General features: G+C 38.5%; 1 protein-coding gene across 2 annotated transcripts; it reads right to left on the bottom strand.

Moving 5' to 3' along the window:
- Nucleotides 1-30,299: 30,299 nt before the first annotated feature.
- LOC149205824 (Nucleotide-diphospho-sugar transferase family protein) lies at nucleotides 30,300-115,766 on the bottom strand. Of its 2 annotated transcripts, XM_089395174.1 has the most exons (6): nucleotides 115,503-115,766; nucleotides 115,017-115,357; nucleotides 33,278-33,527; nucleotides 32,075-33,016; nucleotides 31,670-31,913; nucleotides 30,300-31,489 (listed from the first exon to the last, which is right to left on the bottom strand). In XM_089395174.1, exons 1-6 carry the CDS (start codon nucleotides 115,548-115,550, stop codon nucleotides 31,044-31,046), a joined length of 2,271 nt encoding a protein of 756 aa, XP_089251300.1. In that variant the 5' UTR covers nucleotides 115,551-115,766; the 3' UTR covers nucleotides 30,300-31,043. The 2 variants fall into 2 exon arrangements, with proteins under 2 accessions (XP_089251300.1, XP_089251301.1); XM_089395175.1 differs by lacking the exon at nucleotides 115,503-115,766 and having other exon boundaries at nucleotides 114,923-115,052.
- Nucleotides 115,767-144,179: the final 28,413 nt, after the last annotated feature.

The raw sequence follows: 144,179 nt of genomic DNA, 5'->3' as shown, positions 1-144,179 counted from the left end.
AGATCTCGCTAGTGGATCAAGTGAATACAAATGGAATGATCCAGGTGGATGTTGGTGGCCACCCACCTTCCCCATTTGGACCCCACAACTGTCTCTTTCAGCTTTTTATAGTTTCCTAAATTGTAGCACAATTTACTACTTTTAGCATTTTTTCGGGTCTTGAACTTCTGGAGCTGTTTTGAGGCCCTAAACAACATTTTTTTGGAAATCTGGGCAATGTTTCCCTTCCCAAAATGGTAGTGCTCGGATAGATCTTTATAACGAGCTATTGTACGCGTTAAACGGAGATCGTATGCCAAAGTTACGACCCCGGGAAATTGATGTACCAATTTACCCAAACGGGGCCCACAATTTGGCGTTTCATCTTCTAGGGTCAGGTTTTGGGATGTGAAGGGTTCTACATTGTTTCTCAACAATAAATAGGCCTTCGTGCCTCATTGTAACACAGTTCAGAACAGTTTAGAGGCATGTAGTCGCCACATCTCTTCTTAGAGATAAGCTACCATCACCCTAGCTGGTTTATTTCCATTTCTGGTTGTAAGCATATTTCAGTATTTTCCATTAATGAAATGAAGCACTATTTCCGATGCATATCTGTGTTTATGGTTATCTCTGTAATTTGTTGCGTTCATGTTTAAGTCTGGATCATGGAAGGTCCAAAGCGAGGTGCAAAATTATTTATTAGCCTCACAGGTGTTGAAAAACCTTCCACATGATCAAAATTAATGTTATTGTTATCAAATACATGTGAAATGTTATTTCCATACCTCATAGGTGTTGAAAATATCCCTTCATTATCAAAATTTCCTAAACTCATAGGTCTTGAAAATCTCTCAACATTCCCAAAATTGATGTTATTGTTATCAACCATGGGAGAAATGTTATGCCTAATTTAACCTATGGTGAAAATCTCTACCTGTTACCAAAATTAATGTTATTGTTATCAACCATGGGAGCAACATTATTTTTTTACCTCATTTTGTCGATTTCATGCTCGGTTCCACCAGTTCAGTAGCAAGTGGATACAAAGCCTTGTCTCTTGTTGGCTTCATTTTTAGAATGTAGCTTGCTTTAACTTGTTCTATGTTAATAATTGCAACGCTATGAGAGCCATAAATTTCACCTTCACTACTTGTAGTTTTCTTTGATATAACAGCTTGATTATTTTGGTTGTTGTTCATTTGAGTAGTATTCACGTCTCATCTATCTCACCTTGAGGAGTTTCTAATTCAACGTGTTCAACATCCTTTTCCTGGTTAGAACATTCTTTATTGCTAATTTTTTTCATGTTTGTGTCCACTTCTATTGTGGGTGCCAAATATGGTGTTTTAAAACCCTTCAACTCTCTTGTAATTATTTTTTTCATTTTCAGTGACAATTTTAATTGAGTTTTATAGTATTTCACTTATTCTTTGGAATATTTTTCCATGATTCAAGACCTATGTTAGGCCCCTATACTACTAGTGTAACCCCGTATTGTTATTAGTACAACCCCCTTATTATATTGTTGTGCTCATGTAGTCCCCATATTGTTATTATTATGCCCCATAGAAGCCCACTATTGTTATTATTGTGCCCTTACATTATCATTGTTATGTCAGCTCTGATTATATTATGACCCCTTAAACTCCTATATATAGAAAGGAGGTCTTGTCATTTGTATCATCTAAGAATTGTTCATTTTTGTAATGTAAAGGAGGTTTCCCCCTCGAAGAGGCTTATTTCTAAGGCGTTGATCTATCTTTTTTTGAACTGGTTTCATACCATTTGGTATCAGAGCTTTGGATTCTAGGGTTTCGCTGCTCCAAACAGGTCATCGTGGCATTTGCGCTATAACTTTTTTTTCTGCAACCTTTCAGAAGCTAAAAAAAAACCCATTTGAGCAGAAATCACACTGAAGCTCACGTCCGAATTATAGAGCTTTTCGCGCTATATTTGTGGAGATATGATCTGAGGAAGTTGGCCTTTTTGCAGACTCCCAAATTACATTCCAAACAGGTAACTTGGGGAAAATCGTCATAACTTTTGTTTTGAGCATCAGATTGAAATTTCGTAAGAAGTTACAGAAAGAGGACGGACTATAGTTTCTTGTGTATATTTTTGAAATCCGAAGGTCAAAACAGTGACACGTGGCACTTCATACAAGTTCTCTCTTCTAAAAAGGTATATAATCAGGTCATCTTGGGAGATTGTGCATAACTCTTTCTTGGAGAATCCAATTTCGATCGGACTGGTGGCATTAGAAAGAGGACGCAAAGGACTACTGCAGATCGCGATTTCAGAACTGGAAGATCCAAAATTACAGAGTTATAGTTGTTTCAAGATCGAGCTCCTAAAATCAAGAAAAGGCGATATGAGGAAGTTGATGGCAAGGATCCGGTAAATTGGATACTTCATATGGAGCAATATTTTGATCTACATGGTGTACCACTGTTACAAAAGGTATGTATTGCATCTTCATATTTAGAACCGGATCAATTTTTATGGTATAAAGGGCTTTTTTCTCATAAACAACTTGTTACGTGGTCAATTTTCACGGAGGAAATGATAGCACATTATGTGGATACAAAGAGAAACACCTTCTTTAGCCAATTGATAAATCTCAAACAAAAGTGTTCAATGGCAGAGCACATTGAGGACTTCCAAAAATTGAATATAAGGGTAAATGATATTCTAGAGAAGCAAAGGATTGATGTCTTCATAGGTACTTTAAAGGATAACATTCAGCATGAGGTTCGTCTTTGGGAACTTGATTCATTGGAGAAGGCATTCAGGTGGGCAAGAAAAATTGAAAGTGAAATTATGGAAACAAGGAATACCACCACTCACGACTATAATTATGAAAGTGTTTCTTCTCCTAGCCTTCCACAACCTACAAGGATTACACCTCAACAATTGGAAGAAAAAAGAGAAAAGGGGCTTTGTTACAATTGTGATAGCAAATGCACTAAAGGTCATAAGTGTGCTGAGAAAAAACTATTTTACATAGAGTATGAAGAGAAGGAAGAAAAGGATCAAGAAACATCAAAAGAAGAGGATATACACTAGGAACCAACCCCAGAGAAAAAAGAAATGAATCTGACCATATCTTGTAAAGCATTGGAAAGAATTACTACTCCTCAAACTCTCAAGATGGAAGGACATATCAAGAAGAAAAAGGTTGAAGAAGTGAAAGATCACATCAAGAAAGAAGAAATGAATCCAACCATATCTTGTAATGCATTGTCCGGAATTACCACTCCTCAAACTATCAAGATAGAAGGACATATCAAGAAGAAAAATGTTCGAGAAGTGAAATATCACATCGAGCATCAAGAAATGAGTCCAACCATATCTTGTAAAGCATTGGAAGAAATTACCACTCCTCAAACTCTCAAGATAGAAGGACATATCAAGAAGAAAAAGGTTGAAGAAGTGAAAGATCACATCGAGAAAGAAGAAATGAATCCAACCATATCTTGTAATGCATTGGCCAGAATTACCACTCCTCAAACTATCAAGATAGAAGGACATATCAAGAAGAAAAATGTTCGAGAAGTGAAATATCACATCGAGCATCAAGAAATGAGTCCAACCATATCTTGTAAAGCATTGTAAGAAATTACCACTCCTCAAACTCTCAAGATAGAAGGACATATTGTTATATACCTAGGGGGGATAATATGGGGTACCAAGGGAGGTACCCAAGGTAATAATGTAATAATGGGATGGGCCATAGTAATAAATAAGGTGGTTAACCCATTTCATGTAAGGGACCACAAGTAGTTAGTAATAATGTAATGGGCCCATGGTATTAGTTCGATGGTATGAGGGAACCATGGTAATGATCCATGGTATTGTATGTATGAGGCTTATATAAAGGCTAGAGATTCCATGTCAAGGGATATTGTCAAGGATTATTGTATGAACAGGCATATGGTTTGTGGAGTGTTCTCCTTCCTTAAGGAGTGAATGTATGGTGTTGCCCTACCTTAAGGGTTTGATCAATAAAGAAGCATTTCTATTTCTATATTCAGATCTTATTATTTCTAGGTTTATTTGCAGTGTCTTATATTTTCATATCAGATCTATAATATTTCCGAGTTAGATCTATAGAACACATATCCCCCCTAGGTATATAACACATATCAAGAAGAAAAAGGTTCAAGCAGTGAAAGATCACATCGAGCATCAACGACAAGTTCTCCAACTTTTAAAGGATAACGCCACTTTGGTGAAGAATCGAATGAAAGAAAAAGTATATCAATATCATATGTTACACAAAAATATCGTCACCATGATTATTTGCAGTCAGTATGGGTCTATTATCGCTTGTACTGTCCTCCTAAGCAAGTCTAAGACCTCAGCTCTTCAAATCAAGCTTTGGAAGTGGGAGAAAGACATTAAAATTCAATGTAACTCTGGTTCCGCACTTTCTCCCATGGTCACCTGCAGTCCCGCACCTTCTATGTACAAAAGTTGCGTACCTACCTGCTTTGTTCCTAACGGTGCAGGTGCGGACCCCTGTGAAAGTCAAAAGGTGCAATTTTTATCTTAAAAAACTCACTTTGGGTTAATTCTAGAGTTTTCTAGAAGGAATTTTGACGTGGATTGTTCGCTCTGAGGTGGTTCATGCATCCCAAAAGAGAAGGAGCTAATCCCTTGACTAAAGGAGCTATCCCTTTGAAGGAGGGCTTTATCCCTTTGAAGGAGGACCTAGTAACTTCCCTCCATTGCACTATAAATACAGGCATTGGGGTGAGGACTAGAGAGGTTAGAAGCTGAACATTTTGAGGGTAAATGCTGGTGAAATTGAGACTCTTTGGTTGAGCTTGAGAGGAGAGATCACATACCTCTTGGTTCCATTGGAGAGTGAGTGAAAATTGTCAAAGTAGAGGAGACATCTTGTTGGACCCTGGGAGGAGCTTGTACAACGTCAAGGCAAAGATTGTAAGGTTCTTCTTCTTTTGAATTAATACAATCAAACTCATTTTTCTCAACAAGTATCTTATGTTATTTGTTTCATGGACTCCTTGACTTTCATGTTAAATATGTTTTATGCAATTGGTTTTTCAGGTGCTATTTAATGTGTTTGCCTTGTTTGTGTTTGCAGATTCGCGAAAAGGAGCTCATTTGGATCAAAGGAGCGAGGGCATCCACAAGCTTGCGTTGGACCAAAGGTAGGCCCTAAAAAACCTTTGTTTGTTATTGTTAATTGAAACATATTTAGAGAAAGATAGTGTCTGGTTGGCCTGTTTGTCGTTAGGTCTTCTTTAGATTCTAGGAAGGTCTATCTTGTCCGCAAGATCGACTCATTCCGCGCGACAAAATGGCAACTCCGCTGGGGACTTGATTGTTTTCTTTGTCTATACTTTGACCTGAGAAACTGTTTTTCCTGTTTCTGTTTTTGACTTGATGATTGTGGGATTGGGTGAATTTAGTTAATTTTGAGTTAGTTTTCATTTTTCATAGTTTTGGGAGAGGTACGCACCCTCTGAGTTAGGCACAGTGCGTACCTGTACGCACTTTTCCTTTGTGCACAGAGCGTAGACACACCTGTGTAAACAGGTTGCCTGCGTACCCTGTCAAAAACTTGAAAAATTTTAAATTTTCCTCTTTTTATCAGTTTAGAATTTGTTTATAGGTTTTAGCCATTGCCCAGACCTGCTTGTTCCCTGTCAAAAACTTTCCTTGGTTTGATTTCATTAGCATGAGGGTTTTAGGTGGAATTCCTAGGAATTTTGCTTGTTGGGTTTGTTTTTCGTTTTTGGTTGTGTAGTGGCTCTGAGCTTAGAAGCCCTAGGGACCTCAGATTACCTTGGTGTCTACTGGTCTTCTTGTGAGTCTGACCATTTATGAAATCTCCCCTTGTTGAGGAATTCGCTTTGAGTTTTCTCATTTCAAAATTTCGAAAAGCTTGTAGTTGAAAGTTTGGAATTTTCATTTTTACAAAAAGAAAACGAAAGATTGGTTGTTTTTTGACTAATTGTGATTCTGCATAAATTAGTCCTTAGCTCACATTTAGCTAAGTAAAACATCCTCAAAAAGACTTTTAGTAGGCTTTGACTTCAAGTAGCTTTTTATAGTTTGTAGCTCTCAAAGTTAGTCATTTTCATTAGTTTTGAGTGTTTTATTTACAAAATATAAAAAAAAATCTCTTTTGAAAAGTTTGTTTTTGTAGTGATTGAGTGCTTTGAAAAGAAAAGGGAAATTTGTGTGAAATAACTAGTTGTCTCGTTTTTGAGTGCTTTGGAAAAGGAAAAGCTCTTCTTTTAATTTGTTTAATTGAGAAAGATTTGTGTTTACAAAGTGTTTGCATTCTCAAACTCTTTCTTAGTTTAGAAGTTCATCGAAGAGAAAAGATTGTTTAAATCATCTTAGGTGCAACTTTTTAGTGATTTCGAGTCGAGTCTTTACACCACGAGTTTCATCTCCACCACCTCTTGACTTAAACAACAACCACTAAAATTAACGCTTAAAGTAAAATTCACTTAGTAACATTTTATTTCTAGGGCTCTGATACACCAACTTAGCTTAGGCTAGTGTCTTGGAGTAGGAGAGTAATTAACTCTCCAAGACAGTAAAAACAAACAAGTAGCTGTATCTTGTGGTAGGAAGAAATCCAATTGTTGCATTTATGCTCTGGGAAAGCTCCTCTTAAAGGAGAAGCACGAGATCGTGTCTGAACCAGTGTGGGAATCAATCCTTCCTCGTTGGGAACGACGCCAGATATTCACGTATTAAAAACGGTAAACCTCGGATTAACCATTATCGAGGAGCCTGGGGTCACTTGTTGGTAAACCTTGGATTATGTCAAGGAGCCTTCAAGGGGATTGAGCTTGCTACTCTGCCCTTGCGTGCGTATCGGATCGTAGACTATTCCCCCAGGTGTATTTGTCTCAGTTGGTAGCCTTAGTGACCATATTCTTTAGGATTATTCCTAAGGTGACAATGGTGGGAAGATCCCACTGTACCTGGAGCAGACGTCGGCTAGACTCACTTGGATTTTCTGGGGGGTTCACTTCACTCGAGACGGTTAAAGTGGAGGAACTTGGTCCAGTCTATTCATTAAGCAGGTTGTCGGGGTAACTGTTCCAACCGCCATTTCTGTACTGAATTCTGCGACATTGGATTTCATCACCAACTAGTGTTTTCGGTCCGGAAAGTTACTATTTGTGTGTGTTTGATCTCTAGATTCTTTAGGCGTGTGATTCAAATTTGTTTGATTCTTTAGAGGCTTTAGGTATTTTTCATTGAGATTTTACTTTGTTTACGTGTGAAGTAGTTAAAAGTTTTTAACTGTGGCTGAATTACCGAGACAGTCCCGTAGACTTCGGGGCCAGTCTCCTGAGTTTGTAGCCGTGGCCGATTTACTGAGGAAGTCCCGTAGACTTCGGGGCCAACCTCCTGAAGAAGTCTCGAGCCATCTTGAAGGCTTGAAAGTCCTCGTAACTCCTAGTGGCAGTAAAGTTGGGTCACCTGAAGAAGGAGAGTCTTCGTTGGTTGTTCATCCTGATTACCAAACTCTAGAAACAGGTTATAATCCTGAAGCTATTTCGGTTTCCGAACTTGCTGGTAGCTTTTCATCTACTAGTGATATAGGCGAAGAACCTGAGATATCTGAACCTGTTACTCCAACATCGGGGTTTGTCTCTCCAACTTCTAGTGCTCCTAATTCACCTAGGGTAGAAAGAGTAATCACCGAAAATCTTCCTTCTGGTTTGATAGCTATTGAAGAACTTGCTCCGGAAGAAGAAATAGGCATCCCTATCCCTGAAAATCAACCTGTTATTGATCTAAGGGAGCGTGAATCAATTTTTTACAGTCCACCTAGAAGTACTACTTGGTATCTTTCTTTAACTAATTATTTGGAAAACCCAGTGTTAAGTTTTTCACCACCTCGTACTCCTTATCAACCTAGGGGTTTTTATACTCCCGTAAATATGTCAGGTCAGTCGTCCATGTTTACTCAATCACCTGAATCTTTTTTGTACGGCGGTCCTTCTGTTCCCTCTGGGTATCAGTCACTTTCTGGTACTTTTTCGGGAGCATCTCCTCAACCCATTGAACAAGGGTTATTCACTGGAAGCAATGGTGCAAAGCCGTTGAGCGTAGAAGACATTCTTATGATGTCAGGTTCTATTCCCAATTCTCAACCTCAAGGTGGCCAGTTACCGCCTGGGGGGCAACCTCAATTAACGCCTGGGGGGCAACCTCAAGGTACACAATTTGCATCTGGGGGGCAACCTCAAGGACAGTACGTGCCTACGGTACAATACATTCCTCAAGGTCAACCCCAGACTCAATATGTACCCCAAGGTCAACCCCAGTACCAATTTATACCTCAAGGTCAACCTCAGTATCAGTACATGCCTCAGGGGTATCTACCCCAAGGTCAGTACTCGAACCAAGGTTTCCAACCACCTCAAGGTCAATCTTATGTTCAAGGGACGGGAAATGTACCTTTCAATTATCAAACCTACCCTCAACCCGATTATGGTCCTCAATATTCTCAAACTGTTATGGGTCAGTACCCCGGAATGAACATAGTGTGGGATCCATCGCAAACTCAACAGGTGTTGCAGCCAAATGTACAGTTTTCATCTCAAACTGGACAACCCTTAGTTTCTGGTTCACCCCAGCAACCAGTCCAGTCTAATATTCAAACTTCTGTACCTTCGGTAGTTTCTCAATCTGGGCCTATTGCGCCTAGTACTCCATCTCAAACGACTGTTGCAACTGCCGCAACATCTGTTCAATCTACCCCACCTACTTTCTGGAGTATCGACAGCTCCGGTTTCTACTGTTCCTGTATCTACTCCTCAGAAATCTTTACCACCGTCTGGATCTACGATTCAAACTACAGTTCAGATGCCTGTAGGACAACCTGGTTTAAGTACGGTTGTTACAAGTCAACCACAATTCACTTATCAACCGTACCAGGGACAGTACCAATTCGGTCCTGCTGTCCAGCAGCCAGTTTATCAGTATCAACCGTATCCTGGGTACACTTATCAACAACCTCAACAACCCCAGTACGGTCCAGTTAATCCTGGTTTTCCAGGAGGATACAATATCCCGAACGCAATTCCTATTCCTAGTTATCTTGGATATCCTCCTCCTGGGGCTGGTCTCATGACCCAGAGTTTTAGGGATCCTAATCGGCAGCTACCGTTTATCGCAACTTTGGACTTACCAGACTTGTCGCGCCTAACGAACGATCCAATTAATTATCTTCTGTTTTGGCTGCCAATGCCGAACAAGTTGCCCAGTGACATTCCCAAGTTCGAAGGTAAATCTGGAGAGGACCCGTCAAACCATGTGATGACTTACCACCTCTGGTGTGCGTCTAACTCCATCACAGATGATTCGATCCGTCTTAGACTTTTCCAGCGCACTCTAATTGGTCTCGCAGCCAAGTGGTACATTGAGTTACCGCGAGGCACTTTTTATAATTTTAGCCAGTTAGCTACCTCGTTTTTAACTCATTTCCAGTTGCCAGTCCGATATGACAATGGCACGGAATTATTAACTTCGCTAAAACAATCAACATCCACGTACATTTCAGATCATATTCATGAGTGGAGACGTCGACGACGTTTAGTGAAGGTATTTATTCCGGATCAAATCTTGGCTGAGTGGTTTGTAAAATCTTTGTTGCCAAGGATCACTGAAGATGTTGCTAAAGCCGGAGTTGTTACTGAGGAGCAAGTGATTGCTCAAGCACAGTACCTTGACTTGGTCTATACTCAGTCAGGTACGTTACACGAAAAGATCCCCGATCTTCCCAAGTCAAATCAAATCACCGCAGCTCCTTCGGGATCTCATGCCGCTGACGGTATGATTGGTACGGTTAACACTAAAAGTAAGAAGAAGTCTTCCAAGAATTCTTCTCCTATCATAACCTTGCCTGATTCCCCGACAGGAGATTCTTCTTCAGAGGTTTCCGCCGATATTCACGTTGTAGAATCATCTACGACTAAATCAAAATCCGGTGGAAAAAAGAAAGGAAAGAAGAAGAATAAAACGGACAAAAGTTCAAAAGAGAAATCTGAAAAGGCGGAATCCAATGATGAAAAGTGCAAACCTCGTTATCCATGTCTCATTTGTGACGAAGAACATTTTACAAGAGACTGCCCTCATCGAGCAGAGGTTGCGAAGATCGTCAAAGGTTCCCAAACTCCTGCTGTTTTGAAGGATCCATTTCCAAATCAAGATAGCAAGATGATAGGTTCTTCCTCGAGTGCCAATGAAGAACCCATATTGATGATGTCCCATGTAAGGGTTGCGACTCGATCGCAAGATTATGGTAGTAAAAGTATTGTTGATGGCAAAGAAGCAGAATCTTCTCATTCTAATCCATCAACCTCAGCTCCCGGTTCCGATCCACTGCAGATCGAGAAACCTAATCCAGACTTAGTAATCAAACCACCCGCCAAGGGTATACTTCGAAAGTTAGCTTTCAATCCACATGCGAGAGCGGCTCAGAATTATAACATTGTTGAGGATTTAGCTGTTTCACCCTCAGCAATGTCGGCTTTGGAAGTGCTGCAATCATGCCCAGCACAGCGTAAATTACTTTTGTCGGCTATAGGAGCTGTTGATGTTCAGGACCCGAACCTAATAATCTTTGATCTAGAAAATAGTACACTGCGGTTGCCTCATCAAATGGCTTTCCAGATCCCATTGATAGTCAAAAACAGGCCTATTCATCGGACTGTAATTGATGAGGGAGCCTCAACGTGTATTATGTCGATACAGTGTTGGAGATCGCTTGGTTCTCCTTCACTAAATCAATCCCCGACAATTCTTAAGGCCTTTGATGGCCGTGGGTTTCATCCTTTTGGCATTCTACAGGATTTGCCTATAGGGGTTGAAGGAAAAACCGTTAGTCTAGATGTGGAGGTGGTTGATGCCCCTCTAGACTACAACCTTCTCTTGGGTCGAAGTTGGTCTTACGCTATGACGGCGGTCGTTTCATCGGTCTTTAGAGTCATAAAGTTTCCACATAACGGAAAGATCGTTACAATAGACCAGCTGGCTTACTTTTCATCCGACCCAGCCTCTTCGGAGAGTATTCAACATGTTGATAAAACGAGTATCCCATATAAGGATGTTGGAGTAGGATTAGTTAAAGATGTCGGTTTACTGGGAACGTTTCCTTTTCCTCCAGTCAACGCATCATCTTCATTTGCAACCATTCATATGATTACATCGGACACTATTTTTTATGACGATCCTTGGATCGTTCCTTCTGAATCTGAAATAGACTCATTTGGTAATTCCATGCCTTTGAGTCCATATGAAATTGCCTATGAAGCCGTGCAGTCTTTTGCCGACACGTGTTCAACCGAAAATGACTTAATGAATGTGGTCCGTGAGGAATCACTTTTCACATCAACCTCGGATTTAACTACGTTTTCTGAACTTGTTCACTCTGATGAGCAAATTCGTGAAATCCTATGTGTAGATGATTTACCATGGGAAGATCTCCATCACAGATCTTCGTTTTTACCTGAGGATGATCGTTTTGAAAATGATTTCTCATCAATCTTTACGACTGAATATGTCAAGGAACCTCAGAATCCAATGAAACATCCCGATTCAGAGTTAAATTTGGGAAACATCTCTCGAACTATTCCCATTGACATTTCGGTTAAGCCCGGAATTGTTGAGAACATTCATATAGGTGCCTCGTGTACATATAACGAAATCCAATTATATAAGGCCCTATTTCAAGAATTCCGCGACGTGTTTGCCTGGTCCTATGAGGAAATGCCAGGAATTGATCCCGCGATTGTTGTTCATGAGATCAAGACTTACCCGGATGCTAAACCCGTCCGGCAACGTTTGCGTCAAATTCACCCACGAAAAGCTGCTGCAATTAAAGCAGAAGTTGAAAAACTGTTGAAAGCAAGTTTCATTTATCCGATCTCGTTAACGGATTGGGTATCAAATATTGTTCCGGTTAACAAAAAACAGGGAACAATAAGAATATGCATCGACTATAGGGACATTAATCGAGCTTGTCCAAAGGACAACTACCCAACTTCCTATATCGATCAAATCATTGATGATTGTGCCGGCAGCGAAATATTTTCCTTTATGGACGGTTTTTCCGGATACAATCAAATCAACATTCTACCTGCCGATCAACCAAAAACGGCTTTCATTTGTCCATGGGGGACATTTTCTTATTGCAAATTACCTTTTGGGCTCAAGAATGTCGGAGCAACTTTTCAAAGGGCGATGTCTTATGCGTTTCATGACATCAAACACATTGTGCAACCGTATCTCGATGATTTGCCTGCTCATTCATTACATCGAGCTGACCACCTCGTCCAATTACGTGCAATTTTTATGAGGTGTAGGCATTATCGTATTCGGTTGAACCCACACAAATGTGTCTTCTGCATAGAAACGGGTCGATTGCTGGGATTTGTAGTTTGGAAAGCCGGCATTCGCGTTGATCCCTCGAAGGTCGAAGCTATTATCAATTTGCCTCCTCCTTCGAGTCTTCACCAACTCCAAAGTTTGCAGGGGAAAGCAAACTTTTTACGACGATTCATTCCTAACTACGCCGAGGTTACAAAGGGTTTTACACGGTTGTTGAAACAAAATACTCAATTTTCTTGGGATGAGATAGCTCAGAAATATTTTGATGCACTCAAACACGCGTTGACCCATGCACCGTTGTTGCATCCTCCCAACTACAACCAGGATTACTTTTTGTATCTCGCCGCCTCCCATTCCACCATTGGAATGGTCTTAGTTCAGGAAGATGAATTCGGAATGGAACATGTGATATATTACCTTAGTCGAACGTTAAATCCAACTGAGCTAAAATACTCACATGTGGAGAAATTGGCATTGGCAGCTGTTCAAGTTGTCCAACGTTTTCGTCACTACATTTTACTACGCAAAACTACAGTCATTTCAGATTGCAACCCTATGATCTACATTTTGACCAAACAATTGCTAGGGGGCAAGTACTCTAAATGGATCGTTATCCTGCAGGAGTTCGACTTGGAGTTTGAGAAATCTAAGTCTAAGAAATCTTTAGTTTTTGCAGAGTTAATGTGTGACTTCCCGCGTGCTGACATGGAAACTGTGGCAGAGGAGCCCATTGCGGACGAATCTTTGTTTCTAATCAGCACTTTAGATCCGTGGTATGGGGATATCATCGTCTATCTCCAGACCCAATCCTTTCGGTCAGAAATTTCAAAGTCGGAACGTCGGAAAATTCGCTTCCAGTCCCAACAATTCAAAATTATTGGAGATACTCTTTATCGCCGTGGGGCGGATTCTATTTTTCGACGTTGCTTAACTCACGAAGAAGCTGAAAGGGTTCTAAATGACTGTCACTCTGGAGCATGTGGCGGTCATATGTCTGGGTATGCCACAACCCAAAAGATATTGCGCGCTGGCTACTTCTGGCCGTCTTTATTTAAAGATTGTATTACGGCGGTCCGAAAATGCCACAACTGCCAGATTTTTTATCGTAAGATGCGCGCTCCACCTGCTCCTCTCCACCCTATAATTGTCGTTGGTCCTTTTGCCAAATGGGGTATCGATTTTATTACATGTGGTTTCACTCGGCCGGGGGGCATGCGTATATCATCCCTGCGGTAGATTATTTTACTAAGTGGGCCGAGGCGATGCCTACATTCGAGGCAGACGGCAAGACAGCTGCAATTTTCGTGTTCAATCATATAATTGCTAGATTTGGTGTCCCACAAGCGATAATCACTGATCATGGGCGTCATTTCGAAATGTTATGATGACCGAACTTACAGGCCAGCTTGGTTTACGTCACGATAGTTCAACTCCTTATTATCCACAAGCGAATGGTCTGGTTGAGTCCATCAACAAATTTTTAGTTATCATGATTCGACGAATCATTGGGATTCATCGGTCGAATTGGCACAACATGTTATTTTCAGCGCTTTGGGCGTACCGAACTTCAGTAAAAACATCAACAGGGTTCACTCCTTTCCAACTAGTTTATGGTTTGGAAGCCGTGTTACCCATTGAGTGCGAAATCCCGTCACTGCAAATGGCCATCGAGTTACTTCCAGCTACTTCCAAAGAGGAAAAGCGTTTGTTATACTTAGCTCAATTAGATGAGAATCGACGTGATGTTGCATTGGCGATCGAGACTCACGCAAAACGTATGAAAGCTCAGTATGATCGGAATGTGACCCCTCGAAATTTTTCGGAAGGAGACCTAGTGTTATTGTATGATCAAGCTAATGATAAATTAGGTGCTGGAAAATTCGTTCCTATGTGGCATGGGCCCTATATTGTCAAGCGAAAGCTAGCAAAAGGGGCCTATGAGTTGGTAGATTTTGACGGGGACTCTTTAGGTAAACCCAAAATGGTCTTTACTTGAAGAGGTATCATGCTTAAAAGAATGGGTATGGAGATTTTTAGTTAGGTTAGTTTTTCTTTCTAGCAAGTGTGTTTTAGTCGAAAAGTGTGCTTAGCTTAGAGAGTGTTTTTCGTCATTATTCCTGCTTATCTTGGTTTTACTCTTGATATTGCAGACGTCGATGCCTCTCCAAACATACATTGGATTTGCTGATGGTGCTTGTCGTAGTACACGGAACATCTCTTCCGCAGCTTGGGTTATCTATTCACCCTCTGACGAGTTAGTTTCTATGCATGGGGTAAGCCTCGGTCAAACAACAAACAACATTGCAGAGTACAGTGCAGTGATTGAATTATTGTTTGAATCTATTTCATTTGGGATTCGGAGTTTGATAGTGAGGTTAGATTCTGAACTCGTTGTATTACAGCTTAATAGAGTGTATGCCATTAGAAATCCAGTGTTATTAAGATTGTTTTTGAGAGTGCGTCTCTTGGAACGTGAGTTTGATTACATTGAATATCAACATATTCCAAGGTCTTTAAATACATTAGCAGATGCAATTGCTTCTCGAATGTTAAATAGACATTTGCAATAATCATACATGTAAATTTAAAACCATTTCATAACATGATTTACAAGATAAGCCGGTAAGAGTGATATATATATATATATATATATATATATAGGAGTGTGTCAAAAAATACATCGTCTTCGATCATAGGTTGAAAAACACCTTATGATCGGCAAAAATGATAAGTACAAAAAACAAAAATGTCACGTGCCCACAAAAGGCGATCATCCTATCACTGGTGATGATCTCTATAAGAAACCACTGCCCGGGCCACCTTGCAAAGGAACCTCCTAAAAGGTCCCGGGACTCCAATCACATAGCGCTGAAGTCGACGAGGAATGTCGTCTATAGTGGTCTCAGGAATATCCCCTGTCAAGCGCTCAAGATGGCCCTCCAACTCGGCCAAAACCTCTGCTGATTCGTCCTATGGGGCTGGCAAGGGTGCAACTGGTTGTTTCCTCTCGAAAGGCCGGAGAGCGGCTGGTCACTGTGGACCCACATCTGCATTTTAAATTTTTACTATCAGTTTTGAGACGATGCAAAAATAAAAAAATTTAAATAGAAAAGTTGAAAAGGATTTTACCTGACTCGTCCCACTGCTCTCCTGGTGGAAGAGCCATGTCTGGGTCACCACGGAAATCTATCCCAGCGTAAGGGAAGTCCTGAATGGCAAAAACCTGGTTTTCCAACCATTGGAAATACTCAGGTTTGAACCGAGCAACCTCTATCCTCTCGTCCGGGTGACGGGCCATGACTGCGACCCATCGCATCAGTTTGGGCTCTCGAGGAAGCCCAGCTCCAACAGTAAGATGCTGTGGGATCAGCATAGGAACCCTCTCCAGGCCAAAACTCACGACCAAAGCCCCATAACCAAAGGTCTTTAGTCGTCCGCTCTTGGTCCTGGTCAGTTGGCCTTTCACATTGGCCAGCACAGCATTGCACCAGTTGAAGATGGTGCCTTGAAAGCAATCAACTGCCATACGCATCTGGGATCCGGTGGCAACATGTAATGCGGCAGCTCTGCAAAGTCTGGTGACAGTAAACGCAATCACCATGAGCTCAGGACGGGATATGGTTTTTATGTCTATCCCTTTGTCTTTAGCCTGGCTGTTGCAGTACTCTAGCCGGAGGCTATCGACAGACTGGCCACCTGGCCTAGTCCCGTATAGAGTCAAGTCCTCGCCTCTATTAGGCAAACCAGTCAAGAAATAAATGTCCTTCGGCTCGATTTCGAGCCGGTGCCCGCCAATGAAGAAACACTGGTCCTGAATGCTCCACCTGTCAACCAGCCACTGTAAGAAATCTACCTGAGCCCTCATGCCAGGAATGGTCCAGAACTTGTACAGTCTGCATGCCCTCAAAGCATCAAGTGAAGGCTGATGATTCCATGCGGCGGTATCCACGTCCTCATGCTCTCGTTCGCGCCAATCTAGCATGATATATTCTCTGCATCAAGAATAAAGATTAATTAGATTGCTAGAAAAACTTTTGGTTGGTCCATTTTTGAGAAATTTTGGGTTCAAAACCCTTGCGGCGGGGTACGCACCCTCCACGTTAGACACAGTGCGTGGGTACGCACTTTGTCTACACGGAAGGTGCGGACCCCGAGCTTTTTCCCAATGGAGAAAAAGTCGGGGTCCGCGGGTCCGCAATGGTAAACCTGCGGACCCCCACGCGCGGGTTTTGTGCCTAAAAACCCTCTCAAAAAACAAAATGAGGGGCTAAATCGAAAAACTAAACGGTTGAAAATAAAGAGTAAGATGATGTGGATTACCTGGAGAAGACGGCGCTCGATTCCGATGGTCGGATTTTCCACAATCTTCACGGGAAGTTTTCTAAGCAAAAGCACTATTTTCTCACCCAAACTCGAACGGTAAAAATGAATTGTCAAAACCCATTTTTATAAGTTTTTTGAGTAAATGAATTCCAAATTTGTTTATGTTTCACTTTGAAAAGGTATTTTACGACATTTTTATCCATTTCAAACAGGTATGAGTAATGTTTGTGTCTTTGTGCAGAATACAGGATTGTTCAGGCGAAATCTATTATTTTCAACGAAAAAACAAGTAGAGTCATCTTTTAAGCCCTTTTCTGACTCCTAAAACATGCAAAGATTGCCGAGCGTTTCTTTTACACTCGTTAAAACGGAATTAAAAGACGGTCCACTTACAGCTCTTTTCCGACCGTAAAAAACATGAAAATATTGCCGGATTTTTTTCGTTTCAAATTCGATATGGGTTATAAAACGACGTGTCGTTGATCGCTTTTTTACTTTTTCGGGTCAGTGACACTAATAACGAAAAGTACTCCTTGGTCGTAAAAGAACAAGCGGTTCTCTCAAGTATTATTTTATACTTTTTCGGGCTTGGGAGACACAAATTTACGAAAAAGGTCAACCCTGGAGTCTTCTTAAGTTTTTTCAGACTCTCTAAAATTGAAAAACACCGAGTTTCTCCTATACTGGACTCGTTAAAATTTCACAGTAAAGGACCTGTTCAATTACAAACAGGAATGAACCACTCCTTCTTAGGGTTCGAATCTAAACTAAGTTGGACTCATCCGAAGGATGAGCTTATAATCAAGCAAATGTTATCCTCCTCAAGCTTGTAAAAAATAAAGAGGTACTTGCCAGAAATGGTGGGGGAAAAGAGAGGAAAATGAGTCTGTTTGTCATACTTTGTAACCACTCTTGAACACGACACTTTTATTCACCTGGGTTGGGAAATCCTTTGCCTAACAGTTGATCAAACCACATTGAAAGTCTTCAGCCAGTTTCTGGGTATTAACTTTGGGTCAATTGTCACCAAGCCATCTGTTGTGTCGTTATGTGTTCAAGAGGTCACTGCCAATAAGCCATTCATCTGCAAAATATCTGTCATCCATCTTGACCATCCCTGAGTCAGTCCTTGCAACTAAATTTCTTCAACTTGATCTATGATTTCGTGTTGTGGGCTTGCCTACGACGGATTGCTTTCTATCGACATCAGCACATTATCTAGAAAGATGATCTAGGAATCATCAGTACCTTGAAATCTGCATGCCTCAATGGCAGGTTTCTCGCCTTTGACGACAGTGTACATCATTGACTTTCGATCGAAGGATTCCGTGACATGTTCGACATCAACACATCTACTCACATCTCATGGATTGTACTGGGTACTTTGAGAGCCATTGACATCACTGGTGGTTTCTCTCACACTTGTTAACAGTTTACATCATTCACTGGTAATCAAGTGGTTTCTACCATGTTCGACATCAACACATTTATTCGCATGGATAGAATCGTACTATTTCGGGATATAGCAATGAAGACCCTGGATCTAGTTTCCACCATCCAGGCTGCGAGGAATTTTGTATTCACTATGTTGTGGACTATTCATAAACAGATGGCTGTGTCCATACTGTGTTCACACGAGTCTATACTTATGATGTTTTACAAGATCATTCCTGTATCAGACAATAGATAGTTTTTCTAGTTAGTTTTGATCTGAGTATGGGAATGCCTACCTCAGCGATGATATGATCTCATATATATATCTTGCATTGAATGTTTTTACAGGTTCCGACCGGGCTCTCCACAAGATAATCCTCGAAATGATAAAGTACTTCACTCTTCCTATATGATAAATGAAATCCTCATCTACTACAGACTTCGCACTTTAGGGGGCAATCTGTTACACAAAAATATTGTCACCATGATTATTTGCAGTCAGTATGGGTCTATCATCACTTGTACTGTCCTCCTAAGCAATTCTAAGACCTCAGCTCTTCAAATCAAGCTTTGGAAGTGGGAGAAAGACATTAAAATTCAATGTAACTCTGGTTCCGCACTTTCTCCCATGGTCACCTGCGGTCCCGCACCTTCTGTGTACAAAAGCTGCGTACCTACCTGCTCTGTTCCTAACGGTGCAGGTGCGGACCCCTGTGAAAGTCAAAAGGCGCAATTTTTATCTTAAAAAACTCACTTTGGGTTAATTCTAGAGTTTTCTAGAAGGAATTTTGACGTGGATTGTTCGCTCTGAGGTGGTTCATGCATCCCAAAAGAGAAGGAGCTAATCCCTTGACTAAAGGAGCTATCCCTTTGAAGGGGGGCTTTATCCCTTTGAAGGAGGACCTAGTAACTTCCCTCCATTGCACTATAAATACAGGCATTGGGGTGAGGACTAGAGAGGTTAGAAGTTGAACATTTTGAGGGTAAATGCTGGTGAAATTGAGACTCTTTGGTTGAGCTTGAGAGGAGAGATCACATACCTCTTGGTTCCATTGGAGAGTGAGTGAAACTTGTCAAAGTAGAGGAGACATCTTGTTGGACCCTAGGAGGAGCTTGTACAGCATCAAGGCAAAGGTTGTAAGGTTCTTCTTCTTTTGAATTAATACAATCAAACTCATTTTTCTCAACAAGTATCTTATGTTATTTGTTTCATGGACTCCTTGACTTTCATGTTAAATATGTTTTATGCAATTGGTTTTTCAGGTGCTATTTAATGTGTTTGCCTTGTTTGTGTTTGCAGATTCGCGAAAAGGAACTCATTTGGATCAAAGGAGCGAGGGGATCCACAAGCTTGCGTTGGACCAAAGGTAGGCCCTAAAAAACCTTTGTTTGCTATTGTTAATTGAAACATATTTAGAGAAAGATAGTGTCTGGTTGGTCTGCTTGTCGTTAGGTCTTCTTTAGATTCTAGGAAGGTCTATCTTGTTCGCAAGATCGACTCATTCCGCGCGACATCGTATTAAAAAAAGTTTTGATGTAGGTGATTGGGTATTTTTACGGCTACATCTCAAGCAAGCTATTTATGAGAAGGAAATGTTGACAATGCTACATGCACTTAAGAAGTGGCGACCTTACCCAATGGGAAGACACTTCAAGGTAAAAATGGATCATGATAGTCTTAAATACTTTTTAGAACAAATATTATCTTTAGAAGAACAGAAAAAATGGGTCACAAATATGTTGGATTATGACTTTGACATCTTCTACAAAAAAGGGAAGAAAATTTTTGTTGCAAATGCACTCCCAAGAAAGGATGAGGATGTGGAAGCATTGCTTTGTGTTATTTCTATTATTCAACCATATTGGATAAACGAAGCAAGGGATGAATGGAAGAAGGACGAAGAAGTGTGGCCACCCATCCAAAAGTTGCAGAAGATCCCAATTCAAACAATATTTCCAAAACTTGAAGAGGAAAGAAAAATCATATTGGAACATGGAGCAGTCATAGAAACAAGAACTCGATAGCTACGAAATCGATCAATTTCAGAGTATCTCATCAAGTGGAAGAACTTACCCACTGAAGATTCCACATGGGAGGATAAGAGTTTTATACAGAAGCATCAAGAACTACTCAAGCGTTGAGGACAACACTTTTTGAAGGAAAGGGGCATGTTAGGCCCCTATACTACTAGTGTAACCCCTTATTTTTATTAGTACAACCCCCTTATTATATTGTTGTGCTCATATAGTCCCCATATTGTTATTATTGTGCCCCATAGAAGCCCACTATTGTTATTATTGTGCCCTTACATTATTATTGTTATGTCGGCTCTGATTATATTATGACTCCTTAGACTCCTATATATAGAAAGGAGGTCTTGTCATTTGTATCATCTAAGAATTGTTCATTTGTGCAATGTAAAGGAGGTTGCTGCCTCGAAGAGGCTTATTTCTAAGGCGTTGATCTATATTTTCTATCTTTTTGTGAACTGGTTTCATAACAGCCTAAGAATACAACAGTAGCCTAACACAGCTTTGACCAGGGGATCAAAAAACGTGGCTATGATACTAATATTGTAGACAAACAATATTTCATTTGATATTGAATAAAAATATATTTGTAATAAATGTCTTGATAGATATATAATTGATAGAATGGTGATGTTACAAATGAGGGGCCCATGTTATAAATACTAGGCAGGGTGCCCTTTCACATAAAGAGTCGTGTCCTTGTGGATAAGAAACACCTTTACATCTTTTCATATAATATTATTTACTATTACTATTATGTTTGCTACATTTACTATGTAATTTATACAATTGATTGCTTCCACCTAATAATAAAACTTAATCCCTTATATTGAATCATACATCTAGCCATTTCCTTTGAGATTTGATTATTTCTCTCAGCAACACCATTTTGTTGTGGTGTCTATGGAACAATATGTTGCATTTGAATACCCTATGTAGTGTAGTAACTTGTGAATTTGCTTTTAGCATATTCACTTCCATCATATGTTCTTTACCTTTGTACTTGATGTATAAAGTGTTTTTTACAAAGGCCTGGTAAGCCAAAAACAAGTCAAAAACTTCACTCGTAAGATTTAAGAAGTAAACTCAAATGGATCTAGGTAAGTCATCAATGAAAGTCAAGAAGTACTCATACCTAGAGAAAGAAGTATAAAGAGGACCACATAAATCACTGTGAACAAGCTACAAAGGGGAAAAGGTGTGCCAATAGACACATTTGTCAAAACTATCACGATGATGTTTTTTAGGAACACAACCAACACAAACGCCATTTGCAAGAAACAATAGGAAGCCCAAAGGCAATATTTTGATTACATAGTCACTACAACGAACAATAGTTTATATGGCCAAACTATTCATGCCAAAGTTTATTTTATTCATCATTCTGAGAAATAAAAATTGATGGAAAATATTACAATTCAAAGTTATCAAATTTGTACAACCTCATAATATCATCAACAATTCTAGTTGCAAGGGCATGCTTAAGAAATTTTAAATCTTTAATTACAACTTCATGAGGTGAAAACTTTGTTGTTTAACCTCCACGTAAATGAGTGATCTGATATATCAATAAAAGACTATAGGAAACATTTGAAACACATAATACACTATCGAAATTACCAATATTTACCCAAACTAATCTAAACCCTACAACATTATAAGATCTCACTAAAAAATATTTGTTTGATATTACAATCATTTAGAGCAAAAAAAATGGCTTTATCATTATCCGTATGATAAGATGCTCCAAAATCAATAAGTTGCTCATCAGAAAAAGAAGTCGATGTTACATTGAAGGAGAAACCAAAAGAAAAAAGTGTCCATTAGCAAAATGTTAGAAAAATAAGAATCAAAATTAATACGTTTCTATATTGATGCTTATAAGGCCTCCATCTTTTTAAAAAATTTAGACTTTAATGACCAGCTCACTCACAAAAATTGTAATGTTTGTTAGTCTTCTTAATTTTTTATTTTGGTCATTTGCCACCATTGGGAATAGAAACTAGTTGAGAGGGCTTGGGACAGTCATTTTGCTTGTAGTTGCAATGATGTTACTTCTTTGTATGTTTCATTTTATCTTTATGTAGGGCCACTAAGGTTTCATTGGATGTACTATATTGTTTATCACTCCCAAGATGCAAGAGTTGGTCTTGTTCCCTAATTAAAGGGATCTTGATATGAAACCCTTAAGCTTTTCTACTGGCATAAAAAATAGAAACAAACACAACATATGCAATATCAAACTTGGCTAAAATAACATATATGCATCAGTCATTCTTCATATTGATTTTACAATTTTTAGTTAAAAGTCTAAGCATTTTGAACTTGGGTAAATAATCTCCAATGCAAGAAAAAACATTAGGAGATAGCAACATTATATGATTTTCAAGTTGATGGGCTTGAACCACATTGTATTTGCCAAATACTTCAATAAATTTTCTCAAGCTTCATCCAAGTCATTAATTCCTTGAAGATAAAACATTTAATCAAAATAAATAGACATTCTATTAATTCACATGCTTCATCATTCTTAAAATCCCATTTGATTTCTTTTTTAACATCATTTTTTTTTATTTGCACAAGTTAATCTGTTACAATTCTTTACTTTTCAATACATCTTCTATATGGGATTTCCATGAAAAGTAGTTGGCATTGATAAACAAAATATCAATAGCCATATTAAAAATATGTAGATAATAGAGATTCAAAAGTTGAAACTCATTATCTCAACCAAAAGCTCTCGAAAAAATAAACTATTAAAAAAAGACGTCATCAAAAATGGATTTTGGATGTGAAAGTTGTGTTTTTTTAATGCATAAAAGGTGACAAACATGCCACATGTTAGAGAGAAGTTGGCCCACATAGTGATGGATGCACAATGAAGTTGTTAGGTAAAAAAAGATCCCCTTCCTTCTCTAACTTTTCCCATAGGCACACTTTATAAATAAATTATTTATGATCTCATCCACTTTTATAGTTAAGTGAAAATCATTTTTACACTAAAGTTATTTTATAAAATGAAGTTGAATGCAAAAGGTAACTTTCAAAAATATATATTAAAACTACTTTATAGTGATTTATTTTTATAATTTGAATGAAATACAATTAGCAACAAAGTTGTGAAATAACTTATGAATGCATGAACTTCTTAAAAATTAACTTGAAAAAAGAGATTTGAACTCAAGACCTCGTAAGAAATAACATAACTTTTGAATAAGTGAGTTAATACAAAATATATAAAAACTTTAATGAAGGAAAATGAGGGCCTTTGATTTGTCGAAATTGTACAAAACACACAACAAAGTGTACATAGAGTTAGAAAATCATAAAAGGAAGGAATATCTTCTTTATCTTTGATAATTACTTGAGATGTTCTTAAATTCTTATTAACTAATCATCAAGCAACTACCAAAACCATAAACATGAAGATCAAGGACACAAGAAATAGGCTCTCAGCCAAGAAAAAACCCCTCTTCTAGGTGAAAATCCAGAAAATTATTCTCTTCTTTCATGAACCAAATCAAATGAGACAACCAAGACAAGTGACCTTTTCCAATCCACCCAGTCAACCTCCCATGTAGACAAGTCAAAATTTAGTCAAATTCTCACAAGTCAACATTAATCATCCTCCAAAATTTGAGTCAAACAATCTCTCTGCAACATCTAAAATTTTGTTTTGCAATAGATCGAACCTACAAAAACCCTAACTCGCACATGTGGTGGAAAAATGGAGAATCTCGGCTTCTTTTTGTTGGGTAAAGATTCCTTCTTTCTTCACTTGTCTTGTCTCCCCTTTCTTTACCCCACACCTTTTTGGCTTCTTTTTTGCACCTCTAGTCGCAGATTGGGTTCTTGTATGAATAGTTTCTCAGTAGGTCAAATGCATGGGTATATATAGTAGTTTGAAATTCCTCTATTAGGCTGACATGAAGAAAAAGGGCATACCAATTTGGTGGTGGAGTATTGCATGACCAAATAATCTTCTTTCTTTGACACAATGAGCCCAAGAAAGGTCTTTTACATCATGACTAAGACTTTGACTCAAAACACAAACCCTAGATCACTTAATGGGTGCTTTTGACCTAAAAATAAAATAAATAAGCATGAAACCCATGCTAATAAATAGTTTTTATTTTACAAATAATTTTATTTTTCTTTCTTTTGACATATGCATTACATCATGACTCAAATACAATTATGAAGACCGATACTAGTTGCATTTCTCAATACATAGACCAAAAAGAGTAGCAAACTAGGAATATAGCAAAAAACCAAAATATGAACTTTGTAAAAAAAAATTAAAATGCAATATCCAATCTTTATACCTCTAAATATGGCAAAAAATGATGTACATTGGGTGAAAAAAAAACTTTTTGAGTGAAATAAAAAGCATTTCCAACTAAAATCAATGCTTCAAACACAATGGAATGGTTCAATTATTGGAGAATGTAACTAGATTCGGTCTTCATAATTTCCTTTGTAATTATGACATTATATATATCTGTAAAAAGAGAAAAAGGATTATTATTTTAAGCATGGGTTTCATGCTCAAATTGATTTGTCATTAGTCCACTTGGGATAGCTCAATTGGCAAAGGTCGTGGAAATGAAGTCTCACCGAACCGGAAGCTTTGGGTTCAAATCTTGTGTTATCCCCCCGATCAGGGTGAGAAGTTGGACATGATGAAGATGTATTCCTACCAAGCTTACAAAAATAAATGATTTGTCACTAGGTCAAGCATGTTCTTCATGCTCCTGGGGTTTATTGAGTCAAGAGAGTCTGTGTCATCTGTATAAGGCCCATTTGGATAATTTGTAATAGGAAAGAGAAATTATTTTTGAATCTAGAAAAGGCAAAATGACCTCCAAGGCTGAGTCGGCCCTACGATTGAAAAGTCGGCCTAGGAAAGCCCTATTCAACCTCCAGAGAAGGGTATATAAAGGAATAAGATTTGAATGATTTAGACAAACATAAGTTCGATTTGAAGCAAGAAAGAAGAGGCAAGAGGAGAAAAGGTCAAAGAAGGATACAGAAAGTCAAAGAAGAAGAAAATAACTTGTTTTTGTGCTTACTCTCTCTCACATGTGTGAAACTAGGGTTTCTGCAGCTATTGGTAGGCCGACAATTGCAAGTCTAAAAATTAGACCTAAGATAGTGGGCCGAAAAGTTTGTGTTAGAAAAAATAATTTATAATTCCTGATTGATTTCTAAGAATACACATATAATTATGTATGTAGTATATTGTATTAGATGATAATATTAGAATGATGATTACAAGGCTGAGGCGATGCTCCTTTAATAGGAGTTGACTGGCCATGCCTAATCAGAGAGACATGTCCTTTGAGACTAATGTCTCTTCATTTAGTTAATTAATTATTAATTAATTGATTACAATTAACAATTTAATTATTTAGGTAATATTTTAACATTTAAATAATTTTATGAATTTAAATTCATAACATTGCCTTCCCCTTAAGATGCTTTGTCCTCAAAGCATTGGTAGGTTTGGGTGTTGATGAAGAAAACGTTTTGATTCCCAAGATGAGTCTTCCACTGGTAACCTCTTCCATTTGATGAGGTATTCCTTTATTGTCTTGGATCGTAAAACCTTTTCTCGGGTAGTGAGTATACCTTCAGGTTTGAGGATTATTCTTCCTTCTTCATCAATCTTTGGTATTTCTATTTGTGCTATTTGGTTTTTCCTTAGTACTCTCTTGAGAATTGATACATGAAAGGTATTATGGATTCAACAATTGTCATGTAACTTTAATCCATAAGCTACACTACTTATTTTTTTGATTATCTGATACAGCCCATAATATTTAGGTGATAATTTATTCTTCCTTGTTGTTTTAGTGATAGTTTCTTATAAGGTTGGAGTCTAACAAAGACCCTATCTCCCTCATCGAACTCTCTTTTAGAGAAGTGTTGGTCGGCTTATTGTTTCATTCTATTATGAGCCATGGTTAGATTTTCTTTTTGTAAGTTGATGATCCTTTGACTTTCTCCTAGGCGTTCTTTAACTACTGGTACCCTAGAATCAAGGAGTGTAAAGTCTTTCCACCTGGGTGGCTCATAACCATATAAGGCTTGGAAAGGTGTCATCTTAGCTGAAGTGTGGTATGTTGTATTATACCACCATTCTACCAGGTGTTGCCACTGGGTCCATCTGTTTTGTTTATCTATAACGAAACAACGAAGATATGTTTCCAAGCATTTATTAATTATTTCGGTTTGCCCATCTGTTTGGGGGTGATAGGCCGAACTCATGTTGAGGGATATTCCTACGTCATGGCAGAATTCCTTCCAAAATTTTCCATTAAACCTTACATCTCTATCGTTGATGATGACCTTAAGAAACCCGTGTAGTTTGTAAATATTTTTACAAAACACATCAGCGATTTGTTTAGTTGTCTCAGTCTTTTTAATAGCCATAAAGTGGCCATATTTAGTGAGCCTATCGATTACTACACATATTTTATCATTTCTGTCATATGCAAGTAGTCCTTCAATAAAGTCCATTGAAATCTCCTCCCTCTTTTGATTTGGAATGTGTAGTGGATGTAGCAACCCTGGGGTTGGAACATTTTCGCTCTTGTTCTTTGACAAATATCACATTCTGCAACATATTTATGAATTTCCTTGCTCATACCCTTCCAATAGAATCACTGTCGGATGTTGTAGTAAGTCTTGTAGAACCTGACATGTCCGACTGCAAGCGAAATGTGAGACTCTTTTAGTGTTCTCACCTTAAATTTGGATGCGAGTGTTAGGTAAATTCTACCCTTATATCATAAGATGTCATTCTTCCACTCGAAGTTGGTATGTTGACTAATATTCTTAATCATGGAGTCACAATCCTCATCCTTGGCATATTCGGCTCATATTTCGTCCAACCATTCTGGAACAACTATCATAGCAGCACATGTTGTGTTGTCGTCATCTTTACATGAGAGTGCATCCGCCACGACATTTTCTTTCCCTTTTTTGTGCAATATCTCTAGGTCGAAGGCTGACAACTTCTCCATCCATTTTTGTTGCTCTGTTGATAATGTCTTTTGCTGAAGTAAGAATTGTAGACTGTTGTGGTCGGTTTGGATTGAAAATTTACTTCCAAGCAAGTATTGGTGCCACTTTGTTAAGGCATGTATGATGGCAAGCATCTCTTTTTGGTATGTTGATTTTAAGCCTTCTCGTTTATTAAGTTTCCTACTCTCAAATGCTATAGGGTGGTTGTCCTGCATTAATACGGCACCAATTCCGAATCCCGAAGCATCACATTCAACTACGAACTGCTTGGAGAAATTAGGAGTCACTAGCACTGGTGTGGTTGACATTACTTCCTTTATATTCTTGAAACACGTGTTTTCTTGGTCATTCCACTGAAAAGCATTTTTATTTAATAAGTTGGTAAGGGGTGTTATCAGATGTGCATAGTTTTTTATAAATCTTCTGTAATACCCAGCTAGCCCTAGAAAACCTCTTAGCTTGGATAAGTTCTTGGGTTTGGGCCATTCTTTGATTGCCTTGATTTTGTTGGGATCCACCTTGACTCCTTCCTTGGATATAACATGTCCCAGGTATTCAAGTTCCTTTTGCCCAAAAAAACATTTTGATAACTTGGTGTAGAATTGATTCTTCTCTAATACAGATAATACTTCTTCCAAATGCTTGAGATGTTCCTTCTATTTCTTACAGTAGATCAAAATATCATCAAAGAAAACTAAAACAAACTTCCGCAAATATGGGTGAAAAAGTTCATGCATGGTTGCTTGGAAGGTGGTTGGCGCATTTGTTAATCCAAATGGCATAACTTTGAACTCATAATGCCCATTCATGAGTCATGAATGCTATCTTTTCGACATCTTCTAGTCTTACTCGTATTTGGTAGTAGTCTGATCTTAGATCTAATTTGGAGAAGTATTCTGCACCGTGTAGTTCATCTAGCATTTCATCAATGAACGGAATCGGAAAGTTATGTTTAATAGTGATTCTATTTAAACCTCTGTAATCTATACATAATCAGAAAGATCCATCCTTCTTCCTAACCAACACTACGGGTGTAGCGTATGGACTTCTACTTTTCATAACGACTCCATGCTTCAGTAGGTCTTTTATTAATCATTTTATTTCTGTCTTGTGATGATGGGGATAACGATATGGCTTAACATTTACTGGTGCCAAGTCTGGTTTGACTTCGATAATGTGTTCAATTTGTCTTTCAGGGGGTAATTTCATTGGTAGATCCTGAAAAACCTTCTCGTATTTCTGAATCAAGGATGAAATTTCTGATGGCTGGTGGGTCCCTTCTATCGATAGTAACTCCAACTGCTGACATTGTGGGACAAATGTTGGTGCCCCCTTGCGAATAAGTTTCATCCACTGAGCGAAGATGACTTGAATTGGTGGAGCTTGAAATCCAAACAACTTATATTTCCTTCCACCCAATTTGAATTTAATGAACTGCTTTTGGAGATTTGTTTTTACATGGTTAAAAATCACAACACCAATGTTTTTACATGGTTAAAACCCTTTAAAAATAAAATAGTCCATAGCCACAACCAATATGGCCACTTGAGACTTTCTATTAATGTAAAAAAAATAATTATATATAAAAGAGTTTCTCACAATTAATCATCAACAAATGTCTCTCCATGCTCTTTAAATATAAATCATAGACTAATTGAGTGTTAAGCCATGGATCAATAGCCTTTAGCATCGAGGAGAATATGAGTCCTCAAATCACTCTATGTCTAAAACATTTTGTGACAATCAGAGTACATAGATGCATATTAAATAAACACATTAAGAAACAAACTGTTTAGGTAAGAGACATTAAACCAAGTTGATTTTAGCTAACCCATACGTGTCTAAATATCTTAACAGATATGATATGGCAAGTAGCATACATCGAATTTCTCCACCTTTTATGTGGCAGAAGTACATGGTGAGATAAAATACTTTTTGGAGGCAGACACCACCTTAAAAGAGAATTTGGCCATGGACATTAAACTCTCCACCAACCGTCATCAACTTCTAAATAAATCCCATCTTAGGATTTGACAAGAGCTGCATTATTGCATGCATGAGAGATCTTGGAGAAACCTGCATACAGGTGGTTGCTAGTGCATAAGTGTACATGATTGCAAATTGTCAATTAACTCCAGCTATTTCGTGATCTTCACTGGTTGATTTCCTGCACATGTGAGGATTCAGGAATGGTAGTGGCAAATGGACACAATAAGCCAATTGCTGCAGTTATTGGAATTTTCCTTGTTCTAGCAAGTAGGTAAGGTTTTCAAGGAATACAGATCCATTGTTCTAGTGAGGAGGCTTCCAAGAAGGCCTTGATTCAAGTAAGTACGCTGGCAAGGCATATATGGTGATCGCAGCAGTAGTCGTTGCTGAAGTCCCAAGTGTTGTCATAACCTTTACCCTACTTAGCTAATAGCCTAGCAAGTTCCAATAGTTATTTTCCTATGTTGTTATAGCTCTTGCCCTGCTTAGCAAGTAGGTTAGCAAGGATTGTAGCTGCCATTATCTACTTTTTACTCTTGATCTAGCCAGAAGGCTAACAAAGGTTTTGTGCCAGTCAGCTTTTGGGAATCAAAAGAGTCTTTCATATGCCTATTGGCTATTAGCTACTTGTCATTCCATAACCCTAGATTGGGATTGACATTCAAGTAAGAATCCCTACAACTCTGTGGTGAATCATTCCTACGGCAATCAATTTCGTAAATGTTCAACTGAGATGTAGTATCAGATGTAGTCATGTTATTTTATTCTAAAATTTGTAAGAATGAGTTAATATAAAGTTTTGTTTTCAAAGTTCATATTTTTGCATTAACCAGATGATTGTGGTTATTCGTCTGAGTTTTTTTTTTGAAAGATAAATTTTCTAATTTTTGAAAGATATTTATTAACAAACCTCTTCTCCATCAGGGTTGTCTTGCATGTTATACTGATGTTTCTTTAAAAATGTGCATGCATATTTCTGAAAGGTTAGGAGACAAAATAAAATCACGTACCCTTCTATAAGTTGGGTATGGTACACAATTTCAAAAACTGAAAGAGAGAGAATGTCATGGATACCAGTCTTTCAATTCCAACATTCTCTGGACATAAACAGCAATAACTGTGAATTCAATTGGCACTCACGTTAAGACTTGACCTGGACTCTTCAGATACAACCAAAATTTGAGGTTACATGTTCAATAACTTTTTTAAGATGGGATAAATCATAATAGTAAGGTAGACATTTCAGGAAATGTGTCAACTCTAAAATTTAGTGCCCCCAACTTTATAGAATCTGCATTCATCCCTAGCATGATATCTATCAAGAATCTGCCAAGACTCACTTTCCAACAAAACTCTATGGCAGGGTTGTTTTGCAAACCCAAAGAAGATACTACGCTGACCTTCTAGTTGACATCAATATTTTGCAAACAGCTTATGTTCTTTCCTTTCCAGATAAAATATGGTTTAATCTTCATGGAATTGGTGTTGAGAATCTCCTATAGCTGCATTTTAAAAATCAATGAAGCAACAATCTTCCATTCTTGTAAAATGTAAGATTTTTGTGAGATGGAAGTGGAACTGGAGATTCTGAACAATTTCATGTTTTACAACCAATCTATTTTCTTTGTTTTGTGAATCCATCCATTCAACTTTGTTCTGCACCAATCTTGCAGAAGGAATGTTTGTTAAATGTCCTCATCAACTCCCTCGCTCAGATAGCTTCATTCTAGTGCTTTTTCTGAGGATAATCTTTGCTCAAATGTTGATAATACTGGAAGGACTACTTCAGAAGAATGGAATTGGAGAAGCTTCAAAGTTTCTTTACAGCTTGAGCTGCAATTTTTTCATGTGAACTGGGTTGGTTAATAGGAACTCATGGACTTGGCTCCTTGCCATCTTTGCAAGCACATTCTAGAGCTGACATCATATTCCCAAAGCCCTGATGCTACTTGCCTCTCTAGTTTCCTTTTTCTCCCACTTATCCAATTGTTATGCAGGATTATACATCCTTGATCTTTGCAAGCACCTTTTAAATTGCTCTTCTCCCACAAACCATTGAAAGCTCCATTTGGGAACTTGTTTCTGTCTAAGAAATGAACTGTTAAGTTTGTCTCTGGTTCTACACACAGGTAATTACCAACTCTATTTACACCCCCTTCCCCACACAGTGTATCATAGAAGCTTGGTTGTTCTGACAGATCTGACAGTGCAGCATGTTTTACAATCTTATCCAAAGCAACAATGGTTGCATGATCAGATCGAGCGAAGTAGAAACCTGAGTTCAGACGCCGGGGTAGATTTAATGGCTCTGCAAAAGTCAATTATTTAATCAAAGAACTGATGCACAACAAACCTACCCATTCACACTAGAGAGGTTATTGATTGTATCTAAACTGAATCTACAAATAGGAAAAATAGAAAAGGGCACAAAAAGTCATTGATGACACTAACAAGATCAAATATATGGGAAAAATTAGAATATACAAACCTGTCTCATTGTATTCGTCACTCTGTGCAGCAAGGACACCAGGTCCAAAGGACTTGAGATAAGGCAATGGGTCTTTGAACCAGTAGACATCTACATCACTCAGGAGTACATGGTAACCAAGTTGTAGGATTTGCAAAACAACCCGTGATTTTATTTTTGTTACTCTCTGGAAGCATTTCGTTCCAAAATGGCAGTCATTAAAGCTAATATTCATTGCAGGACCATCCATAAACACTGGTAACCCCTGCAACTCCAAAGAGTTATCTTTCATCAGAATCTGGACATCCACTGATAACATAAATGTAAGGATTAAGTCGTATATATCATCCCAACGTGAAAATAATCTGAAAATGAACCTAGCCAGTACACAATCTGCATTCCCTTATTTTAAACTGAACAACATACCTGTAGAACAGCAAACTCGTAAACCTGATGATCAATTGCACAGACAAGAAAGTTGTTAATCTTGAGCCGCCTTAACCGGCAAACCCAGCTCATCAGCATGTCTCTGTAGTTATTCCCCACCACTGCAAGAACTACAGTGTTTTCATGATTAGCAACTTTCTGGAGCAGAGATTCCAAGGAGAAAGATAGGGATAAGGTCAATGCAGGTTTCAGATCAACTTTCAGCTCTGATGTCGAGCAGTCCAGTTTCCTTCCTTCTGCATTGCTTATATGGATACATTCAGCTCTTGGGCCCCTCTTTATGGAACCCAGGATCATATTCTTCCACATATATGATCTTCCACTTCCCTGAACTAATGATTTATCTAATCTCACTGAAGGTTTTCTCTGCCTCTTACCCAAAAAGAACCTTCTAAAGCTTGTCATAAGTTTTCCATTTTTTCGTATACGTTTAAGGACTTCCCCATCGGAATTGAATTCAGAAGCAGAAGATTTGTGCTTTATAGCTTGCTCATATTTTGGCTCATCTGGAGGGTTTATCAAGTAATATTTTCCATCGCACTCCACAAGTTTCACAGGTTTGTTTGAGAAATTAGCTGGACGGAAATAATATGAACCATATAGAGCTGCCAGATGTGTATTGCCTTCAATTTCCCAAATCCTTCCAACTTTATCTGCAATGGCTACATTTTCTGTTGAATGCCCATTGAAGTTCAAACCATTTTCAGGATGGAAAATCGATATAGCTTCACTTGCATCAAACACAAATCTGAAATCTGATGACAAAGCCTCATTTAACAGCCATTCATTGTGAAAACCTTTTCCATAAATGAAAGGAGGCATGACTCCAGCATGCAAAGGCAGTTCTCCTGTATTCCATGCCCACAATTTTCCACCTTCGCAATTGATCCACTGGCGTTTCTGCATGTAGTACTGTTGCACCTGATAAAAAGAAAAGCAAGTCATTTTACAATTGTGATAGCTATAGAAAGTTCTTGACATTAAGGTTAAAAATACATTTGTTCATATGAGATATTTTAGACATTTATATGTCCCACCAGCTTGTTGGTATGATGGTTGAAACTTGATAACATTTCAAGAAGCTTGCATTCCTCACTTTCCATGTTCTAAATATCATAGCACAGTCAAGTACTTAATGGGGCATCTGAAAGATCAAATTGGCAAGTCTTAGCAGTTAAGTACCTTTTCATGTTCAACCAGAAGACCACCTTCTTCAAACCATTGTCCCTGTCTTTCCATATCGAATGGAAAATAAGAAACTTTTGGAGACATCGCAACAAGAAGCCAGTCATGCTCTAGGCCATGGGCATACTGAAGAGCGGTCATAAAGTCTGGAAGAAGAACAGACTCAGGCTCAATTAGGACAGCAATGTCTGAATTAGAAGCACGAGCCCTTGTCACCATGCTGTGGAACATCGGCGTACCTATAAACCTGCATTGACACTCCACATTATTTTACTTACATGATCAACATCCTAGTTAACTTCTACCCAATTTGTCACCTGATACCCACTAAAGACTAGAGCCATGCTAAGACTTTGCATATCAACAAAGCAATCTCAAAATGTATGCTTTGTATGCAGGATGTCCAAAACCATAAAGCTCCATCAACTTGGTCAAAGAAAGTATGAAAGGTTTCAGTTATATGTATAGATTATCAAAAGAAATGACAATGCATGGTATTGACCAGTTTCAACCAATGTTTTAAGACTCCGACTCCGACTCCGACTCGGCCGAGGATCGACTCCGACTCCGACTCCGAAACGGTAATGACTTGGCCGGCTCGATTTCAATGACTCGGTCGTTGTAAAAAATACATTAAATATTTATTTTTTTTATAAAAAAACATAATTTTAAAGATTTTAAAGATTTTCATTCATGTTTCCAAACACACAGCATTATAATATAGATGGAAGACAACATATGATCAAAGTAGGCTCATGAACCAATCCATTATATCAAAATGGTACCCAATGGCAATACATAGTCAACTGTCATACATGATCGAAGACTCAAAACAAAAAACACATAACCAAGGAGGCTAGAAATGGCCTCTACAACAAAAGTAAAATGTGACGGTGACCAGACTCCAGTACTAGTACTACAGTACTACTGGGCCACTGGCTAGTAGCTACTGTCAGAGGAGCCAAGATCACGTCGATCAATCTCTGGATCATCATCATCAGAGTCAGACAGGGGGCCCCATGGCTCCTCCTCATCATCATCATCCCCAACTGCAACTGTAGAAGTGGTACCACTAGCAGGCTGTGCAACTGCAGCAGATGCAAGCTGAGATAGAGTAGATATGCGGTTGCGCTTCTGTCATGGTTGAGCAGAGGAAGCACCTACAACTGGAGTCCCTGCTGGCTGTGAGACTGAGGCTGGTGGATTGGGATCTGCATTCAACTGAATAGGCTGAAGTTGAACAGCATGTTCAAGTTCAACTGATGTCTCCAGATCTAAATCTAAATCAAGATCCTCATCAGGATCAAACTCTGCTGGACAACTCTCCACTACCCAATCTGATGTTGGATCAATGTCTTCCAACACAATGGGATCTGAATCCGGTCTTTTGTTCAGCAAATGGTTTCGTCTGAGCCGGAGGTTGTATTGGACAAAAACTAGATCATTTAACCGTTTTTGATCCAAACGGTTTCTCTTCTTTGTGTGAATCCTCTCAAAGACAGCCCAATTGCGCTCACACCCAGATGCACTGCAAGTTTGACTCAAAATACGAATTGCAAACCTTTGCAATTCAGGACAATGGCCACCAAAGGCCTCCCACCATTGTGCTGCAAAAAACATAGGAGTGTAATGAGTTAGCTCAACAAAATTACAAATTATATCTAACTTTCAAATTATAAACGATTTAACAAACTTTAAAAAAAAGTAAAACTATTAAGAATTTGAAAATTGAAATTTTTGTTTACCTGGCTCATCTGCTTCTCTTGCAATCTTTGCTAGGTTCTTCCCAAAGGTACCTGCTGCATTGCTGAAGACATTGGCCTGTCGGTGTATCTCCAGCTGATCAGACTCCAATGGGATCATGCGTTCAATGCAATCAACCAGTCCATCTCTCACCTCTCCCGTCAAAGCTCCTGACTCCTTAGCTTTATAATGATACCGTGGGTTCAAAAAATACCCAGCTGCATGTATAGGGCGATGGAGTTGATTGTTCCATCTTTCATCAATGATTGCCCAAATGGGCCCATACTTTGCCACTCTATCCTTGTATACCGTCTTTATTTGCTCCTTTGCTTGATCCATAGCCTCATAAATGAAGCCCATAGCCAACCTTTCCCCATCCACCAACCGCAACACCTTAACTAGTGGCTCAGCAAGCTTCACAATCTCTGCTGCCTTTCTCCAAAAAGTTTCTTCATGGACTTTCCTTTTCAATTCTTTGCCTTCTGGTTTGTTAGACCAATTGCTTTGATTCCATTCATCACTGGAAAACATCTTTTGCAAGTTTCTATGTTGGGAAAGCATAGATTGCAATGACAAAAAAAGTGTAGCAAATCTAGTGATGGCAGGCCTAATAATATCCTTGCCCCCAGTGTGTTTCCTCATGACCCTAGTGTGTTTCCTCATGAGGCTCAAAACCAATGTATGATTGTAGATAAATTTTGTTATGCTTTTGGCATGATCTATAGTGTTTTTGACCCAATCTAATTTTCCAATATCCTCAAGCATGAGGTCTATGCAATGTGCAGCGCATGGGGTCCAAAATATGGTCTTGTGTTTTTCCTCTAACAGTTTACCAGCAAGAACATAGTTAGAGGCATTATCTGTGATGATTTGAACAACATTAGCCACCCCCACCTCCTCAACAACCTGATCCAATAGCTGAAACAACAAGTGGCCATCTTTTATCTTATTAGATGCATCAACTAATTTTAAAAACATGGTTCCCTGTGGGTAGAAGACAAGAAAGTTTATGATGGTACGGTTTCTTTGATCAGTCCATCCATTTGACATGATGGTACACCCTGTTCTTGCCCATGAGTCCCTGAACTCTTGCAAATACTCATTAATGGATTGAATTTCTTTCTGCAAACGAAATCCCCTTAGCTCATGCATAGTAGGGCCTTTGAAGCCTTTTCCAGCAGCATGTATGGCATCAAACATAGGCTCATAATATGGTGAACGAGCAGCATTAAAGGGGATATCAGCATCATACCACCATCTAGCTATGTAATCACACGCAGTCTCCCTCAATTCTTTCTTCCAATGGTCATCTAAAGTGGGCTGCATTTGAGTTTTACTAACTTCAGGACCATGTGCATCTGATGGAGAGGAGGGAGTGAAATAACTTTTGATAGTCACATCACCCTTTTTCAAATTCATTCTACCCTTTCCCTTATCTTGAACAGAAGCAAAAGAGGGAGGAACATATCGGAAAGGGTTGGATGCCTCAATTTGAGGGATAGAGGAAGAACCCTCAAAATCATAGTGGGGGTTGGTAGCCATCATTTTTTGTATCTTCCTCTTCCTCCCAATTTCAGCGTGTATGTCTTTTTGCCTAGCCTTATCTTCTTTAAATTTCTCAAAGCTGGCCAACAAATTCTTTCTAATCTCCCCAATTTCTGGTGAGGTACATGGGGTAATTTGGCCTCTAATCCCTGCCAAGTGTTGTTTCAGCCTATTAATGCCCCCAGGACCTTCCTTAATTTTCCTATGGCAAAATTTGCATTGCATTTGACTATCAACCATTTCAACATATGCCCAAGCAGGATCTCTTGCTCTAGGTGCCATTTTTTTACTAGGAAATGAAAGCAAACAATCTGAAAATGACAAAAAAAAAAAAAAAAACATTGATTCAATGTTCATTTATTTGACAAAAAACACTCTCTAAGCTTTCTAGATATGCACCTAAAATTTACTAAGCAAAAACAGATTTATAGAGGTGGAAAAAAATACCTCCAGGCACAAACTGCCTCCTCAAGCTTGCTCCAAGAATCAGCTCCTCAATGCTGCTCCAAATGGTTGCCCAAGAAGCTCCTCACTCCAGCTACAATGCTCCTCCAAGACTCCTCACTGCTGCTCCAAAACAAGCTCAAGAACTGCTCACTAACTCTCAAAGAAGACTCTCACTCAAATGCATAAGACTGCTGTGTGTGAATGAGAGCACTTGGGTGTGTTAAATAGGGTTTGGGAGGGGGAAATGGACCCCAAAAATCATGAATGATATTGGTATAACAGTTTGACATCCAAAACAAACATTAAACATTTTTAAAATCCCAAAAAAATCATTTTTTATTGTTGTTTACGCGTGGAGGGCCGTCCCTTTGTGACTCGGCCGAGTCAAATCGGAAACGGCCGGGTTGGCCGAGTCATGGGTGACTCGGCCAACCGGACCGTTTCCTAGGCCGGGTCACTCTGCCAGCTATCAACTCGGATCAAGCCGGCCGTTTCGGTTTCGAAACGGTCGTTTCTTAAAACAGGGGTTTCAACAATATAAAGTATTTAAACTGAGGTACAACAAAGGTTGATATAATGATATCCAAATGGCTAACAAAACAAACATGAATATGAATATGAGGTATTACACTGCAGAAAATGAACAGAGGATCCCTTTCTGACAAGTACAGCGTACATATGGTGAACACGGATACAGGGCACAGGCCTTAAGCCATAAAAGAAATCTTTTGGTTTGGCTTTGAATTACGGTAAATGCTAAAGTCTGCATTTACAAAATCAAGCTACTACGATTTTCTTTCAAAATGTAAAATGGGGTGAAAGTAACTTTAGACAAATTGCGAAAGAAAAATTGGAAAATTATATTTGGAAGGATGGCAACCATTGTATGAGATAAAAGATAGAAGTTCTTAGTTCATTGATTCCCATTCAACTTTTGATCTTCTTTGTATAGGCATAAAGTAGAAGGATTATGAGAAGATAATAAAGAAAGCAAATTACATGTTGATTCTCCTGAAAAGTAATTGATTTGCCTGGACATATAGAGCTCAAGGAAAATTCAATCAATAGAAGCCTTTACTGCACCATTAATCAATTATCTTTCCCTTTCTCCTAAAAGGCAACTGGTTTCTCTAGACATATAAAGCTTAAGAACACTTCAAGGAATCAACGGAAGTCTCAACAGCACCATACATTACCAATCCTCCAATCTTGTTAATAACAATCATGCAGGAAGCAAGAGTAATTGCATATATAACAACTAATGGCAACATGAATGACATATAGATATGGTTGTTTTTATAAGAATTAAAAGCCGCAAAGGTATTTAATACAAATCTGATTTACACCCCATGGCGGGTGTCCTCTAACAACTCCCGCAACCATGATATCCACCTGCTACCAACCTCCTGATGCGAGTGATCGACCCCTACACTTGGCAGTTTGATGATTAATATGGACTTGCATCTCGATCTCAGGAAAAACTCATTTATGACCTGGTTCATGCTGAAATTAGGAAAATTTCACCTCGCTCATGTTCATTATTGCACCATGTCTCCACCATGCAGACTCCTTCCAATGGCGGTGGCATCAAAGGATGCTGGGGGTCGTTTTTCTTCCAAGCTCTCTGGTGAGTTTCTACTTTCATTCTTGTCTCTGTCTTTAGCTATTTCTACCCACAGTGTTTTCCTTTTACATGCTACTACAATTTCTTCTTGGATGAGGTTTCTACCCTTGGCTTTCCCCGGGTTTTTGTCTTCTCTCATTAGGCCTCCTGAGCCTTTTTTTGGCGCTGTCTTCCTTCTCTCTGCTTGCAGCCTTCCCTCATCGTCACCAAGTGCTCTGTTATTCGTCCTCTGCTCCCTCCCGTGCCTTTGTTTCCCCTTGCCTGGTTCATCTCTCCTTAGGCCCCTTCCTCCGGGTCATAATGCCAAGGTTTGGTCCCTTCTTCCAGGTCATAATGCCGAGGTTTGACCCCCCCTCCAGTCATCAAGGATGACAAGGAAGGCAACAAGCGGCATGCTCTGGGGCATAGTCAAGTGTGGAAAGGTCTGCAACCCCCTTTTCGGATAATGATCCCCAAGCCATCCGGCAGGTAATTCATGTCGCTGAACAAGAAGCTCAGTTAAATGCCATTTCATCCTAGACACGGATGCAGAACAAGAGGTTTGAAATTGGATTCCAACAATTGGTAACACATGCACTAGGCACACCTGCTACCTCCAGACTATTGCTATATATCAACAGATCAAAAATGATAATGGGAAAGGTCTTAGTGGAGAGGTCTGAGGCACAGCATGAAATTCTCCTGTGCATAGATGAATTGCAGCTCCAGCTCAAGAAACTGAACACTCAGGTTTCACTAGTGGTGAAGAAGCTAAATGATTTGGAGTTCTCCAGTTTGGGGAAGACACAGCCAATTCTGATCCTATCCAGGTGGATTCTGTTAATTTTCCTTGAAACTCTGCAACTACTTAGATGAATTATTGAAAACAAGGCAACTAAAACTGAAACCAAATTTACTTTCACCTAGATACAGAGTTTCTTAACAATTTATAAGCAGCGGAATAAAACACCAAAAATAAAAACACATCACACAAATTGACACGCTTGTTTACCCAGGAAACCCAAATGGGAAAACCTGCTTTCTTTGTTGTGGTATTTTATTGATTGTTCTTGAGCAATTGGATCTGTTACAAAACAATTTGTCTCTGAGGAAGCGTTCAGGTCCTTTTTGTTGAGAAATCTATAGGGCAATAGTTAGAATGATTTCTCTTATACTTGATAACTGCTTGTGATGTCTTTTTACTTTTTCTTACTTATTAGCTTCTTCTCTTATTATTATGTTGTTCTTATCATCAAACAGCTACCAAAAACAAGAAGATCAATAGTACACAAGAACACATGATATAGGCTGCAAGCCAGGGCCAAAACCTCTCCACTTGAGAGGAAAACCCACAAATCTCTTCTCTTCTTATAGATTCTTCAATTGACGAATTCCAAGACCTCTAGACCAAGACCAATACCCTTCCAAGACCAAGTCCAACCTCCTTGATGATGTGCTTCCTTTTGTCCAAGTCAAACCCAGTCAAATCTCTTCTAGTAGCACAACTTCGACACGCAGCAACAGAATTTCGGCCTCTACTACAGGTCTGAAATTCAGCCCTCCCAGTGGCAATTGCTTCCACATGTGTGAGCTTATTTAAGGCTTCCAAGACTTCTTTAGACCTTTGTTTGACTTTCTCCTCCTAGGGCTTGACGATGACTTGATGAGCCTTCCTTCGACCTTCTTTTTGCACTTCTTCCAAGTTCGATCCTGCAACAGCAAAACCCTAACACAGCAACAGAAACCTTAGCTTCATTCCTTCGCATGTGTGAAGAGAAAGAGAGAGAGACAAATAGCCCAATCAGTTAATCTTCGTCCTTCTTGTTCCTTTGCTAGCCTCTTTCTTCTTCTTCTTTGCTTGCTTGATGAGAGAATCAATTATGTCTCTAGGAGGTCCAGTTCCCTCTTATATATAGGCTTTCAAGGTGGACGAAGTTCCTCAAAATAGGCTGACTTCTTAGCTAGCATGCCGACTTGGTCTTGGAGGGCATTTTGACACTTTTAAATACAAAAATAATTATCTTTATAAGTTACAATGTGCCCGATGGGGTCTTTAACATATGACAATGACTCTTTTGACTTCTTGACCAAGGAAAAACCCTAGAAGCACTCAATGAGTGTTTCACCAATAAAATAAAAGACCTTGAGCATGAAACCCATGCTCCAAAATAATAATAATAATTTTTCTTTCATTTTACAATATACAAGAATCAAAAGTACATTTCATATTTATGAAGATCGAACCTAGTTACACATTTTTCAACACTCCCTCTTAACTAGGGAAGTATTCATAAATGGTGCATAGACATCCTCAAGCTTTAGAGATCTCATAAGAAGAGTCAGATTTGTAACCCATCTGTTTAGCATCATATCAACCAGCATTGTCACATAGCAAGGCCTTGACTAACAACTCTATCTCTCCAAAAGATCAGAGCACAATGTTCGTGAGACCAATGATTTATAGACACCATCATCATTGTCTCTCAAGGCACACACCCCACCCGAGTGTTCACAGGGTATGTCCTTCCAAAACTATTCTTATCTTGGATTCCTAATCCTCAAAGAATATTGGTCCTCAACGACTACTCTTATCTTGGATGCACTACCTCATCCTCAAAGAGTACTAGATGCCAGATGCTTACCCAATCCTCCATTCTTTCTTCCCAAAGTGAAGACAAGAATGTGTGTCTGTCTCTCTCTCTCAACTAGGGAGGATATATTAATCAGTCCAAGCTTGTCTCTCAAGTACACAAGCTTCTTATTAGGAAGAGATTTTGTCAAGATGTCAGCTTCCTGTTCATCAGTGGAGATATACTGTAGTTGCAATACACCATCTTGCACCAGCTTTCGAATGTAGCGATACTTCTTGTTGATATGCTTTGTCTTTCCATGAAACATTGGGTCTTCAGACAACCTTTATACAGCTGGTGTTATCACAATGTATCATTGTAGGGCCCATTGTTTCTTCAAACAAGTCGAACAATAGCTTCCTCAACCAAAAAAACTTCTTTGCTTACTTCACGGGCTGCAATATATTCAACCTCGGCACTACTAAAAGCAATCGATTATTGCTTTATGCTCATCCATAAGGCCATGGAGGATCCCAAACTAAAACATACTCTAGTAGTGCTTCTTCCATCCTGCTCATTGCCTCCCCAGTCAAAATCTGTATATCCAATCAAGCGGACATCATTCCTCTTATCATACTTCAACCAGTATTGGTTTGTTCCTTGCAGATATCTCAGTATATGTTTGGTTGTTATCCAATGATCATGCTTCGCCTCAACCTAGAACTGATTGAGAACATTCAGTGTAAAACATATGTCTGCTCGAGTATTCACCAAGTACATCAGCGAGCCAATCAATTGCCTATACTTGGTCGGATCCACTAGGATCGATTCAAAACTTCTTAGCCTCTTCAAGTTTGTGATCATGGGGGTTGTCATAGGTTTGCAATCCATCATGTCAAACCTCTTCAACAGCTCAATCACATAGTTTCCTTGACCTAGATAAATCTCATCAGGTCCCTGCTAAACTTCCAGTCCCAAATAATAGTGCATCAGCCCTAGATCCTTCATGTTGAATTTTGTCGCTCGTTACTTCTTGCACTCTTGGATTCGACCTTCCACACCTGTCATGAGGAGATCATCCACATACAGAAGAATAATTACAGGTTCATCCTTCACAACCTTGATATAGAGATTCAAATCAATAGAACTCTTTGTGAAGCCCAATCTTTGTAGTTATGCATCCATCCTTGCATACCATGCCATTGGTGCTTGCTTAACGCCATATAATGCCTTCTTCAACCTACAAACATAAGCCTCTCTATCTTTGACTTCAAATCCCAAGGGTTGCTCTATATAGACTTCTTCATCAATTGTGCCATTCAGGGATGCAGTCTTGACATCCATTTGATGAATGTTCTATCCCATCGATGATGCTAAAGAGACCAGTGAACATATAGTTGTATACCTTGTCGTGGGAGAAAATGTCTCTTCATAATCGATGCCTTCTTATTGAGAGAAGCCTCTAGCCACAAATCTTACCTTATATTTATCAATAATTCCATCTGCCGCATGTTTAATCTTGTAGATCCATTTGGAAGTTACAACAGATTTGTCTTCAGGCCTAGATATGATCTCCCAAACTCCATTTTTCATTATTGATTGATACTCTTCATTCGTGGCATCCTTCCATTTTGGGTGTTTGAGAGCTTCTTCAAAGGTGGATGGCTCTGCTTCTATTAGCTTTGTCATATATGTTGCATACCCATAATATATTTTGGGCTTCTTACTTTCCCTGAACGTGCCTTTGGCCGCTTCAAGTCCCTCTGCATCTGAAAGGGTAGATTTCAACCAGTTAGGTCTCTTTCTAGTTTTGGGGATGACCACAGGTTGCATAGGTTCATTGGGACCTTCATCTTCATGATTTGATTCTTCTTCTTCCCTGGTACCTTCCTCTTCAAATATAGGAAGTTCTTCATCATCAAAGTCCATTGGGAGATCCTTGAATTTCTTAAATGCAATACTTTCATCAAATAGCACATCTCGACTAACTTCTATTCGGTGTCCTTCCTTTATGTAGATCCTATATTGTAGCCAACAAATGTTCCCTTCATTCTTGAAGGATCCAATTTCTTTCTCTTATCCTTCAGTATATGAATATAGACAAGACAGCCAAAAATTCGGAGATGGTCCACGCTTGGTTTCTTCCCAGTGAATGCTTCTTCGGGAGTCATGTTGTCTAATGACCTGTGAGGACTTCAATTTTGAATATATACAACAGCCTTTGTTGCTTCTCCCCATAGAAATTTTGGTAAATCTTGATCATGTAACATGGCTTTTACAATTTCTTCAATAGATCGATTCTTTCATTCTGCAACTCTAGTTTGTTTGGGATTGTATGGGACTATCAACGCCCTCTTAATCCGAGATTCCTTACAGAAAGCTATGATTTCTTTTGAAGTATATTCTCCTCCATTATTGAACCTTAATATCTTTATTCTTCTTTATGTAAGGTTCCCCACTTCAGCTTTGAATTCTTGAAATTTGATTAATACTTCATCCTTGGATTTCATCATAAACCCAAGTTTTTCTTGAATGGTCATCAATGAATGTCACATAATATAGATGACCTGCAAGGGACTTTGGAGACATGGGACCACAAACATCGGAATCAATGAGATCCAGAATTCCTTTTGACCTTGAAGCACTGCTTTCAAATGGTCTCTTGGTATTTTTACCCAATGCATATCACTTGCATACTCCTTCATGATCCTCTTTGAGTTCAGGGATACCATTTACCATTGAATTTAGAGTTGGTAAGATTTTGTAGTGAAAGTGACCAAACCTCTATGCCAAAGTCCACATGGGCTAACTCCAATGTGAACCAAAGCTTGAGAGAGAGTCAACAATCTGTAGAGTCTTCCTTCATGAATCCCAATCATCTTTGCATTTTCGATGCTAGAGTTTTTATCCCATACTACAACCTTTCCATCAATGAAAGCAATTCTATCTCCCTTATCTTCTAGGCATGAAATGGAAAGTAGATTCTTATGCAAACCTGGAACAAATTGGATGTTGTTGAGATGAATATTTCCTCCATTCTCTAGCTCTAGCGAGGTTGATACAATTCCTTTTATAGGATAGCTCTTCTTATCACCAAGCTTAACAAAGTAAGATGATTTTCTTCTTAACAAGGTCTTTAGTTGCTTGTGCTCACCAGTCATATGTCTTGATGCTCCACTGTCAATTACCCAAATATTCTCATCTTCAAATGTGCCAGTAAGTGCTGAGAATAGTCCTTCGTCCTTTATGGATGTCTCGGTCATATCATTCTTGAGAGATAATAGGAGATCCTATAATTCTTTGATCCCCTTCTTGAGATGAGTTACCACCATAGTACACTTCTTTAGGAACTTATTCAATGTAGTAGAGATGTTCATCACGCCCTCAGTCAACCTTACATATGATACCATGTTGATAAATCTATAGGGAAATAGTTAGAATGATTTCTCTTATACTTGATAATTGTTTGTGATGTCTTTTAACTTTTTCTTACTTATTAGCTTCTTATTTTATTATTATGTTGTTCTTACCATCAAACAACTACCAAAAACAAGAAGATCAACAGTACACAAGAACACATGATATAGGCTGCAAGCATGGGCCAAAACCTCTCCACTTGAGAGAAAAACCCACAAATCTCCTCTTCTTATAAGTCCTTCAATTGACGAATTCCAGGACCTCTAGACCAAGACCAAGACCCTTCCAAGACCAAGTCCAGCCTCCTTGATGATGTGCTTCCTTTTGTCCAAGTCAAACCCAGTCAAATCTCTTCCAGCAGCACAACTTCGACCCCCAACAACAGAATTTTGGCCTCTACTGCAAGTCTGAAATTTCCGGCCCTCCCAGCAACAGTTGCTTCCACATGTGTGAGCTTATTTAGGGCTTCCAAGACTTCTTCAGACCTTCGCTTGACTTTCTCCTCCTTCTAGGGCTTGAGGATGACCTAATGAGCCTTCCTTCGACCTTCTTTTTGCACTTTTTCCAAGTTTGATCCTACAACAGCGAAACCCTAACCTAGCAGTAGAAACCCTAGCTTCCTTCCTTCACACGTGTGAAGAGAGAGAGAAGAATAGCCCAAACACTTAATCTTCATCCTTCTTCCTTTGCTAGCCTCCCTCTTCTTCTTCTTTGCTTGCTTGATGAGAGAATCAATTGTGTCTCTAGGAGGTTGAGTTCCCTCATATATACAGGCTTTCAAGGTGGACAAAGTTCCTCAAAACAGGTTGACTTCTTAGCTAGCAGGTTGACATGGTCTTGGAGGGTATTTTGACACTTTTAAATACAAAAATAATTCTTTTTATAAGTTACAATGTGACTGATGAGGTCTTCAACATATGATAATGACTCTTTTGACTTCTTGACCTAGGACAAACCCTAGAAGCACTCAATGGGTGCTTGACCAATAAAATAAAAGACCTTGAGCATGAAACCCATGCTCCAAAATAATAATAGTTTTTTTTCTTTCATTTTACAATATACAAGAATCAAAAGTACATTTCATATTTATGAAGATCGAACCTTGTTACACATTTTTCAACACTTCTCACTAATATCAGTTGATACAATCGATCTTGGCTTGCCTTGATCATTGTTTGATCTTGGCCCTCTAGCTCGCAATTGTTCCCCTACTGAATACCTTGACTTGCCCTTGCAATTCCTTATCCCTACTCCTAGATCTTTGCGCACTAAAAGCCTCTGAAATCCTTGCACAAATCCTCCTATTTCCCAGTACAATCCTGGCTCCTATTTTGTAGCACAAATCCTCCTATTCTCTTGCACACTCGTGGTCTCCTATTTCTTAGGACACAAGCTTCCTCAAATCTATGCACACACAATGTCCTAAATCCTTGTGCACTTGTGATCTCCTTTTTCCTAGGACACGAGCTCTCAATTCTACGCTCTTCACAGTGAAAAAACATCTCACAAACTTGTGAATGCACTTGTGAATTCATGTGTTCTCGTCCTCCTCTTTATAGACCCAATTCGAGCATGCACGTGGGGCATATCTCACTTGGAAAACTCGAAATCTGATTAGAGATTTAATTGAGAGTGATACTCTTTCTCTCTCCAATCAACACTTGGAGTCTTAACTCGTTCTTCCTTCAATCAAGATAGAAGACTAACTCACTATAACTCAACTTGTAACTGCCACCTCGTTTTGTAGTCAAACTGATGAAGACTCCACTTAACTGAAGCTCCAACTCTACGCATCTTATCCAGTTTTATAAGGACCGAATCGGATTGCCCAGTTCAGTCGGTCCGACTGTTTTGAGGCAAAAACCGGTTCAAACTTCAAACCAGTGACTTGAATCGTTTTTGTCCGGTTCGATACGGTAAAGCCACGTAGAACAAAGCAAGTGGGCCCTGTTTTGTTTTTTTTCTCTTATTGTTTGTCTTAGTCGAGCACTAGCCCAAAATAGGTGCCTAATATTCAAGCATATGGCCCTAATATTGCTATGCATTTCATGGTAATGTTAATGGTAATGTTCAGTAAAAGTGACATTTTCCTTTATCTTTCATTTTCATCCTTTTACTTAAATTTTAAACATTACCATGCAATGACTCGGGATGTTTGAGAGTGGTTTTGACCTCATTGGATTTCATATGGAGAAAGTAGAATTTTAGATCTCACTCAAAATCCAGCACACTTAACAGTGTTCCAGGATTTCAGGATTGGGTGGATTGCAACGCTACATTGGATTTTCTCATGTACAAGGGTATGGAACTACTATTTAATCAAGAACACCAAGCCCTTTATGTGCCTTGATGTTAGTGGCATTGGTTGTTGAACTCTTCTACCATCAGTCTACTAAACAAAAATAACCATCACTCAAACAAAATCTTGACTTGACATGCTATGAATTTTCTATCTTATTTTAATGCTTAGAGGGTGATATTGATGACAACGATTCCAATATAGGCAATGATTTTAATGACATGTAGGTATTTGTTATAGCATAATTTTTTTGAATGCTAGAGGCCATGTGGAGCTTGTTTGCTGATGTATTTCCGATTTAGAGATGGATTGCACTCGGTGCTATTTTGGTTATGTGCACCCTTACATGCTATATAAATGAGAACTTTTACCTATCTATGTATAAATGGTTTGGATTCATATGGATGCACATGAATATATATGTTTTTCTTTAAAATTTGAATATTTTATGTGTTTTTGGTTGACCGGTTTTTTGGTCCGGTTTTTTTACCAGCTTTTGTACGGTTCTAACCGGTTCCCGGTCTAGGGTGTCTACTAGTTCAATGACCGGTCCGGTTCTAATAGGTATGATGTTATCTTGATGACCATTCCACTAAACTGGAAATAAACTCATCCTAACTGTAGTCTATCTCATGAGTTCGCACTCATATTGAGAGAAATACAAATTGAGGTCTTTATTGGATATGGCACAAGCCAGAGGACCTTTACTCACTACATTTTCAACAGACACCCCCACCATCTGAAGGTTCATGTTTTTATTTTTCACTTTTTGCTTTTAGATGAAAAGTCAGCAAGGTATACAATATAGTAGCAAGCTCTATCAAGCTTTTTAATTTCTATAACTATGATACCAGCTTTGGACTTATTGTCTGGCCCAAAGTCACATTCCAGCACCACTGGTCTGGTTTCCCCTGTGGCAAACCAGTAACCACAGGTAAGAATTATTGTATTTTTTGTTGTTGAAGGCAATTCAAATTCACCCCAGGTTACCAAATAAAATTAAAAAACTACAATGATTTAATTCAAAAAGCCCTCAAAACTTTATATATACAAACAAATTAAAAATACTTAGCTCTAGAGAGTCTGTCATCTCAAAAATTCGCATATATATTTCAGATCTCCAATCTCAGAAAACTCGTATTCATATATCAAACCTTCTGCCAAAGAAGAGCTCGCATATCTAGTCCAGGAAGCTCGCACTTCTTCTCATATATATAGCCTTAAGCACGGACAAATCTTCATAAGAATATCTCTTCAGAATTTCGCATATCCTTGCCACATAACACATCATAGAAAACCATCGAACTTGCTTGCCATTTGGGTAGAGGACGTATGCCAATTATAGTTGTTCTAACATGCGAAAAGACACATGTTGGGTGAGCCTACTTGTCATCCAAAAGGGCCGACTTGGATTCTTGAGGTGGATTAAACCAATATACATTTTTAAAATTCTTTTTCTATTTTTTTCTTTACAAGAAGTCCAAATAGGACTTTGACTCAACAAATCCTAGAAGCACAAAGAACATGCTTAACTAATGAAACAATAATAAATAAATAAATTCCTCTTTTTCTTCTTTTTTCTTTTTACATAAAATACATAATGATACAAATTATGAAGACCAAACCTAGTTACATTTTCCAACACATCCCAAACATTTTCAATTACCTTTCTTTCACAAATAGGGGAAGAGGAGAGCATACCAATTCCAAGAGCCCCATTATCTAAATTATCATTCAACAAAGAATCACCTCAAGACTTGAATAATATTAGATTCAAAACCTTCTTCTCAATAATCATCATCCTCATCAAATCACTCCCAATAATCACTAAATTCTTCTTGATAAATGCATAAAGAATCACCAATACTTGTAGGTAACTCCTTATAAAATGCATTGACTTCACATTCTAGGGTCATTACGAACAACCTCATGAACACAACTTAATATTACACATCAAAATGGTCAACATTTCTTTCAAAATCCCTAAGATGTCACTTAAACAAAACACCATTATAACCTTGAAATTTAGGAAGATATTTGTGTCACTAGCTTCAATTAGGGAATGGATGAGCATAATTAGCCATCCTAGAGAGTGCAGCTAGAGCACATGTATCTTCCATTTGTTTAAGTAATTGAATCCCTACAACTGGAGTATCCATAGGAGACATAAGATCTTCAAAGAAATCGTTGGTCACTAGAATGTCAAGTAGCGCAAGTTACTACTTATAGGAAGTTGGACTTCTCTACTTGACAACAATGCCAGTATATATTATTGCTCAAAACTAGAAATGATCAAATGAAACATATAGGGAAAGTGTCAATGTCACCTTGCACAATGCCCCTCATAGTCCTTATTATTACCACCCAAGGGGTAATAATAGCCTTCTTGCTCAAGATAGACAAACTCAAAAAATTCTCAAAAATAATGGTGTCATGTGGTGTATTTGTTCTTGTTTCTTTTAGTTGCTAATCTATAATATGTTGAGCATGCACTGGTGTTTATTTTCAGTATTTACTTTGTAAATAACTTGTTAAAGAAAAATAACAAGTAGGTAGGAATAAATCAGAAAAAGTGCATGAAGGGTTTCTAAACTAAGTAAACTTTGAAACTTCAACATGGTATCAGAGCGTGATTGCAGATCACAGGAGGACTAAAAGACATCAGCCAAGTGGAGCAATAGCAGCAGAAAACAGTTGTCCCGAGGTGACAGAAGTTGTTCCTAGCAGCGCAGAGGCCAAGAAGTGTGACGCAAAGCCAATGAGAGCCACGTAGAAGAAACCGAGCGTTGTGCAAAGCCTCAAAGATGCCAGCGTTGCTGACGCAGAGGGCCAAAGGGCTGACGCAGACCCATCTGGGGTGACGCAGCGCCAGCGTGAGGCAGAGAGGGGCTGATGCAGTTCACAGAGAGGCAGTTGCTGGTGTCTAGAAGGCTACAGAAATATTGCAGAGTGGAGCTGGTGAGGTACTGTAGTCAGAACAGTACCCGACAGAGCAAGGCCAAAGGAGTTATTACCGAGGGTTTCTAGCCGAGGAACCTGGATCAACAGTGCAGTTGCACAAGACAATCAGAGTAGGGGCATCTTGACAAGCGGCAGAAGGATTTCCAAGAGGGAAATCGGGACTCAGAGGGAGTCCAGAAGAGAACTTCTAGACGAGAAGTAGAGACTCAGAGGAGTCGAACAGAGAACTTCTAGGAGGGAAGTAGAGGAGCGTCATGGCACTACACAGGGTAAGAGACCAGGATAGACTGGACGAAGCATCAAACTTCGCAGTCTGGAAGGCCAGAATCTTATCAGTGCTTGATAGGAATCATGTCAAGAACTTCGCCTTGAAGGTTATAGCTATCCCAGTCGACCCCAATGATAACGACAAGCATGAAGAGGCGATGGTAAGGGCCAAGTGCATTATCCTTAACGGGGTCAAGGATCATCTGGTACCACATATGGCTGAGAAGGAAACGATAGTTGAGATGTGGGAGGCTCTCAAGAACCTATACCAGCATACTTTTGTGTGGAGAAGAATGTTGCTCGAGAACTAGATGAGGCTGTATCAGATGAAGAAGAAGGGTCAATCGATTGACACCTTCCTCGGAGGACTGAATGAGATCCAAGACCAATTGAATACTATAGGAGCGACACTGGATCAGGAGCTTATGGTGAGGACAGCCCTGAATGTTGTCTCAGAAGATTGGGAAGTGTTTGTCCAAAGTATCCTAGGCAGAGGGACTCTCCTACCTTAGGACGAGATGTGGGCAGCTCTTCGCCAGGAAGAGATCAGACGGCAGTCGAAGACAGGTAGCAGCAGCAAAGGGATCAAGGTCAAGCAGGAGGAGGATGTGGCCCTAGCATCATAGGGAAAGTAGGAGAAGCGGAAGAAGAAAGATCTCTCCAAGATCAAGTGCTTCCACTGTGGGGAGATGGGTCATTATGCGACCCAATGCCCAAGGAAGAAGAATAAGGGAGAGTCTCTCGAGACTAAGGCAGTGCCAGCACGGGCAAAGAAGGAAGTTTTGACAGACGATGACTGTGCCATGAGTGCACGCATGCCACTTGAGCAGAAGTGGAGAGACATCGAGCTATAGTCAGGTGGACTATAGGCGATGAGGGGCAGGATCCTTAAGGTACCCAGCCTCTTGGATTAGACCTTGCTACAGGAGCCCCGACGAGGAGTAGCAGGACTGGCTGAGTCGGGTAGAGACGGATGCGGATGGAGCAGCAGAGAGAGATACAATGCAGGAGTCCCGAGACAGTGCAGAGCTAGCAGGTTGCAACAGTGCGAGAGGCACAGGAGTGTTGCACCAGTACAGGAAGGCACAGAGAGGTGTGCAATGGTGCGAGATGCAGGGAGTTGTTGCAGCAACGCGGAGGTCAGAGAGGGAGCACTTGTCAGCGACAGGGGGAGCTTTAGCATCAGTGGGTGTTTCTAGCCCAATAGGGAGGTCAGTTGGGAGATCAGTTACTTACTTCTCAATAACTGAGTTGCAGTGCAGCAATGGGCAGCACGATGCAACATGGTGAGAGGAGGTGCAGTGCGGATGCAGTGCTGGGAGAAAGGACCAGCAGCAGCACAGATATAGAGGGAGTTGTCGTACATATGCAACAGTGGCAGTTGCAGAACCATGGGCAACAGTACAGCAGGCAGCAGTGCAGAGGATGGTGGGAAGGAAGGCCAGCACAGGGACCGATGCCGGATGATCAGGGTGATACTCAGTGAGTATTGCTAAAGCACAGTCCTCGCTAAGAGGCAGTATTGATTTGGGGTAGCATCGGATGTGCTCTAGCCACAAAATTTGGTGGAGAGGTTGGGGCACATGATATCTCTAATACCCAGAAAGGGTTTGGGCAAATTCTAAACAGATCAGGAGATATTAAAATAATTAATATTTTTAATGGAATCCCTAAGTCTAAACTTAGGGAAAATAAAATATTAATGTGTATTAATATGAATCTGTGTTAGAATGGTCCAAAAGACATGGATCAAGCCAGATCTAATCTTAGCCATTAATTAGGGACTTAATCTCGGTCGTTGAGATGTCAACAAGAAAAGTATAAGAGGAGGCTTGAGGTTCACTTGGAGAGTACACCGGATGATTAGTCATTCTATTCTCTAGAGCGGGGTTTGCTAAGAGAGATAGAATCAATGATCGGGAGAGCACCTGAGGGGCATTGAGTACAGAGAAACAAAGAAGGCATAGATTGTGTCGAGAGAGCAGCGCAGCAGCAAAGGAGGGTGACGCAGATCCAAGAAGGGCTCACACAGAGGCAGCAAAGTGTTGCGTAGAGCACCAGAGGCGCCAGCGCAGCTAACATATAGGCTCCCAGAGTTGACGCAGGCCAAGAAAGGCTGATGCAAGGCCAGCGTGGGACAGAGAGGGGCTGATGTAGTCCAGATAGGGCAAACGATGGGGTTGCAGGAGCAGTTTTGTGCTGAGGAACTGCCGGAAGGATTTTTTGGGGTTTCATCCAGGAGATTTCTCTCAAATTGTGAGGTATAGCTGCTAAGGAAATTCTTTGTTGGGTAGGCCAGTTTTGGCATCCAGATTGTACTCTGATATTGCTTAATAAGAAAACCCTCAAATAGCTGCACCGATTTTCCCGCATTGGGTTTGTCCGGGGACATTGGTCCAAAAATAATGGTGTCATGTGGTGTGTTTGTTCTCGTTTCTTTTAGTTGCTGATCTGTAATATGTTGAGCATGCACTGGTGTTTATTTTCAGTATTTACTTCGTAAATAACTTGTTAAAGAAAAATAACAAGTAGGTAGGAATAAATCAGAAAAAGTGCGTGAAGGGTTTCTAAACTAAGTAAATTTAGAAACTTCAACAGTGGTCATATTGTTGAAGAATCTAGGGCAATTCGATGTAGTGTGATTCTTCTTGACTTGATAACAATTTGTGAAACACTTTTACAATTATCTTAGCTTGATCTTCTTCTTATTATTAGTGTGTGTGTTTCATCAAATTGCTACCAAAAACATAAATACAAGAACATAGATATTGGCTCTCTACGAAGGCCAAAACCTTTCTCTCTTAGAGAGGAAAACTCTTCGGTAAGTTTCTCTTATTGTAGCTTCTTATTGACCACTGCCAAACCCTAGACCCTTGACTAGGATGTCCTCCAAGCACAATTCAAGTCCTTCCTCTTTTCTGCACTTGGTTCCCCGGCACATAGACTTCCTCCTTCCGACACTTTGCTCCCTAGCACTTTGTCCTCCTTCTTTGTTTCTTGTCTAGAGATAGACCTTCCTTGAGTGAGCCTTCTAGATGAGATGTTCCTCTTCTATCCTTTGCTCAAGTAGACTTCTTCTTTTGTTGACCAAACAAGATCCTTCTTGAGGTATGGGTGTATGATTGTAATGTTGTTATGTTGCCCTAGTTTTCCCACGTGTGGAGGGTACCCTTAGTGAATTAGGGTCCTTTCACCTTCGCTAGAGAGAGAGACTTCTTCGCTTGACTTGGGAGGCCTTGTAGGCCTAATATCTAGCCCAAACACTAACGAATCTTGCACTGAAATGCTACTGTTGTTATATCTACAATTTGTCCTCCTTCTCTTCGCACGTGTGACTGTTTCTAGCCCTAGAAACAGTCCTCTACCTTCGCTGAGCTTCCTCCTTCCTTCGCTGCACTTTTGGGGACCCTTTAGACTTGCTTCTCCTTCCTTTTCTTAGCTTATCTCTTCGCTGATTTCAGAGCTTGCATTGTTTACTTTATGAGGGAGTGGACAGCCTCTATATATAGAGGATTGTCCCTCCTCTAGGCTGACATTAGGCCGACATTCTGTCTTTAGGCCGACTTGACCATATCTTCATTATTTTCATCGTTTTGCTTCTTTTGGAGGATGTTGCTGCATGGAGAGGACTTGCACTTGTCTTGGAGGTATTCCTTTGACCTTATACATAGTGTAACATGCCCTCTAAGGGTCTTATATAAATACATTGACCTTTTGACTTCTTAGAAGCACTTAACCATGTGCTTGACCTGCTTCAATGAGCAAGAAACTCATTGACAAATAATATGAAATAATACTTCTTTTCTTGAATAAATACAAATATCAAAAGTACATTTATGAAGACCGAACCTAGTTACACTTTCTTCAACACATACTAGGATTATTTACATTATACATAGGCAGAATGGGTTGATATCTTTACAAAACTACCGACTTGTGAGGAAATCTGAAAGGAGTGAACAATCGAACACAATAGATCACATTGGTGAAAAAAGGCGGTGTACTGCTATGGGATCGTTGACACAGAGTGGTCAACATCTGGCTCTACTTGGGGACACGTTGCTTCATCAGAGGAATCTGAGAATCGAGAACCCGCATCCAAGCAATACACAAGATTACAGAAGTAACGTCCATCCAAAATCATCATATAACATTAAGCACATGAAAATAGAAGCTCTTCTACCATTAACTATTCTGCTAACATGAAATGTAAATCTAATCTAACTAAAAAATGAAATGTTGAAATAACAGGGTGTAGGGTTAGAGATACAATACAAAGGATGCCATGTGGCATCAGATGTGTTCAATATAGTGCTTCTTGAGCATCTGCCTGCTCTTTGGCAGATCCATAGGTTGTTTGTCAGATGTGCCATGTGCAATCTTAATCATTTTAGGACTCTGACTTATCCCCATGTTATGAGGCATAATGACATCGTCTTTATCAAGCTTCTTTCTTTTGTTCTTTCGCTTCATACCTTTCTTTGTGGTGGGCTGTGCTGCTGAAGATGTGGAACATTCTGCTTGATCTTGAAAATTTTCAGATGAAAATTTTGAAGTATCCAAGATATTCGTGACATGCCTCTCTTCATTCTGCATCTGTTCTGTCAAAGGTGCCTGATTTCTTTCAATTTCTCTTTTATCCGGATCATCTTCAACTAACCACTTTTCAATGGAACAAATGACCTCTTCATAATAGGATGGAGCTTGCTTCAGCGAAGATGGAGGCTTATGATCTGTTGAAAATCCTCTATTATCTAACTTGGGTTGGAACTTCTATATATGTGATCTTTCCATTTTGTCCAACTTATTCTGAAAGGCAGTCATTTGATTTGAATACTTATCCTCTATGGTACTGATTTCCTCGGCATGATTTGATTCCATAGATTTTATTAATTGTACTTGCTTTTCCTCCATGGCCAATAATCTATTTTGAAGAGATACCTGACCAACTTCCATGTCCTTTATCATTTTATCATTATTCGCTTTCATGGCCATGAAACAATTTCGCATATAGTTCATTTCTTTCTCATGATTTGCTTCCATGGTGATCAAATGATTCTACATAGTGGCTATCTGATTATAGTGATCAAATTCCATGATCGTCATTTCCTCATTATGTTTTTCTTCTATAGCCAACAACTTGCTCTGCATAAAACCCATTTCCCTGGCATGATCTGTTGTTAATCTAGCTTCTACGGAACTCATTTCTTTGGTGTGATCAACTATTAATTTTGCTTGATTAAGTTCCATATTCTTGATGAGTTGAGCCTGGTTAACCTCCATACTCTCAAGTTTCTGCGCTTGATTCAGTTGCATATCCTTAACCATTTGAGTTAACTCCTTGATGAAATTATTTTCAGCTTCTTTAGTCTCCTTTACTTCAGCTTTCGCTTTGACCTTTCTCTTATCTCCATATTTATTTTCAAAGGCATCAATGATTGATTGTAGAGAATCAAAAGTGTTATCGGGGAACTCAATGAACCAATCCAAAGCATCAGCACCTAAGGTGAGAATGAAAAGTTGCATCTTCACATCTTCATAGTCGGTATATGGGCAACACTTATTTATGCAAAGATTGACATTATGAATGTGAGTCTCGACAGTAATAGCTTTGTTACCTCTAAAAGGGGGCACCTCACCGATGGTCTCGTCGACTAAAGGCGAGAAATTGTGTGGAGCTCCCTGAAAATTAGTAAAATCACAAGGAGCAAACAAGTCCATGATGACTTGCTTAAAGGGAAAGGAGGGGCCAAATGGATGCTAGAGAGAGAGATCCTTGCTCAAGAAAATCAATAGATCCACAAGAAGCGAGCTTCTAGCAGAAATTCTTGTAAGAAATGAAAGCAGTGGAGTCGCCACTTGAACATGAATCTAGCTCCAAGATCCAAAAAGAAAAAACCGAAATGTTAGTCGAGGAGAAGCAGATGGATATCAGGGAGGGTTTCTTGTCTGAGAAATAATGGATGAATAAGTGGAGTCGCCACCCAAACAGGAAACCAACCGAAATGTCCAAGTGCTAAAGGTGTTGATAGAGAAGATGAAGGGATTAGTGAGAGGAAAAAGATAAGGCGATGAAAAGATGAAGAGATGAAATGGCGCCAGAAACTGTTGTGCCACCTGACAGGCTAATGAATGGCAAAAAAGATTAGATGATCAAAAAAATGTCGTGAGGACCAAGGATAGAAAAACTCTATCCCCGGCAACGGCGCCAAAAAATGTTCGCATTGTCGGTTAAAATGAAAGATAGAAAAATGAAAGATGAAGAGGAAAGATGAATGTCGTAAAGCCAAGGCCCAATAAATTAATCCCCGACAACGGCACCAAAAAATGTTGTCGCACAGAATGTCTAGGCATCGTGACAATAGCTTAGATCGGGGGCTGTCACCCTGATCCCCAATCTCTCCGTTTAAATTGTCTCCCTACAGCAAACTAATGGGGGTAGACCCTACAGAAATGAAATGAAGAAGGACCAGTTGAGAACCAACCAATTTGGGAGACGCAATTGTCCATCCTGTACTTGGTCCTAAATTTCCTAGCAAGATAGTTGACTCCATAAAGCACTGGTATCAATTGTTTAAATTGAATCATTTAAGTCTTGTTAAATCTAAACAAGTATTTGGTCACTCAACTGTGTCTCCCAGATTGGTTGGTTCCCAACTGGTCCTTCTTCATTTCATTTTTGTAGGGTCTACCCCCCTTAGTCTGCTGTAGGGAGACAGCTTAAACGGAGAGATTGGGGATCAGGGTGACAGTGCCCGATCTAAGCCGTTGTCGCAGTGCCTAGACATTTTGTGCGACAATAGGGTCCAAGTTCACAGACTTTGGAGGAGAGGTAACCTTGTTTGGGCTCCAGGTATTTTATATGGTTTTCTTACTTCACTAAGTCTGTGGGCAATGCCATAAGTTTCGAAACACATTTGATCTATTATCATTATTCATCCTTTTAAAAATTATTTACTCAAAAATAGTTTATTTTTACAAGCATTGTGCATTTGTATATATCTTGTAAATATTTTTTAAAATTAATTTTTGTTGTAAAATAATTTTTCTAACCCTTGTTTTGCAGTTATTGGGGTTTGGTATTTATTTCTTGAATTTTGTATATATTGGGGTTTTGGGTATTTTTGTTTCTTGTTTCTACAGGTGAAATTCAAGTTATTCAAGAAGAAGTGTTGGGGTTTTGGGTATTTTTGTTTCTTGTTTCTACAGGTGAAATTCAAGTTATTCAAGAAGAAGTGTTGAGGTTTTGAGCTAGATCTAGGCCCTTGAGGGTAGCATCTAGTCTCTATTTTGTTTGCAAGGCTAGCATCAAGGATTTTGCAGTGAAATTGGATAAATTTGAAGATCCGAAGCAGATAAAATTTTTGGCAAGGGTTTCAAATTTTTTTAGGGCCTCTAGGCCCAGTGTCCACCCTCCAGCCTAGTCGCAACCTTGGTTTGCTCTCCAAACCCTAGTTGTTGGCCAATTTTGTCCTTGAAGCCATTTTCGTGGGCCCCATAAACCTAGCCGCAAGCCCCTAAGGGTCTCGGTCTACCTTTCTTCGCCTAGTCGTGGGCTTCTAGCCCCTCTAAAATCCTATCGCAAACCTATTGTGGCCTCTTTACCTCTTCGGCCTTTCTCCTATACCTTGTCGCAAACCTTCCCTAGCTTCCTCCTCCTCCATTGCTCTTGCTTCCTTCGTTCCCCTCTATTGCCCTCCGCTAGCCCTTTAGCCCCTGTCGTGAGCCAAAACAGGGCTCTCAGCCCTCCCTTTAGTCAAACGGAAACCCTTTTAGGCCCTGTTGTGAGCACTTTGGGCTCCTTCCCTTAGGGCCTTGATCCCTTCACTATTGCCATCTTCTAGCTTTTCGTTGGCCTTCAAGCCCTCTTCCTAACCCTCCTTTGCCTCTATTCATCTATGTTGGTATCGTTTGATTTCTGAAGCTAGCATTTGGTTGTCTTGTAAATATTTTGTGTCAAAATTTTGTGTTTGCAAGTGGTCTAGCCATTGGAGGAGTTGTGGACAATATCCTAGTCATCTTCTAGGCCCAAGGCCTATTGATTTGCCTTCTAAACTCTTCCTATCCTCATTGTTTTGCTACAGCTAGTTAATCATTCATAACAGTGATAAAAACACTCATAAAAGTGCCCTAAAAATAATTCATGAATTGCTTAACACATTAAGAAATTAATTGCATCTAGCGGGCATTCATTTTTTTGGTTCATTTCGTGGTTTATTGTTGACTGTCATAAGTTTAACAAGGTTTGAAATATAACAGTGACATTGGCACCATAAAGGAAGTTATTTCATTGAAGAGCTTGGTTTTGGCAAAGTGGTTTTGATAGTAGATTCACTCATTTGCATTTTGGTGTTCATAGGCTTCTTATACTTTGCATCCTAGGTGCTCTAAACTAAATCTAACTTCTTGTTGTTGCTAAATTGGATGTGATCGGAACATAAGTATGCTCATAAGATAAGAATTGCACATTGAAGAATTGCTAAATTAATTTGACAAATTGGTGAAGTAATTCATGTGCTAGTAAGAACACTAACATATTGTTGTCTTGTGTGATTTCAAGAAATTCCAAATTTGCTCTAATAAGCTCACTCTCTAAAGCACTTGATATAATCCAATAATCATGTTGAATGGTAGCGTAATGATAAATCTAAGAACTCATTGGATATTGGTATCTCTTGTTCTCTTACACCTTGTTGTAAAGATCTAAGTGTTCTTAACTTGAGGACTTGCTAATCTAATTGAATATCTCTTGAATAATTGGCATTGAGGAATCTAATTGCAATTATTTGGAAAGCTTCTAATTGTATAAAAACATTGATAATCTTATTTTCTCTTTTAAGTAATTATCATTGGCATCTTGTATTGTCTCATTGGCTAATTGTTCTAAGTGGACAAGTGCTCTAATTGTCATAAGATTTATGGTTCATGCCTAAGGTGGATATCTATTGTGAATGATATTTATATATTGGTTAAGAGCATCTATCTTGTTTATCTCTTGTATCTTGTTGGCACTTGTAAAATTGGCACATATTCTTGTGGTTGAGATTGTCTCTTATTTACCATTGTTAAGTACTTATTGTCATAACTTAAAATCAATCATAACTAAGTACTTAAAGGAACATTAAACAATCTCGCCTTAAGAATCACTCAACTCATTTTGCATTGACATCCTAGGACTAGCCTTGCATTAATAATTTACCTCCAAGCATAAGCTTGGTTGATAGAGAGATAGGAACACCCTTTCATCTTTGCTTGAGAAGTCTAGGCTTTCTAGTATTTAAAACGGTGACCTTGCAATTGTCAGAGCCATAGTCTCTACAGCGTCGAAGGCATCGGAGAGGGATCATTAACCAAGCCCTTGCTTGTTTCACCTTGACTTCTCTCTGCCACTTACTTTAGAGACTAAGCTCAATATAGATAAATATCAAGGGATACACTTAGCTACGCATTTAATTAAAATTAACCAAGATCTTGCATCTCACCTAAGTCATAGGATTTGCATAGCATATAGGATAGTTAAGCATTTAAGCAGCAGTTGTTCATCCGGTCATTTGGTCCTTAAATGATATAAAGTAAGTGGCTGACTCCATAAGGCACTGATCTCATTAATAAGTCAATCTAATCTCATAACTTGCTAAAATCAACCAAGTGGCTAGGCCATTCAATCGTGTCTCCCAGACTTGTTGGTTGCCAACTTGTCCTTCATCTTCACATTCCATAGAGACTACCCCCCATAGCCTATCGTTGGGAGATAGTGAGAACGGAGAGGTCGAGGATCGAAGTGACAACCCCCGACCTAAATCGTTGTCGCACCATGCTTGTACAATCTGAGCAACAACAGGTGAATCCCATGATGTGTAGACAACTAATAGGTTCCTTGATGTATTTGGTCAACACCAGACAAAATATATGTTTTGTAGTGAGCACCTTGAGTCAATTCATTGTGGAGCCAAGGTAAGAGCATTGGGTAGCAACCAAACATGTGATTAGGTATTTTAGGGACACAATGGAGTATGGTCCAAGATATCTTTGAGATGGTGAGGTGAAGTTGTTGTGGTATACAAACTTAGATTAGGCAAGCAATGCATCAAATAGAAAAAGCACCTCATGTTGTTGTTTTAGTTTGGGATCAGTGATGATATCGTAGTTCAGCAGAAAGCAAACTTTTGTGGCACTTAGCTCAGCAGAACCAAAGTATATGGAAACTAGCACAACAAGTTGTGAGGCTATTTGACTTCACATGTTACTTGCAAGTTTATGTGATCGAGGGTTGGATCCCATGGTGATATACTGCAATAATCAAAGTTGCATCAAACTCTCAAGTATTCCACGACAAGTCCATGCACATAGAGATCAAGCATCACTTCATTTGAGACAGGATTCAAAACGAAGTAATGAAGCTCCAATATGTGCCCACAAATCAATACGTTGTTGATATTCTTACCAAGCCCTTAGTAAAAGGGAAGTTTGAAGCCTTTAGAGACACACTTGTAATGGTATAGAATTCCTTCCTTGCTAAGAGGTAGTGTTGATGTTTGTAGCTTGAATAAGAATTTGTGCACAAGTTCAGCGTTAAAAGCGTGGAAATTTGTTCGAGTCAAATCTATTTTTGTAGTTCACTATATTTAGTGAAAGTTTTTGATTGAGTTGTTAGAATCTAATAAAGTGTATTTTAAATACACTAGTGGTTTAGATTAAATTTCAATCATTGATCTCATCATGAGATTAGAGTTTTGGTACTCAACTCAGGTATAAAGGCTGGGCAAGGTAGAGGGTAAAGACACATTCATTCTTCATAGAAGACAGATTGGTCATAAGGTGAAGAAACTTGGTGAAGGAAGAGGAAGTAGTCTAGTAGTTGGCATGCAATTTAGCAAGCCAAGATCAGATCTGCAGCAAAGTCCATACAGACAGTCATATGGACAATTCCATACTGTTTCATATGGACAAGAGTCTACCACAATTTCTCAGATCTTTCTCAACAACTTTCTCTTTTAGTAGGTTGAAAACTTCAATTTCGAAGTGTCCTTGTAAGTTTTGATCATTAATGATAAGTTGATTTGAAGACCAAAATTCATGTGTATCTGATAAATTATTGTTTTGCTTCTGCTATTTATTTTTCAGCGATATGTGTGACTATTGCATGTATTCGTTCATGGTTGGGGCCCAACTCCACACTCTTCATTCGTTTCTAGACCTTCAAGAATTGTATGAGAGCTCTTCAAGCCAAGGGAAGACTCACCTCATTCCCACCCACACAAAGAATCGTTCTTGATCCCGACTTCACCAAATCCCAACGAGTGGAACTTAAGTTATCTAGAGATCAAGTTGCAATTGCACGAAAAGAAGGAAAATGGGTGGTTGTCCGTGACCTCAAAGACATCATTCGAGATTCAGCTCCTTGGGGATATTCCCAACCATGGGTCAAATGACAATCCCCTTTATACGAAGGACATGATAGGGGGCACAGGCCCACCATCTCCATTAGTTGTTGGAACTGTAATGGTGTTCCTTGGTATTCCCCAGGCACGCTTCTGTTGAAATGTGTAACTAGCTTCGTTCTTCATAATGACTAATGTAATCATGATTTTATGTGTTTGATGAAAAGAGAAAAAGAAATTTTATTATTATTATTTTGTAGCATGGGTTTCATGCTCAAGGTTATTTTATTTATAGGTCAAGCACCGATTGAGTGCTTATTGTTGGAAAATGTAACTAGGTTCGGTGTTCATTATTGTACTTGAAGTCAAAATGTAATTTATTTGTCAACAGAAAGTGAAAAGAATTTTATTATTAAATTGAATTGACTTATTAAACCATGGGTTTCATGCTTGGGTCAATTATAGGTCAAGCCTCCATTGCAGGCTTCAGGTTAATTGTCAAAGTGATTTATTGTTTGACTCCTCCATCAAGTCATCCTCTTCAGCAAAGTCTTCAAGACTGCCTCTTCAAGTCGGACTCAAAAGAATAATTATTAAGAGAAGAACATGTCGGCCTAAATACAGCGACACACCTATTCATGTACACACGTCGGCTCATTTCTAGATGGTAAACTATAATATATACCCAGTCGAGCTTGTTGCATTTGATCTGTGTAGCTCGCATTTCAGAGCAAGGTTCGGTGGTTTCTATGGAATGTTTCAGTATCTTTACAGTGACAAGTTTGGACCTCAAAAGGGAGTTTTCGGTACCATCTCAGAGATGGAATTTCAGACTATTACAATAACAAAATTTCGGGCTATATAGTGATCATGTTTTCGGTGCCATCACAGTCTCGTTGTTGTCTTATTTCAGTGCTAACACAATGATGAAGGATCATCATAATGCTACAGTTTCGGTGAGCTTTTAGTCAAAATCTCGGTACTATTTTTTTCACAGGTCTCGGTATAACCTTAGTGGTGAAGATCTCAGTATCTTTATAGTGATGAAATCGTGATGAGATCTTGGTGTATTATAGTGATGAAGTACCAGTACAACCTTAGTGTCACAGTGAAAGGAGGATGACTTGATGGAGGTAGTTTCGAATCTAGATTGTAAGGGTCATGGTCGTCTCATCTTTTGAATCTACTGATGGAAAAATTTGTGACTGGGTTTTCCCCTCGAGGGGGGGGTTTCCTTAGCAGCGTGCCTATACTTGTGTTCTCTTCTATTTGTTGATTGGCCTTAATCTTGATGATAAGAATAGATAATTAAGAGAACGAATACTAATAATAACATCATAATTTAATGTCATTAAGAGGAAAATCGTTTAAGCTGTGTAACCTATGGATTTTCCAACATGGTATCAGAGCTAAGGTCATGATCAAAGGCAGTTTAAAGACCACCAAGTGAAAGTGTTAAAATTGGCAACTAGGGCCAAACTCCATGTGGGTCATCTTATTTAAGGCAGCTGATATTTTTCTTGGATTCCTCTCATCGAGAGGTGTAGGATTGATCTAAATATCATCCGATTCCGATAAGTATTTATGAAGATATGAATTTATTTTGATTATGGAAAAATTGACAAGTCGGCCAGCAACTTATGTAGGCTCAGAAGCCCAACAGTCATGTCCATTCAACCTCTACGTTTTAGTATAAATAGAAGAGGACTTGAAGTCATTTGACACACACACATACTCTTCATGTGATCTCCTCCTCTCCACGTCTTTGGGTTTTGGTGAAGGAGAGACACTAAGAGTATACGCTGGCCTAAGATGATGCCCTAGCCGCAGAAAGGATGATGCCCTAGCCGCAGTATAGCTGATGCCCTAGCCGCAGCCAAAGGGAGAGCTCTAGCCGCAAATTGAAGGGAGATCTATCTGTTGTCTTGAGGAGCTCCAATACACAGTCTAAAGAAGCCCTAATTCGTTGACTAAAGGAGGCCCTAACTGCAGTTGAGCGAGGCTTAATCCACAGCAAGGAGGAGGGCCTAATACGTAGTCAAGGGAGACATCTAACCACAGCACTAGAGAGTAGACCTAGCCGCTGTCATAATGAAGCCACAGCTGCAGGCATAGCCGCAGTAAAGATATGCCCTAGCCGCAGGCTTATGAGGACACCTACACGCAGAAAAGAAGAGTCTTATAAGTAGCATAAATAAGCCTCTATACGTTGTCTCAAGAGGCTTAATCCGCAGATGAGAAGAGGGCTAATATAGGCCCTAAATGAAGGCCTGAATCCACTGTCCATTGACCCTAGACGCAGCTAGAGAGAGACTCTTTATCCGCAATTAGAAAGAGGATCTATACATAGTCCTAGAGGAGATGATGTAGTTGTTGTTCTAGCAAGGAGACTTAGCCATAGCTTAGTCGTAGTCATGAAGCCTAGACATAGTTGAAGGAAGCCCTTGCAGCTGACTTATGAAGAGGACCTATTCGTTGTCCAAGGGAGCTTCATACGCAGCCCTAATCCACAGTCAAAGAAGTCCCATCTGCTGCAGTCATGATAAAGCATAAACTCGGATTGTTGTAGGTGACAGCATGGTGATAAGAAATTGTTACATAGTGAAGGAATGCATTTGCTCTAGATCAACTTATAAAGCACTAGGTGTCTGAAAGGACTAACAACATAGATCTTATGATGATGGACATTGCTACTATGTTGAGGGTTAGTCAGATAACAAGGATGCAGCATGGTGATGGTTGCAGTAGGATGGGGGCAGCAAAGTTATGATGGATGTTGTATGATGAGTGCAACATAGAAGTCATTGAGTGCAGATCTGCAATGAGTACAACATTGGGTGCAGATCCGTGATAAAGAGCAGCTCAATGATTGGAGCAGCTCAGTGACAGGGGCAGCAACATGAAGTGCATAGCATGGTCATGATAAGTGCAGCATGGTGCAGTACGTAGAGGTGCAGCAAGTGGACAAGATGCAGCACTATGATAGGTGAAGGAGTCACCTTCGAGAATCAGTTGAAGCAACATGTCTTCAACTGATCTCATATAGATATAGAAAGTCAAAATGTTGACTTCTGCTGTAAATGTACTATCTCTCTCTCTTTCTCTGTTGAACTATTGAAGAACATAGAAGAAGAATTTATCAAGGGTTTCCCCACATTGGGGTTTGTCCCTGGTTAGCGCCACATCTTGTGTCCTCTTGTCTTGGCTTGTCTTCTGCGACTTATATTTATGTTCTATCTGCAGTTTACTTTAATGCTGATGTGATTGCTAATCTAGAAAAGATATTGAGCTAACTGTGAAAATTGAAATAAATTGCTCTAGCATAGAACATACCTAAAATTAACAGAAAGGTTATGTTTGCATTTGTTTTGTAGATCATTCCTGGGCTAATAGAACTAAGATTACAGTGAACTTAAAGAAGAAGAAGGATCTCGTTATATCTCAAGGTGAACAAGTTTAAATGTTTTAGAATGGGTTAGTAGGAGGATCTCGGTACTACCACAGGCAGAAGAAGAAGGGTCTCAGTTCTAACTCAATCACCATGTCAACACAGCCTCGGTGTTGCCTTTGTTCAGTGCTATTACTATGACCTCAATTCAGTAATATCACATGACCACAATAACCTCAACTCGCTGATAATTCAATGATGTTAACACAGTGAATAAAACTCGGTTCTATCACAATAGTATAAGTTTCGGTTCTATGAATACATTTCAGTATTGTTATAGTGGTGCCTATCACAAAGAATAAGTCTTGTTAAAACTACAGTGATGCCTATCATAATAAGTATCACTACAGTGGTACCTGTCATGGTCATAAGGAGAATTTGGGCTCAAGTAATATATGGTCGAAGTACTATAAGAACTAAGGCATTGCTATGGTTATTGATATATGTAATATAGAAACAATGAAGTAGAATATATTGCCTTCCACTCGTTGAAGAAATGGAACTTGACATAACTTCCTGTAGAGATATATCAAGGATCTGAGATGATAACACTAGCACAAGGAACTAGCTTGAAGGAAGCACTCTTTGAGGATCTGAGTACAAAGAACCAAGTAAGTATTGTTTCTACAACAAGTCCAATAAGTTATCAAATCAGAGGTATGTAATCACAAGGTACGTATGTACATAAGATTTTAGTTTTTCAATGATCCTTGTTTATGGCTAGTCTAGGATGAAGTTTGCAACATGCATCCTTATCTTCTAAAGACTACAAGTAATCTAGGATGTCAAGAAGAAGTTCTTGATTGAGAGAAGGAATAACCTTTATAGGATTCCATCCTCCATGGAGATCTAACTTAAGAAATTAAATCATATTCATGGTATCACGTGTTTTGCTTGAAAGTAGGTATTACAGGTATAAAACACCATGGCTTACACTTCAAGGAATTCCTGCAAGGTTTGTTAAGAAACATATCAATGTATGTATCAAACCATACATCTTATAAAATTCTCTTCATCTTATTTTGAAATTTGTGTTACTAACATCGTTATGTCCAACTCTCTTGAATCATAATGATTCTTGTTTTGGGTAATTTATCACTTGATAAATCTACCCCTCGTATTCTTAATTGATTTTGTAGAACCCTAGACAGGTTCTCTGGAAAACCCTAACCTAAGGGTATGTTGACAATGTGTGAAACCCTAACCTGCTTAGGGTTATTGTGAAATGCTATTTGAAGTTCTTGTTGATGATGTCATGTTTGGGATTTCAGTATGATCATGAAATCTTAACTTGTTAGGGTTGAATGATGTTTGTCTAAGATCTCGAACCTTTGAAGTTTTGGTATTGTAGGGTTTGCTTTGCTATGTTATGAAACCCTAGATTCTTAGGGTTTGGTTGGGTCTATAAGCAAAACCCTTATTATAGAGTCCTAGGAATGAAACCCTAGGTATGTGTCCATTTGGTTGAAACCCTAGACTGTTCTAGGATGGGATATGTCTAATATATTAATGTTGTCGAACATATGATATGCTTATGAATGATTATGAATTCCTAGATTCATGTGTTGACCTAGTTATTGATGGTCATAAGTCTTAGGATTTAATCGAAGTCCTTGTATGAGTTTCTAGGATGATGATATTTGGAAATCTAGGGTTTTGCAGCTAAACCCTAGTAATAGTTAAATTGTCTAGTATATAACAATCTGAGATCTTTGTTGAGATTGTGAAAATGGAATTCTAGAGTTTTGGAGTTGAACCTTATAATGGGTAAAAATCTTTGATGTATGATGACAATATGATAATTTGAGATTTGTGTAAGATTGTTGAAATCTGAGTTTTGGTTGGGATAGATAGTTAATCGGAAGTCTAGGATTTGCAACTAACCCTGGTGGAAGTTGGTCATGTTAATGACTAAGTAGTGATTGACTTTGATTGATTCTTTTGTATGAATTCTAGGATTTGTATGAAACCCTAGTGGAAATCTAATATATGAATTCTGAAAGTTGTTAGATGTTTTGTAGATCTATATTTATTTGAATTGTTTCTAGGGTTTGCTACATGATGAAGTAAGGTATGTCATACCTCTGGGAGAAACATTGAAACCCTATATGGAATGAAATTTGTTATGAAGTAGTCTAGGGTTTATAACAAAGTCCCTAGAAAGATGTTGAAGAGTATATGTCTCTTGTTTGGAAGTCTGGGTATCTGATATGTATAAAGTTGAAATGCTTCTGTGATTCTGATATGGCTAACTTCATGTTTCTATAGATTTGGTTGGACTTGCTATCTAAGTTGTGCAGGTACACAATCTTCAACTTGGTGAAAATGCTCAATGTGACAAGCATGATGAGGATGATAATAACTCTAATGAAATGGTTGGAAGCCACAAAAGATTCTCCAATGACGAAAAGAAGAAGCAGATCTTCTTGAGGAAGCCTACATAGAAGAGATCTCCCTAAGATTAAGAGGGAGTTCGGATGAAGAGATGCTTCCTGGTTGAGAGGGAGGGCATAGCTTGGTTTTGATTAATGAATTTCGGAGGATATGTTGTTGCATGAGAAGTAGGAAAGGAAAGTATATAATTGAGGAATCTTCTGTCAAAGATTCAGTTGATAGTCCTACTAAGTTGAGGAGCAACATCTAGAACAACCCCGGAGGTTTGTATTTGATTATGTACATGTGAAAGTATATTATTGATTGGGGTTGTGTTTGTACAAGTAAATCTCTCGAAGGTTTTGATAGCATGTTGGTTACCGATCAGTTTGATCAAGAGAGATTTGTGGTCCTTGATCTGTTGGATCAAGGGGTGTTGAGGATTTGTGAGTGAAGCATTGCCTGGGAAAAAATCTGGCCGGCGCTTTGTGTTGATGTCTAGGTCCCGAAGTTGGAAAGGTGGCGTTGGTCATTGAGCTCTGACACGCACCTGGATTCTTGGGTTGATGATTAGCTAGTAAGCCTGATGGTACCTAGAGAGGCTGAAAGCTTGAGTCCATCTTAGTCCCACCTGGATAGATTGCCTTGGTCAGGAATCTAGTCTGTGGCATTGCGGTGCCTAAATTGTTGAGAGACCAATGGATAGATTTCCCTGGTCAGGAATCTAGTTCGTGGCATTTCGGTGCCTAAATTGTTGAGAAACAAATGGATAGGTTGCCCTAGTCAGGAATCTAGTCCATGGCATTGCGGTGCCTAAACTTCTTCATACATGATGTGGTTTGAGATCTTCCATGTACCTCTTTGGTTATATGTAAATATGAATACCTCCCTAGTTAAGAGGGAGTGTTGGAAAATGTAACTAGGTTCGGTCTTCATTATTGTACTTGAAGTCAAAATGTAATTTATTTGTCAAAAGAAAGTGAAAAGAATTTTATTATTAAATTGAATTGACTTATTAAACCATGGGTTTCATGCTTGGGTCAATTATAGGTCAAGCCTCCATTGCAGGCTTTAGGTTAATTGTCAAAGTCATTTATTGTTTGACTCTTCCATCAATTCATCCTCTTCAGCAAAGTCTTCAAGACTGCCTCTTCAAGTCAACCTCAAAAGAATAATTATTAAGAGAAGAAGATATTGGCCTAAATACAACGACACACCTATTCATATACACATGTCGACTCATTTCTAGATGGCAAACTACTATATATACCTAGCTAAGCTTGTCGCATTTGATCATCTGTGTAGCTCACATTTCAAAGCAAGTTTCGGTGGTTTCAATGGAATGTTTCGGTATTTTTACAGTGACAAGTTCAGAGCTCAGAAGGGAGTTTTCAGTACCATCTCAGAGATGGGATTTTGGACTATTACGGTGACAGAATTTCGGGCTATTTCAGTGATCATGTTTTTGGTACCATCACAGTCTCGCTAGTATCTTATTTTAGTGCTAACATAATGATGAAGGATCATCACAGTGCCATAGTCTTAGTGAGCTTTCAGTCAGAATCTCAGTACTATTGTTATCACAAGTCTCGGTATAACCTCAACGGTGAAGATCTCAATATCTTTATAGTGATGAAATCGTGACGAGATCTCGGTGCATTATAGTGATGAAATACCAGTACAGCTTCAATGTCACAGTGAAATGAGGATGACTTGATGGAGGCAGTTTCGAATCTAGAATGTAGGGGTCATGGTCGTCTCATCTTTTGAATCTACTGAAGGAAGAATTTGTGACTGGGTTTTCCCCTCGAGGGGGTTTTTCCCTGACAGCATGCCTATATCTTGTGTTCTCTTCTATTTGTTGCTTGGCATTAATCTTGATGATAAGAAAAGATAATTAAGAGAACGAATACTAATAATAACATCACAAGTTAATCTCATTAAGAAGAAAATCGTTTAAACTACCTAACCTATGGATTTTCCAGGGGCTTGTCATTGAGTCAACAAGTCAATTGAGCCATCATCATGTATGGAAGACCCTTTTGGGCTTATTGTATCAAATCAAAGAAATTTCTTGTATAGTCAATAGTGTCATAAACACCCTCCAAGACCTTATCAAACAAGCAGCGACAAGTCGGCCTTCATAAGATGACAACTCAGCTTCATGTAGGGTTATTTGACCTAGAATTGAAACCTATATATAAGGGAGTTCGACCTCACTTGAAGTATATCAATCAAGCTCACAAGAAGTTCAATCAAGACAAGAAGAAGACCTAAAGAAAAGCGAGAAAGAGGAGAAGAAACAAGGAGAAGGAAAACAAAATTTTTGGATCTGTCGAGATCTAGGGCATCATCCTACTGCAACTAGACCGAAAATTACAATCACATTGAGAGGCCGAAATTAGGTATCTAAAAGAGCATCTTGCATGCCGAGTTATTAAGAAAGAAGCAGCTCCCCAAGCGAAGGAGAAAAGAGCCTCAATTCACCATCATTCTCTCACACATGCCATCTAGGGTTTCTGCAGAAGAGGCTGAAAATTGGAAGTCAAGGATTGCAGTCAAAGTTGCAGGTCTTAAATCTTGGTCAAGGAAGAAATTGCAGTTGCAGTAAAATAAGTTTGACTTCAGTTGACTTTGTGAGAAGGAAGTTATTCAAGGAGAAGTTTGACTTGGTGTTGGAGGGGTCTTTGTCAAGGGTCATAGGTCTTGGAATTCGTCATTTGAAGTTCTATAAGAAGAGAAGAGTTCTTGTGGGTTTTCCTCTCAAAGGGGAGGTTTTGGCCTTCACTTATAGCCTATATCTTGTGTTCTCTTGTCTCATTGTTCTTCATTATTTGGTAGTTGTTTGATGATGAAAACACAATAATAATCAAGTGAAAGAAGAAGCTAATCAAGTTAAGTAAAAAATTCATCATAAGTAGTTATCAAAGTTAGAGAAATCATCTAATTTAGCTACCCCTTGATTTCTCAACTTGGTATCAGAGCTAAGGTGACAAGAAAAGAAAAGGCAGCTTGAATATCATCAATCAAAGAAGGATACGTAAGGATCGAGCACAAGGAGAACATCTAGAAGGACTAATCCATGCATCATCTTGAAGGAAGGAACTAAGGAACATCAAAGAGGACTACCCATCTCATCACAAGAATCATACCATCTAGATGCAATAACACTTTGAAAAAGAAGAAGACCTCAAAGACCCCATCTCATTCAAAGAAGGACTCTACATCATACAAAAAGAAGCAAAAAGAAGCATTGTCATCATTAAAAGAATCAAGGCCATCTCCCTCATATTGAAGAAAGAATATCATCTCTAAAGAAGGGTACCTCCACTGAAGAAGAAACAATATCTTTTGAAGGAAAAAATCAACATCATTAAGAGGGCATCAAGTTGAAGATATCATCATCAACGAGCATATTCACTTGACAAGTGTTTGAAGCTACTATCAACATGACTTCATTTTGCAAAGGAAGCAACAAACTGGTTAGGTCGTCAAATTTCCTTGCATGGAAGAAGAGGATAGATTTGATCCACATAGAGAATGAAGTTATTGAATCTGTTAAGGGTTCAACCTCCATACCATCTCAAGAGCAATCTCAAGGACTATCAAAGTACATGATAAGGGAAATAAGGGCTCAAAGAATCCTCATAGAATCAATCATGGGTTCACTCATCCCTTATGTAGCAAAGATGGAGACATCGAAAGAAATCTATGAAAAGTTGGTAGAATTGTTTTTTGTAAGCACTGCAAGAAGAGTTACATCATTGAGAACTAAACTATACAAGATGAAGGTATCAAAGGACGAAGGGTTGGCCTCATACTTTATGGGGGTATCTCAAATAAGAGATCAACTACAAGAGCTAGGGGAAATAATGTCTGATAAAGAAATGACCACCATTGTGCTCAATGCACTACCTAATGAATGGGGCAACTTTATGTCAAATATCTATGGAAAGAAGGAAACCACTCCATTCAGTGAACTCTAGTCATTATTTAAGATTGAAGAAACTAGGTTGAAGGCGAAGAGCAATGTTGGATCAAGTGAACAAATTCAAGCATATGCAGCTATGGCTAGAAAGAAAGGGAAGTTTGGAAAGTTTGATCCTCGGAAAAAGAAGAAGCTTGATATGTCAAAGATCCAATGCTATGAATGTAATGAATATGGGCACTTTAAGAGGAATTGTCCTAAACTCAAGAAGGACAACAAGAAGAGAGGAAAAAATGAACCCCATCTTATCGAAGAAGTGGAAGAATCAAAAAAGAAGAAACCAAAGAAGGAGGAAGTGAAAGATCTCTACTATGACTGAGATAACCTCCTTCACTTAGATATTTTCAGTTATTAAAGATAGTAGTCATGACAGAATGCATCACAAGAATGATAGGATACATTATAGCTGAGATAGAGATGACATCATCATAGTGGAATGGAAAGTCAATCAAAGTAGAAGTCTATATGGTTGAAGCAACATCATCATAGAAAGAAGTAGCTCATGACGTCTCCATTGGAAACATATAAGAATAACTTAAGTGGTTGTATAAATGGTTGGACAAAGTCATCTAGCAACATAGAACAAAAAGAGAGATCATCATATATATCATCATTATTTAGAGGAGCATTTGAAGTGTGCGGATTATCAAGATCCTCCACTAGAATCTTTATGAGAAGGTTCACCCCTATTATGGAGAAAGATGGTCAACATTAAACCTTGTGTGAGATCCACTGTAAAAGTATGATGACAAAGATGTGCAGCATGTCAAGTTGGTTGAAGTATTTTTCATCTTCAAGCAAGGAAAGGAAGTTGCCTGAACGAAGTCTAGAAGACCACAAGAAGGAAGAGGTATGTATGTATATATTTAGTAATAGAGAGATAAAGCCATGTCATCATATGGTTGCAGAAAGAATGGTTGAATGCTCTATCTCATGAGCATGATTGAAGAAGAAAAATCTCCTCCATTAGAAAGATACATGAAGGCAAGTAGACAATGTGCCTTAAACTCTTCTACATATTGACAAGATGAAATCAACATAATATGACCTCATGAAGAACTTGAGGTGGTTGACAATCATGGTTCCTAAGTTGAAAGAACCATGTAAAGAATATCCTGAGGAAAGCAATATGTGAAGAAAATGAAAGAAGAGTTCGTGGGAAGATGCATCTATGAGATAAGATAAGGAATCAACATCTGATATTGACTAGAAGGATATGTGTGCTAGAAAAAGAGAACATTGGTAATGTATAGTTTGGAGATGAATTCATACATGTGCAAGATGTTGATGTTAGAAGTTGATGTCATGACAAAAGGCCATCATAGAAAGGTAACTTTGATTTACTGTTCATTTTGATTTTTGAGAAATCATCTGGTTGGGTTGAAACAGGGCTACCTAAAGAGAGCTGTAGATGTCACCTACAACTAGTACTTATGAGAATGGATGAAAGATCCTGAAAGAAACATGACTTGGTAGAGGTAGTTGTATGAAGGAAAGCTAGATGTGAAATATAACATCACTTTCCGATGAAGAGAAGGATGATATGACTAGTGGTTCAACATTATGATTCGTTGAAGAGAAAGTGACGAAGATGATGGTCGATGCCCTATGAAGAAGTTCTAGAAGAAAGAAGGCCCCGTAATGAGGAAGTTGAAGTTCAAAAAATGACATGATGCCAAAAGGAGGAGCCTTACAAACAGCTGATAGTACCATGATCTCCACCAAAGAGCAGATAGTTGTTGTTGGTAACAAGTCCCTAGCTAAGAGGGAGCTTGAGAATATTCCTTTTATAGTAATGAGTATATCCTCCCTAGTTGAGAGGGAGAGATAAACACATCATTCTTGTCTTCATGTTATGAAGAAAGAATGAAGGATTGGATAAGCATCTGAATTTTGATACTCTTTGAGGATGTAGTAGGGCATCCAATAGGCAAGAGTAGTTGAAGAGGAAATTCCTTGAGGATGTGTTAATCCAAGGCAAGAATGGTCCTAGAAGGACATACCTTATGAACATCCAGATGGGGTATGTGCCTTGAGAGACGATGATGAAGGTGTCTATGAATCATTGGTTTCCCCCGCATTGTGCTCTAATATGGAGAGATAGAGCTAATAGTCAAGGCCTTGCTATGTGACAATGTTGTTTGATATGTTTGAGATGCACTGATATAAGTTGAAAAGATAGCTTATGAGATGGCTTACCAATCCGACTCTTCTTATGAGAATTCTTCAGTATGAGAATGTCCAAGTACCTTGTATGGATTATGAATACCTCCCTAGTTAAGAGGGATTCTTGAAATGTGTAACTAGGTTCAGTCTTCATAATGACTAATGTAATCATGATTTTATGTATTTGATGAAAAAAGAAAAAGAAATTTTATTATTATTATTTTGTAGCATGGGTTTCATGCTCAAGGTTATTTTATTTATAGTTCAAGCACCCATTGAGTGCTTCTAGGGCTTGTCATTGAGTCAACAAGTCAATTGAGTCATTGTCATGTATGGAAGACCCTTTTGGGCTTATTGTATCAAGTCAAAGAATTTTTTTGTATAGTCAAAAGTGTCATAAAGATCATCCAAGACCTTGTCAAACAAGCAGCAACAAGTCATCCTTCATAAGATGACAAGTTGGCTTCATGTAGGGGTATTTGACCTAGAAGAGAAACCTATATATAAGAGACTTCGACCTCACTTGATGTATATCAATCAAGCTCACAAGTAGTTCGATCAAGACAAGAAGAAGACCTAAAGAAAAGCAAGAAAGAGGAGAAGAAACAAGGAGAAGGAAAACAAAATTTTTGGATCTGTTTTGGGCTATATCTTTTCACATGTGTGAGATCTAGGGCATCATCTTGCTGCAACTAGACCGAAAATTACAATCACATTGGGAGGTCGAAATTAGGTATCTAAAAGAGCATCTTGAAAGCTGAGTTATTAAGGAAGAAGAAACTCCCCAAGAAAAGGAGAAAAAAACCTCAATTCACCATCATTCTCTCACACGTGCCATCTAGGGTTTCTGCAAAAGAGGCCAAAAATCACAAGTCAAGGATTGTAGTCAAAGTTGCAGGTCTGAAATCTTGGTCAAGGAAGAAATTGCAGTTGCAGTAAAACAAGTTTGACTTGGGTTGACTTTGTGAGAAGGAAGTTATTCAAGGAGAAGTTTGACTTGGTCTTGGAGGGGTCTTTGTTAGGGGTCATAGGTCTTGGAATTCGTCATTTGAAGTTCTATAACAAGAGAAGAGTTCTTATGGGTTTTCCTCTCAAGAGGAGAGGTTTTGGCCTTGGCTTATAGCCTATATCTTGTGTCCTCTTGTCTCATTGTTCTTCATTGTTTTGTAGTCATTTGATGATAGAAAACACAATAATAATCAAGTGAAAGAAGAAGCTAATCAAGTTAAGTAAAAAATACATCACAAGCAGTTATCAAGGTTAGAGAAATCACCTAATTTAGCTACCCCTTGATTTCTCAATAGCTTCATGACACAATTGGATTCTGTCACCTCTTCTTCATTACAGAGACACATGTGAGTCCTATGCGGAGGCCACCCGAGATTCATGGTACCACTGGGTATGGTCTTGCCAACAAGGGACAACGTCTGATAGTGTCATAGGCTCAGGGTGTGTGGCGTGTCTTATACGAGACTCCCTCTAGAGCCAGGTCATTTTGGTTTCTCCAAATAAGTAAGCTAAATTTTTATGGATCCATATCCATTAGAGTAGCCCCATACTCTGAGATAGATACATTGCAGTTTTCTACTTCCCCCTGCCACATCGCACTTTTCACTTCATAGGGAGACTGAGGGAGACCCTTTCCTTGACCTATATGCAGACATCTACCACTACTCCTCCCTCGGAGACATCATCCTTCTAGGAATTTTAATGTGCACACTAGAGAATTGCAAGTATCCATCCATGACAAAGCAGATGATGCACTTTGCCTCCAAGATTTGGAGCCAGCATCAATGGGTCTTCATAGGAGCTAGTAGGATAGAAATGGGCACCTCACAAGGTTACGGGAGATACCTCTTACAACTAGGGGAATCTCATGGGCTACTAATCTTGGATGGGCTCCCTTGTTTCCTAATTCAGGTGATTTTACTTACTTTCCTCATAGCGGTGGAGCTAGCATAGTTGACTATGTCTTGACCAATCAAGACCTCCTCCCCTAGATCCAGCACTTCTCAGTCTCCCACCTCACTTTGGCTAACCATGTTCTCCTCACCTTCTCCCTCTCTACATCCCCTTCCCCTCTCCCTGTCCCCCCTCCCACCTCTTTATCCACCTATACCACCTTCCTTTTTGATAGAGACTATGCAGACGCATACAATACCCACCTCAAGATATTGCTCCCTCCCATCTCTAACTTTAGAGCCTTAGACACAACCACAGCTTAATGCGACACGCATTCCACGACCCTCATGGATGCATCCCTTGACTCCTGCCCCCATTCCACTCACAAATCTCGCCCAAAAACTACCACTGACGCCTCTCCCATGAATCATAGGTTCGATGATGAGGGTAAATATTTCCATAAGTGTCTACGCCTTGTTGACCTCTACTGGTCAACTACCCATGCGGTGCATCCCGTTTTTCTTGACAGAAAGAAGCAGCACCTGATCAGCATGTCCGTGCCATCCTGCCATCATCAGCAGCTTGATCATTTTTGTTGTAAACCCAGTCTGCATGTATAAGTTGTAAATAATCTAAGCAGATCAGAGTCATGTTTGTAAAGTTGCCTAGGTGGACCTAACTTTCTAATGATGATCTGCGTCCCGGGAGGTTTTTCGTCTCACCGATCCACGGATCGGCAGAGTTTTCCTTCAAACCTGACCCCAAAGCCGGGATGGATTTCGTCATCAGAACTTTAGGAGAGTCTTATATGTCAATCTGCTAGATTATAGTTGTGTCGCAGAACTGGGTGTTCTATGAGGGTCTGTATTAAGTGGGTTCATCCCTTTGAGATGTAAATTGTAAAAATCATGATGAATTGTGTCTTGAGGGTTGAAAATGTTGTAAATCCCCTCATGAGTCCTAAGTCCTAGGTCCTAGGTGATGATCCAAACGGCTTAGTTTGATGATCCATCTTAAAATAAATTAAAAAATTTAAAAAAAAAAAAAAAAAAAAATGAATAAAAATAATAAAATAATAAAAAAATTAAAAAATGAAGCAAAAACCCTAACTAATAAAATAATAATATTTTAAGTTAATAAATCGACGGATGAGATCAAGAGATGTCTTGATCCTCATCAACGGTCGAGATCAGTTCTACATGGATCACCCAAAACTAGCCGTTGGGATCATTTCCTTTATATAGGGTCTTAGGGGGTCATTTCAGATCATCTGATCTGTGAGTCTGTACTGAAAAAGCTCTCTTGTAATCTGATTTTCTGGTTAATAAAAAGACTTTGGGGTTCAAACTGGCTGGTGTTACTCTCTGGGATTGCTGTGAGATCTTTAATTTTCTGCATATTTCAGTTTTCAGCCATTAATCATAGCTTGTTTTTTTTAGAGTAGTGTGAGCACAGGTATCTTGTTCACCTGCTAGGGTTTGAGGGCTGCTAGGGTTTCTGAAATAATGGCAGGTATCTCTATTATTTCCTGAGATCTAGCAGCTTTCTCTCTCTCTTTGCTGATGGTTGCTTGAGATGTGCAGGAAAATATTTTTTGAAGGAAATTTTGTGGGCGTTCGGGGAAGTTCTCGGCTGAACCAGCCAACCCCCGCAAGCACTTTCTGTGCAGAGCCCAGCTGATTGTTCCCTGGGTTAATCATTTTAAGTTTTATTTCGTGTTTTACATTGAGAGATTTTTCTTTCTGTTCACAGTGCAGTTCAAAATTTCTGATATTCTGAAAGTATTCCTGCTCTTATTTGCTGAACCTGGCTGTTAAGGGGGCCAAATCTGTACATTAATTTAGCTGATCTAGGTTTTGTCAAATTTTTGTTTTACAGTCTTCATTAGGGTTTAGGGTTTTTAGGTTAGTTTCTGGCTTATATCATTTCAGGCTTTCTTTTCTTTTTTGCAGGTACAGGATTGGTTTTTCAATAGCAAGAGTTTTGCGGTGACCGCAAAGCATACATTGGAAAGTCCTGGGCGAATTCTTTGGGCCGTCAGAACAATCCGTAATCTCTGAAGCGGCCATCAGGTCACCTGGAGAATCTGGCCCGAAAAGAAATATCAGAGAAGACCACCACAGTGACATTTTTCTTAAGATCGCCGGGCTAATGAGTACATTAGAAGACAGCAAAGATTTGATGCGTGGGAAATATATCTGCAAACATCGTTAAAATTCTCATAGCGTGATCAGCCGATTCATTTTTCTCTGCTGTCATCAATTGTGCTGGTATTGCTTGAGTCGGGTTACGGATTCTGCCTTCTCAGTCGCCTGCGTGGATCTGGTCAAGTGATTTATCATAAATAACGCAGCCAGAGACGGGGTCGTTTCACAATACCCTTGACATTGGTTTTCAATCAGTGCACTGGAAAAATCATTCCGCTCCAGCCGTCAGACAAATAGCCGGTTTCAACGAGGGCGCCAAACCAAAACACGCCGCTATCTCAGGTAAACCACCCCGCCGTCGAGAGCTGGACAACGCAGGATATCCATCACGCAAACGTTCACACCACCGGCTCAGTCAACAGCATAAAAAATCGAGATTTGTGAAAAGCCTGTTCGTTGTTTTTCAGAGGTTATATGTACCTCCGCCGTCGACTCTACGCTGGCCATCCGCAGGTAAAATCGATTCACGCACAGGTAATTTATTACTGTTTTGGTGGCTTTGGATTTGGTTTCGTCAGAGGGTCTTCATGCAATTTTCGTGCCCCATTCTCTTTACGATAGCGGAATGATTTCGATTAGGCGTATGGCGTATTGCTGTCGGCTCTTTCCTTCTTTTTGATAATCGTATGCCATCGTTTTGATTTGGTCTCGACTTTGATTCTTGATTTAGTATTGGCATAGGCGTTTAGCGTAGTTAGTCATTAGATTTAGGTGTTTAGCATAGGTAACGAAATCGATATTTTTTTTGTGGTTTTGGTATTGCGTAGATGTAGGTTTCATATAATTTGTTTATATTTCAATAAATGTTTTTTTTAGATTTTTAAATTAGATTTTATTTTGTTTAGATTTGATTTAATTAATTTTTAATGTGTTAGTTTTATTTGTTAGAATTTAGATTTATAATGTTTTAAATTAGATTTGTACATATTTTGATTTTAAATTTTATTTATTTATTTATTTATTTTTATTTTTTTTTTATGGTTAGATTTTTTTATTTTATTTTAAATCTTTAAAAAAAAGAAAAAATAAAAATAAAAAATAATTTAATTAGATTTTGTAGTTTTTGTTTTATAGCTTTTAATTTTAGATTTTAATTTAAAGTAATTTAGGTTTTAGATGTTAATATAGTTTTAGGAATTTTCCCTTTTTTTATAAAAAATAAAAAAATTTCGAAAAAAAATTTGTGGGAAATTATTTTTGCCAGTTTCAGTTGCTTTCACGATATATCTTGCATGCTGAAGATCTAATTTTTTTTCCGAGATGCGAAATAGATATCTGGTCAATTTACAATATTCGTGGTGGTTTAAAGCATTCATCTTTCTAAATTTTCAGTTGCCAGATATCGTTTTGAGCATTATGATTTAGCTGATGACAAATGATTGCTGTTCACGGTTAACGTTTTTATCTCATTTAACAAGTAATCATTTCATTAAAAAATCTCTTAAGGCACTGGTCTTTTAACTTCAAATCCATTTTAGTGCTATCGTGTCTCGTGTCTCCCAACCAACTGGTCGACAGTTGGTCTCATCATCTCGCAGGGTCTACCCCCCTTAGCCGCGGGAGACGGGCTTAAACGGAGGGATCGGGGATCAGAGTGACAGCCCCCGGTCCGAGCGTTGTCGTGCCAATCCGCGCGACAACATTTTTTGGCGCCGTTGCCGGGGATACTTTTTCTCGGTGTTTCAACGACTTTTCATTCATCTTCTCATCTTTCTCATCTCTCATTTGAGCTGGCAGATTCGACCTTTAAGGTTATCATTTGGATCTTTTATTGCCTTATTTTTCGCCATATCATCAGCATATCTTCGGTGTGTTTCTTGTTTGGGTGGCGACTCCATTTTCTTATTTTTTCCCAGACAAGAAGCCTCCCGCATATCTATTTGTTGATTACTTTTTTGATCTTAGAATCAGTTTTATTGTTCAAGTGGCGACTCCACTTCTTTCATCTTTTGATTTTCTTGAGCAAAGAGCTAGTTCTATCATCCATCTGATCCCTTATTGTTCATCATGGATTATTCATGTAAACCATGTCGTTTTACTCACCGTCTCCATGATCTTCCGGAGGAGGCCACTCCTAAATTACCTATTTTTTCAGGTGGTGATCCAATCGCTGTTAGAAGACATCTAGGCTTGTTTGATCGCATCATGATCATATATTGCAGATCCCTTCAGTTTAATCATGAAGATATCAAAATGCGTTTATTTGTCCTTACTTTAGAAGATGATGCTTTAAATTGGTTTAACAGTTTTCCTAAGGATTCTTTCACTTCTTTAGAAGACATTGTTGATGCTTTTAAAGATAGATATGGTTATCCAAACAGATTGCCTTCTAAAATTGTTGAACGGAAAGAAAGTAATTCAGTTGTTGAAGAAAGATCTCAAAATCAGAATGTGTCATCAACCGGAAATATTGCAGATCATCATAGTGGAAAATCAGGGACAAATAATAGTGAAAGGGAAGAACAAAAGCAAATTATACAAGATCTAATGATGCTAGTAAGAAATATGGAAAGCAATCAAACTAGTCTTATCAATGATGTTAAAACTTTATGCACCCACCTGGAAAAACGTAATAGGGAGTTGGAGGTCACACAAAATCAGCATGCTAAGGAAATTGAGGCCATGAAAACTAAATATGAAACAGAAATTAGAAGCATGCAAAGCAAGATGTCAGTCTTAGAGGAAAATATGGTGACCATGAAAGCTGATCATGATAGGGAAATTGACTCTATGCAAAACAAGTTATTAACTATGGATGAGGAAATGACTATCATGACGTTCAATCATAATAATCAAGTGGCTGACATGCAAGCGAATCATAAAGAAGAAATAAATTTTATGCAGCATTGCTTGATGGACATAAAGGAAAAGAATGTTAAAGTAATAAAAGACATGCAAGAACACCATGCCAGACAAATCAGTGCTACAAAGGTTGAACACTCTAGTCAGATGGATGCCATTAAAATACAAGTTCAAAGTTTTCAGCAACTGGTGGAGGATAAGAGAAACCAGCAAACATCAACAGATCAGGAGTCTTCTCATTTGCTGCAACAAGATTCATCTTATTATTGGGAAGTTGTTGATTCGATTGAAAGATGGTTGATTGAGGGTGATCCAGATAGACTTGAAAGTGATAAAGATCAGATGCAAGATGAAAAAAGACATAGCACGCATATCTTACATACTTCATCTGATAGCTTTGAAACAGAAAGTACCAGGTCATCAGTAATTCAACCAGCCAGAAAGAAAAAGCGCAAGAGAAAGAAGATGAGACGAAGATTTGATACATCAGACGGCCGTGAGCAGCTTGATTTTCGGATAGGAAAAAGTCCTACCATATGCAAAATTGGACATAGCACATCCGACAAGCAGCCCACAGATTTGCCTGAAAGCAGGCAAATGCTCAGTATGCACTATATTGAACACATCTGATGCCGTAGGGCATCCTTTTGTATCGTATTTCTAACCCTACTTCTTGTTTTTCCGCATTTTCATTTCTGCTTTAGATAGTTAATAAATGAAGAGCTTTTTTTTTTTTCTTTCCTGTGCTTAATGTATATGCTAATTTTTGGATGGACGCTACTTATTTTTGTGTTGTATGGATGCAGATTCTGGATTCTCACATTCCTGCAAGCAGCAACGTGTCCCCAAGTAGAGCCAGATGTTGACCTCTACTGGTCAACTACCCATGCGGTGCATCCCGTTTTTCTTGACAGAAAGAAGCAGCACCTGATCAGCATGTCCGTGCCATCCTGCCATCATCAGCAGCTTGATCATTTTTGTTGTAAACCCAGTCTGCATGTATAAGTTGTAAATAATCTAAGCAGATCAGAGTCATGTTTGTAAAGTTGCCTAGGTGGACCTAACTTTCTAATGATGATCTGCGTCCCGGGAGGTTTTTCGTCTCACCGATCCACGGATCGGCAGAGTTTTCCTTCAAACCTGACCCCAAAGCCGGGATGGATTTCGTCATCAGAACTTTAGGAGAGTCTTATATGTCAATCTGCTAGATTATAGTTGTGTCGCAGAACTGGGTGTTCTATGAGGGTCTGTATTAAGTGGGTTCATCCCTTTGAGATGTAAATTGTAAAAATCATGATGAATTGTGTCTTGAGGGTTGAAAATGTTGTAAATCCCCTCATGAGTCCTAAGTCCTAGATCCTAGGTGATGATCCAAACGGCTTAGTTTGATGATCCATCTTAAAATAAATTAAAAAATTAAAAAAAAAAAAAAAAAAAAAAAAAAAAAAAAATGAATAAAAATAATAAAATAATAAAAAATAATAAAAAAATTAAAAAATGAAGCAAAAACCCTAACTAATAAAATAATAATATTTTAAGTTAATAAATCGACGGATGAGATCAAGAGATGTCTTGATCCTCATCAACGGTCAAGATCAGTTCTACATGGATCACCCAAAACTAGCCGTTGGGATCATTTCCTTTATATAGGGTCTTAGGGGGTCATTTCAGATCATCTGATCTGTGAGTCTGTACTGAAAAAGCTCTCTTGTAATCTGATTTTCTGGTTAATAAAAAGACTTTGGGGTTCAAACTGGCTGGTGTTACTCTCTGGGATTGCTGTGAGATCTTTAATTTTCTGCATATTTCAGTTTTCAGCCATTAATCATAGCTTGTTTTTTTTAGAGTAGTGTGAGCACAGGTATCTTGTTCACCTGCTAGGGTTTGAGGGCTGCTAGGGTTTCTGAAATAATGGCAGGTATCTCTATTATTTCCTGAGATCTAGCAGCTTTCTCTCTCTCTTTGCTGATGGTTGCTTGAGATGTGCAGGAAAATATTTTTTGAAGGAAATTTTGTGGGCGTTCGGGGAAGTTCTCGGCTGAACCAGCCAACCCCCGCAAGCACTTTCTGTGCAGAGCCCAGCTGATTGTTCCCTGGGTTAATCATTTTAAGTTTTATTTCGTGTTTTACATTGAGAGATTTTTCTTTCTGTTCACAGTGAAGTTCAAAATTTCTGATATTCTGAAAGTATTCCTGCTCTTATTTGCTGAACCTGGCTGTTAAGGGGGCCAAATCTGTACATTAATTTAGCTGATCTAGGTTTTGTCAAATTTTTGTTTTACAGTCTTCATTAGGGTTTAGGGTTTTTAGGTTAGTTTCTGGCTTATATCATTTCAGGCTTTCTTTTCTTTTTTGCAGGTACAGGATTGGTTTTTCGATAGCAAGAGTTTTGCGGTGACCGCAAAGCATACATTGGAAAGTCCTGGGCGAATTCTTTGGGCCGTCAGAACAATCCGTAATCTCTGAAGCGGCCATCAGGTCACCTGGAGAATCTGGCCCGAAAAGAAATATCAGAGAAGACCACCACAGTGACATTTTTCTTAAGATCGCCGGGCTAATGAGTACATTAGAAGACAGCAAAGATTTGATGCGTGGGAAATATATCTGCAAACATCGTTAAAATTCTCATAGCGTGATCAGCCGATTCATTTTTCTCTGCTGTCATCAATTGTGCTGGTATTGCTTGAGCCGGGTTACGGATTCTGCCTTCTCAGTCGCCTGCGTGGATCTGGTCAAGTGATTTATCATAAATAACGCAGCCAGAGACGGGGTCGTTTCACAATACCCTTGACATCGGTTTTCAATCAGTGCACTGGAAAAATCATTCCGCTCCAGCCGTCAGACAAATAGCCGGTTTCAACGAGGGCGCCAAACCAAAACACGCCGCTATCTCAGGTAAACCACCCCGCCGTCGAGAGCTGGACAACGTAGGATATCCATCACGCAAACGTTCACACCACCGGCTCAGTCAACAGCATAAAAAATCGAGATTTGTGAAAAGCCTGTTCGTTGTTTTTCAGAGGTTATATGTACCTCCGCCGTCGACTCTACGCTGGCCATCCGCAGGTAAAATCGATTCACGCACAGGTAATTTATTACTGTTTTGGTGGCTTTGGATTTGGTTTCGTCAGAGGGTCTTCATGCAATTTTCGTGCCCCATTCTCTTTACGATAGCGGAATGATTTCGATTAGGCGTATGGCGTATCGCTGTCGGCTCTTTCCTTCTTTTTGATAATCGTATGCCATCGTTTTGATTTGGTCTCGACTTTGATTCTTGATTTAGTATTGGCATAGGCGTTTAGCGTAGTTAGTCATTAGATTTAGGTGCTTAGCATAGGTAACGAAATCGATATTTTTTTTGTGGTTTTGGTATTGCGTAGATGTAGGTTTCATATAATTTGTTTATATTTCAATAAATGTTTTTTTTAGATTTTTAAATTAGATTTTATTTTGTTTAGATTTGATTTAATTAATTTTTAATGTGTTAGTTTTATTTGTTAGAATTTAGATTTATAATGTTTTAAATTAGATTTGTACATATTTTGATTTTAAATTTTATTTTTTTTATTTTTTTTTTTTTATGGTTAGATTTTTTTATTTTATTTTAAATCTTTAAAAAAAAGAAAAAATAAAAATAAAAAATAATTTAATTAGATTTTGTAGTTTTTGTTTTATAGCTTTTAATTTTAGATTTTAATTTAAAGTAATTTAGGTTTTAGATGTTAATATAGTTTTAGGAATTTTCCCTTTTTTTATAAAAAATAAAAAAATTTCGAAAAAAATTTTGTGGGAAATTATTTTTGCCAGTTTCAGTTGCTTTCACGATATATCTTGCATGCTGAAGATCTAATTTTTTTTCCGAGATGCGAAATAGATATCTGGTCAATTTACGATATTCGTGGTGGTTTAAAGCATTCATCTTTCTAAATTTTCAGTTGCCAGATATCGTTTTGAGCATTATGATTTAGCTGATGACAAATGATTGCTGTTCACGGTTAACGTTTTTATCTCATTTAACAAGTAATCATTTCATTAAAAAATCTCTTAAGGCACTGGTCTTTTAACTTCAAATCCATTTTAGTGCTATCGTGTCTCGTGTCTCCCAACCAACTGGTCGACAGTTGGTCTCATCATCTCGCAGGGTCTACCCCCCTTAGCCGCGGGAGACGGGCTTAAACAGAGGGATCGGGGATCAGAGTGACAGCCCCCGGTCCGAGCGTTGTCGTGCCAATCCGCGCGACAACACGCCTCATGCTTACGCATGACCCATCTTCCTCCCTTAGCCTCTGCAAAGCTCATTGTAGACTACTCTGCAAAAAATGAACATTCCTCTACCAACAAAGACAGGAACTTTGTGATGATCTTTGCCACTCCCTGAAATCTTTTTGGTCGGCCCTCTTTCCTAGACATCACACCATCTCTCCCATACCATGTTGTCCACACCATCTCCCTTTACGACATCCCTAGACAACCCCCCACCCGAATCCCCTCCCCTTCCACCTTATGCTACCTTTTCTCTAAATTGGCGATCACGAGGGCAACCAGAGCCTTGAGTACCAATCAAGCAACTAATGAGGATGAGTTTCAACCTGAATTCCTCAAGCATGGCATCCAATCACTTGACCCATATATTGTAAATATTTTTAACCATGTGGTTTGTATAGGCTCCCCCCCTCCTGGACAACACTGCAATATCCTAGGATAATTTTTGCCCTAGGGTTTCTTATCCCGACTAGGGTTTCCAACAAAACACCAACAAATTTCACTAATTCATACGACAATGGACATTCCTTCATGAAATATATGAATGTAAATATCATTCAACAATAATAGTCTTCATGCATGAATAATCCAAGGGCTATCAACATCAATATAATCATCCATAGTGAATAGGGTTGACTACCCGATGAATAGTAGATCTCATCCAACTGATAATTTACCAGTATACCTTGATTTATATTGTCAATAGTTTAATAATACTTAATTGTACCCCTGCTAGTGTTATTATTCTATTGTTATTGCACTACCCATTCATTGTAACTCACTATTCTATACTACTTGTAACTAACTCATTCGCTGCAACTGTGTTACTCCTTCAAATTGTGGTATTGTTACCCACAGGGAAGCCCTTGCCACCTTCAACAATCTGAATCAACTTCTCTAAGCCTCCACTGTTACAAAGATCTAAGTTTGGACCTCAGTTGCAGTGGAATCCAGTTGCTTACTGAGGTTGGTTGCAGCCCTAGAAGGCCCAATTACTCAGTTGTTGTGCACGAACTGCATTTGGCTTTCCTCGTTGATTATGCCTAAAATAATCCACAACATGTCTTTGGTGTTGAAATTCGAGTGAAAGCTAGAATTTTTGAACATGATAATTACTTGTGAAGAAATTATTGTTTCATTTTAGTTTATTCTTTTGTTATTCATCAAGCAATTATCAACTTAAGTACAAGAAAATAAAAGTCACATGCATAGACAGCAAAAATTAGGCCAAAGGCCAGGGGAAAACCCAACAATTCTTTCCTTATAGAATCTTAGTCAACAAGAGAAATCCAAGTCACATCTAACTTGCCAAGTCATCCCTCCATTAATAGCCCAAATTATGCCACAACTCTATCAATAAATCTGGTCACAAGATGCCATGTTCTTGTCCTTAGATGCCACATCCCAAAGAGAAAGAGTGCCTCAAATGGCTCGAATAATCACAAAAGATATAGTGCTTCAAGTAACTTGCATTCACAGAAATATGGCATCTTTGGTAGCTCGAATTTACAGAAGCGTAGTGCCTTAGGAAAATCCTCTTGACCACAAAAATTTGTGCCTTCGAAAATTTGAATTCCACAAGAAGATCTTACAGAAACTCGAATTGTTCTTTGTCCTTCTCTTCTTGCGTGAGCGAGGCATATTGATCTCTCCTTGTTCTTTTGTACTTCGACCTTTCTTCACTCCTTGTATACTTTGTAGATTGCAGAGACAGACGACTTGGATGTTGTGTTATGATCTCCAATTGAGGGATGCCAATAGGCTATATATAGTCTTCTCCACAAGCAAATGGGTGCCACATGTAGTTGAGCTGACTTGAGGGGTAGGAGGGCCGACCTAGCATCTTAGTGAGACAAATGACACTTGACAAATTTCAAATTTATTTGTTTTACAAGGGTCACAAAGAACATGCCCTTTTACATTTTTCTTTTGACCAAAACAAAGCATGAAGAACATGCTAGAAAATAATAATAATTTTTCTTCTTTTGTTTCTACATAAAATACATATTGATATAAGTATAAAGACAATTATGAAGACCGACCCTAGTTCAATTTCAACGTTCCCTTTTAACTAGGGAGGTATTCATAATGACTCATCAGGATATTCTCATGTTGAAGACTTCTATAAGAAATAATCTAGATTGATAAGCATCGTTGATGATAACCAACATTGTCAAAATACCAAGGCCTTGACAAGTAAGCTATATCTCTCCACTAGATCAGAGCACAATGCTAGGAGGCATTCAATAGGACACCACACAACCGCCTCTCTGAGGCACATACTCCACCTAGGTTCACCAAAGTATGTCCTCCACGGGACCATTTCCTAATCTATTGTCACAATACTTGACACAAGGAAATGTTAGTCCTTCGAACCACTCTTATACCATATCAACGTACTTGAATTACAGTTGTTAGTCCTAGTCACAGTACATGTCTCAAGAATGTCGGTCCATGATGCTTATCCAATCTACCATTCTCCTTATCCGTGTTCATGTACTTGACTTACGGTTGTTAGTCCTGGCCATAGTACATGACACATGGAGAACAAGGTGTCCATCCTCACTCCCTCTCAATATGGGAGGAGATAATCCACAAGCCCAAGCTTGTCTTGAAAGTACTCATTTTTACTTTTCATCAGCTACCTATTCATCCGTGGATATATGTTGTAGCTTCTCGGTTCCTATCTGCATCATATCTCAAATCATAGTGTGCTTCAACCTTCCCAATTCTCTGCCAATCTTTATACAGCTTAAATCAATACAAGGTATCATAGTCAAATCCAACATGCCATCAAATAGTCCATCAAACGGAGCCAAACTCACTGCACAGGTGTCATATGTTTCATCTAATGCAACACAATCCTGCTTCTTACTCACTTAAGGAACCATAGCCAATCTTAAGCGGAAATTGTTAGCACCTTTTCCTCATCAATCAACACTGCCAGCCCAATCAGTACATCAAAGAACCAAACAACTATTGGTATAATGATGGATTAACAATATTAGAACTTCCTCAACTTTTGCTAATAGATGTTGCCATAGGTCTACAATCCATCATCCCAAACTTCTTGCTTCTTGTATTTCCATCTGTTATATGCTAGATCTTGACTCATCTTAGGCACAAATACACTAAATTGCTTACTCCCTCTAAACTCATTTCTACACATCGGGAAAGTCCTCATGCTTTGCTTCATTCTTCTAGTTTTTCCCTCTGTTGCTAATAATAGGGCAACCCTAGCCATTGTCCTGCAATCCTCTTTGAGAGGATAAGAAAGAATGATTACAACCAAGCAAAGGACACATAAAGAAGTTAAAAATTAATAACAATAGCCTTAATCAAATAGGTAAGTTATAGGATACTTATCTTTTGAGAAGAGAATTAGCTCCCTCTTAATTTTGAACGTCTTGTACCAACCTGGTCCTCAAATAAACATGATGTCATTTCTTTCTCAAGTTCTAGAGCTTCTTCTTTTCAACAGAGACGATTAGTCCTAGGGTTTGTCTTAGTTCAAACCCTTAACATCCTTTCAAGGATATGACCATTTTAAGGAGATGAGATATCCTAGTGTTCTTGACATAATAATTGCCCAATCGAGGACATATTATATCGTATGACTCACATTAGTCCATCAGTCCTTGAACAACAAGAAGGGTTCCAAGGAAGTTTAACTCGATGATTCTTCTCGAAGACTTTCCACTATATTGAATCCTTTAACTTTATAAATTCTTCATTATCTGACTTTATTGGCCTCTTAGGCTTTACTATCTAGAAGACTTTGTTTCTTATAGAGGTTGAATATAATGGCTTATTGCAGGTCAGATCATAAGAAGAGGGCACAAGACTCGGCCATCTTTAAAGGTGATTTCTTATGGGCCTCAAACATGTCATTTTTTCTTTAGAGATCAAAAGGTTCAAACTAGTCTTCTTTTACAGAAATATACAAGCTCATATTTGTCCATCATATCATAAGGATAAGGCTCGGTCTTTATACGTAGAAATAGGTTCTTTATGGTACAGACATAATCATAGACATCAGATTTATTCAGATCTCCACAGGGGTATAGACGCTCGAACTCTTCCACAAAAATGACAAGCTTGGATGCCACAAAATAGAGATAATTTTGATGCCAATGCTCGAAGTTCTGGTTATACCTTAGAGAATAAGACTTGTAACTTTTCTTCATAGTTTAGACTAGTATACTGACTTCAAACCCCTTCCACAGATCTTAGATGAATGCTACATACTTTGGACTTAGCTCAGAATCACACTTAGAAAAATGTCTACTTCAAAAGAGAATCTTGAACTATGCTAAAACTTGTCAAGAAACTAGGATTTTTCTTTCATTTTAGTCTTTTATCATGTGATAACAAAGCTCGGATACCGAATATGATCCTTGAGATCACACTTAGTCTCCATACAAGTTATGACAAAGTCACAAGAGTTGTGCCCATTTGAGAACAAGGGTATGCTTCGAGACTTGAAATTTCAAAGAATAGTTTGATAACTGATCTTAAATCAAGAGTTTGATCCTTTTGAGATAACTCATCAAAGCTCCTTTAAAAGGTTTTAATCTTGACCAACTAAGGATCTTTGTAATATGAAGGTTGTTTAACTTAGTGCAAAAATCTTATCAAGATGAACTCAAATCTTCTTGAGGTAGGCTCCTTCTGCGATGATTCTTAAACCTCTGCAATTTAGATTTGGCCTACCAGGGATTTCAGACTAGGGCTTCTTTTGATCCTTACCCCTTCTATTGACTATAAATTTTCTCCTGACATTTGAAAAACCTTCCATTGCCTTATGAGGCCTTCTCGGTCTTCCTGAGGTTGCAACAAGCTTTGAAATTTCGACTTTTGAGGATTTAGGCCTTTCTTGAGGCATGCTGAAGCTCGATTTCAAATTATCATACAGACCATAAAAGAATTCAATCAAAGACTTGATTTGGCCTTTAGGGCTAATCTTCCATGGAGTAAAGAGATTTGATCTTTCACTACAACCTTCGACCTTCTTGAGTTCGAACTTGGTATATCCTGCAAGAAATACTTTGAATCTGTTGGGGTTATATTCTTTCTTTGCCTCTGTAAACACCTCGCTGCCCTTCAAGAATTCTTGTCCTAGATTCGCCTTGCACTTCTAGTCTTCATAAGTGTCTCAACCCTCTCTACTAGGCCTGTAATTACTTTGTCCTAATCACAATACTCACCATAGTAAACTAGCCCAAAACTTCCCCTTAAGAACTTGTTCAGCAGCTCTTCAAACTTCTCCAAACTAGCTCTGATACCATGTTGAAATTTGAGCGAAAGCTAGAATTTCTGAACATGACAATTACTTGTGAAGAAATTATTGTTTCCTTTTAGTTTATTCGTTTGTTATTCATCAAGCAATTATCAACTTAAGAACAAGAAAATAAAATTCAAAGTGCATATACACCAATAATTAGGCCAGAGGCCAGGGAAAAACCCACAAGGGGAAAACCCAGCAATCCTTTCGTTATAGAATCTTACTCAACAAGAGAAATCCAAGTCACATCTAACCTGCCAAGTCAGCCCTCCATTAATAGCCCAAATTCTGCCACAACTCTATCAATAAGTCTGGTCACAAGATGCCATGTTCCTGTCCTTAGATGCCATGTCCCACGAAGAAAGAGTACCTCATATGGCTCGAATAATCACAGAAGATATAATGCCTCAAGTAACTTGCATTCACAAAAGTATAGTGACTCTGGTAGCTCGCGTTTATAGAAGTGTAGTGCCTCAGGAAAATTCGCCTGACCATAGAGAAGCGTGCCTCAGAAAATTAGGATTCCACAAGAGGATATTACAGAAACTCTGTAATATCCTGTTTCCGAGATATCCCTCAAACCCCAACAAACTCCAACCAAATACGTCCAAATGATATAGTGACCGGGAAACTCAAAGTGATAAAAAAGAAAAAAAATAGCAGTGGTGCAACATATAATAATGTGAACATGAAATATAAGCAGATACTCAAGAAATGCAAAGAGAAATGCTAAGCCATTTTATTATACTGAGTAATGGAATGAGAGTACAGGTGGTGATCAGAAAGATGGCACCTCGACTTGCACAAGGCAAGTGAAGAAATACACTCAGAATATCAAAGGAATGGCCTCTCTCTGAACTGTGTCCAAGCTGCTGGAGAACTGTTGTGCTGCTGCTACTACTGGAAATCAAATGAGGATTTGGGGCTGTTCCCCTCCTCAGAAAATGTTGAAACTCTGGAATCAGACTCTACTCAAGAAACCCAAAAAAACCCAGAGAGCTTTTCTAAAATAGCCGACCCCCGAAAATCACCCCCTTGGGGATCTATGTTGTCCCTCAAGGCTCTACGCTGCCACTGAATAGAATCCACCAAAACTCAGCCCGAAACTCTACCAAAATCCCCCAATATGCAAGAGCTGATCTCTTGCTCAATCTCCCAGCTCAAATCCTCCGCAAAACCCTCAATCCAGAACTCCGACCAAAAGAATTGCGTCCCTCTCTCAAGACTGCGCAGTTATCCAAAATGCTCAGTTCCTCCTCACTCCAAAAATTAATCCTCCTGCTAAAGACTGTTGAAAACTACCTTGCCCGTGCAGGCACTCGAAGTCCCCCGAGGCTAAGGGTGAGATCTCCGAACGGAGACACTCGTTGCACTAAACAGTGCTGCAGACAGGCTAAACAGCCAGCGTGCTCTAAGTCGAAGTGACTAGCTCAAATGCACATAATCGAATGACAAAATGAGGAGGCTCCCCTCTCCTTTATAGCATTGGCCTCTCTCAATCCCAAGGCCCACCTCCTCCAACGCAATCCCTTTTTTGCCACGTGTTCCTTTCCATCTGCGCAGTCCCTCCAAGTGTCTGCGTGGGCCCCATCTCTGCGTGGTCCTTTGGCCCCCTTGGCTCCCCTTTAAGTCACAACGTTGTGCTACTAGGGAGTGACTTTATTCTAAAGGTGAGTTATGTCCCCCTTTTCCTCACCTTTTTATTTATAAATAACTATAGAAGGCAAAATTGAGCAAAATCGAATATTCCAATTAGCCATGGCTAATTAGGAATATTACAAACTCAAACTATTCTTTGGCCTTCTCTTCTTGCTTGAGCGAGGGCATACATATCTCTCCTTGTTCTTTTGTACTTTGGCCTTTCTTCACTCCTTGTATACTTTGTAGATTGCAGAGATAGCTGACTTGGATGTTGTGTGTTATGATCTCCAATTGAGGGATGCCAATAGGCTATATATAGTCTTCTCTACAAGCAAATGGGTGCCACATGTAGCTGAGCTAACTTGACAAATGACACTTGACAAATTTCAAATTTATTTCTTTAACAAGGGTCACGAAGAACATGCCCTTTTACATTTTTCTTTTGACCAACGCAAAGCATGAAGAACATACTAGAAAATAATAATATTTTTTCTTCTTTTGTTTTTACATAAAATACATATTGATGCAAGTACAATGAAAATTATGAAGACTAACCCTAGTTACAATTTCAACATCTGGGAATCAACTGCAGCCTTGCGGCTGTGATGTCCAAATTGCAGACCACTCTCCAAACTAGCCATAAACCTCTTTTTCTAGAACAGAACTTCGGTGATGCTAGGATGCCTTTACTTTGCCCTTCGCTCCACCGAGTAACCACAAGAATTCTGCCTTCATACCGTTGGAAATGTAACTAGGTTCAGTCTTCATTATTATCTTTGTACTTGTATCAATTTGTATTTCATGTAAAAGAAAAAAAAGAATTTTATTTAAGCATGGGTTTCATGCTCAAGTCTAGGTCAAGCATGTTCTTCATGCTCCTAGGGTTTAATGAGTCAAAAGAGTCTTTGTCATATGTATAAGACCCATTTGGGCAATTTGTAACAAGAAAGAAAAATTATTTTTGAGTCTAGAAAGTCAATTTTGTCTCCCAAGACCAAGTTGGCCCTGCCAGAGAAAGTCAGCCTAGGAGAGGCCTATTCGACCCCTTGAGAAGGGTATATATTGGAAGAAGACTTCGACCTATTTGCACATTCACTCAAGCATTCGATCTCTGCACCAAGAAAGAAAGAAAGAAGAGCGAAGAACAAGGAAGGAGGAGAAATTCAAAGAGAAGAAGAAAATCTGATGTTTTTGATCATTTTCTCTCACATGTGCAAAGATCCTAGGGTTTATGCAATTGTTGCAAGGCCGAAGATTGCAGGTCGAATTGCAAACTTGAGGAAGAGGGACAAGATTTGTGAAGGTTGACCATATTTGACTTGATTGAGAAAGACATTTGGAGGGTTAACTTGGGGCTTGAGGAGGTTTTGGACTTGGTCTTTGGGTCTTGGAAGGTCTCATTTTGATCTGATTCTATAAGAAGAGGATTGTACGAGTTTTCCCCAATTGTGGGGTTTTGCCCTGGTTTGGAGCCTATATCTTGTGTTCTTTTTGTCTTTGTGATCTTCATGTTTTGGTAATTGCTTGATGAAGTAAAAACTAAATAATAAATAGCCAACAAATATCACAAGTAATTATCAGGTAAGGAAAATCAACATTAATCTACAAATACCTTGATTTTCCAACACATACCACATCTGAATTTCTCCAAATAATGTAATGTGCCAGAACAAGAAAAAGGTAGGTGTCTAGGTAGGGTGGGATCAACTCCATCAAAACTAGATGGAAGGATTAACTAGGGTGAGATCACCTCCACTGAAACTAATCAAAGATCAAGGGTCTTAAAACCCTAAGAGCCTCAAGCTCAAGAAATCAAAGATATTCCAACACAAATTGATGATGATCAATTGATTCCAAATTTCCTTTATTTATAGATTTCCCCATGAGGTTTCTCAAACGTGAGGGGTGGCAATGCAACCCCCAATTTGTGCTTTTTTTGCCCCAACCGACCCATAATCCACCCAAAGTTGCCTCAAACATTAGAAAATTGGATTTTCCCCCTTTATCAAGACTATAGCCTACGAGGTACAATAGGCTACTCCATCCTCCCTTGGCCAATTAATCAATTGGGGACATTACAAAGACACAACATCCATCCAATCCACAAATTTGGGAGCAGTGTTGATCCAAATAACAACAAAACTATCATGATGGGCCACACATTCTCCAAGCTTTATGCCATTGTTCTATACCAATGGCTTTCTGAGGAACTGGAGAATCAACATCTTAGAGCTACAGGAAAAGCAAACTTATGCCCATACTACCAAACGATTGATCACATCTACACCCTTTAGCACCATCACTAAAGAGGCCCGCCATTGCTCTTCACGGGTTTACAGTTGCTTTGTTGATTTCTAGAAAGCTTTTGACATGGTTCCAAGGGAGGCATTATTCCAGAGCCCTTGTGACATTGGCATATTAGAGATCCTCTTAACTGCTATCATGAGACTCTATGAGTCAGTGTTGGGGCATCTCAAGATGGCCCATGGTCTTTCAAACTTCATTCAGAGTACCATTGGGGTGAAGCAAGGGTGTCCCCTCTCTCCGACTCTCTTTGGGATTTATATTGATGAGCTCGAGTCTTTCCTCCATGAGCACATACAGGAGGGTGATGGTTGCCTACTACACCATGTTTTGATCTCCTTGCTCCTCTTCGTTGATGACTTGGTCTTGTTGGCCTCTACTCCTGAGGGATTATAAAGACAAATTGACACGTTGGGCAATTTTTGTGACCTTTAACAGCTGAAGATCAACTTGGGAAAAACCAATATTTTGATATTCAATGCATCGCAGAACTCTATTGCAGACCTACACTTCTACTATCACGGGGTAGAGATTGAGATCGCCACATCTTACACCTACTTGGGGGTACAGTTCATTGGGCCCAGATTTGGTATTTGGCAGGCACTCCAAGCTCGACTCAATAAAGGCTATGAATCCCTAGCCCTCATTGAGCAACAACGCTTCCAACCATAGTTCCAAGACATCTTGTCCAAGATCCACCTCATGGAGGCCATTATCAGACCCATGGTCCTCTATGGCTCTGAGATTTGGGGACCCAATTTACTACAATTAGATTAGGCCACAATGGAAAAAGTCTAGACCTTGCTTCTTTGGCGTATCATCCATTGCAAATGCATAGTTTCGCACCCCATTATTCAGGAAGAGTTCAGGGTCCACCCATTTTGCCTTGAGGTCCTTTTCCTATTGGTCTCTTTCCTTCATAAAGTCAAATCTTATAGAGACTCTGCTACCGGGAGAGAGATACACCTATCTTGCACTTTGCTCTTCGGCGGCCATTGCTTCATATACCCCCTTAGGTTGTGCTCGTGGATGGTTCGCAGAGGCATCTCAGCTCCTTAAGTCGATGACCATCTCCCCGAAGTTCCTTCCTCCATTTAGCTTCTCCCTTGATGGACCAACAAATCTCTTACCAACTCGACAGAAAACGAATCAAGCCATTAGAGAAGATACCTACTGACTATACATTCAGGTCACTTGGACATCCCCCTTGGTGAGCCTTGGCCCAAAGATGTGTTGAAGAATGTAACTAGCTTCAATCTTCATAATTGTACTTGTCAAAAGAAAAAGTTATTATTAAAGAAAATGACTTATTAAAGCATGGGTTTCATGCTTGGGTCAATGTTTTCTAGGTCAAAGTCCCTGTGAGGACTTCTAGGTTTTGTCTTGAGTCATTAGAGTCATTGTCATTATTATTAGACCCTTCTTGGGCTTTTGTATCATGTAAAAAGAATTATTTTTAAGTCAAAAAGGTAATTTGTCACCTCCACACCAAGTCGGCCCTACCCTCAACAAGTCAGCCTGGATTAGGGCAATTCAACCTCACAAGAAGCCTATATATTGAGCAGTTCGACTTCATTTGGAGAGCATCATCAACAAGTTCGATCTCTAAGAAGCAATAGCTAGAAAAGAGTGTGAAGTTGAAGGAGAAGAAGGAGAGAAGTTGGGAAGAGGAAAATCGAGTTTTTGGGCTACCTTTCTCTCACACGTGCGAAGATATTGAGCTGAAGCTAGGGCCGAAATTTTGTCTCTGTTGCAGGGTCGAAGTTTTGAAGTTGGGGGGTGAAAATCTGATGTTGGGGCCAAAATTATGATCTTAAGCTACACCTTGAAGTGTTGACACTTGGAAGAATGAGAAAAGGACATCTACAAGGAGGAAGGGTTGACTTGGTGGTTGGAGGAGGTCTTTATCTAGGTCTAAGGAGTCTGGAAGTGCCTCATCTTGAATTGAATTACTGAAGGAAGAGTTCTTGACTGGGTTTTCCCCTTTTAGGGGCTTTGCCCTAGCTGTCGACTACATCTTATGTCTCTTGTTCTTGTGATATTCACACATACATAATTTGGTAATTGCTTGATGAAAGATAAACTAATAAAGAAGTAAAATAGGCCAACATAATTCACAAGTAATTATCAAGAAAGAGGAATCAAACCCTAATATCTACTAGCATTGATTTCTCAACAAGATGTCCTTCTACCTAGGGCATTTTTGGAGTTGTAAGATGGCCTCATCATCTACTACCATTATACTCGAAGGGTTGGATGCACTCACTTGGGATCCCACTGGGGTAGCTTCGAGTTAAGTCGCATCGACTTCAGGTGGAGAAGGATCACCATATACCACGATCTGATTGTTGGAAAAAGTCTTCAATAATGTACTTGAGTCATCATGTAATGTAATTGTCAAAAGAATAAAGAAAAGAATTTTATTACTATTATTGTGACTTATTAAAGCATGGGTTTCATGCTTGGGTCACCATGTTTTAGGTCAAAGTCCCCATTAAGGACATCTAGGATTTATTCTCTGTCTATAGAATTATTGTACATTTAAAGAGACCCTTCTTGGGCTTTTGAATCATGTAAAAAGGTTTAGTATTGAGTCAAATATGAATTATGGAACCTCCACACCATGTTGGCCTAAGGGAAGATCAAGTCAGCCTAAGACCCTATTCGACCCCACAAGAAGCATATAAAAGGATGGACATTGAATTCATTTGGAGCATCACTTCTCATCAAGTTCGAATTCTCTTTACTGGGCAAAAGTGCGAAAATCTCTTCACTGGGCAGAAGTGCAAAGTTCTTTTGTTGCTGGGAAAGTCTATTGCCGAGAAGCCGAAGTGAATGTGAGTTTGGGTGAATCTAAGGAGATAAGGAAAATCAAAATTTTGGTGGTGGTCTCTCTCTGTTTCGTGCTCTGGATTGGGAGATCGAAGTCTTCCAAGTTGAATTGTTATCGGAAGTTGTTAGTTGCTGCAAGTAGTTGCATAGTCGAAGTTGCCGAGAAGAGGTCAAACTTTTGGAGGCTGGCTTGGTGTGGAGGGAAGGTCTGGTCTTGGTCTAGGGTGAAGAGTGTCAAAGAATACTATTGAAAGGAAGAATTAATTTGACTGGGTTTTCCCCTCGAGGGGGCTTTTGCCTTGGCATGTGCCTACATCTTGTGTCCATTGTTTTATGTACTGTTGTTTTTGGTAATTGTTTGATGAACTAAAGAAAGTCGATATAAAAAATCATAATAATAAGAAACATCACAAGTAATCATCAAGATCAAGAAAATATTTATTACCTTTCTGATTTTCCAACACTGATAAGGTCTACTAGTTGTGCAACCTACAGATGCCAAAGACCGAGATACACCTTGTTTTCCATGCCTCATATACTATGAGATCAGAGGATGATATCATTGCCTATATAGAGAGTTTGAAGGATCCCTCTCTACCTTCCTCTGATATCCTAACCAGCCATCCCTAGCCCTCTTCATCAGTGAGATATTTAGACATAGATCTTAGATCGTACATGCCCCGTCTCACTTGGGGATGATTCATAGGATCACATCAAACTTTTAGGTTGACCCTGTTGATCGGAGCAACAAGCGATGAGCTAAGTTTCAGGGTATTTCAGATAATAGAGAAGTGAAACCTTGGGTCTCCCCTCAACCCCCCTCCCTTTGGGAGACCAACTGGTGCCCTCGAGACCGTTACGGAGGTGTCGAGCAGCACATTAGTTCACTCACACCCAGAGCTTCAGCGGATTTAGTACCAAACGGTTCCCAAATAGGGCCCCTTCCCCCCGACGAGTTCCTCCCCAGCCTCAACGGAGCAACCAAAGACTTATCCAAAGCTTCTTTCCTTTGGCCTCAGATGTTAGGAGTATCCCTCACTCCTACATCCTCCCCAGGATCATACAGCCAGACTCCTCATTGGATCCAAGGGACTTCGGTAGCAAACCAAAGCCAACGTCACCTCCCTTGCCGTCGGCTATCAGACTCTGGCATTCTTGACATCATCGACCTCCAGCCCTGGACTTATTCACTTAGCCTTCTACATGATCCAGTTATATACATGTTTATGAGGCTGTCCTATTATTGTATCACCTTTTTTTAGGAGTTGTGTTTGCACTCCCACATTGTACTTGTACTGGCTGTATACTTCAGTTCCATTGACCTATCTATGGTCATCCATTGGACATTAATAAAATTATCTTATCTTATTGAATAAATTCAAAATATTATTTATTTAATTAAGAACAATAGGACAACAGTCACCTAGGGTCTGGAAATTTACAAAACTTACTGATTTAAATATCAGAAATTATTCAGATTTATGCCCTAAAACACTTGAGAACAGGAAGTAAACTTCAGATTTATGTGTTAGAATATAAAATCAGAATTTTGAATTTCCCCTTCATAAATCTGCATAAATCTACTTCAGACCTATGACAAATGGTTGCAGATCCACCAGTAGAACACTCAAAATCTGAAAAATAATTGTCCCTTTTGTGTATTTTCGAACTGGTCTCTCCTTATCTTGTCCAAGTCAACTCTTGTCAACTTTCTTATTTTTCTCATCTCCTTCATCCTCTGCTCCTCCTAGTTTTTTTCCGCTTATAGGGGGGTCATCATCCCCAATGTCTCCTTCGTGGTCAGAATTAACTAAACTTGAATGTGTCTTCCTTTCCTGCTCAGTAGTCATGGCTTCTCTTGCTGCAGCTTTTTGTTCCGTTGATTTTTCTATTCTCCTAGCATCTTCTTCTAGTATCATCTTTGTAGGTCTCTCTTTGTTTCTCACCTAAGGGGTTCAACATCTACATTCCATTTCATTATTCTATCCTCTGTTGCTTTAGCTTTTTCATTATTTGATGTAATATCAGACATCATTGTATACCTTAATAATTTCTTGGTCTTGCTCTTCCATCTCTATGACTCATGGTCTACGGGATTGAGGATTGAGGACAACTCTACTTGGTTTCTTTTCATATCCCTTTTAGTGCTCTAATTCTGCTGAATTGTAAATTGTGGTGTCCACATCCACTATTTAGAGACATTGAATTCTTCTTCCAACATGCGTTGTAATACTTTGGCTATCCTGCCAGCTTCAGTGTTCACATTCTAGACACATCTACCTTTTTAATCTAAAGAAGGTTTATGTTTTCATATGTTTTAGGTAGAAGAATTGCAACAACATTCCAACAGGGACGATTTGGGTAGAATAATAACTAATTGCAATAACAATCCAAAATACGTAAGAATACGCAGAGAAAACATTAAACTTTGTTTGTTTCATCTTCCTTCTCCTGCTTTTAAAATACCTATCCACAGCAGTTGTTTGTGCAATTGTCCCTCAATTATCTTTGCCCATTCAATCTTTTTCCCTCCTATTCATACCCAAGGAATGACGTACACCAATTCAATCAGCCAAGTGTTGCAGTCCTCTATGCCAAACGCTAGTTCACATTCTCACAATCCTTTGATTAGTATCATCCTTCACCACTTCCATGGGACATGTCTTCCTGCATTCCTTACATTTTGTCCATGCATCCAATCTTGTAGTTGCATATGCTAGGCTATCTTTGATTCTTTCCCTGATTGTTTTTCTATCCTAGAGTTCTTCACCTCGTGGGATTCTAAACATCCTTCTTATGACCTTAGCTCAATGTCAATCATAAACCATGTTGTAAGGTTCATTATGACCTTGGCACTTGCAACATAATGTGTAGTTGTTGCATATACTAAGTTGAGAATCATCCCTACTCTCAGCAAAATATGCCCTATGTCAATTAAGGGGATTTTTTACCCCTCCTCAATAACTACCATGTACAATTCTCATCATTTACTGCATTCGTTGCATTGCCAATCACCATTGTTGCTTTGTCTAGATTCCTAGTTCTATTACTATTTGCTCCCCAGTTACACTTCTTTTACTATGTTCTTACACTACCTCTACTACTCTCTATAACCTCTTCCAACACTGCTTCAATGTAGTAGCTTTACAATTCATTCCCCAATTTGCCTATCCTTGTTAGCTAGTTTGCTTCATTTACAATTCCACTCCACTTATTGCTGAGTAATGACTTCAAAACTTCTCAACTTTTCCCTCTTAACCAGTGTTGCGAGGGAGCCCCCCCCCCAATCCCGCTCCCAATCCGCGTTCTGGGTGGGAGCGACTCGGGAGCGGGTCGGGAGCACGCTCCCTAAAAAAAATTTTGCTCCCTGCCTTTTCGGGAGCGTTTTGCCTTTTTTGCAATTTTTATTTTTGTAGTAATGTTCGAAATGCATTTGTTTTTGAAAGAAACAAATAATTTTTGAGTCGGGCAGCTTCATGATCAAGTCTATGGCCGTAGTATTGATATGCTATTCATGGTAATATTAAATTCTTAAAGTAAAAGTGACATTCTCTTCACTTTTACTTAAATTTTTAACATTACCATGAAATGGCTCGGGATGTTTGAGAGTGGTTCCGGCTTCATTGGATTTCATATGGAGAAAGTAGAATTTTAGATTTCATTCAAAATCTAGCAGACTTATCAGTTTTTCAAGATTTCAGAATTGGGGGATTGCAATGTTTCCATTGAATTTTGTCATGTATTAGGGTATGGAACTCGTATTTAATCAAGAGCACCAATCCCTCTATGTACCTTGATGTTAGTGACATTGGTTGTCCAACTCCTCTATCATGACCCTCCTAAAAATGTACGCATCACTCAAACAAAATCTTGACTTTACATGCTATGCTTTTTCTATCTTATGTTAATGCTTAGAGAGTGATATTAATGACAAAGATCCCTATACAGATACAAAGGTAATGACAAATATATCTCTGGATATTAATGCTTAGAGGGTGATATTAATGACAAAGATCCTAATTGTCCAAAAAGACTAAAAAATTAGACATTTCTCGTGGTGGCAAGAGGCCCAAGCATACGAAATAGATAATAGATTTACTTCTCTTTTCTAGTTTCTAGTAGTTTTTATAACTATCGACTCTTTCATATTTATTATGATATTTTTTTAAACAATATATGACAATTTAAGTATGAAGTTAGCAATTATAACTCATTAGTAATGAATTATGAATATGATGCTTCATGAAAGTTGAAAGTTGTTTCATTTCATTTCATTTTATAACATTTCATTTCATGTTAGATATTATCTGTTGTAATGGTTACACTTAGCTTACAAGTACAACTTTGGTGATCAATGATGATAAATGTTATATATTGAATTTTGAAAGCTTGAAACTTTAAGATTGATGAATCATGAGACTCAATATGTTGTATGTTACTATGTTACTAACTTGTGGACGTGGTTGATGAAGATTATAACTTCTCGATGATTGTTGTTATATGGTTCAATCTATGTTTTTTATATCTAATTCATTATTCTACATGTTTTTGTTGACATATATGTAGCAAAATATAAAATATATAAAATATATATATATAGATATAACACACTCCAAGATTCGCTCCCAAACCGGGAGCTTCTAAAAATGTCGCACCCGCTCCCATTTTCGCTCCCGCTCCCAAGTAACGCTGCTCTTAACACTTCATGTAACATCACTTGTAATTAATTCACAATTTTTCTAGTAATGGCCCACCATAAATGTTGTTGCCACTCATACTTTGTATATCTTGTCTCATAAAATGATGGGTTGCCATTTTATTCAAGTCTTTGTTTCACTATCTTATTGTGCTTTTCAAGACATGTTCGTCTTGCAAAATCCCTTGTTCCAAGCATTTATTCAGATCTCTTTTGGTCCCTTGAATGTCTTGTCTTTTCCTAACTTTTTATGCCATCGAGTCTCTTGTCCTATGTCTAATCTAAGGTCTTGTGAGACAATATGTCTAGCGTGTAGTCTACCTTCACTATCCATTGTCCCTAAGATGGACGGTGTCTTCTACCCTTACCTTCTCAAACTCTCGTCCTTCATCAAGTGTCTTGTCCTGTTAAAATTGGCAACCAGGGCAAAACTTCATGTGGGTCATCTTATTCATGGCTGATAATATTTTTATTAGATTCCTCTCGTCGAGAGGTGTAGGATTGATATAAAGATCATCCGATTCCGATAAGTATTCATGGAGATATGAATTTATTTTGATTATGGAATTATTATCAAGCCGACCTACAACTCATGTAGGCTCAGAAGCCCAACAGTCGCATCTATTCACCCACAAACGTTGTGTATAAATATAAGAAGACTTTTCCTCATTTGGACTCACTCATCTCATCACATCTCTCTCTCTCTACTGCGCAGATATGAGTCTCTTCTCTACTGCGCTGAAATGGGTCTCTCTCTCTCACACATGTGAAGCCGGAAGCTGTTTGAAACTGCAACTGCAGAAGTAAAGATTGACTTGCGTGGCCTAGAAGATCTCCTCTTTGGAACTGCGCTGTAGGTTCATCTGAATCTCCTTTGAAAGCCGCAACTTTTGGTGGTGGAATGAAGTCAATTCGACGAACGGTTTGCAAGATATCGATTGCCCTAGTTTGAAGCCGGAAACTGCTGAAACTGAAGCTGCAACTGCAAAAGTAAAGATTGACTTGCGTGGCCTAGAAGATCTCCTCTTTGGAACTGCGTTGTAGGTTCATCTGAATCTCCCTTGAAAGCCGCAACTTTTGGTGGTGGAATGAAGTCAATCCGACGAACGGTTTGCAAGATATCGACTGCCCTAGTTTGAAGCCAGAAACTGCTGAAACTGAAGCTGCAACTGTAGAAGTAAAGATTGACTTGCGTGGCCTAGAAGATCTCCTCATTGAACTGCGTTGTATGTTCATCTGAACCTCCTCTGGAAGCCGAAACTTTTGGTGGTGGAATGAAGTCAATCCGACGGTCGGTTTGTGAGATATCGTCTGCCCTAGTTTGATAATGAAGTTGCTAATGCTGATGCTGCTGATCTAAGGTTTGCTACTGCTGATATGAATCAGATTTATTGTACTATTTCTCTCTGCTGAATTATTGAAGATAAAAGAAGATTTGATCAAAGGGTTTCCCCACACATTGTGGGGTTTGTCCCTGGCTAGCCGCCACATCTTGTGTCTCTTGTCTTGGCTTGTTTTCTGTCGATCGTTTAATGTTCTATCTGCACTTTACTTTATGTACATGTGATTGCTAATCGGTGGAATATAATAAGAAAAAGAAGTAAACTGTTATAAGCATAGAACATACTATAACTTAACATCTATGAAATCACGGTTAGACGTGACACCCTATGCTTAGGTAAACCCAATTTCATTATCTTCAATCCTTCCACTAATGATTTGTCTCACGAAAGTCAATGTCTTGTACTTTTCTCTCTGTATGTACTATGACTTTTGTCCCCTTTTACCTTGTTCCTTCAACAACGTCCCCATCTCTTCTCGAGCCATTTCCTTTAGCCCCCTTTATCCCAACAATTCCTTGTCTTCTGCAGGGTCATCCCTTACCTTCCTTCCAAGTCAACCTAGGCAAAAGTCTTGTCTCTTATGCAATCAAAAAATTGGTGGGATACATGTCCTCTAAAAAACCCGGCTCTCACTGTCCATCATCATCCCAATGGACTTGTCCTTCCCCTTCTTCACAAGGCTTAAATCCTTTACAACTTTTGTCTACCATCCAATTGTTGTGTCCAGTCCATCATCCAATCAGAAATTGGATGGGACAATTGTCTCCAAAAGACCTGATCTCCATGTCTGTCTGGACCAGTGTTGATAATATCGCCGAGATATCAGCGATATTCGGAAATATCGCGATATTTTCGGCGAGCCGATATATCGCCGACAAAATATCGCGATATTTTCGGCTTTTGAAAATATCGCGCTATTTCCGAAATATCGCCGATATTTCAGAAAATATCGCGTGACAATCGAAAATATCGCCCGGTGACTGTAAAAAATTTATGCACGGCCTATAAAAATCCGATTTTGGTTTTTTTTCATATCATTTTCATTTCTGATTGCTGGAGAAGGGAGGGGAGAGTTATGTGGTTGCTGCCAAGGAGGGTTTGAGCGTTCTAGGCCCTAGTATTGATATGTTATTCATGGTAATGTTAAATTCTTAAAGTAAAAGTGGCATTCTCCTTAATCGTCATTTTCATCCTTTTACTTAAATTTTTAACATTACCATGAAATGACTCAGGATGTTTGAGAGTGGTTCCGGCCTCATTGGATTTCATATGGACAAAGTAGAATTTTAGATTTCATTCAAAATGCAGCAGACTTATCAGTTTTTTAGGATTTCAGGATTGGGAGATTGTAATGTTTCCAGGTGACACCACCTGTTCGGGCTACCCCTGCCACCAGTAGAGGACGTGGTCTACCTCCTATAGCTCCTACTTCTAGTTCTTCAGCTTCTAGAGCATAGAAAACTCCACTGCCAACTCCACCAGCACCAGCATCTACATCTAGAGGGAAAGGGAAAGCTGTGGCATTTTCTCGCAAGAGGGGCAGAGGAAATCAATAGGATTAGACTTTAGTTATTTTCTTATGTGTTTGTAAGTTGTAAATGAATAATGAACATTGAATATTCAAGAATCAAGACCAACCATATCACATTCTAATTTCTAAATAGTAAATTTTGATTCTATTTATTTTTTTAAAGTGAACTATGAACTTTGAGAAGTAATTATATTTTAATTTGATTAGATATGCTGCAGCCTGCAATTTAATATGGATAAAAAACAATATTTTGGTATATATATATATATATAAAACGTGTCCCCCATGTCTTGTTTCCAGGTCGTTGTGTTTCGTATTGAATACTCGTATTTACGTGTCCTCCGTGTCTCGTGTCCTCGTGTCATGTGACTTAGCTTAGACAATATTGACGTATTGTCTCCGTGGAGGGTGGAGTCTGAGGAGCCCCTCTTGGAGGAGTCACCTTCATGGTTAGAGCCAGTTGCAGATGATCCATTAGAGCAGGGGCAGCAAGAGGATGACTCGGAGTTAGAGGAGCAGCAGCACTCAGAGGAGGAGCAGGAGGAGGAGGAGGAGGACACTGCGGGAGCATCAGCATCAACACCGTCTGCTATAGATATAGGAGAGCATAGCCCCATACCTAGCACTCATTATTTGACATTAGGTGCAGAGGCAGGGTCAAGGCCTCCTACTACTAGGGGTAGGCCTGGCAAACAGCCCATCATGTTTTCCCATAAAAGGGGGAGAGGGCAGTGATTTCAGATAGATAGCTGCTAGTTTTATTTGTTGTGCTACATATAACTCATGATGATCAGATACTTTTATATATGTGATGTTATTTTGTATTGGTTCTCCACATTTGAGTCCTTGAATGGACAATTATCAGGGATCAGCAGGATTTGGTATCGCCTTTGATGTATCATTTCTATTTGACATCATATATATCAGTGTTTTCTTCATATTTATGTGCCAATGTGTTTATTTCATGTTGTTATTGCTTTATATGTTTAAAAGTCTGAAAAAAAATGAATATATTATGCATTTTTTATGCTTGCCAATATTTTGCCGATATTTTCGCCGATATTGCCGATAAGATATTTTCTGGACCCTCGCCGATATTTTCCCGATACCGATATTATCAACACTGGTCTGGACGACAAATAAAGAGCACTCAAATTGCCCCATTTCTGGTGAGCCCTGCTTTTTGACAAGTCAAAGTTCCATGTGTTCTGATTGTTGTTTGGAAAAACCAACGATCTAGGTCATCCTAAAATTGGCCAAATCCCACAAGGGAAAAGTTCCCATCTCAGAGGCAGAACTCTGACTTCCGGCATAGTTCCTACTGAATTTGGGATCAATTTTGCCCAAAAAATCAGGGCAATATGAGCGCCCCTTCTCCCATGTTGTCCGTCTCTTTTGATTGGTCTTTCCCTCACTCAAATTCCCTTGGACACAACTCCCCAACAAGAGTAAGGACATCACATCTCTTTCAGTTTCCGCTAGCTAACATATGTCTTTCCATCAACTTTAAATACATTGTATTCATAAGAACAAGATAATTGATAATTCCTATAGCACACAAAAGAGGCAATTGAGAGCAGACCCCAACAATGTCGATGTGAGAGTAATAACATTTGCTGCAGGAGGAGAAAGAGTCAGGCAAACCATAGGGAACATATGTGATGCCTTAGAGAGAAGGGAGAAATGTGAGATGTAGCCCAAACACAGATGAATTTGCAGACATACAGTCTGAAAGTAGACCCAAACTTGCCATGGAAGAGAAGACACACATGCTCAACCTGCTCATTATGCAAAGAACATTGTAGATGCAACCCACACATAACAAAAAGACAATATTGCAAAACTGCATGTCTGTAGTACTCTGAAGGAAGTTCTTCCTGCATACACAGAAACTTGATTACTGCAGACTTGAAACACAGCAAAGAAACCCACAAAGAAGGAATCTACCTGATGCACACACTTGAAATAATCATATGTCCCACGATCATACCAGAGAAGACACCATCGACATATTTATACACATTGAACCTAGATGCCATATTTTATGGCTCATATGCATCAGACAGAGAATTTGAGCAGACAAAGGCAAGTGATTTTCTAAGGGTTCGTAGCAGTGACAAACTTCTAGGGCAAGCTTTTCTAAGCCTCACCTAGACCAAATTTATAGACTTGAAGGTATTTTTTCCTAAGTTGCACAAAACATGGAAACATGTACTAGTTTAGGAAACAAGAACACCCGGAAACATGACACTCTCAAACAGGTACGTCAAGAAAAACACAGTGTGTGTCTGTGTGTGTGATTGTTTAATAAAGCATTTTCTTGCAATAAAATAAGAATGATAGGTTAATTTCTAGGTAGGTTTAGAAACATATTAGAGGTTGACTCATCTTCATTTCCATAGATTAGGGAATTTTAGACTTCCTATGGGCCCCACACCCCTCATGGGCACTTCGGGGTTTCCGAAAAGTTTTCAAGGCGTTTCTAAGTTTCAACAACAATACTGGTGCGAGGGCATTTTAGGAGTTTCATGCAACAGAGTATATTTCTGTTTGGAATACTTTGTTCAAATTGCAGACAACAAATTCATCAATTGAAAAAATTGATAGACAGAATCTTTACATTTAAATAATGAAAATACAACTTTGTCCAATGGAAAAGAGTCTCTAGGAAGTATATGGTGAAGAAACAAAGTCAACACAAGGAAGTAAAATATCAAATATAAAAATAAGGGCAACAAGGCAAAATCCCTTATAGGTGTAGGATTATCAGAAACTCAAATTCAGCATTTGGATTCAAAGAAATCCAGAAAAGAACTATGGGAATCACTAGAAAAATCATTTGGCAGTAAAGCAGAAAATCCAAAATATTTATAAAAACAAGAACTCTTCAGTCTACAAATGTCAAATGGTGAAAATATAGCAGATCATGTAAACAATTAAAGGTCACTGTTGTCACAACTTGCAGAAGTTGCATTCAAATTTCAATATAGAAGACAGATGCAAATGATTAGAGTTAAAAAGTTTGTCTTCTAAATGCAACACTGTAGCCTTTATACTTAATCAAATGTCTACAAACACATTAGAATTCTTGATTTCAATTCTTGTAGCGAAGATAAAAAAGATTGAACCATGATGTAAAAGAAATAGATCACGCTATTCTTACAAAATGCAAGCTACATAAAGGAAAGACTGGCAACAAAAGAATTGGAAATGAAAACACATGTTATTATTGTGGGACACCAAATCATGTTGCCTGGAATTATAGGATTTGTGCTACTGATTTGCTTAAACTAAAAACAAAGAAGGGTGAAAGAAGTAGTATTGTCAAACATGATAGCTGGGATTCAGGAGAAAGAGGGTGATGGTGGTGGTGAAACTAAGGCTGATTGTTTGTTTTATTTGGCCAATGAAAAAGGTAGTCACTTGGATGCAGCCTTCAGAGATGATGGATTTTAGGGGTTGCTCAATATGGACAGTCGTCTAGGATTTCTCTATATCTTTGAAGTCAAAATCAGTATTGCTTTTTATTTTGAATAAATCATATTTATCACAATAAAAAGAAAAGTCACAAAACAATAAAACAAGGCCAATTTACCACAATAGATTGGAATTTATGACAGGACAATATGAATTTATTGCCAGGCCGCCAAAAAGAATCTATTTTGAAATATGTAGCTAGGTTCAGTCTTCATAATGACAAATGTAATCATGGTTTCGTGTATTTTATGTAAAGAGAAAAATAAAATTATTATTATTATTCTTGAGGCATGGGTTTCATGCTCAAGGTTATTTGATTAATGTCAAGCACCCATTGAGTGCTTCTAGGGCTTGTCTTTGAGTCAACAAGTCATAAGAGTCATTGTCATGTATGGAAGACCCTTTTGGGCATGTTACATATTGTAAAGAAAAATTTATTTGAGTCAAAATAGAATCAAAGTCCCTCAAAGACCTTGTCATATTGCTACAATCAAGTCGGCCTTCAAAAGGAGCAAATCGGCCTATCTAGAAGGACAAGTCAGCCTATTAGGACACTCAAGGAAGCCTATATATAGGAGCATTCAGCCTCATTCAAAGGAGCATCGATCAAGCATCCAAGAGCAAGCAAAAAGTGTGAAAAGGAAGAACAAAGAGCCTCTTAGATAGCGAAGAAAAGAAGAAGTAAGATCGAAAGTTTGGGACTGTTTTTGGGCCACCTAAACCTCACACGTGCGAAGGAGAACTAGGGCACATTAAGGTGCAGCAAGTTCAGATCGCAGTTGTCAAAGAGAGCCGAGTTTTGGGTCAAAAGAAGTCTCCCTTGCAAGCCAAATTGATAAGGAGAAGAAGTCATCTCAAGTAAAGGAAAGAGGAGGACAAAATCACCATATTTCTCTCACACGTGCCAACTAGGGTTTCTGCTACAAAGGTTAAAAACTGCAGGTCGAAATTGCAGTCTAAGGTTGCAGGTCCGAAGCTAAGGTCAAAGAAGAAATTACAGCAACATCAAGGCAAGGTTGACTTGATTTGACTTGGCGAGAAGAGGAAAAGGTTGACTTGGTCTTGCAGGAGTCTTAGTCAAGGGTCATAGGTCTAGGGATTCGTCATTTGAGGTTCTATAAGAAGAGAAGAGTTCTTGTGGGTTTTCCTCTCAAGAGGAGAGGTTTTGGCCCTAGCTGATAGCCTATATCTTGTGTCCTCTTGTCTCATTGTTCTTTATTGTTTGGTAGCTATTTGATGATAAGAACACTAAATATAATCAAGTGAAAAAAGAAGCTAATCAAGTTAAGTAAAATACATCACAAGCAGTTATCAAAGTAAGAGAAATCACCTAACTAGCTGACCCTAGATTTCTCAACATGGTATCAGAGCTAAGGTGACAAGACAAGGAAAGGAAGCTTGAAGAAGGAACATTAAGAAGAACTACCCATCTCATCTCAAGGATCACACCATCTAGAGGCAACAACAACAACAAGACCTCAACACCCTTTCTCATTCAAAGAAGGGTTCTACATTTGAAACATTCTTGAGAAGTTCACAATTATCATCACAAGGAATAGAAGACCTCAAGGACCCTACCTCCACACAAAGAAGAACTACATTACTGCATCTTAAAGTCTCTTCACCCAAGGGAAGCAGGAAGAAGCATTGCCATCATCATCATCTGGGTGATCTCCCTCTTTTTGAGAAAAGGATCACATTTCAAGAATATTTGAAGAAAGGCATCTCTAAAAGAATTGTTGTCATCTCAAAGCAAATTTCATCATCATCAAGAAAGGCATTAAGTTGAAGATTTCATCGTCTAGGAGTATCTTCACTTGACAAGTAAGTATCTTTATATCTATGTCTTAATCTATCAAAATGACTTCATTTTGCAAGGAGAGCAACAAATTGGTTGGGTCATCAAACTTTCTTGCATGGAAAAAGAGGGCAGACTTGATCCTCATAGAGAATAAAGTTATTGGTCATGTCAATGGTAAAGTCTCCAAAGTCCAAACCATCTAAGGAGCAAGATCAAGCATTATCAAAGTATATGAAAGAGGAAATAAGGGCTCAAAGAATCCTTATAGAATCCATCAAGAATCCCCTCATTCCTTATGTAGCAAAATTGGAAATAATGTCCAACAAAGAAATGACCACCATGGTGCTCAATGCACTACCTGATGAATGGGGCAACTTTGTATCAAGCATCTACAGAAAGTAGGAAGCCACCCAATTCAGTGAACTTTGGTCATTGTGTAAGATTGAAGAAACCAAGTTAAAGGCAAAAATCAATGTGGGATCATATGAACAAATTCAAGCATTCGATGCCATGGCTAGGAGAAAATGAAAGTTTGGTCCTCAGAAGAAGAAGAAGATCGATATGTCAAAGACCCAATGCTATGGATGTCAAGAATATGGGCATTTCAAGAGATTGTGTGAAACTCAAGAAGGACAACAAGAAAAGGAAAGAAAGAAATGAAGTTCGGACAACAAGAAAAGGAAAGCAAGAAATGAAGCCCATGTCACTGAAGAAGTGGAAGAACCTGAGAAGAAGAAATCAGAGGAGGAGGAAGTGAAAGATCTCTACTATGACTAAGATAATCTCCTTCACTTAGTTCTTTTCAGTTTTGTAAAAGATAGCTATCATGGTAGGAAGCATTGTAAGTATGATAAGATGCATCATATTGGAAGATGGAATCATATTAGAAGCATATGATTGAAGCAAGAGCTTATGACATCATTATAGAAGCTTGAAAGGATAGTTGAAGTAGAAGTCTACATGGTTGTAGCAATCATCATAGAAAGGAAGTAGCTCATGGTAACCTCATTGAAAGCATAAGTAGTATATATGGTTAGAAGAAAGTCATCTAGCATGATAGAAGATAGAAAGAATTCATCATACATCATCATCATTAGGAAGGAGCATTTGCGAGAGGAGGATAATCAAAATCCTTCATTTGAATCTTCATTAGAAGGTTCACCTCTACTTGGAAAAAGCAAGTGCCTCACTAATCATTCCACCTTGTGTGGGATCTATGGTTTAGAAAAATGATGGTATGATGACAAAGAAGTGCAACATGTCAAGGTGGTTGAAGTACTTTCAAGCAAGGAAAGGAAGCTGCCAAAGGAAGTCTAGATGACCAAAAAGAGAAAAGAGGTATGTATATATTTGATAGATTAAGTCATGTCATCATATAGTTGCGGATAGCATGGGTGAATGCTCTATCTTATGAGCATGATCAAAGAAGGATCTCTTCCTTTGGAAACATGCATGAAGGCATATGTCTTGAACCAGTCCACATATTGACAAGATGAAATCAACATAATATGACATCGTATGGAATATGAGGTAGTTGACAAGATGAAGGAACTATGTATAGAAGTTCCTGGGGAGCAATATGTGAAGAAAGGAAGAAGAGTTTGTGAAAGATGCAACTATTGATAAGAGAAATGACCGACATCCAATGACTAGAAGAATTAGCTAGGACATCTCCATAGAGAAGATTTGAAGACCTTGATAAAGTTTGTAAAGGAAGGAGACCCTTCACATTTAGAGTCTTGGAGATGCGTTTATGAGTATGCAAGATGTTAATGTTGCAAGCAAGCAAATGTCGTGATGAAAGGTCATCATAAATGGTAACTTTGATTTGATGTTCAAATTTTTATTTTTTAACAAAATCTAGTTGGGTTGACACAGGGCTACCGAAAGAGAGTTTTAGATGTCACCTACAACTAGTTCTCATGGAAATGGATGGAAGATCCTAAAAGAAACATGACTTGGAAGAGGTAGTTGTATGAAGGAAAGCCATATGTGGACTAGAAGATCACTTTCCAATGAAAAAGAAGGATGACATGACTATTGATTCAGCCCTATGGTTCGTTGAAGGAAAGTGATGGATGGTCGATGCACTACGAAGAAAAATCTAGAAGATGAAGGCTCCATGATGAAGAAATTGAAGTTCATGACATTGAAAGGAGGAGACCTATAAGCAGCTAATAGTACCATGATCTCCACCAAAGAACAGAGAGTTGTTGTTGGAAACAAGTCCCTAGTTAAGAGGGAGCTTGGAATCAAGTCCCCAGTTGAGAGGGAACTTGGGCAAGTCCATGGTTAAGAGGGAGCTTGAGTATATTCTTTTATAGGAATGAGTATATTCTCACTAGTTGAGAGGGAGAGATAGACACATCATTCTTGTCTTCATGTGATGAAGAAAGAATGGAGGATTGGTAAGCATTTGAGATTGATTCTGATACTCTTTGGGGATGTGGTAGGGCATCCAATAGGCAAGAGTAGTCGAAGAGGAAGTTCCTTGAGGATATGTTATTCCAAGATAGGAATTGTCCTAAAAGGACATACCTTGTGAACACTCGGGTGGGGTATGTGCCTTGAGAGACAATGATGATGGTGTCTATCAATCATTGGTCTCACCAACATTGTGCTCTGATCTTGTGGAGAGATAGAGTTGTTAATCAAGGCCTTGCTATGTGACAATGTTGGTTGGTATGATGAGATGCTCTAGCATAAGCTAAGGAAGTAGCTTATGAGATGGCTTACCAATCTGACTCTTCTTATGAGAATTCTTCAGTTTGAGAATGTCCAAGTACCTTGTATGGATTATGAATACCTCCCTAGTTAAGAGGGAGTGTTGAAATATGTAACTAGGTTCGGTCTTCATAATGACATATGTAATCATGATTTTATGTATTTGATGTAAAGAGAAAAATAAAATTATTATTATTATTCTTGAGGCATGGGTTTCATGCTCAAGGTTATTTGATTTATAGGTCAAGCACCCATTGAGTGCTTCTACAGCTTGTCTTCGAGTCAACAAGTCATAAAAGTCATTGTCATGTATGGAAGACCCTTTTGGGCATGTTACATATTGTAAAGAAAAATTTATTTGAGTCAAAATAGAGTCAAAGGCCCTCCAAGACCTTGTCCTAGTGCTACAATCAAGTCAGCCTTCAAAAGGAGCAAGTCGGCCTATCTAGAAGGAGAAGTCAGCCTATTAGGACACTCAAGGAAGCCTATATATAGGAGCATTCGGCCTCATTCAAAGGAGCATCGATCAAGCATCCAAGGGAAAGCAAAAAGTGCGAAAAAGGAAGAACAAAGAGCCTCTTACATAGTGAAGAAAAGAAGAAGGAAAATCGAAAGTTTGGGACCGTTTTTGGGCCACCTACACCTCACACGTGCGAAGGAGAACTAGGGCACATTAAGGTGCAGCAAGTTCAGATTGCAGTTGTCAAAGACAGCCAAGTTTTGGGTCAAAAGAAGTCTCCCTTGCAAGCTGAATTGATAAGGAGAGGAATTCATCTCAAGCAAAGGAAAGAGGACAACAAAATCACCAAATTTCTCTCACATGTGCCACCTAGGGTTTCTGCTGCAGGGGCCAAAAGCTGCAGGTCTAAATTGCAATCTAAGGTTGCAGGTCTGAAGCTAAGTTCAAAGAATAAATTACAGCAGCATCAAGGCATAGTTGACTTGATTTGACTTGGTGAGAAGAGAAAAAGGTTGGCTCTGCCTTGGAGGAGTCTTAGTCAAGGGTCATAGGTCTTGGAATTCTCATTTGAGGTTCTATAAGAAGAGAAGAGTTTCTGTACATTTTCCTATCAAGAGGAGAGGTTTTGGCCCTGGCTGATAGCCTATATCTTGTGTCCTCTTGTCTCATTGTTCTTTATTGTTTGGTAGCTGTTTGATGATAAGAACACTAAATATATTCAAGTGAAAGAAGAAGCCAATCAAGTTAAGTAAAATACATCACAAGCAGTTATCGAAGTAAGAGAAATCACATAACTACCTGCCCCTAGATTTCTCAACATCTATGAGATGCAAAATTCCTTATATTTTTAGCATTTTTATTTCTTGTTTGAAAATTTAGCATAAAGGAGATTTTTGACAATCTTCCACCAATTTTAGGAGGGGCAAACAAGGATTTGCATTGCCATAAATGAATCTTTTGTGCAGTGCAGATCAACTTCTATCAGTTGTTTTCAGATTCCCATTTAAGTGTTAAATTTTCAGCATTTAAGGGTTTGCAATGTGCATAGTGTTTACCTCTTGTTGAAGATTTTTCCTTAATGATTGAATGATTTTCTAGGTCTGATTTTTTTACATGAATTCTTCAGTTTCAATTTGGTTTTACTTTTTTGACATAAGTTTTTTTAATCACCCGACAAACATGCCAAAGGATTTGGAGTCATAAAGGAGATACAGGCTTGAATAGCACATTTTAATTTTGACTCTTCTGAGCTATTGCAGTGTATTTTTTTATTTCAGTTTTTCAATAGATGATATATGTGATCTAGAGTTCATATCTGTGTAATTGCTGTTGCAATTTTCAGCAATATGTGTTTGTAGATTAACAAACTCAGAAATTGCTGTTTTGATTGAGGTTTTCAGTTTTCAAACTATCTAAGTTTAGGTTTATTCTTTCTGAGTGCAGAATCTGCTTATCATGGTCTGAAATTTAACAAAAGGATACCTCTCATGCAGTTAATCATCCTCTTATTTTCATGACAGATAAGAGCCTTTCTTGGATTGGGGCCTCAAATGTGTAAAAGGGTAACAATGAAACAAAGCCTTTCAAACCGGTATATTTTAGGCAGGGCAAAGCTACTGTAATAATAATAATCTATTTTTGAGATCACATCATCACCAAACACCGAATTGATGTATGAAATACCCTTGTTTGTGGCACAAGAGAAAAGCTTTCTTTGATAAGGGCTTCTACGGTGTCGAAGGGTAAAAAATGAAACAAACCCTTTCAAAATGGTATATTTTGGTTTAGGGGTGCAATCTAGCTGTTGTTCTAGGACTGCTGGGCATTGAGAGTTGGACTGGAGGTTTCGCTATAGTAATACATATGACCATGGATTGGGTTCTCCAGTCCCAGCATGATGCTAAATTTTAACCTTGTCTGCCAGGTTTAATTTTCATAACTTCTATACCTAAATGTGGTTGTGCTAATGTCTATTCAAGGCCACGCGGAAGCAAAGATAAGTTACATGTTTTGCAAGGAGAAAATTGGGGATTTCGAATCCCATGTTGCAGAGGAATAGCGGTCCATCACTATAAGAGTGTAAAGAAAAGAAATCAACAAAAAAGGGGAATTTAGTGTACAGCTAAAATAAAATAAAATAAAGACTGGTTCAAGATAACATTCATACTTAAAAGTCATCGTTGTAGAAAACCGAGACCACCCACAACCAAAAGAAGAAAGTAGAAGTGACAATTGGGGTCGATGGGCACAATGCTGCTTACGTGAAATCAATATCTCCCTCCACTGTGACACGAGGCTCCAGCGCTTTTGCAAATGACAACACTGATGGGTGCTGGGAAAACAAAACCACTTGAAGATCTGGAGACAAAGCAAGCCAAGAGTGAATTGCCAACGCCTGCCGTGCTCCCACACTGCCCACAAAAGCCCCTGGTGCTGAGAATATTGTTACAGTGAGACCTGACAGTAATTCTTTGTCCTCCATGGGGGCTCTGTCAGGCTTGCCTTGATCTATTAGCGAAGGAAGCAGCTGTGTTGCATATAGAGACAGCCCAATCAATAGAAACCCAGCCAGCCATGTGGACCACAGAGCCACCTGCAATGCCTGATAAATGGATGCCCCATTGTTTAATTCTCTCTTCCTCACCAAGAAAAACTAAAGCCTAATGCAAAACACACATGAATTGAGAAGTTTTTTTAAACATCAAAAGCAAAATTTTGACTTGATACAGGGATCGGGTCGATTGAACCTGTTGTTTGAAACCAAAAGATGCAGAAACCGCGTCCTTCATTTTCATTTTTGTTTTACCACGAAAACAATCAGCTTACATGTGGTTTGGCCAGAATGAAATAAGCGCATCTGTGCTGTGTTGGCCAAGCCATTGAATATCTATCAGCATCTGTGCTGTGCTGTGCTGGGGAGTGAATTTACTGTCATACAGTGCTGTGCTGTGCTGTGCTGGGGAGAGGTCTATGGATGACAAATGATTTGATTTGATAGATGCCGATGAGAAGAATAATTGACTGATGTAATTGTTTTTTAAATAAAAATATTTCAGGAGACTCAAAAATATCGTTGGTCTTTCTCTTTGCATTGTGACTAAAGGACCATGATAAGCTTGCCCATTAAAAGGTATTCAAACTTCTCACCCATAACTAGGTTGTTAAATTGTAATTGGTTAAGAGTATATATATATATATTAATTATATATATATATATATATATATATATATAAATTATTTATTAACTATCTCAATTAAAAAAAATTATTGTTGTTTTATGATGTTTTATAATTTGCGTTGAATATTGAATTTTGATATAATAATTTGTATGCGGTTTAAAAAACATGGACATTATTTCATAATTTAAGGTAGTATTGATGGGTATACTTTATGTATTAATGGGAGTATATTTTATAGCTTTAAAGAATGTAATTGAAATTATTTCATAATTTAAGGTAGTATTGATGGGTATACTTTATGTATTAATGGGAGTATACTTTATAGATTTAAAGAATGTAATTTAATTGGTTTTTTAAAGTTTGACCAAGGTTGGAATTTGACAAGTATTAATTTTATTTAAGACTTGGGTGATTTCTGATTTTCCAAAACAATTATCGATGCCATAATGTAGCTTTTTACATGGGTGTTTTTAACCATCATTGCACGGTGTTATCAATGATTTGGGTTTATGAAGGGGACGAAATTAAATACATATTACTAACCAAAAACATAGAGATATAGTGAAACTTGATTTCAATTAAATAATGGAAAATGTTGAAAACCGTATACAAGTAGAATGAAAGCAAACTAGCTCGAAAGGTGGTAGTTTATCTATGAAAAGAGATGTGGCGGCTATGCGTCTTCTTAAACTATATTACAATGAGGCTCCCAGGCCTTTTTATCGTGAGGAATCAATAAGAAAACCCTAAACATCCAAAACTTAACCTAGGAGATGAAGCATCAAAGCCTTATGGGCCCTGATGGGGTGATTTGGAATGTCAACTTCCTGGGGTCATAACTTTGGCATATGACCTTCATTTGGCGTGCACGATAACTCATTGGAAAAGATATATATCTGAGGAGTACAATTTCTTACTACTAACTTGTTAGCATGTTTCCCCAAAAAATGTTGTTCAGGGCCTCAAAACAACTCTGGAAGTTTGGAACTTGAAAATTGCCAAAATAGGACTTGTGTTGTGAGTCAGGTGGAATAGGTGAGTGGTCACTAATATCCACCTAGATTAGTCCTCCCCCCTTAGGAAGCAATGGTCTCCATTGCATTGAGTGTCTTCATTAGATGGAGAAATTTGTGTTGAACTTGGTCCCTAGTGAACCACTTACCTTGGTGCAGAATTTAGCCTACTTTGACAACCCGATATAGCTAGATCCTCTATTGGAAGTTGTGTGTTCATGATGTGATGAATTGTAGCTCGTTCAATGCAATCTGGGTTGAGCTTTGTTGATGTCTATTTCTCTATGATTTCTAATGTTTCTAATAATGGTGGTGTAACACCCCCTTCCAGGTCTACCCAAAGTAAATGCCAACGAGGGTAAACATGAGGAGAGATGCTACTATGGTCATATTCGACCTCCTATGTCACCTTAAGGAAGTGGAATCGACAGAACATCACATACAATCATCCAACATCATCTTCAGAACCCTCGGGAGACAAGTCAACCACTCAGACACTCTGTCCCTGGGTCTCACTGTTATTCTTAAGCTCTTAGGCCATAGTCGCTCTCATGCTATGGGCAAGGGAGCAACCAGAAACCCAAATTCGCTCTCACAGGCCTGCCTGCCAGCGACTGTGGACCAAAATTGCTAGTTCTGTGCCAGCGACCCCGAGATTTAAGCCACTTTTCTAGCCCAGAATCCTGGCCTCTGCCCATAACTTGTTGTAACTTCTAGAATTCATTAAAAACATGATAACAATGTTGATCAATCAAAAATCACCCTTGGGACTAGGCCTGAGCATCCCCAACTGGGACTGACATTTTGTAAAACACTTGGCATCAATGCAACCTACAGGTTTAGGATACAAGACAGAGCATAAATGCTAGAAACAACTTATGAAACATAACCAGAAGGATCACCTTCTTCTCCATTGAACTACTACATCATCAATTAGGTGTTGCATCCATCCATTTAACAATTGCGAGTAAATATATGAAATAACCATGACATCAACCAGTCATTCAATCATGCTTATAACCAACATAAAAGCATATAAATATCAGAGATATGACAACCATTAAATCCACATATAAATTAGTGCAAAAGTAAGAGAACTTAACTTTTATTAATCATAGGCAAATCCGACCAAGTTTGGGACTTCCACATACCACCCGACCATAGACATGGTTGAACCAAATCTCTCTTTCAGCCAGTCACCCCCGTGTCATATTCCAAGCATGAATGTGGGATCTCATAGAACAACTAATCCAAGAACAACCAAGGGAATCCAGAGATTATACCACCTCCACCCTCATCAAACTGTGATCACAGCAAAACCGGTGCTCCGATCACAACCGAACCAAACTTGGAATGCCATCCGGAATCCATCACTGTCCTTGAGTAATTTTCTGTCTCCTTATCTCTTAGGCTTTACTGCAATCCAAACCCAGATCACTAGGCCCTAAACCGAGACTGCTCCCTCAAGTTTTATCGTGTATCCCGCAAAAACCCGTCAAGGGATTCTTAGGCCTTTGGGAATGGAACTTGAGACCACCTCCACCTTGGATCCCGAAATCCATCCAGCAAACCAAAGCTGAAAAACCGAAATCAACATCCCAACATACCATGGCATCCATAAAAAGGCTAGGCTAGGCTGAAATCCACTGTCATAACCATGCCACCGACAGTAAGAGAACCATACACCAACATGCAAAGGCATGCATTTCCAAATAAGCTAGGAAATCACACATGCAAAAGGTTACCTGCAAGTATTCCTGTTGAAGCTGCTTGAGTCATGCTTTCCTTTCCTTGATCCTTGCCTGCTTTTCCTTTCCTTTCCTTTGCTCCAAACTAGAGTGCTCCAAGAAAACTTTAAGTGAGCAAGAGTGAGAGAGAGAGAATAATGAGAGAGCTCCAAACTTGAACTGACAAAAGGTTACCAATTGATCCTCATAAGCCTTTTTATGAATGAGACCTCTATTTTCTTCATTTTCCATTATTTTCCTTCAATTTCCTCCTCACATGCAACCTATGACCTTTTAGCTTACTTTTCTCCTAATTTCCTTTATTTTCATTAATAAATGTGCCAAAAATGCCTTTTTGCCTTTCAATGCCTTTGCCTTAACCTTTACCAATTTTCCTTAGCCAAAACACACATCCAATGATGCTCACTAGGATATCTCTGCCCAACATTCAGCTTTAAATAAGTGTCCCTTAAACGTGGTCTTATTTTTTTCCTTTATTAACTTTTATTACATGAAATTTTCACCAGGGTTGTTACAAGTGGATAGTATGGTCGAAGGCAATCCACATTGAATAGTAGGTGTAGGAAAAGGAAGGGGGGAATACATAGTTTGAAAGCATTGTCCCCCACATCCTTGGTGATGGTGTAAGGTCCATAGCGGGGTGGTTGAAGCTTTGTTGATGGGCTCCTATAAGGCCTTCCTTCTATAAATGTAACCAAACATTGTCTCCCACCTAAAACTTATGTGGCACCCGATGTTAATCATGGCATTATTTGTACTTAGCATTGGTTTTTTGCAATATATCATGGACTTGCAAGCAGATGTGTTGAATTTGTTCAAGAAACTTGGTATTATCGGCTTCAGATTGATCATGTGCAAATTCGACATATGTAGTTGCAAGGGAAGTGTGACATCGATGGGCCCCAATGGTTGAAATCTAATGCCCACTTGAAAGGAATTGTGGCCAGTTGAGCTATGGAGAGCTATATTATAATTGTGTTGAATATAAGGGAGACTCTCATCCCATGTGTGTGGATGTTTAGAGTTGTACATGCGCAAAATGTGCATGATCATCTTGTTTGCAACTTTTATCTGACCATCAGCCTGGGGTGGAATGTGAAAATATGGTGACCCAAATCCCTACTACAACAATCTGATGTTATTTCTCCTACTTGATAATTCTCTTACAAATTTATTTACGGTATTACACAGTAAACATCGAAATAAATACAACTGCAACCTTCACAACATAAATAATATGCGGAAACAAGAATTGAGCAAGAAGAAATAATACACACAAGTGACATCGTTGTTTGTGGACATATGTCCCCGGAAAAACCCAATGCGGGAAAAACAGTGCAGCAGCTGAGGGTTTGTATTATTATGCAATAGTTTCTGAATATAATCTTTAGATGTCTTACTGACTATCCGATACAAAGAATCTGACTGGCAGATAATTAGTGAGAAATACCTCACACTATCACTATAAATTCGATACTAATACAGGCTCTAGATGGCAAGCCCCACACTACCTATGTGTTGCCTCTGTGTCAACCTATGCAATCCAACGTCACAGCTACTAGGCTCTACATCACCCTTCTTGCTAGTCGATTTGCCTCTAGAACTTTGACTCTCTGGCCTTCCGGTCTCACACCCTGGCTTTTGGCTCTTGAACTCGACTCTCCATCAAATTTTGAACCTCCTCACGGCTCTGCGTTGCCTCATCGTGGGTCTACGCTGCCTCTTTTGGATCTCTCTCTGCCTCCTCTGCAACGTATCCCTAGATCAAGAAACTTTCCAACCGAAAAACTATCCCTGACCCACATTGCAAGAAATCTCCTCGATGATCTTTCCAACTGCTCTGCGCTACTCTCTTAAGAAAATCAATCTCTGATCTCTCTCGATGTGTTTTCCAAATTCCCATCAAGCCTCTTCTTATAATCCTCTCCACTTGATCAATCAACAGCCCAGATTAGATTCCAATCAATGGCTCAAATCATTTTTACTTGATCCTCGTCTTCTTCTAGAAGTTTCACCCCCAGTTTAATTAATACCCTTGAATTATTTTAATTTCCTAAGTTTAGACTTAGGCATCCAAAAAATAATTAATTGTTTTAATAAAACTATCTCCATGTGGAATTTCCCAAAACGATTTATGGGTATTCTGGAATACATGTGTCCTAGCCTCCAAATTTTGAGGCTTAGAGCACATCTGATACTACCAGAAATCAACACTCCCTCTTAGCGAGGAATGTGCTCTAGTAATGCAACCTGTTTAAGCATCACCCTGACTCTGTAACATCTCCCTCTGCGCTACTGATGTTTGACATCACTGCCCATCAACTACTGTGAAAATGTTGCATCCATGCTACTGCTGACTTTGCATGTTGCTACCAACTGCATCTGCACTGCAACTTTGCTTCAACTGTTGTTGCTACGTTCTGCAACAACTGCAACGGAAAAACATCCAAAATATTAAACCAACTGTGTTCAGTATGATGCATTTGTCATTCGAGTTCTGACTACTGCTAGCCTTTGCACTTCACTGACGTCGTTATTGTTAACTCTGCTCTGTGCCAACTGCACTACTGCCAACACTAGCTCTGCGTTGTTCAAAATCTGACTACTACTAGCCACTGCATCTGTCACACTGGCACCTGACTGCATCACCTGACACTGGTCCATCCTGCTACTACTAACTATGGGCTCCCGTAGCAAGGTCTTGATCTAAGAGGTGGACTCCTCAAGGATCCTGCCCATCTGTGGTTCTTTCGAACTACAATACTAGATCACCCCATCTCTCCCCTCGAGGTATCTGGGAAATCATGGCAAACTCATCCTCCTCGATCTTTGCAGTTGCAGCCTACGAATCCTGTTTCTCATCCTTGTCCTTCTTCTTGAGAGGACATTGTGTAGCGTAGTGACCAAATTCACCACACCGGAAACATTTGATCTTTGAGACATCCTTCTTCTGCCTCCATTGCTCCTGTTGCCCCTTTGATGCAAGGGTTGCATTCTCCTCCTTCTCCTTGGGATTCATCCCAATGTTTTTGTTGCCATCAAGTTTGCACTTGACTAAGTCTCGCCTCATCTCTTCATGTTGAAGAGCAATCCACATCCTTTCCCATTTCTACAATTTCTCTCTGCCTAGGATACTCTGGACAAATACTTGCCATTATTCTGAGACTGAATTCAGGGCCAACCTCACCATCTTTGTAGGCTAAGGTGATGACCGTACAACTACCAACTGATCTCGAACTTCCTGATGCTTCAATAAGAACGAATCAATGCATTCCCCCTTCTGCATCCTCACAGACCTCATTTTCTCCCCCAAGTACATCTTTCGCTGCTCGGAAGATCCTTGATACAACATAGCCAAGGCATCCCACATCTCTTTAGCCGTCCTTTTGCCAACAATGTGACATACAACGTGATCCCTCACTCCATCGAGGATCAACCGCTTGGCCTTTTCCATCTCAGCCTTGTACTTTTTGAGCAGATCTACATAGGCAGGTTCAGATACCACACTGTTGACATAGACTTTGAGATCATGCTCATCTAGAAGGCAAGAGATCCTAGCCTTCCGGATCACATAGTTGGATGCTTCGTCCAATCGATCTTGATCTCTCAGCCCATTAGCTACCATTTCTGCCAACAAGAAAGTTGAACTGCTCCCTCTCTCCTTTGCGCAGGTGTTAGGCTAGCCTACGCACTCCCTGCTAGATTTAGTATATTTTCTTCTTACTATTGTTGCTCAACAACTAAGAAATAGAATTCCTTCGCTCATAATTCACTGAGGAAAAAATTACCTAAAAAAAGTGTCTTCTTCCTTCTTCTGACGTTTTTCTGCCCCAGCAACTGCTGCAGAAAACTCAAGAAAACTGTGTCCTACCTGAAGACTGCTCAGCGATGGATCTATTGTTGTGTTCCTCCCTCTGCCACTGAAAAATCATGAACTAGAAATCTTACCTCTATTAACTCACTCAGAGAGAGATTTTCCTCGAGAATCTTTCCTTCCTGGCTTGGACTATGAAGTCCCTCTAGGAATTCGATCTGATGCCTACGCAACACTTTGATATCCCTCCTTCTCTTCAACGTTGGGCTCTTTCAATCTTCTCTCTTGCTTCACCTGCGCCAATACCATGTGAAATTTTGGTGACCCAAATCCCTACTACAACAATATGATGTTATTTCTCCTACTTGCTAATTCTCTTACAAGTTATGTATGGTATTGCACAGTAAACATCGAAATAAATATAAGTGCAACCTTCACAACATAAATAATATGCGGAAATAAGAAATGAGCAAGAAGAAATAATACACACAAGTGACACCGTTGTTTTTGGACAAATGTCCCAGGAAAAACCTAATGCATGAAAACCGGTGCAACAACTGAGGGTTTGTATTATTATGCAATAGTTTCTAAATACAGTCTTTGGATGGCTTACTAGCTATCCGATACAGAGAATCTGACTGGTAGAGAGTTAGTGAGAAATACCTCACACTATCACTGGAAATTCGATATTGATCTGGGCTATGGATGGCAAGCCCCACACTGCCTCTACATTAGCCTACGCAGTCCAGCATCACAACTACTAGGCTTTGTGTCACTCTTCTTGTTGGTCGATTTGCCTCTGGAACTTCGACTCTCTGCCCTTCCAATCTCACACCCCAGAATTTGTCTCTTGAACTTGACTCCCTAACAAATTTCGAACCTCATCACGGGCTTTGCACTTCCTCAACGTGGCTCCTTGTTGCCTCTTCTGGATCTCTCTATGCCTCCTCTACAATGTATCCTTGATCAGGAAACTCTCCAACCAGAAAACTATCCCTGCCCCTCACTGCAAGAAATCCCTCGATAATCTCTCTGTCTGCTCTGCGCTGCACTCTTGAGAAAATCGATCTCTGATCTCTCTTGATGTGTTTTCCAAATGTCCATCATGCCTCTTCTTATAATCCTCTCGTTGATCAATCAATGGCCTAGATTAGATTCTAATCAATGGCTCAGATCATTTTGACTTGATCCTCATCTTCTTCTAGAAGTTTCACCCCTAGTTTAATTAATACCCTTTAATTATTTTAATTTCCTAAGTTTAGGCTTAGGCATCCAAAAAATAAATAATTATTAAACAAAATTGTCTCTTGGTGGAATTTCCCAAAACGATTTCTGAGTATTCTAGAATACATGTGTCCTAGCCTCCCTGCAAATTTTGAGGCTTAGAGCACATCCGATGCTACCAGAAATCAACATGGAAGGCAGTTGATTTGATGAGCTAGGTGTCCAACATTGACCAGAGGCTTGACCAGAATGTGCTTAGGAACCTGCTATCCCGATATGATGTGATGGTCTACGGGATCCCAAAATGTACCCATAATCATTCGAAGAAAAGTTTGGCAGTGGATTTTGTTGTGATAATCTTCCTACAAGTAGTAAAAGTGACCATTTTGGAAAATCTATCAATGACCACAAACACACAGTCATTATCATGCTTGGTAGTGGGAAGGCTAGACATATAGTCCATCGAGATGGATTCTTAAGGCCATCCAGGAGTAGGCAAAGGGGTGTACAGATCTTGCTTCTTAATGGTTGGTTTGGCAATGGTGCAAGTGGTGCAAGGCTTGATAAAATTGCCAACATCTTGTCAAAGTTTCAGTCAATAAAAATATGTATGTAGTACTACCATTGTTTTCTCCATGCAAAAGTGCCCTACTACTTAACTGTAATGTTGTTAAAATTGGCAACTGGGGCCAAACTTCATGTGGGTCACCTTATTTATGGATGCTGATATTTTTCCTAGATTCCTCTTGTCAAGAGGTGTAGGATTGATCTAAAGATCATCCGATTCCGACAAGTATTTATGAAGATATGAATTTATTTTGATTATGGACAAATTATCAAGGTCGGCTAGCAACTTATGTAGGCTCAAAATCCCAACAGTCATGTATATTCAACCCCAAAATTTTGCATATAAATACAAGGAGCATTCTCCTCATTTGGACACTTCACTTCTCATCACATATCTCTCTCTCTCCTGCGCAGAAAAAGAGTCTCTTCTCTCTCCTGCGCAGAAAGGCTCTCTCTCTCACACGTGTGGAAAAGAGGACGCAGATTTATAGGGCTGAAGTTGCAGAAATTTACCAGTGTTGACCAGTGTGGACTCCTCTTTGACTACGAGTTTGGTGTGGCAGATTCTCCTTGGAAAGCCACAATTTTTGGCACCGGAAGCAAGGTGATCTGACCTCCGGTTTGACAGATATTGACTGCCCTAGTTTAGGGCTGATCTAGGGTTTGCTACTGCTGATATAAATAAGATTTTTGTACTATTTCTCTCTGCTGAATTATTGAAGATAAAAGAAGATTTGATCAAAGGGTTTCCCCATATTGGGGTTTGTCCCTGGCTAGCCGCCGCATCTTGTGTCTCTTGTCTTGTTTTGTTTTCTGTTGATCGTTTAAATGTTCTATCTGCACTTTACTTAATGTACATGTGATTGCTAATCTGTGGATGATAATAAGAAGAAAAAAACAAGTAAACTGCTCTAAGCATAGAACATACCATAATTTAACATGGTATCAGAGCTGAGGTGAAAACAAATCCCAAGCAAGAGCAAGAGCAAGAGCAATCACCAAAGAGAAGGTTGGCAAGGCTATCTAAAAAAAACTATGGGGTCCTCAACACACTTCCCTACTGAATACAAACTCTGTGAGAAGTCTAACTACCAGGGATGGAAGATGTCTCTCGATCTAACATTAGAAGAACAAGAAGTGTTGGACCATGTGAGAGGCGGAGTTGTTTAGGCTCCATCAAATGCATCCGCTGCTGCCAGGAACAAATGGACCAAGGGAGAAGTCAAAGAAAAGAAGATCATTCGGGACACTATCGACAAACGCTTGGTGGCATATGTTTCTGAGCTGAACACCTCCAAGGAAATCTACGATAGATTGGTGAGTTTATTTAAAGTTAATGATGCAAATCAAGTCCTGTTTCTTAGAAATAAGCTGAAGGAAATTAAGAAGGGAAAAGATGAAAATATGCAAGCATATTTCTTAAGGATCACCAAGATCAAGAACGGTCTCCTATCTATTGGGGAAGTAATTCCTGACAGGGAAATGGCACTCACAACTCTTGGAGGACTACCATCTGAATGGTATATATTCAGGACTACTCTCCTCAACAATAATGTAATTCCTGGATTTGAGGAATTAATGGCAAGATGCATTCAAGAAGAAGCAAGGATGGAAGAACAGGAAATGCCCACACTTAAAGGTCATCCCGTTGCCTTTTCTTCTCATGCTAAAAGAAGAAACAATTCCAAGGCTAAATCCAAAGGAAAGGCTGGACCAAAGGGTGGAAGAAAAGGACGATGTTACCATTGCAATAAACCAGGTCATTATGCAAGGGAGTGTCCTGATAAAAGGAACTCACACCGGGATGATGATCAAAATCCCTCTCAAGGCAATCAAAGAAATGGCAGGTCAAATGGCCAAGGTAAAATGAGTGCTGGAAATCAAGGAAAAGGACAACCATTCAAGAAGGCAAGAAATTCCAGGTATAAATCTAACACTATTGACAATAAGCAAGATGAATATTATCTACCAGCTGCTCTATCTACCACTGCTCCCCCGGACTTGCTGGAAAATTGGCTTATTGATAGTGGTGCCTTAAGGCACTTCACTGGTTACAAAGAAGCTCTCTATATTCTGGTAGAGAAAGAAACCAACCTGGAAATTGTTGTTGGAGACAATTCAAAATATCTTGTGAAAGGCATAGGAAATGTCACTCTTTAATTGAATCAGGGTAATACCATCCACTTACAAGATGTATTATATGTACCTAATCTCAAAAAGAACTTGGTGTCCATTTCGGCAATGGAAGACAAAGGCTACAAGGTGGCTTTTAGCGATAGCAAGGTACGTGTATGGAAAAAGAACTTTAAAGATGCTTTTAGTCTTGGGTTTCGAGTTGATTCATTATATTAGGTCAGAGGAAGTCTGTTGGGTGTCATGTCTTGTGACACATCTCTTCGGTCCGAACTATGGCATCGGAGGTTTGCTCACCTTCATTATAAAGCTCTACTTGATGTAATAAAAATGGTGACCGGGATGCCCGAGTTCAGATTAGAGCAAGAAGGTGTATGTCCAGGATGTGCCGAAGGAAAGCTCAAAAGGGGACCATTCCCCTCAAGCCAAAGCAAGACCTCCTATATATTACAGTTGGTTCACTCAGACATATCCGGTATGATGCCTGTGAACTCCTTGGGAGGATATTTATATTACCTCACCTTTACAAACGATTATTCTCGCAAGACTTGGATATACTTCTTGAAAAAGAAGGATGAAGTGTTCTCCTGGTTTCGACACTTCAAAGCCTTGATCGAGAATCAAACCAAGAAGAAGATCAAGATCCTAAGGACTGGTAATGGGACTGAATATGAATCCAATGAGTTTCATGACTTTTGCAAAGAGGCTGGCATTAAGAGGGAGACTACTACACCATATACTCCTGAGCAGAATGGTGTGGCAGAAAGGAAGGACTGTACGATTGTGGAAGCTGTCTGTGCTATGCTCCATGATCAAATACTTCCGAAGTTTCTATGGGCCGAAGCTGCAAACACTGTCGTATATGTACAAAACCGATGCCCTCATCAAGACTTGGGTTCCAAAACTCCTGAAGAAATGTTCACCGGTAAGAAACCTGACGTATCTCATTTTAGAATTTTTGGAAGCCCTGTATATTTTCATGTGCCGAAATAGAAAAGGAATAAATTGTGTGCATCTGGAAAGAAAGGAATCTTCATGGGCTATAGCGAAAATACTAAGGGCTATAGAATCTATGTAGCTGGTCAAAGGGAAGACTAGCCATGATGTCACCTTTGATGAAGATATGGCTCTTAGCAAAGTAGACAATCTTCCTACTTTAAGGGGATCTAAAGAAGCTGACACCGGGGAACCAAAGGAAAAGGAAGATGAGACGATGTCTGATGTGGAAGAACCTATGGATCCTATTGATCCTCCACTGCCTGAGCCTTCCTCTTCAAGGAAGAGGCCTTCATGGCTTAGGGGGACACTTGATGATGCTGAAGGACACACAGCTCCCTGAGGAACCTTCCGTGAAAGTAAGAAGCTGAACAGGTATCAGGGATACTTGACCATTATGAACATGATCATCCAAATGAGCCTTCATCATTCACAGATGTTGTCAAGCATCAAGTATGGAAGGATGCTATGACCGAAGAATATGAGTCTATTATGAAGAATGATGTCTGGGATGTGGTCCCTAAACCCCAGGACAAGACAATTGTCACTTCAAAATGGCTTTACAAGATAAAGCATGCAGTTGATGGAAGTACAGAAAAGTATAAGGCTCGTTTTGTCGCTTGTGGCTTCTCCCAGAAGGAAGGTATAGACTATGACGAGATATTTTCACCTGTTGCTCGATATACCACCATCCGCTCGATCATAGCCCTTGTTGCTTCGCAAGGATGGAACCTACATCAGATGGATGTCAAGACTGCATTCTTACATGGTTCGATCAAAGAGGAGGTTTATGTGGAGCAACCCGAAGGGTTTGAGATTTATGATCTAGAATCTCATGTGTGCAAGTTGAAGAAGGCCCTCTATGGGCTAAAGCAAGCACCTCGAGCATGGTATGAGAGGATCGATAGTTACTTGATGAAGCTGGGATTCACTAGGAGTGAAGTCGACCCTAACCTTTACTTTAAGGTTATAGATGACAAGCCTCTCATATTGGTGTTTTATGTTGATGACTTCTTTCTAATAGGTGCAGACCCTCTCATTCACAAATTTAAGCGAGAGTTGGCTTCTGAATTCGAGATGAAAGATCTAGGACTCATGCACTATTTCCTAGGACTCGAAGTCTGGCAAAAACCAGGGGAGATTTTCCTATCCCAAGGAAAGTATGTGGTGAAGATACTGGAAAGATTCGGCATGGTGGACTGCAAGCTCGTAACTACCCCGATGGAGCTTAACTTTAAGAAGTTAAGCGGTAGTGCTGCCAAACTTGTTTTATGAAATGCTACCGAGTATCGGCAACTCGTCAGAGCATTAATGTTCTTGGTGAACTCCCGTCCGGATATATGCTTTGCAGTCAACACTTTGAGTCAACATATGGTTGAGCCTTGCCACTCACATTGGATTGGTGCCAAGAATCTGTTGAGATATCTTCATGGCACAATCACTCATGGATTAAGATACATTGTCGGAGATGTGAGACTACTTGGTTATACTGATGTTGATTGGGCAGGCAATGTGGAGGATCGAAAGAGCACCTCCGGGTGCTGTTTCTCTTTGGGACCTGCCTTGATATCCTGGATGAGCAGGAAGCAGAAGTCGGTGGCTTTGAGCACCGCCAAGGCAGAATACATTGTTGCTAGCATGGCCTCTTGTGAGGCAGTTTGGTTGCGAATGCTCTTCAGTTTACATTGGATACCACCATGATTCTATGTGACAACCAGAGTGGGATCCATTTATTAGAAAATCCCATATTTCATGATCGCTCCAAGCATATTGATATCAAGTACCACTATATTTGAGATATGGTGCAGCGAGGAGCAATAAGGCTCCAACATATCGGTATAGATGAACAAGTCATCGACATTCTAACAAAGCCCCTAGGAAACATCAAATTCCTGAATTTTCGAGAACGACTTGGTGTCATTTAGAAACCCTCTGATGAGGGTCAAGTATGATGTACTGAGCTCTGGGAGCTCTAGGGGGGCACGAGGTACTTCTTGGAGCGACATATGACCACAGGGTGACTCACTATCCCCTGTTGGTGCACTTTGTACAGGGTAAAAGGTTCAACCTTCCCCTGTGACACCCCGTGGCGACTATGGAACAGGATGATTAGTTCTCTTGTGGGCCAGGCTGATTCATTCTCCGTGGCGACTATGGAACATGATGATTAGTTCTCCTGTGGCCCAGGATGATTCGTTCTCCATGGCGATTGTGCAACAGGATGATTCGTTCTCCTGTAGGCCAGGATGATTAGTTCTCCATGGCATCCACTAGATAGGATGATTTGTTCTCCTGTGGACATGATGATTAGTTCTCCTGTCAGGCATCCTACCCATGCAGTCTGGGACTCATGGGAAGTACCTCTCATCTGATCAATGAGCAGGGAAATGAGGATAGGGACCATAGTAGTTCTATCGATGGACGCATCGTTGTATCTACCGTACTCCCTATGCTAGGATGACCTTCAATGATCTAGGATCAATGATACTATTCTAGGACCAATGAGAGTGGTACACACTCTGAGACTGACTTCGGGTCAGTGGAGGATGGTATGATACATCCTCGATCATTTCTTCTTCTTCATAATTCGAGCAAAGCAGAGCAGAGCAAAGTAGAGCAGAACAGAGTAGAGCAAAGCAAAGTAGAGCAGAGCAAGTAGGGTCAAGCCATACAGGACAATGCATTTGATGGATGGACAGCAGTGACGGTCTGATAGATTGTAGATGAAGTTCTCCCTAGTTGAGAGGGAGTGTTAAAATTGGAAACTAGGGCCAAACTTCATGTGGGTCACCTTATTTATGGATGTTGATATTTTTCCTAGATTCCTCTCGTCGATAGGTGTAGGATTGATCTAAAGATCGTCTGATTCCGACAAGTATTTATGAAGATATGAATTTATTTTGATTATGGACAAATTATCAAGGTTGGTCAACAACTTATTTAGGCTCAAAAGCCCAACAGTCATGTCTATTCAACCCCAATGTTTTGCATATAAATACAAGGAGCATTCTCCTCATTTGGACACTTCACTTCTCATCACATATCTCTCTCTCTCTTGTGCAGAAAAAGAGTCTCTTCTCTCTCCTGAGCAGAAAGGCTCTCTCTCACACACTTGTGGAAAAGAGGACGCATATTTCTAGGGCTGAAGCTGTAGAAAGGAACTTTGACCAGCGTGGACTCCTTTTTTACTACGAGTTTGGTGTGGCAGATTCTCCTTGGAAAGCCACAATTTTGACACCAGAATCAAGGTGATCTGACCTCTTGTTTGACATATATTGACTGCCCTAGTTTAGGACTAATATAGGGTTTGCTGCTGCTGATATAAATCAGATTGTTGTATTATTTCTCTCTGGTGAATTATTGAAGATAAAAGAAGATTTAATCAAAGGGTTTCCCCACATTGGGGTTTGTCCTTGGCTAGCCGCCACATCTTGTGTCTCTTGTCTTGGCTTGTTTTCTGTTGATCATTTAAATGTTCTATTTGCACTTTACTTAATGTACATGTGATTGCTAATCTGTGGATAATAATAAGAAAAAAAAAACAAGTAAACTGCTCTAAGCATAGAACATGCCATTATTTAACAAATGTGTCTCCCATATCAGCTTGGCACGCTTGCTTGAAGGAACATAAAGGCGTCCCATGTAGCATAATTGTGCATCTTGGAGGTGGAAGTATGGAATTTGTTTTCCTGTCATCAACATTTGGTATGTGGTAGCAAATTCTAAGTCATTGTTGTACTAAAGGTCTCATACCCACAAGAGTTGAGAATTGTGGTTAGTGCCACAACCAAGGGTCGACTAAGGCAGTCTGCGACATGATTGGTGTTACCCTTCTTGTATTTGATGTTCAAAGTAAATTGTTGTAGGTATGTGGACCATTTCTAACGACAATCATTTTGTAACTTCCCTTGTGTTTGCATAAATTGAATAGGCATGTGATCGGTGTGGATGATCTTCTCCTTCCCCAAAATATAATATTTCCATTGTCAACAAGCCTGCACGATGGAATGCATCTCCTTATCATATGTGGGTTATATTCGAACAATATCAGAGAGTGTTTCACTATGTTAATCCATCAGTTGTCCTTAATGAATGAGTATTGCAGCAATAACATAGTTGGAGGCATCTATCTCGACCTCAAATGGTTGTTGTAGGGTGAGGACTGGTGTGAAGAAAAGGCGGTGTTTCAACTCATTGAATGCCTTCTATTGTGATTCAGACCAAAAAAACTTTGCTTTTTCTCTACCCTTGGTTACTTGACTTAAGGGCCAAGCGATATAAGAGAACCCGAACATGAACTTTCAGTAGAATTTAGTAAGGCCCAAGAAATTGCGAAGCTCTGTTAGAGTTGTCGGGGTCAACCAATCCCGAGTGACTTGGATCTTGGCTGGATCCATGCTCATCAATAATGTAGCCCGGGTATTGGACCTTGTCCATGCCAGAAGAGCATTTTTCCAAGTTAGCACATAGCTTGTGTTGTCGTAGAGTGTCGAGGACCTATTGAATATGTTGCAAGTGTTTTTCCCAACTCTTGCTAAAGATGAGGGTATCATCCAGATCTACAACCACAAATGAGTTGGTGAAAGGTTGCAAGATATCATCCATCGTCCTCATGAAAGTTGTTGGGGCATTTGTCAAACCAAAAGACATGACCAACCATTCAAAAAGACCCTCTTTGGACTTGAAAGGAGTGTTCAACAACTTAAATTCACATTGTATATGCTTATCCATGTGGGTCAGACGTGTATACATATTCCCTCTTGTTGTTTACTACAATCAAACTGCATTTTATCCTTTCAGATGCACTCTCCCTCTTCTCTTGGTATCAACCTCTCTCAAGTGTTCTCATGTGTATTTCAACTTCTCCTACTTTGTCTTATCTATGTTTTGAGAAAGATAACTAATCTCCTCAACTCTAGCAATTGTTTTCTCATATCTTAGCAACTAATCGCCTTAATCCAAGCAACCACGTTATCTCAAAATAATAATAAGAAAAATAATCTATTTTTAAGGTCACAACCATGCCATGCACCAAATTGTTGTATGAGAACCCCTTGTTTGTTGGACAAGGGACCCACCTTCGCGCAACGATTTGACTGCTAAAATGAGGTGTATGACTAATATTATTACAAATATACTTCACTAATATTCTAGAATATTTCATTTAGATTTCTAAGTCTATGATAACATTGTAAAATTGAATTTCACTTTTATTACAAGATAGTCCCACTTTTACTAAGTGGTCACTAGAAATTGTCTCAAATTACTTCTCACACATCCACACCTAACCTATATAAGAAGCTCTTGCTTAAGCTATATGTCTCAACACTCCCTCTTAATGAGGAAGGAATTTTACACCAATCTAAGTTTGACTCTAAATGTTTAAAGCTTCCCTTTCGCTAAAGACTTGGTCAAAATATCAGCTACCTACTAATCAACGAGAATACATTGGAGCTTCATTGCTCCCTTACGAATCTTGTTTTGAATGAAGTAATATTTGATATCTATGAGCTTGGACCTGTCATAAAACACCAGATTCTCAAAGAGTTTGGTATAATTTTGATTATCACAATAAATCATCGTGAGATCCAACTCTTCATCAAATAGACCTATAATCAACTTACAAATCCAAATGGCTTCACAACTCCTTGTATTAGCAACCATATACCTTGCCTCTATCAGACCAAGTGCTATGGAAGTATGCTTTCTATTGAACTATGATATCACCATTGGCCCGAAGCTAAAGTAGCATCCCAAGGTGCTTTTTGTATCGACTACACTACCTGCCCAATTTGAGTCTGTGTACACTTGCAAATTCATTTCACCAACTCCAAGACATCTCAAACCATACTCCATTATGTTCCTCAAATATATGAAGACAATTTTTGCTCCTACCTCGACCTCACCATGATTGACTCAAGGTGTTCATTACAAAAAATATATTTGGTCTAGTATTGATCAAATACATCAATGAAACTATTAGCTACCTGTACAATGAGGGACCCACCAATTTTGAATCTGAATTTGTCGCCTTATTTAGATTGGTGATTATAATACCCTAGTTTTGGCTTTAGACTAATAATGTATATTTGAACACAATGAAGGGTTATACAACCTATCTATGTAATGGTTTTGAATACTAATAATAAAATCATCTACAGTATCACCGATTGTAGATGGACAAGAACAAGAGTATAGTCGACTACGACCCCACAAGGGTGGGGTAGTTAGAGAGGCTAGACCTTTTTAGTTTATATTTATACCCATTTTGGGAAAATAAGAAAAAAAAAATGGTTATGTGAACCTCTTAGGTGAGGCCAAGTGGAACTTTGAGAGCATGCATATTTAACCATACCTTTTTGGTTGTTTGGGGGTCCAATTCCTTCATCTTTATTCACTTCGATTGTGATGTTTTTGATTCCCAAAGAGAAGAAGAATTTTACAAAAAAGATCTATTTTTTGTGGTTGTACTTTAATCCCATTATTTTCCAACTAAGAAATACCTGAGTTATTGAATGCATTGGTATTGTTGGTGAACTTGTCCATAAGCTGAGAGTCTTTGGAACTTCTAGTATTGATATTTCCTTACCAGTAGCACTAGAGCCTCAGAGGGAAATGCAATAGCCTGAGGGATTGTATTGTAGAGAAAGGGATTCCTTTCATTAGTTTGTGCAGGTTGAAGGGGAAATATAGCTAGAAGTTAAGATTGCCTTTCAAATTAGTTAAGTATATTTGGCAAATGTGACTGTTGTGTAAATTGTATGAATAGAGAAAGGTTCAAAGCCAATTGTTTGTGAGAGATAGAGTTGGCACAGGCACCCATCCATGTGGTATCATAGCCTCAACTTGGTGGTGGCCTGTTGTAGATAATTATGCTCAACAGAGCCTATTTGGGTGCAACGTCCAACATCTGCAGTCAGTTGGTGAATCTTTCATTAAAAGATAAGTGCTTCATGTGTTCTTGTGTATTATTATTTTTTGTTGTGATATTAATGGTTATAATTCTTTCAATGATGAGTATGAGTATAAGCAATTTCATTGAACATATTCATGTGTCTTAGCATTTGCATGAGTTATATTATGGTGTGCATGGTTTCTTGAATTATCTTGCATAACAAAGAATTGTATCGTAGAGGAAGAACTATAATAATGTGCTTTAGGTAGGTATTTGGTGATGTTATGGATTGTTATTTGAACAGTGGTTGCAACTCTAGGGCATTATGGGCCAAGTCCAAATTTAATTTTTGTGTGGAGACTAAACTAGGGTGCCTCGGTGGTTAGAGAAATCATTTATTGATGTCCTTGGATTTTTTATTTATTTTTTTGAAAATTATGGAATTTTTTCGTAATTTATGATGTAGTAGGTCACATAGTAGTTGTTTTGTGGGTGGTTAGGGGCTTTTGGCATGAGGTGGCTACCCCGTGTGGTGATGTCACTAGTGAAAAAGCTAAACAAGGTGGAAAAAACTATAATCAGTTTCAAGCGTATTGGGTAGTGGTTTCAGGAAATTCCCCAAATGGCCCAATGCCACTACATGACTATAATGTGGCACAAAAGTGGTATCGTGTTTTCGAAAGTTTGGGGGAATTAAACTTTTTCCACCCTAGCCTAATACCCATTGGTTTAGGCTGGGTTGATCACCACCATTGGACCATGTGATCAAACAGAGTGCATGTTGGGCATTATAGGATGAGACCAATGACCATTGATCTGGGCGAGATGGATCATCATTGTTGATCATGCATGCCAAAGATAATTAAAGATTGAGTTTCAGGTGTATTGAGAATGGGAGTGGCATTCAATGCTCCTATCTTATAAAGGGTCTTAGGTATTTCCATGTGGAAATAAGGCACATGGACTGAAATGTAATTTAATGAATAAAAATAAACATAATATAAAGAAATAAAGAAGAGTTAAAGTAACGAAAAAAGGAGAAATGAGAAATAAGGGGAAATAAGAAGGCAGAGAAGGAGGTTTGTTAATGATAGGGCAGGTAAAGGTAGAGGAGAGGACTTGGCATGACCCCAGTGTGCCACGTGGACATCAATGCCATATCAAGACCATGTAGATAGGTAACATCAACAATTTTATGGTGAAAGTATTGTCACACTAATCTATGTGCATAAATTAGGACATAATATTCATATCAATCTAGGTGCTAGTAAACTTAGAAGTACATTACAATATGTAGGGAGTTAGGCTAGATTGATTGTCACTTGAAAATGAACTATTAGATTATGCCTAAGTGCTACAACTAAGTGTTAGTTAATTTCTCAATATCTAAAATCCTAAATTAAAAATAACCAAGGGAACAAGCTCAGAAATCATGAAACAAAACTCTAAAAATCAAACCAATTCAAGCACACTTATGGGAAAATGAAACACACATATGCTCAAAACGGGTTGAATGATGAGGCATGCATTGGTGTCCTAGATTTTGCAACCTTATTGGTTTCCCAAGGTTACAATGGTTGACTCTTGATCTTGTACATTGTTATGTACTGTTGGTTTTGAGAATACCACACTAAAATGAAATACTTTGAAATGGAAATTGACAACGATAAAATAAGTCCAGTCTGAGGGACTTGCATGCACTAAGGCCTTTCTAAATTTGGAGGTCACTCTTAGTCTTGTACAACATCCAATAGTAGGCTCGTCTTTCCATTCACTATCTAATCTATGAAAGCATGATCTGATCTACAAAAGCATGAAAAATTAATTGCCTTCAAACAATGCTAGTTTTATGAATCAAGAATGCATTAAAGCCTTTTCTCTCTAGAAGGAAGAAGAGATGGTATATCCTAATATGTTATTGAATTCAACAATAATATGCTCTCATGGACATAAACTAATTCATGATATCTTTGCTCATGAACAATGTTTAAAAATAAAGATATGGACAATAAATAAAATAAGTATACACAATGATCAAAATACGTATGGATAATCAACAAGGTAAGCATGGACAATGAGCCTTAAAAGCTAGTTATGGGAAGTTATGAACATATCAAGATAGAAGTATGAGTATACACAGTGTAACTTGGGAAAGTACATAAAAAGGAAAATATGCTAGCATCAAAATAACATGAAAAGATATGCCAAAATATAGTAGATGAACATTAAAAGAACTAAGTGTGAATGCTAAGTGTGGGGGCTTTCCACTCCAAGCAAGCACACCTATTGAAGAATATTAGCTACAACAACTCAAAAGCTTCATTTATTAATGAAAAAGACACAAATAGAGCTACAACACAACTCTTAAAAGTCTGAAACTAAAGATCTCGAAACTAAGTTATGAAAAATACAAACTTAGTTTAAGTCTTCACACACTTGGTATCTTTATACAAATTTTTAAAACTAGAAGTGCTATGAATTCTCATGCCATAAATTAAAATACTATTTAAAGCCCTGTTTGGGTAAAATTCCATGTTTCTAGGCCCTTGAAATGTGATCTAGCCCCTAAAAAACTATAACAAATTTGATTTTAGCTCAAAATAAGGGATTTTCTTCAAAAGTGGCCTTGTTGACCAAGCATTGACCATCCCTATACGGGTTGATTTTCAAGAAGTGAACATGTGTTTATCCATGTCTAGGTCCTAAGGAACAAAACCAATGTCTTGGATTTTTCCTATTGGTCCTACATATATTCAAACAAGTGAGCACTAGTGAAAAAAGTTTCAATTTTCTAGTAAATTTTTTGGTTAGATTTTTCTTTAATGCACAACTTTTTATTATTATCAAAAATTCATAATTTAGAAGAGGATGACTTGGATACCTTTTTCATGAATTTTGGAGCCAAAATAAAGATAAAATGGGAAAAATGAAGTATAAGGTGGAGATATTAAGCCATAAAAAACACCCAACATCTCCCCCAAAGTGAAGATGTTTCAAGTCTTCCTGCAACCAAAACTGTTTTATGGATCTTTTGCATCTCATGCTACCTTCAGGAGGGCATCCATAATGGATTGTGTTAAGCTATGAACTTCTTGTTGTTGATGTCCTTGTTGCATGAGTAGTCTCACCCTCGAACTTTGATTCTTTGATTTTAGTACCTTCTTATATTGAAAGCATTTATATGCCTATTTTGATATCATAATATTGTCTCTCTTGACTTTTTTGTTCTCATTCTTCAATCTCTTATTTTCATCTATGACAATTCTGTGTTGGTTCTTCATAATTTCATTTTGAGATTCATATACCATTCCAAGACTTCCATCTCTTCATTTTCTTCATTTTCTTATATTTATTTTGTTTTGGAACGGCAGGGACCTTATCTTTGGTTTCCTCTACAATTATTCAGGCTAACTCCTTAAGAATTTCTTCGTCTTTAAAGTTTACCTCTTCCTCAAATTTAAATTGTCCTTCTTCTTCAAACTTTCCTGAATCTCAAATTGTACCTATGGTTGCTCAAACTGTACCTGTGGCTCCTCAAAATGTAAATGTGGCTACTCCTCATATAGATTATATCATGTTGATCATAGTTGGTATCATGTTCCTCATAAGGAATTCATAAAGCTCCTTATAAATTGCATTGTGATGATTTTTCTTAGCTTCCACTTTTTGTCCATTTAGCTCATTGAAATAAACTAAGGGTTCTTCACTATATTTATGAGGTTCAATTGTTTGGGGCTCATACCTCACGAGTCACAACAATTAAAATTTCGTTAATTTGATACCACTATAAGATGATGTTTGAGTTCAAACAAGGTTTGTGATATGCTTAGTATATTTGTTTTGTTTATCAATGCTTGAAGAATTCAAGGCATTCTTGGTTGTGTTTTATAAACAAACCCTAACTTTATAATTCTCAACTTTGAAGTTGAGCTTCTTGTGGTTGGTTCTTGTGTGACAACCACACATTTGTGAGTGCTAGTCCTTGTGTGACAACCACACATTTGTGAGTGCTAGTCCTTGTGTGACATCACTTCACCCTTCACTTTTCTCACTATAGTGTGTGGTTGACCCTTAATTTGGCCTCTTTCAACCTGAAGTTGATTTGAACAACATAAAACCATCTCGGGGTATCTGGAAACAAAACACATATGGCATATTTCTCCCCGAAGACATGTTAGTATGCAAATAAACAAATGATTATAGGTTCTCAAGGTTCCCATAATACACTTGATCATCCATTTTCTCCCAAACTACAAACCATTTCCCATGAAAATTTGTGAGGTTGTTGGTATCATCTTAATGCTTCTACTCACCAAATTTCATAACCAATGGAGGCACAAATATCAAGAAAAATGCAAAATGGTGGTAGATTACAACAACCATTTTTCACAATATATGAATCCATTTAACTTGAAACTTTTATTGCTTATAGTGCATCTCCCTACCAAATTTCATGACAATCTGATTCATAGATTTTCAAGAAAAATATAAAATGGTTATATGTGATGGCAACTGATTTCTTGAAAAATACAAATAAGTTTGACATGAAATTTGTTATTGTTATTCACCTCACATTAATGCAACTCTCCTCCACATTTCACAGCAAGCGGATATATTGTTTTGGAAGATATGAGAAATTTAATTTATTTACTATATATAAGGAATATGTGGTTGACTGCAGCTTTGGCCTTGAAATATTTGTTTTGATTCAAGCTTTGAAACCCTTGCTCTATGAATTTGTGATTTTATGGCTCTACATAACCTTTGTGTTCCTACTCTAAGAAAATTTAATCACCCTTTTTATAGTAGTGTCTCTAAAAATTACTCTAAAATAGATTTAAAAACATTGTGTAAAGAACTACATTCTTCATGAAACAAAGTATGTCCTTGTTCATACGAAAAGTTTTAAGTTGTGAGACAGTCTTGGCAAGGAAAATCATACCTGATTCAACTTGAAATCTTAACAATTGAAAACTTTGACTTGAAACTTCTTCCTCTGGATTTTGTAAGTTTGTAGTTCTTTTAAGATAGAGCATATCTTATTGTCAATGTTCTTTTTTTAAGAAAGCAAGGTATTATGAGAATTGAATGTGCTCATACCTTTTAAAAATACTCAGCTCTTAACACCACAATTTGAAACATATCTTTCTTTATGTGAAAAAATGATTGAAACACAACTCGATGCACTTCTGTGTGTGCAATCCATACATTTTGAATGTAAAACTTCTCTACAAAATTCTTGAGAAAATCTCCTAAGTATTTTCAGAGTGCAAAAATAAATTAATTTTGCAGCTTTGACAGAAAGATGGTGGTCAACTAAAACTATTGTGCCAACCGATGATTTATCATGAATATTACCTATTGTTTCATGTTCAAATATCTCTTTCAACCAATTTGAAACACATCTTCCTCCTATATCTTCTTTTATGGAAATTTTATATGCATCTAGTCATGTAATCCCTTAAGTTTTAGTCTATTGGTTTCACACAGATTTAAGAAGTAAAATTCGGTTCAAGTATTATGAGGATGAGCCACTTTTAACATGCATTTACCCTGTAGCGTTGATGTAAAACTCAGACTGTGTTGCATTTACATGACCAACTACAAATCTAAGAGGGCTTACCTATGATTTTGGCAAGCTTCAAAACTTTGTTCTTAGTATTTTCCAACCTTTACCATTAATTATAAAGCTTTCCCTCATTTCAGAAAACATTTTTGTTCAAATTTGGTTTTGAACAAAAAAGTATTGAAACATGGTTGGTTTCAACACATATCACTTTTGTATGCTTTGACACGAGCTTTCGTTTTGAATTTAGCTTAGATCAGGCAAAAAAATGATGCGCAATACCTCTCTTATAACCTTGGTCTCACCATAATCGTTTTTCATTATTGTTGCAGATGGCAATGATTACTCGTTTTTCAAAGTTTGAGCATTGTTCTCATAATGATGCTCTTTATATGACTTATAAAACAATCATTTCGTTCTATCAAACCTTTGTTCGTAAAGCTATCTCTTCATTTCAAAACAAGGACTTTGATTTTATGAGAACCTCTTCATTGCTTATGCACTCTTGTAGGTTACCATTTTCCTTAAATTTCTTGTTCTGGTAGGTTGCCATTTCCTTTGTAAACATAACATTCCCATAGGCCACATTTTTTTGAAAACAAGGTAGTGTTTTTTGTCATTCTTATGGACTTTTTTTTTATGGAGTATAGTTACCCCAAAATCGATTATTTCTTTTGGCATCCTATAGGCTATAATTTCTCTTGAAAATAAAACATTTTCCTTCTAAACAATAGAGCACTATTCCTCTTAAAAACAAGACATTTTCCTTCTTAAAAATATAGCATCATTCCTCTTAAAAATTGAGGATTCTTTTATAAGCTTATATCGGCTTAAAACAAAACACTATGTCTTCTCAATTATAAATACCATTTCTTTTAAAAATGGAACATTTTTATGGTCTCCAATGACTAAAAAAATAGAGCATCATTCCTATCAATTTTGGAGACCTTCCTTCTCTCAGAGTCAGAGTACCTTTATGTCAAAACAAAATATGTTTATGTTCTCAAAACAAAACGTGTTTTTTTTTTTAAGAATAAAATAGTGTTTGCGTTTAGAAAACATAGCAAACTTGTAATGCAAAGTATTCTTATAGTCCTTAAGAAAAGTATCCTCGAAGGCATATTTTCTCACAAAATGGAGCATCACCTCTCATACAAATATTTATTGCACTTTTATAAAGCATTCTTAGTATCCATTTTGAAACTTGTTTTTCTATGGTCAAAGGATAATATTGAATTTTTTCTTGGTTGTCACATAAGATGTCCTTAATGCTTTGCCTTCCCACAAATTTGGATGGTCTATAAATCCGATTAGGGTTTTGAAGGTAGAATGTTTGATTTTTATAGTGTTTGTGTTTAAAAAACATAGCAAACTTGTAATGCAAAGTATTCCTATAGTCCTTACAAAAAAGTATCCTCGAAGGCATATTTTCTCACAAAATGGAGCATCACCTCTCATACAAATATTTATTGCACTTTTATAAAGCATTCTTGTAGTATCCATTTTGAAACTTGTTTTTCTATGGTCAAAGGATAATATTGAATTGAATTTTTTCTAGGTTGTCACATAAGATGTCCTTAATGCTTTGCCTTCCCACAAATTTGGATGGTCTATAAATGCGATTAGGGTTTTGAAGGTAGAATGTTTGATTTTTATAAGTCTAGGTCAGAAGCAACCAGATATTTAGGTTACAATAAGTTTTGTAGAGTAAGAAATGAAAATAATGGCTCATAAATGGTATTTTATTATTCTTTTTCTAAATGAAATTTTTAATAAAATTTGAAAGCATTAAAAATAAACCTTACCAACTTTTTATTCACGTCCTTTGATGTGAGGGTTGTCCTTCTTTCTTTGGCTCACATTGGAGCAATTTTACCTTGAGATTCTTACTCTTAGCATTGAACGCCTTCTTTCTTTGATGAGGCTTTTGTTTCTCTTCTTTCAATCGTTCATTATCTCTCTTCAATTGTTCAACTTCTTTTACCAAAGTTAGATTATGTTTTGAAAATACTTCATTCCGAGCTTTGAAATTTGAACATACACTACCTATGATTTCTCCAAAAGTTGTAATTTCATTGAGCATAGAAGAAAAACTCATGGTTTAAAAACAAAATTGTAATTATGTTGTCTATATTCTCGAATTTTCTTCTTTGATTAATGTTGTTGTAGATGAACTAACTTGTTAATGATTTCTTTGTCATTATTAGGTGTTGACAAGGTAAATATATGTACTTTCGATTTTACGTTGCAAAGTCAGATATTTTTGACTCATAGGTTGGTGAGCCCGCATGTTTTATTATGTGGCTTGCGTGCCCATGTAGTTATTTTTAGTCATGTTTTTGGGTCATCATGCCCAACATTGTAAATTTGTACATATCATGATATTAATAAAACAACTACATAGTAGCGAGTACCTGCCGCCTAGTTTAAATATAGTTAAATTAAAGTAAAAGGTTGAAGATTTGGTGAAATGGAAACCTATATAAGTGCATTCAAAACCAGAAACCAAAATGAGAAGAAAAAAATGGAAAACAAGAGATTAGGAAAAAAAAGGAGCTATATTTAATTATACAGAGGCAAGTTATGTAATTTATAAATTGTAAAGATTTTGATAACAAATTGTTAATTATTTTCCCTTTATTAATATACCCCATTTTATGATGCTTTCATGGATAGCAGCCAATGACGACTATTCAACTGTTAATTTATGATAGGTTTTCCCAGTGAAAAAAAAAAAAAAAAACTTCACATAAACTAATGTGGATTTGGAATTCTTAGAGGTAAATTTTAAATTTTAAAGATGGATAGTTTGTATAAGATTTTACATATGATTTTTAAAATTTTCTTTCTTGGTCTCTTTAAAAATTCTAAAATGTAATTTAAAAATGAGAAAAAAACCTATATTATACCCTAAACAAAAAATATTATTACGCAAATATTGATTGTTGAAGATGGACTTCCGTAGTGTCAAATTTGAAGCAACACAATTATGGTGACTTTAATCAACAAATTTTACTCAACTTTGAAACTAATAAACAATGAGAAGTTGTTGAATGTAAACTAGATTGGTTGACGTGCATAATTAGGAAATGTTATGGAGTTCTTACACAATGGAACTTTTATGTTGAGAAAAAATTGACAAAACATTTATATTTTAAGAGGACGTCAAATATAGCTAAATTAAAGTAAAAAAAATGTTTTGAAAATAACAACCAGTTGATAATTACTAGGACGACCCATGAGCATGTGAATTTAAGGATTTAAATTAAATTTACTATATATGGTTCCCTTATTCTTGGCATAAGACATGGATATTACATTCTACTATTAACCTATGATTCCCTTTTACTTGTAATTATCATGTACAGTTATGCAATAGTATTTTCTTATATTTTATATAAATTTAAGTTAAAATATAAAGATATAAATTAAGAGTATATTAAATAAAAATATTTTAAATTATTAAATGTTTAATTTGTAAATATATCATTTAAAAAATAATTAAAATATATTAAAATTTTATATAAAAATAAACTAAATTTTATTAAAATATAAATTTAATCATTTAATTAAAGATTTAATTTATAACACTGTAATTTCAATAAAAGAATTAAATTTAATAAACTAAATTAATTATATATATATATATGGAAAAAATGTTTTTTTATAAAAAATTATGATAAAATAAAAAATTATTAGCTATTTTCTTATATGGAATTAAACTATATTTTGAATTAGAATTTTGTATTAAATATTATATGTAATGTTATAATTAGATATTATTAATATATCTATAATTTTTTACTTAAAATTTAAGTAATAATTAAAATATAGAATTAGTCTATTTATATATAATTTTATTATTATTATTGAAAATACATTTTTATAATATATAATTATTTTGAAATAGTATTGAAATTTCATAAAAATTGAGATATATACATGTCATTAACAAGATCTATTTTAAACCCAGATGCGGGTGCATTAATAGCGTGTTAATCGCACTGCATGCGATTTGGGCAGCTGTCAACCTACTTAGCTGGATCTGGCAGTTCGCGGTATGTGATCTCCAGGCATTTATGGTTCATTTGGCTCGAGGTTTGCAGGTAAGGGATTTTATTATGGCGCGCCTTAATCACGGTTCATTAGCTCCGAGTTCTTCAGGTATTGGTAATCTAGTTTTCCTCTATTGGTTATGCCCTCAGCGCCCCTGCGCATCTCAGGGAGTTTGGAAGCCCCTCTGGCTTCATAACTGGTCTCCATCTGCCCGCTTCTGGTATATTTTTATG

This window comes from Pinus tabuliformis, chromosome 1_2, assembly GCF_031772625.1.
Source record: "Pinus tabuliformis cultivar Carrire ecotype Pingquan chromosome 1_2, CPIR1, whole genome shotgun sequence".
Taxonomy (NCBI): Eukaryota; Viridiplantae; Streptophyta; class Pinopsida; order Pinales; family Pinaceae; genus Pinus; species Pinus tabuliformis.
Note: the sequence above shows the minus strand (reverse complement) of the source record. Positions and strands in the feature narration are given on the sequence as shown.

Bases quoted from the DNA above. Each gene is read 5' to 3' on its own strand.
- LOC149205824 (XM_089395174.1), bottom strand. From the start codon at position 115,550: ATGAAAATGAAGGACGCGGTTTCTGCATCTTTTGGTTTCAAACAACAG. The intron at 115,358-115,502 runs GTTCAATCGACC...TCCATTTATCAG, and splicing joins CTTTTGGTTTCAAACAACAG to GCATTGCAGGTGGCTCTGTG. The intron at 33,528-115,016 runs GTAAGCAGCATT...GTGTCAATGCAG, and splicing joins GAGGGAGATATTGATTTCAC to GTTTATAGGTACGCCGATGT.